This window comes from Lepidothrix coronata, unplaced genomic scaffold (assembly GCF_001604755.1).
Source record: "Lepidothrix coronata isolate B3197 unplaced genomic scaffold, Lepidothrix_coronata-1.0 Scaffold22, whole genome shotgun sequence".
Lineage (NCBI taxonomy): Eukaryota > Metazoa > Chordata > Aves > Passeriformes > Pipridae > Lepidothrix > Lepidothrix coronata.
The window spans coordinates 3,044,555-3,181,769 of record NW_016690202.1 but is presented as its reverse complement, the minus strand read 5'-3'; the positions used below and the strand labels follow the sequence as shown (position 1 = coordinate 3,181,769).

At 38.9% G+C, this 137,215-nt stretch overlaps 5 protein-coding genes and 1 long non-coding RNA gene across 27 annotated transcripts in view; 2 read left to right on the top strand and 4 right to left on the bottom strand.

Moving 5' to 3' along the window:
* The window catches only part of GCNT4 (glucosaminyl (N-acetyl) transferase 4, core 2), an 18,602-nt gene extending 6,563 nt beyond the window's left edge, over positions 1-12,039 (bottom strand). Inside the window, exons 1-3 of one of the 5 annotated variants that reach the window (XM_017808357.1) lie at positions 11,973-12,039; positions 7,818-8,024; positions 5,434-5,509 (exon numbers count right to left, since the gene is read on the bottom strand). In XM_017808357.1, the coding sequence (XP_017663846.1) occupies positions 5,434-5,441 (8 nt within the window). In that variant the 5' untranslated portion in view covers positions 5,442-5,509; positions 7,818-8,024; positions 11,973-12,039. Of the gene's footprint in view, positions 1-867; positions 1,002-5,433; positions 5,510-7,817; positions 8,025-10,059; positions 10,205-11,972 lie in introns of those variants that run through there. The other 4 variants (XM_017808358.1, XM_017808360.1, XM_017808355.1 and 1 more) reach the window with 4 other exon arrangements.
* A 4,036-nt stretch (positions 12,040-16,075) lies between these two features.
* On the bottom strand, positions 16,076-77,981 carry ANKRD31 (ankyrin repeat domain 31). Of its 13 annotated transcripts, none has more exons than XM_017808267.1 (22): positions 76,774-77,981; positions 76,000-76,055; positions 74,261-74,340; positions 70,604-70,650; positions 69,892-69,986; positions 68,845-68,885; positions 63,152-63,811; positions 59,932-60,056; positions 59,353-59,474; positions 56,291-56,461; positions 53,263-53,405; positions 50,244-50,388; positions 44,527-44,733; positions 43,595-43,737; positions 40,833-40,992; positions 40,312-40,394; positions 39,470-39,551; positions 37,294-37,390; positions 35,524-35,728; positions 32,380-32,520; positions 29,972-30,068; positions 16,076-16,436 (listed from the first exon to the last, which is right to left on the bottom strand). In XM_017808267.1, the coding sequence occupies exons 1-22, from the start codon at positions 77,028-77,030 to the stop codon at positions 16,285-16,287; spliced, it is 3,309 nt and encodes a 1,102-aa protein (XP_017663756.1). In that variant the 5' UTR covers positions 77,031-77,981; the 3' UTR covers positions 16,076-16,284. The 13 variants fall into 13 exon arrangements, with proteins under 13 accessions (XP_017663756.1, XP_017663744.1, XP_017663743.1 ...); XM_017808255.1 differs by having other exon boundaries at positions 34,699-35,728; positions 59,932-60,053; positions 76,774-77,977; XM_017808254.1 differs by having other exon boundaries at positions 34,699-35,728; positions 76,774-77,976.
* Positions 77,982-79,685: 1,704 nt separating this feature from the next.
* Positions 79,686-98,082, top strand: HMGCR (3-hydroxy-3-methylglutaryl-CoA reductase). 3 transcript variants are annotated; one of them, XM_017808142.1, is made up of 20 exons: positions 79,686-79,775; positions 82,763-82,958; positions 83,349-83,460; positions 84,011-84,098; positions 84,193-84,277; positions 85,780-85,885; positions 87,234-87,340; positions 87,732-87,848; positions 88,352-88,503; positions 89,392-89,636; positions 89,778-89,947; positions 90,407-90,601; positions 91,644-91,802; positions 91,936-92,093; positions 93,224-93,329; positions 94,271-94,441; positions 95,261-95,401; positions 95,509-95,667; positions 95,936-96,090; positions 96,239-98,082. In XM_017808142.1, the coding sequence occupies exons 2-20, from the start codon at positions 82,794-82,796 to the stop codon at positions 96,291-96,293; spliced, it is 2,646 nt and encodes an 881-aa protein (XP_017663631.1). In that variant the 5' UTR covers positions 79,686-79,775; positions 82,763-82,793; the 3' UTR covers positions 96,294-98,082. The 3 variants fall into 3 exon arrangements, with proteins under 3 accessions (XP_017663631.1, XP_017663632.1, XP_017663633.1); XM_017808143.1 differs by having other exon boundaries at positions 79,773-79,808; XM_017808144.1 differs by lacking the exon at positions 79,686-79,775 and adding an exon at positions 80,066-80,140.
* Positions 98,083-106,645: 8,563 nt separating this feature from the next.
* On the top strand, positions 106,646-107,660 carry MED18 (mediator complex subunit 18). The gene is made up of 2 exons (XM_017808141.1): positions 106,646-106,761; positions 106,889-107,660. The coding sequence occupies exons 1-2, from the start codon at positions 106,689-106,691 to the stop codon at positions 107,440-107,442; spliced, it is 627 nt and encodes a 208-aa protein (XP_017663630.1). The 5' UTR covers positions 106,646-106,688; the 3' UTR covers positions 107,443-107,660.
* Positions 107,661-110,602: 2,942 nt separating this feature from the next.
* Positions 110,603-115,651, bottom strand: LOC108494058. Its single transcript, XR_001873723.1, has 3 exons — positions 115,516-115,651; positions 114,175-114,311; positions 110,603-113,031 (listed from the first exon to the last, which is right to left on the bottom strand). It is a non-coding gene; the product is annotated as an uncharacterized LOC108494058 (long non-coding RNA).
* A 1,991-nt stretch (positions 115,652-117,642) lies between these two features.
* Positions 117,643-137,215, bottom strand: part of COL4A3BP (collagen type IV alpha 3 binding protein) — a 78,505-nt gene continuing 58,932 nt past the window's right edge. For 3 of the 4 annotated variants that reach the window (XM_017808274.1, XM_017808276.1, XM_017808277.1), the window contains 11 exons: positions 134,454-134,546; positions 131,716-131,802; positions 130,677-130,769; positions 130,017-130,094; positions 125,869-125,964; positions 125,056-125,188; positions 124,873-124,943; positions 123,423-123,551; positions 122,556-122,685; positions 121,215-121,351; positions 117,643-120,071 (listed from right to left, as the gene is read on the bottom strand). In XM_017808274.1, the coding sequence (XP_017663763.1) occupies positions 121,224-121,351; positions 122,556-122,685; positions 123,423-123,551; positions 124,873-124,943; positions 125,056-125,188; positions 125,869-125,964; positions 130,017-130,094; positions 130,677-130,769; positions 131,716-131,802; positions 134,454-134,546 (1,038 nt within the window). In that variant the 3' untranslated portion in view covers positions 117,643-120,071; positions 121,215-121,223. The remainder of the gene's footprint in view (positions 120,072-121,214; positions 121,352-122,555; positions 122,686-123,422; positions 123,552-124,872; positions 124,944-125,055; positions 125,189-125,868; positions 125,965-130,016; positions 130,095-130,676; positions 130,770-131,715; positions 131,803-134,453; positions 134,547-137,215) is intronic. The other variant, XM_017808275.1, reaches the window with a different exon arrangement.

Below are 137,215 nucleotides of genomic sequence, written 5' to 3'. Positions count from 1 at the left end.
GTAAAGGGATGGCATGGAATACTTCCGTGATCACCTTTCTAGTTCCTTCCTGGTCACAAGCCGGTTTCCAGGAAGGTTCAGAGTGAAACTACCACACCCCAAAAATCACGCCATGCCCCTCAGAGTGTTGTCCAAAAGCTTCTTGAACTCAAACAGGGTTGGTGCTGTGACCACTTCCCTGGGGAGCCTGTTCCAGGGCCCAACCACCCGCTGGGTGAAAAATCTTTTCCTTATATTTAACCTAACCCTTCCCCCGACACAGTTTCATGCCATTCCCTCCCTGGGTCCTGTCACTGGTCACCACAAAGAAGAGATCAGTGCCTGCCCCTCCTCTTCCCCTCCGAAGAAACCTGTAGGCCGCAATGAGGTCTCCCCTCAGTCTTCTCCAGGCTGAACACCCCAAGTGCCCTCAGCCGCTCCTCCTACAGCTTCCCCTCAAGGCCCTTCACTATCTTCGTTGCCCTCCTTTGGACACTCTCTAAGAGCTCAATATCTTTCTTATATTGTGGTGCCCAAAACTGCACACAATGTTCAAGGTGAGGCCACCCCAGCGCAGAGCAGAGTGGGACAATCCCCTCCCTTGACCAGCTGGTGATGCTTTCCCTGATGCCCCCCCGGACATGGGTTGGCCTTCCTGGCTGCCAGGGCACTGCTGACTCACATTTAACTTGTCCTTAAGTAGGACCCCCTTTTGTATCCCAGTCTGTCTGTACATCCAGGGTTGCCCCATCCCAGGTGCAGAATCCTGAACTTTCCCTTTTTCAATTTCATATGGTTGGTGATTGCCCAGTCCTCTAATTTGTTGAGGTCTCTCTGCAGGGCCTCCTGGCCTTCAACAGCCCCTCCCAATTTAGTGACCAAGTTTACTTGTATCCTTTCCAGTCCTGTATCCAAGTCATTTATGAAGATGTTGAAGAGTACTGGCCCTAAGATGGAGCTCTGTGGAACCCCACTAGTGACAGGTCACAAGCCTGATGTTACCCCATTTACTGTAACCCTTTGTGCCATCAGCCAGTTGCTCACGTGTTTATCCGGCTGTGTGCTGGACGTTTTGTCCAAAAGTATACTGTGAGAGACAGTATCAAAAGCTTTACTGAAATCCAGAAAGATTACATCAATTGGCTTCCCTTGATCAGGTGGGTTACCTCATCAAAAAAGGGAATTAAGTTTGTCAAGGAGGACCTTCCCCTCATGAAAGCGTGCTGGCTGTGACTGATGACTGCATTGTCTTTCAGGTATTTTTTAATAACTCACAGCATAATCTTCTCCATAATTCAATCAGGTACTGAAGTGAGACCAACAGGCCTGTAGTTACCAGGGTCATCCCTCTTGCCTTGTTGAAATTCTTCCTGATATCCAACCTGAATTTTCCCTGGCACAGCTTGAGGTCATTTCCTCTTACCCTGTCACTAGTTGTGTGGGAGAAGAGGCCAACTCCCACCATGGCACAGTCTCCTTTCAAATAGTTGGAGAGAAAGATAAAATCTCCCCTGAGCCTTCTCTTTTCCAGGCTAAATACCCCAGCTCCCTCAGCCACTCCTCAAGGGACTTTCTAGACCCTTCAGCAGCTTTGTTGCCCTTCTAAATCATTTGACTCTCACCAGGATAAAGTTAATTTCTGCAAAAGACTGGGATTTCTTGAGGAACAGTGTATGACCAGGGAATTAAATCCCGTGGGACAGAAGTGCCACTGCAAATCTCAGCAGGTTTTGACTCAAGTGCAAAATGTTTATTTTTTACCACATGCAGCTCTCAGAGCCCTACTGAAACATAGACGTTCTCTCCAGAGGAGCAGGAAATGGATGAATGTGGCAGATGAAAACAGGAACTTATACCTACCCAAAGCACCTCTCTTGGGTAGCACTGACCAGATGCTAAATCCAGTTATCCTGCCCATGCAAATTTTTTCCTCAGGTGATGCCATATAGAGCACCAAAGTTCCATCTTTTGCACAAAGATTTTATATTATAAGCTTGGCATTGTCTTGTCTTTTCTATATGCAAGAAGACTCCTGAGACATATTTGCATGGCTCAGGACTCGAGAAGGGCAGGAGCCCCAGGTCTTCATCTGGCATAAGACTTCTGACCAGATCCTTACCAGGTTATACAGCCCTTTCATGAACTCTGACTCCCAGGGAAATCCTCCTCTCCTGCCTCTGCACCACAGTATTGCTAAACTTCTCAGATTTTACCCTCTTCAAGCTGGCCAACAAACACATGCGTTTGTATCAGTCTGATTAACAGACCCATTATCAATTTGTTACATAAAAAAATCTGCATTTCCCTTGTCATGAGCACTGTAATGCAAGACATACAAAAAAAATTCAAAAATATGGGAAGTGTCTCTCCCTTCACAACTGCTGCTAACACTCAGAGAAGATGAATGAAAGCAAAGCATCCATCCCTCAAGCACTGACTACAGCTCTTAGCCTCTCAAAGATCATGCCCTCAATTGCAAAGATCACTGTGTCAAAGGTTACTGAATTCATAAAGCCATGCACACTGCTCAGGATTCAATCGCAAAATGAAAATGGGTGAAGTTTTTGGGAAGAGGAGGAAATCCTGCTCAGGCTTCAGGTAGGAGCACAGAATGGTGGCTGGGAAGTGGCCCAGCTAAAAGCTTCCAGTCATGAACAGCAGGTGTTAATTGCAACTCTTCTGATTGAGAGCAAGGCTCTAGTGTGCCTTCTGCAATATTGAAGTTTAAAAGGGTTAAGCAAAGGTCAGGTGTGCTGCTAACTCACATGCAATCTAGTTATAAAACCCTGAACATCCTGTTCTACAAGCCACATGAAAAACTGATTGCATTTCACTGGCACTCCCAAAAAACATGTGCATTGCCTCAAGTCAATGTATTTCTTTCAAACTCTATAGAAACATTTCCTATTTTGGGATTTTTTGTATAAACTGAACTGAAATAAGTCCTAAAAGAAATTCAGTTTTGAATGAGAACAAAGTATTAGAGATGGCAACAATCTACGCTTTGGCTTATTCTACAGGTTAGGGGTTTTTTGTCAAAATTAAGGTGGATTAGAGCAATGTTTTCTTCTTCATTTGCATTTTTCACAATTAAAAAGAATGTTCTTTTCTGTAAAAATCTGTAGAAGTGTCAATCCTGTCCTCCAAGGCAGACCCCAAGAGGGAATGATGATTTGCCTGCCCAAAAAACTGTTCTGCAGTTTCACCTGCATACTCGGTAATTTTTGTTGGATTGTGATCTAAACACACTGGCTAAGGCCACTGTGCACTATCACAGAGGTATTAAGGTTATTGCAATATTGAAATTTATGACTCCTATGTTGTTTAATTTGTATTACTAATAGTTCCATAACATCGAATATCTAAGATGCTGTGGAAACAATACCAATCACTGTAAACTAGATTTAAATTGGTTTTGAGTCTGCCCATCTGAAGTTTCACTGTACTTACCAAACTGCTGAAAAGTGAACCTTATAAACTGTTGCATCTTCTCAGTGCTATGCAGACAAAGAAATTGTTGCAGGTCAGCTGGTGAACTACCTATCTGGACAACATAGGATACCTCATACCAGTCCAGGATATGTTCCCTGGGGGGAAGTAGACCACAAATACACAAAAAGGAATGGAGAGAAGCTGTGTCCACCTCCCTGTAAACCCAAAGCCCCTTATAATTAAAATAGGAGTTGCTGATGCTGTTCATTGGATGAAGAACAGAACAGTCAGATATTAACTGCCTGAAATTGTACATTATGAGTTGTGGTGGTCCAAATTTCTGCTCTGAACAGCCTCTTGTGAGCACATAAATTAATTCATCTGGAATAGCATTTAAAAAAAAAATTCCTTCAGAGTAAAATCAAGTTTAAAGCAGCACTCCTACTGAGAAACCATATAACCACTTTTATTATGTATAAGTATATATGTATAACCATCATACATTATTTCGTAGAATCACAGAAATACAGAATTACTTGGGTTGGAAGGGACCTTTAGTGGTCATCTAGTCCAACTTTCCTACCATGGGCAGGGACATTTCCAGTAGACAGCTTGTAGTTGTCCCACCACATCTAGATCTATTTTATGTCAGGGAGCAGAACCCAATGTGGTTAAACTACTCAGACCACTTCTAGATTTTGCCTTGAAAGAAACCAGCGGAGAACGTGTTCTGTATCCTGGTCATTCTACCACACACAATAAGACACACCTCGCCCAGACTAACCATCTGAAGTCCCTTTGCAGCTGGTGGAAAGATATAAGGAACTGCAAAGGATCATCAGTTTGTCTGTGAGATGGACTGGATGAAGCATTCCTGGGAAAGTCTTGGCCCCAGCAACCAGGAGAGAGGAAAAGAGCCCAGCTTCTGCACCATGACTGCAAGCTCTGCCAGCTCTGCTTGTGATGGTACAGCTTTGTTGTACTTCCAACGTGAAGTATTCTGTGGATAGCAGCATTGCACCCAACCCTGATCCTCTGCCAGGAACACCCCAGCATCTCCTCCATCCCAGAGTGGCACTCAGAAGCAATGAAGAAAAGCCAGCCTGAAAGCTGATCTGGCCAGCAGAAGTCTGAGTCAGCCCAGAGAATCAAGTTCCTGCTTGATTCTAACCTTCAATGGCTCATATGCACCAGTGCTGCAGCAGCTTCAGCCCTCTTTGAGGCCACCCATCTGTATAGGTTTAAGGAGGCATTTGAGCAACTCAGAGGAATGGACAGGTTCTCTTCTTCAGCACAGCAAAACTGGCAGGCTTTGGGCTCACACTGCCTCTCTGGAGGCATGCTTCTACTTTACTAAGACCCTAATGATTTACATATGAAGAGCCCTGGTTCCTGAGAGAGACCAAGGCTTTACTGCAGCTCCTCACACTACTACTTCTGCTGTTTTCATCAACTCAGCTTACCCAGAGTAACAGCAAATCCCAGTCTGTGCAACTTAGTGATGCCAATGTCATTCTTGCACAAGAGGAGTCTACAGCTCCCTTCACCCTGAGCAGGAGCAAACTACCAACTCACATTGCTCTTGCTCTGCATGGCAAGTCTCACCTGTGGTCTGCACAGTACAGAGGTGTTCCTAGTTTGTCTATATTCAGAGCACACTGATTTATTAACAGCTTGTGAACTACTTTGTTTGAGACACGATCTCTCCTAATGTGTAGACCTACTGAATTTATACTACTTCTTTTCTACTTTATCATTACCCATCAAAGACATCTGTGACTCTCTAGAGATGCCACTATCAGTGGGAATAGGGATTCTTGAAAAGTTCAAGCTGTGAGTAGTCAGTGCTCTCTCCTCAGTGGTTCTGAAATACACAGTACTCTCTATGAATGTGTCGTGAGGCAAACTACTTCCGTGCTCACCATGGAGCAAGAGTTAAGTGAAAAGGTCAAGTATGAATGCAAGTCTGTGGAAGGAGAGGGAACCGGGAGAGTGGATGCAGGGGAGCAGGAGTGCTCTTACCCCACCATGTGATTCTCTCTTGCATGCAGAAGCCCTTCTGCCTAAGAACAGCATGAACCAAGCTCCTTGCTGTCACCTAGGTTAAAAAAATAAAAAGGGAATGGATAGTGAGAAGAGCAGGAGCATCAGAACAGAGGTTGGGAAATTATGAAGGAGGAGAATGGAGGAAGGGAGGGTAAGTGCTTTCATGGAGGTAGCATTAAAAACAATAAAAATCAAAGCAGCAGAACAGGTGCTTTCTCCAACTCACTCATCACTCAAAGGCACCTGAGGAATAACCAGTGTCTACACTTTTTCTTGGAAACCAGGTCACAGTGTATTTCAGCAACCAACACCATTACTACGTAACACCAGGTACTATGGGAACAATTCCCTCTCCTCCAGGCAAAAACACTTTGGGAAAGTTCTCCCTGATAAAATATCTCTGTTTGCTTAATACACACCTGCTCACACAGCAGTGCAAACTTGACATGTTTGCATGACCAGCACTATGGAAAGATGTAGTTAGTTCCTTCTGTTTTTCCCTCTGGCCTATACAAATCAAGTCTGGGTATTGATAGATCTCTGGAAAAGGTAGAGAGACACTGTTCCTGGGAAGCTGGTGAAGAGTAAAAGTAATCATGTGCTTTACTAAGCAATTTAATTTATTTTATTTTTAGTAAACTGTCTGACTGAATTAAACTTTTAACACTACTTGATTATTCAATGGTGCTAGCTGGAAAAGTTAATTTATTAATGGGCTGGTTTTTACTGCTGTTAGCTGGTTATTTCCATTGCAAAATTATCTATTGATAGGGATCATGGGATTTCTGTAGGAATACCTTTTATTGGCATTAAATCTAAATCAGTTGATTCTATCAAGTTTGTCTGGTTTTCTACCCTCTTCCTCTGCATTGGAGCCTCAGCCTATGTTCCCGTAACACGGACACTCACTACCAGCCTTGTTTTGGCTTGCCTGTTTGATGTACTACTTAGATATTCTCTAAATGATGCACAACTAAATAACTAAGTAACTACTATTGTTTACATACTTAATTGCAAGATGTGGAAAAATACGTCATTACTTTTAGACCCCACCCTAACTAAATGATAAGTCTGCCAATTTTAAGACCCTGAATACTTAAAACAACACAGTGTCACCAGGAAAATAAAATTTACAGTTTAACACAGCCTGGTTTTTGCTTCTGGAAGAGGAAAGACAGGTTCTACCACATACATGGGAAACACAGGTTCAGCAAAGATTTGGCAATTATGGGTATCACACCAGAGTTTGTCCTAGTGCTAAGCATGAGGACTCTTCATTGCACAGGATACACAGACCTGTGTTTCCTAAAAGAACCTGCTGAGCACATAGTAAGTTGCTTTGCTTGTCTGTCTGCTACTCAGTCCCAACTCTTTGTATGCTCTTTAGAAAAGGCCAAATGCTCTTTTCCAGTTGTCTTCAATGGCAATCCCCATAATTTCAGTAAAATATCTTACATTAATTCCTGCATGCCCATGTCTCAGATATATGCTGAGGTAAAGAAAGTCTGTGTCTCTACTCTTTGCTTAGGAGAAGAGGTAAGCAACTTCTGTAGGGTCATGCAAGAAGACAACAGCACAAGAGAGATGTGAACCTGGTTCCTCTACATCCCCAACTAATCTGACCTGTTTTACAATAACTTTTGATGGAAGCTGTTCTGGTGAAGGCCTGAAAAGAAAAAGTCTCTCAGCAAATCACTTGGTACATCACATAGTACTTTGTCCTGCCAGTCTGAGGATTTGCAGCCCTCTTAAAGTTAGAAAGTGTTAAGAATGCCCAGAGATAGTCAGTCCTGAAAATTTCCAAGCCTGATTGCTTATACACTGAGTATTTAAATGCTCTTGACTTTTTGAAATGGGAGTATTCATGTTTACCAAGGATCTAGTGTACTATAAAGCCAGGAGTCGAGGAAAAAAAAACAAACACATACCTCAGCAAATAGTGTTTACTCCCTTCTAATTCACGGCAATATAGAGTTTAACAGCTTTGTTCTGACTCATACAGGAGTTTAAAGCAATACTACTACAGTGGAGAGAGGGTTAACTTTTACTCCTAAGCTATAGTATAACAAAAAAATAAGACCCAAAGGGCCAGAACCTGTATTCGTTGGCAAGGAGAAGCACTGTAAAAGAGGGTGGAAGTTTCCTGTTAGACAGGAAGACAGGAGAAACTGCACCACACTGCAGAAAAGCTCCCATTAAGAGCTCAAAATATTTCTCCATTTCCTTCACCTCTCCACTAAGCTGCCTGCAGACTCTCTGCAAACCCCTTGCTGTAAATCACCCTCTTTGAGTCAATTCCCCCACCAAAGTCACAACTTGTCACATCAGCAAGATCGTTTCATGGAGGGCTGCAGACCTACCTCCTGGACTTTGCTGTGGTCTCTCCCCCTTGCAGAGCTCTTTAGGATGCTCTGCCCCAGGATATCAGCACAGGCACATCCAGCTTGGTGGGTGAGCGAAGTCCTGGTGTCTGCTTCATCCTGCCACTGCCCGCAGCCTTCACCATCATCAGTGTTTCAAGCGCGTATGAAGCCGGATGTACAGAAGTAGTAGGGATGACATTGTTTCTTGCACAAATTACAAAAGAAAATTGTAAAAGTTAGCTGAAAAATAGTGAGCATCGAGGCTTTCTATGAAAAGCTGTGGAAGACATTATCTGTATAAGAACCTGTAGTGGGTTGACCCTGGCTGGACACCAGGTACCCACCAAGGCTCCTCTATCGCTTCCCTCTGCAGCTGGACAGGGGAGAGAAAATATAACCAAGGGTTTATGGGTTGAGACAAGGACCAGGAGAAGCCCCTTGTATCCTTGGCATCAACTACCTCAGGAGAGAGTACTCCAAGAATCCAAAGGGCTATCAATAGGCTTTTGGTGTAGCTACTCTGAATACAGAGAAGATCAAACAATTAGGTACCCTGCCTGGCCTCTCAGAAGATCCCTTCATCATGAGATTGCTGCAAGCCGAAGACCAGCAAGTGCCAGTTGCTACCAGAGCAGTGCACCAGCAGAAATCACACCAAGACTCCATAATTCCCGTCTATAAGCTAATTTGTCAACTGGAGAGCCAAGGAGTGCTCAGCAGGACTTGCTCACCCTTTAACAGCCCCATATGGCCCGTGTAAAAGTCTAATGGAGAGTGGAGACAGTAGACTATTGTGGCCTGAATGAAGTCAAGCTGCCTCTGAGTGCTGGTGTGCCAGACACAGGTAAAGCATCTAGCAGCTTCTCACACAAGCCACCCCAGTATTCCCCCCACCACTACCAAAACCTGGCCACACAAACCCAATACAGAATCCTATATTTTTGTTTACCCACGTAGCATTTCTAAGCACCAAGAAGGTAGGGAGGAAAAAAGAAGGTAAGGAGAAAAAAAAACAAAACAAAAAACTAAAAAAACAGATCACATCAAAGCAACATAATTTCCTCTACAGCACACTGAAGAGGACTTGGGGATAGGCAGGAAAGCACTGAGATGTGAGGAGTTTTTGTCAAAAGCCTCACCAATAAGATGAGCATGGTACTTCAGGTACTGAGACCTCAGGTCTTGGAGGTCTTGCTCCTTTCACAAATTAAATAGCTCTGACACTAAGCCAAGACCAGAAATTTGGGCTACTGTTCTGAGACCCACAACTGATACTTCCTGAAATTCTGCTTGGATGCGTGATCCGCATTGCAAGTTCGCCTGTGCGTAAGTACTTTATATGGTATACAATGTCTCCTACACGGCAAGAAATACATTTTTAGGCTATTATACCTAACTTTTCTGTGTCTAATGGTTACAAAGAAATCTGAGGAACTAAACACTGTACTAATTGCATATACAACAAACAATTATCACAGTATTTTCCCTCAAGGAAAGCACAGCAGCAGTAACTCCTCTCCATCCATATTTTGACCAAAATACTGTGCACACCAGCCTCCTCTTCATCATCAGACTTATAACCTGCACTTCTGTGGCTAGAGTAGGCTGAATCTCATAAGCTCCAAATCTCATAAGCTCCAAAGAGAGCTCAGGATCATGGGATCCTGCAGTCCTGCCTTAGCTCAATGGCCCCAGCACAGCAAAATTGTACAGAGCACAGTTTCTGGATTCCCCACTTAATATTTGGCACTCTCTGTATGCATAAGATGCCATGTGGCATGACAGTAGCTGAGTCAACATTACCTCTTCTCAGTCTGATGGTAGGGTATAGTGGCTAATTGTATCAAATGTTATTAATTTATTTTAAAAAATTAAGAACATAGAACATTTTCTGTGAGACGAAAGCTTCCAGCACATGTAAAACTGGGAAATGCCTGCAGACAGCTATGCATCTTTTGAGTAATCTTTAGGCTGCTGACTTGTCCTTGCCTGAAGAATCAAGTATGCAGAAAGACCCCTCCCACCAAACAACAAGACACCATAAAAATGCACACAGGCCAACTGCACTCCACAGCCAATACAAAAGGAAAAGGTCTTTGACTGGCACCAGGGTATCCTGCATGGGCCAGGGACTAGCTTCCTAACACACCAAACAAGCCACACTGTAGTTAGATAATATGACAGAACACATTGTAGGAGGATGGGTGGGTCTCTGACGTGCTGGTATGTACCCTGTCACCTGCTTATTGATGCCTCTCTCTGGGCATGATGCAATTACAGAGCTCCTCTTTCTTCACAGCTGTCTCTCTTGTACTCAAAGCAGAGGGACCTGTGCATTGCACATTGCAAATCCTGGTGAACCCCTCTTCATTTTTGAGTGTTTCAGTGAGAGGTCTGATGAGGCTTGACTTGTTGACAGCTACGCAAAATGTAACTCCCTTGCTGGATTCAGCACCCTGCTGTTTATGTCATAGAAAAGAGCTTTTTATGACTCATCTGATGTATCTCTTAGTTTCTTTATCAATATTTCCTGGAAAACCTCAAAATGCCTTTCTGTAGCTGTAACAGCTATGCAAATGCTGTAAGGTTAATTCTTCTGAACTCATCTGGACTGCTTCTAAAGAATCTCAGAGATATAGTCTCTTGCCTTTTACCAAGCATTTTTAAGGTCATCACAGACAGCCTGTTGACTCACTAGAATAATTTGCACATATTAGGCCAGAAAATAACATGCATAGTACAGGCTATGATCTACAAAATCTATAGAACCTAATGCACAAGCAGTTTTCAGTGTCTGGACCACTTTCCTGCACTCCCACTGTAATACCAGCACAAAGGTGCAGCCAATACAAGTAACTGAAGCCTGAATGTATTCCTTATGACCATTACTGCTTTTCAAAAAGTTAGAGTCCTTAAGAATTGCTCATTTATATGATGCATGTTTCAAAAAGCATTAGCCAAGTTTCTTGGCAATCTTTAAATGCCTTTGCAGCTGGGCAGCATAAAGAAAAAGATAAGAAATGGACCAAACCCCAGCAGCATCAGATATATAAAACCAGAAACCACATCTGCACAAACATAGTAGCATTTCACTTCCCTTTCTATGACCTTCTCAGAAAAGCTACATGCATGAAAGAACAAACCCATCCAGCCCAAGATGTCGCCTAAGAGTACTCAAAAGCAGATACTTGGAAACAGAACTCTTGAACACCTTTTCCACACATTCTTTCCACTTCCATTTCCTTACAGGTCAGCAATTGCCAAAGACAGCGGTTACAACTGTCCATTTCTCATGAAATTTTGGGTTCTTCCATCCAGTCATTTTTTAACCTACCTAAATTTTCTGACATCCGGAGACTAGGGAGTATGGGGGTGGGGGAAAACACTGTACAGCTGACTTGACCATTATGTAAAAACCCACTTTCTCATACTTGCTTTCAATATTTTGCCCTCCAGTGTCATTTGACTGTTGTAGTTCCTAGTCGGAAAGAGAGGAAGCAGCTCTTTCCTGTTCACTGCCTCCACTATGTTACTATTAAGGACACGTGCCTCACTCAAAATGAAACAGGCTACTTTACAGACTAGGTCTTCGGAATGAGTTAGAGGATGTTCAATGGAGCAGATGCTCACATTGGAGCACATGGATCACAGTGGAGGTTCCCCTTAAGGTCTCCTTCTTCAAACCTTACTCTGATATTAATAAATCTGTCGGCCCCATAATGAGGGAGAAGCTGCTACCGTCTCTCTTCCAGGAAAAAAAATAAAAATTGTGACGGATTCTTGCTATTGTTACTCTTTGTTTCCTCACAAGGAAAAAGAGCCTTTTTCCATACTAAAGAAACGACTAAGTCCTCTTAGCACATTTAAACACAGATACAGACTAACATGTACGTTTTTAGCAACTTACTGAGAGATGAAAAAAGGCTAACATCACAACAAACCCGATTTCTGTTATCAAATCACCCTCAGTTGGTGTATAGCTCCTCGAGAGCAGCTTATGCGGCTGCAACATCTGGGCAGCCGCCTGCCTGCGGGGGTGCGGGCAGGTGCGTGCCCGGCTCCAGGCACCCCTTGGTAAACTCTGCCTTGTTTTGCTTCCGAGATGCAAAATCACCCCGTAACTAACTTTTAAGACACACGGCGCCTTCTTACCAGAACTTTCCCGCAGCACCGCCGACGCCGGCACCGATCCTGCTCCTCCTCCTGCTGCTCCGGCCGCCTCCAGCGCCACGCCCGGCCCGGCCCTCTCGCCCCCGCACAGCACCGCCCAGCTGCGCTCCCGCGGAGCCACAGAGCTGCTGCCGCCCTTTCCTCCTCCTCCTTCTCCTCCTCCTCCAAATTCTGCCGCCGCTGCCGAGCCTCCAAGTTTGCGCCTATGGCGAAGCCGCCGGGAGACGGACAGGAGCTGCTGCGGCCCCAGAGCGCCGCTCCGCGCAAAAAGTTGGGGCTGAGCTCCGCGGGCCGGGCCGGGCCGGGCCGGGCCCCCTCGCTGCCGCTGCCTCGGGACGTGCCCGCCAGCCGCGCTCTCCCCGGGGCGGATCGCGGCCGTCCCGGCTCCGAGAGGCGCGCTGTGTGCGGGGGTTGCGCGGACATGTGCGCGGCGCGGCATTTTGCTCCCTGACGTGGAGGAAAAATATGAAGGGCCGCCACCCGCCCCGCAAGCTGGCGAGTAGAAGGAGGAGGAGGAGGAGACGGCGAGGGCCTCGTCGGCACCTGGGTGCGGGAGGAGCCTCCCCACCGCCCCTCCGGCGAGCGCGGCGCCGGCTCCGCGGGGGCGGAGCGGGGGAAGCGCCGCGCTGCTCTGCGGGTTCGCAAACACTGCGGCCGGCGTGGGCCCGGCAACAAGACAGGACTGTGCTGGGGCGATGCCCCCGGCCCGGGCTCCTCACCCGCTCCGCGGCTGCCCCGGGAGCGCACAGTCGTGAGCAGGGCCCGGTTGCAGCGGTCCCGGGTCGCGTGGGCGCGGGGCGCCGGCGATGGCTGCAGTTCTGAACCAACAAGCTGTGGTCTAGCTTTAAACCTCTACTAAGAGTGAGATAACCTGCCGCTGCACCGGACTAGTGCAGTTCCACAGCGACTTCCAGGAAAAGGACAATGTTTTAAGGTCAGACAGAGCTTGCGGGCCTGCACCCCTAGTACCCCTGCTCGGTGGGAAATGTGGAAACCACCACCCAAACAGAGAGCATCTGTCTGCTGCCATAGCGCAGATCGTGCAGCTGGGCACAGCTGTGGCAGCTCGGCTTAAGGCTGATAATTATTTAAGCCGCTGTGACCGAGTTACATGTGTGCTTGAACTCCCGCCACAGAAACACGTGAGTGAAATCAAAGGGACACAGATGGCGAACAACTCACCTGTGGGTTTGCTCTGCTACAGAAATATTGGTCTAAGTGGTAAAACTTTCTCCCAGAGACAAAGCCAAAGCCTTAGTAACAACACACAAACATCCAAAAAAACCCCAAACAAAACTAAACCCACAACCACAACCCAGAAAGGCAGAGATACAAAACACTTAAAAGTTCTTTGAATTCAGTTCCCAAGTCCCATTCCTCTGAAATGTTTTACTCTCTTCCTGTATCATGATTGTTTTCTTGATATGGACAGAAACTTAAGACTTCAAATTCCAAATCAGTTATAATATTTTCCTACTTTACTGGTTAACTGACTACTAGTGGCCAGAAAAAAGGCCTGAATTTCATGTATGCAGTTGCTCATTCTCTTGACTACTTAAAGAAGGTATTTTCCTCCAGTTACTACTAAAGTTTAGAAACCAGAAAAAAAGTCTTCGTCTTTGTGTCATAATGACAAAACACTTGAAAACTGCAACTGCTTCAAGAATTTATCCAAATTCCTGTGGCAACATTATTCAACCCTTCCTCCTCTCCACTCCCCACCTTAGTTGCATTTCCACCATCAAAAACTCTTGCTGGTTACAGTTCATCTTTGCCTGCCAAGACAGTGCAAATGTTTTGTGCTGATCCTCTACCTAGCGTGAATTTAGCTCTCTCCTCACCTATGTCTTTCTTTCTTTTCTCTTTCCCATGTGTTTCCCTTGCTTAACAAAGCTTCATAACCTCTGGCCTGTGTTACTCAGGAGGTCTGCTTATCACATTGGTCCCCGCCGGACTCAAAATCCATGTATCTTGTGTTGTATTGTGTGTCTCCCAGCTGCTTATCTTCCTCCTCATCCCTATTCTTTCGAGTCTTGCATTCTTCTTCACTGGTATTAATCTCCCCCACTGATTTTAACTCCATTTTAGCAATAAATAAATAAATCTGCAGAAATATGAATCTGAATTTGTAGCTTTTGTTCACTGCATCATCTCTTTCTCTTTTTATTCCCCATCTGAATATTAAGAGCATCATAATGCTGGGGGTTTTGTATTATTATTATTTGCATTTCATATCCTTTTTACTTTAGCCTGCACCATGCAAAATAAATGCTAATTCACAGCCTAGGAGTGGAGAAAAGGGTTTTACCTAATAAAAGAACTGAATTACAGAAACAGCAGGAGGGGCTGGGAAGACTGACAATCTGCCATTTGTGAGCAAAAGCTTTATTACTCTGCTGCACTTCAGATCACTAATAGCTGCCTATCTGACCTGTGATAACCAGTTATATTTTTATGCAAAAGTACACTTTAAAAATATAAATTTAAACAGAGAGAACATTATGGGGTAAGTTTTTCCCATCTCTTAATGGATCTTCACACTAAGAACAATATTCCAGCAGGGAGAATGGGGAATATTCAGTTTTAAGATTTGGGGAGCAGAATCCTACATTTGCTAGTCCTATTAAACCATATGTTATCAAGCTATCCTTTCTCAGGATGTTTATATATAATATAAAAATTGAAAAAAAAAACCAACCAAAAAACCACTGGTAGCTTACTTTTACATATGGCATCAGTAAAAAACAGTGGTTTTCATGTAGCACTTTGCATTTTTACCTCTTTGCTCAGCTTGAATCAATTCAATTTTCTGTCACTGTCTAAGGACTGCCTTAGGTCATGTAATCATGTTAATATAAGGGAAATCACGTTAATGTAATGGACCAAAATACTACTGTCAGACACTCATGGGTTTTTTACATTAATTTTATTAGACATCTTGCAACAAAGAAAAAATGTCAAACAAACATGCAATTCAGAGGTCATTTTAACAGTCAAATATTTTCTGCTTTTCAGTGTAAGTGCCATATTTGAATGAACACTTCCTTTTAAAACAACATGCCTTCAGGTTTGTTTTGCTGCTGCAGTTGTGAGACCATTCCATTTTCCTTCTGTGTGGAAATTGACCTTTACAAAATACCTGTTACTCAACAGCATTTACCTGTTTTGACTTCCAGGCCATTTGCATTTCTTTATTCTTACAGCCCACCTATGACTGCTCATGCATCCTATGGCACAGTATTAGCTGTCTGCGTGTCAGACCCCTCTCTCTTCCCTAAACCAACTTCTCTTTAAGCCACTAATCAAATCTCTGCAGAACATCTCTTCGCACTCCAAATATCTTGCTGAGGTTGTTTTGTATTGACAGAGATACTTCTCATCCCATTCACTGGAGTTAGCAGTAGCAGGTACAATTATTTCATCCCTTCTTATAATCCAGAGAATGAAAGAGCAAGAATGCCATTTGAATGCAGACAACTCTCATGACAGTCAGACATGTTACAAATATGCTGCTAAGGCAGATTCACACACTGTAAAATTAAAATAAATAGAAACCCGCCAGAATTTGGAATGAACATCTAAGATGCTGTCAGATGAAAAAAATTTGTGTTCTACAAACAGGCTAACTGCAATTCCTGCCATATGCCAGCACATTTTCTGCCTGTCAGAAAGACTTGTCTGGAACATGAATGGAGTTTCCCTGAGCACTTCCAGTGGCCAAAATTCCTCTTTTAACCTCTCCCAGCACCTGCCCCTCTTCTGTTATATCCATGCCACACAAAGCAAAGCTGCTGGTGATTTTCAAAGCTGCCCATCTTGATTTTTTGCCTACGCTAACAGTTTATATTATTACACAAACATGTCCTGCCATTTCTGATAGCACGTGCTCAGCCAGGGCAGTTCCAGGTTTAGGTGTAGGAAGTAACTATTTGTGTTGATATCTGTCAGGTTCTGTGCTGCCCCATCAAGCATGAGCAGTTACTTAAATCTTAAATTAAAACTTGAATTCCATACGAAGTTATCAACCTGGAATATAATTCATAAGTACCACTGTATAAGTCCTCATCTATTTCCCCATTTTCCCCAATTTTGCAGCACAAAATTAAATATTGATAGTTATCCTTATCTGCTACTAAGTACTCCCCTGTTCCTCACTTAATCAATCTTTCCATTCATTCCAAGTGCTGGGCAAATGATTTATCAAAATGACGGTAACAAAGCACTTAGTTCTAAAAGTGCAAGTATTTACTTCTAAGTGATGAGAAGAAAAAAAATGTTAGCACTCAAGAAGTCTTTAGAATCCAAAATTTTCACACCCCCTGTAGAAACTCCAGTGTTTTTCCATTACAGAGCATGGCAGAAACTCCTCTTTACATACCATTACTCTCTCACGGAATTGAAGAAAATGTGTCAGACTTTCCACTGAGTTAAACTGGACAGAAGAGCCTGTTGAAAATGAATGCAAATGATAACAGAGTGTTTATTGGAGTAATGGAAAGCAATCATTGGCACTACTTTCTAAAAAGGTGCTTGCTATTTTTTAGACCATGTAATCATTAGTGTTCCCTACAAATCTGTAACAACATATCCTAGGATTCTTGTGGGGAAACACTCAGGACATCTTACCAGTATCTCTCACCCACATCCAGTAGACCTTCTGGTGCCCAGGCTGAAAAGTTAACCATCCCAGATATTTTCAGTTACATAACAGGAAAATGCAGTTTTTCTTTAGTACTGATGGAATTTCACATATTATGTCTACAAAGAGATACGCTTGGTGTACTTCCCTAAATTGAGGAGTCTCACAGGGAATACCCATCCTACAGTCCCGAAAGGACTATATAAAAAGGAAGGCATACACTTGTAGAGAAGAAATTGCAGGATTGAATAATGGGTGTTTGCAATATTTAAATATCTGCTGGACTGAACTAACTATTGCAATGAATATATTTAAGGCATTCGTGTCAGTACAAAAACTGAACTTTTTAAAACTTAAAAATCATTCACAAAGTAACATTGTAAAGATCCAGCAGTAGGAAACGTTACAAGGCCATTTCTCTGTAGCGGCACAGACTCCAAAAGGCACTTGCAACTGTAGATTTCAGCGTTACTTGCTTTTGTTTATCTTTCATCCTCACTTTCGCCCTTCAGCACCCCGCACAAGGTAACAGAGTGGCTGAGCTGCCGCAACCAGCCCAGCACAGAAACTGCCAGTGAGAGCAGAACTGTCCCACTTAGCAGGCAGTATCAAGAGGGGGAAGACTGTCATTAAAGTAGGGATGTCTTCTGATTAAAAAAAACAAAAACAAAACCAAACAACAAGCCACATCAAGAAGGTGTCCAAACAACATTCAAGTGTCTCGATAAGCAAAACAGGGTACATATTTCAGGACTATTAGATCAGTCAAGATAAATCCTTGTCAAAGTACAGAGAAAACATGTTTGAAGTGACATCAGTTGGCCATTTAGTTTGCACCTATTTCTGGGCTCCCATGTGCCACCCCAAGAGTCTCCTTCTCTGCTACTACAGTTTTCCATTTGTATCACCTACACGGCTTCCAAAAAGCAAAACATATTCGCTGAAAACATTGGTAGAAGAAGCCAGTGCTAAAACAAACAGTGTAGCTTGTAAGTGTTAATACCTTCTAACTCCATGTCCTGGCAATGATTACCCTGCCACACCCTGAATCCCAGGAGCTCACCATCCAAAGCAGCGAAGCAGAAAATTGCTATTAGAAGCAAAAGGTCTGTGTTCAGAAATGCAAACAGGGAGTTTTATGTGTGTGGATGTTCCACACCCATGACATCCACAGCAAAACTTCTGACTCTAGTGAGGACAGGATTGCATTCGGCGTCTTACACCATCTGTGCATCTTCAGTGCCCTCAGCCACAGCACAGTACATAATGGAACAAAGTATATGATCTCATGTCTGGGGTATATTTAAGTATGACTGACTGCAACAAAGATAGGTTGCACACAAGTCCCATGCAAGAAGTTACATCACAAACCCTCCTCACACAGTCTTTACCACTTGTGAAGCAGCTGTCAGTTGCACTAGAAGAAGACAACTTTTACACTCATCTAGAAGTGATGTTTTAAAGGGCACAAACAGGAATGTTTGGACAGAAAATCAAAAAATAGTTTTAAGAACAACTTCAGGTAAAAATAATCTTAAAAGTATGCCTGGGAATTTTTTTTTATAAAAGAAACTGGCAGAAACTGAGATGAAACATTGTCATTAATTCTGAGTCTGAACTGCGGTGACATGACAGGCATGGCTTCAACCTGCTTTGGTTTGTTCAAAATAAGCTTTTTCATTCTCAAATCTCTACATTTTGTATACAAGCAGAGGGAAAATTCTTAGCACAGCCTGAATTTAACATCATGTTTTGAGAGATCATAATTGGAGAAAAGACATTCCTTTCTTACTTCGGAAATGCTCCACATTGATTTAACTTACTTACTAAAAATTCTCAACTCAAATACAAAAGTGTAAGAGAGATCTGACCAATTAGATCTATTGAAGTAACTTTTTTCTTCAGCAGCTGATAGCTTGTTGATTCCTTTGGGTTAAATTTATGTTTTACTTATCCGACTAAGATTTTGTAAATTAAATATCAGTATTCTACTGTAAATACTTTACCCAAGTGAATAATTAAAATATCTAATATCTATAACCTCTATTTTTCAATAATTTGGGTAACAGTCAACAGCTAGCAAAACCACAGTAATTTATATTTCCTAAAGCCGCCTTCCTCAATTCTGGCATCAATGTTTGATATCAAAATTTCTACATCCATAGACAATATTTCTTCCCCAGTAAGGATGAATCAGTATTTTAGTCCCTGTGTTACTTCCTCTATATTCTGACACAGATTATTAATGTCCTTCCCATTTTTCTTTCTCAATTTTTTCTCCCCTTTCTCTTTCCCTTTCCTATTATTTTTCATCATCTAATACCCACTTTGATGTTTCCTTCCTCCATTTTGCTGACTGTTAACTCTCAGACCCTTACGAAAGACTGGCAGCTTCCAGGCTGTAAACAGCAGAGAAATGTTGCTGTACTGTTATCCAAAACTCAGCGCCCCTGGTACAGAGGAAAACTTAATAAATGAAGACACACACAGGCAGGGTCTTTCTCTGCTTTCCTACCCTTGCTGTCCTGTTAGGTGTTCTCAGTTTTCTGTCATCTTCTACAGGATAAAGTATCAATATTAGAATGAGCTTTTTTTCCCCAAAAATATGTGGAATACACATGTTGTCTCTTGGTAGCTTTTCCATCCTGCTTATCAACAGTTTTTCTGTCTCTGAAGGCATCTATTTTAGTTCTACAGTTTTGAAACAGTATCACAGAATCAAGTAGGTTGGAAAAGACCTCTGAGATCATCGAGTCCAATCTATGACCTAACACCACCTCATCTACTAGACCATAGCACTAAGTGCCACATCTAGTCTCTTCTTATCTACCTCCAGGAATGGTGGCTCCAACACCACCCTGGGCAGCCCGTTCCAATGTCTGATCACTCTCTCTTGAAGAAATTCCTCATAATGTCTAACCTAAACCTCCCCTGGTGCAGCTTAAGACTGTGCCCTCTTATCCTACTGCTGTTGCCTGGGAGAACAGACCAACCCCCACCCGGCTACAACCTCCTTTCAGGTAGTTGTAGAGAGTGATGGGATCTCCCCTGAGCCTCCTCTTTCCCAGGCTAAACAACCCCAGCTCCCTCAGCCTCTCCTCAGAGGACTTGTGCTCCAGTCCCTTCATCAGCCTCGTTGCCCTTCTTTGGACACACTTCAGCACCACACTGTTCTTCCTGAACTGAGGGGCCCAAAACTGGACACAGTACTCGAAGTGTGGCCTCACCAGCGCTGAGTACAGGGGAAGAATCACTGCCCTGGTCCTGCTGGCCACACTGTTCCTGATCCAGTCCAGGATGCCATTGGCCTTCTTGGCCACCTGGGCACACTGCTGGCTCATGTTCAGCTGCTGTCAGTCAGTACCCCCAGGTCCCTTTCTGCCTGGCTGCTCTCCAGCCACTCTGTGCTCAGCCTGTAGCGCTGCCTGGGGTTGTGCCAAAGTGCAAGACCAAGCACTCAGCCCTGTTGAACCCCATACTGCTGGATTCAGCCCATTTATCCAGTCTGTCCAGGTCCATCTGCAGAGCCCTCCCGCCTTCTAGCAGATCAACACTCCCCCCCAACTTGGTGTCATCTGCAAATTTCTAAGGGTAGATTCGATCCCCTCATCCAAGTTTTCAACTTTTGTTTCCATTTTGTTGCATCTCTACAAGACCTAGTTCTCTGGGGCTGCTAAGAATCCAAAAATTTTATTTAAGGAGAATTCCCATTAATGTGACACTACATGAATATCAGACCATAATCTCCAGTTGCACAGAGGTTAGTCAGCAAAGACTGTCACTTCAGTGCAGAGTCACCATTTTCTGATCATTAAAACAGCTCCTGAAAGATTACATCTTGAAAATCCCACTAGTATCTTCCTTACTTATCCCAAGTAAGAAAGTGCTGGTACTACCCAGAGGCACGGTTATGCATTTTATAACTATTTTACTTGGGGAAATTATTTGTAAAAGGAATTTAAATGCTTTTGTAGTTTAAGCAACATATTTGAGTAAATTTACAGGCATCAGTAAATCCAGTTTAAATACTTCTGTAAAACAGGTAACCGTTAGTATAATCTGAGAGATCATATGTGGGAAAGATGATCTCATTTGCAGTATTTGGCAAAGTCACAGGAGATTTTATTCTTCTAACTCAAAAGGATCTGGTTCAGCACAGCTAGTCTAGACATGGTCTACAGATGCATAAGCAAAGAGAAGATCTAAGAACAACACACTTAAAGGTGACAGCCTTTGATCTAGAGTGCCACAAGGGAGTATTTATAAAACAAAAATCTATTTTTAAGCACTTTCAAGTTTCTTGGGACCTATCCACACTCCTCTCAAGAACTTAGAGAAGACCAGTCACAATATAGGAGTCTCAATAGGCATTGTCTATTCAGACCAAACATAGCCTTAGAAATGACAGCCAGCAATTCACATAACATTTTTGGGCCCTCTGACTCTTAAGAAAAGGTTTCTACTAAATTGAGGCACAAGAATTCTGCCCATGCTAGTAGTAATTTTGAAAATAACTTTTCTTTCAGCTGATTGAGACCTGACATTTTGGAAAAAGAGATGTGTGTGAACAGATTGAATAGTAAGACTAGACCTTTCTCCAACAAAATACGTTTTCCTAGTAGTTTAATATTTTTCCCCTCTGAATGCTTTTGCTTTTCTCCAGGTCTCCCCACAGTTCTTGATTCACTTCACTTGATATCAATTCTTTTTTCCTCCTGTAAATGCTGGAGTCCAAGGTCTCTGTCCTTACAAACCAATTACTAAGGAGTGATCTTTTTTTAACATTCAGATCAACCATGTCAGTCAGACACCTGAAGTTAGTCCATCCACTATAAGATACAGGTCAGCAGGGATTTTGTCAATTGTGATCCTCCTTGGCTATCCCCATCCCAATTCTGAAAGTACCTTTTCCCCAAGAATTAATTTATCAACCAACTGTAAATTACACACACTGCATTTTTTTGAATTAGTAATTATAACCCTTCGAAAAAAAGTCAAAGGATATTTATAGCATCATTATAATAAATAAATCATTTTAGTTTGGAAGCTACCTAATGGACTTTAATGACCAGATAATTCATGGAACAGCTATAACACTGCCAGAAGGACCTAGAGCACCTTCTGATAGTACCTTAGCCTACATTTTTTTCCCTTCACATATCAGACATGAGTCACCATGGATGATCTATAAGTTCAGTTCATCATTTTCCTATAACTGGAATTTGTATAGTAATAATGTGGAATTTAATTCATACTTCCACAATTCACTATTCTATTCTGTTGCTTCTAGATAAAATGCTAGATTTGAGAAACATTTCCTTTTTCACTCAGTAAAGGATAGTATTCCTCAGAAGTTCATTTTTCCTTTTTGTCCTCCAGTGAGATTGGCAAAAACAATGTCACAAAGCAGAAAAAAATATTAGGTGTTTAGAACCATTCTTCTTTCAAAGTATTTAATAACTGGGCCTTTCTTGTTGCACTCTGTATCTGCATGGGAAAAGGACTTGCAGGTATGATTAAAGATTAAGTATTCATGCCTTTTATTCTAAAGCATCACTTTCAAGGTTTACGCTGAAATCTCTAATTATTTTATGTTTCATTTGGCAGAAAATATTATTCCTACAAAAGGACTCAGAGATGGTATACTTTTTCAAAAGATATACTTTTTCTGTTTCTAAACATCTGAAGAATGTAAAATAATAATATTTAAAAAAAAGCTTTCTTTAAAGCATTGCCCAGATAAGTGATATGAAGTGACACGAATACATTATTTTCCATTAAACTTCTGCCTACATCACAATCTCATACAGTAACTGGTTTTTATCTTCTTCTAGGTATCCTTGGGCCTGTTAGCCAGTAACAAATACTTGTACATGACACATTCTGAATCATTATTCTTTAGGAACCTTGGATTGGTGTATTAAGATATTGTTAAGTTTTTCACTTAACAATGTGAGGAAGTCAAGTCCTCCAGTGTACTGCAGAAATCCACCGATGTTTCAATAACATCTAAGAGAAACAAGATAACAATTTAAATCTCAGTGACTCTTGCCTTTGATACAGATATGATTTTTTCCTCAAAAGGTGAGAGAGGTATAATTGACATACATGCAAATACCAATTGAGAAATGTAAACAGCCTCCCACAGAAGAATCTATATTCAATACTGAATTTATAAAGAAATAAAATATAATAAGTATTTTTAAAATAAAACATTTTTCTCACACAAATATTTTTACACAGTTGTCTAGATGACTTTTCGGTTTCTCAATTAAATCAATCACTCTACTTCAATATCAAACTGCAAGTTCAATAGCAACAACCTAGTACCTTTTATTAAAAGGGACAAAGATTGCTTTAATATGATTCCTAGGAGTCTACTTCTTGGTATGACTAGCAGGGTGCAGATCTCCAGCATATGATTCTTTCTTTTCAAACATATTGATTTATTGTTGTAGACTTGATTATACAATTGTATAATCATTTGGAAGGAAAATGCTTCTCTAAAATTATTTCTAACCACTTTAAGAAACTTGAATTTAATGTGCAGAAGCAGTTACAGGGCTAAACCTGGGTAATTAAAAACACAATACTTTAAAATTCTTGCAGTTTATAGCAAACTGAGATGCAGACTGGAAGAAATGGAAGAAAAAGTATAAATCAAACTTCAGCCCAGGTTAGAACAGCCACCTGTAGAAAAACCAACAGCTCATGTTTTTCAAGCACTGGCAAAATCTACAGAGGCTGTAACTCATTTGCTGAGTTTTATGTACAGCCTCAGAACAACTCATAGAGCCTTCTCCTAGGCTATTATCATGTGGTGATTAAAAGACTGAATTGTTTTGTTTAGAAGCTTTGTTGTAACTTTGTTAAAAGTTACTGAAAAAAAGACAGAAGTATGATATAATCTGAACACTCACCAAGGTAAAATCATCAGGTAGTCTCCTAAATGCTTTCATTTCACATTACCAGTACAGTGTCAAAAAAGTCTTTCCTCTCTGTTTCAAGCAAAGCAGCAGCTGAAGCCAGTGCCTCTTGAAGCTTGCTGGGTATCACACTGCCTTTTGCTTATTGCTTCCAAAAGTAAGATAAGAAAAGATAAATGTGTTCTAGGAAGATTATCTACAACAGTTCTGTTTGCCTTAGTCTTCTCTCAGTCTCCACGGGACCACCAAAGCAGATGAAAACATCATAGTGCAGCTGATGAATTAAGAAGATGGGTCAGTTATCAAAGGATTATTTTTTACAATTGTTTCACAAAGTAAAAAGGCCAGAAAGCCAGTGTTCAAAGCACTTGACTAGGAGTCAGTTTATGTACTCTTAGGTAGTTTTCTTAGGAAACATGGTTTCTGTATCAACAAAGAGGGGCGATGGTTGCAAGTTTTAACAAGCAAGATTCCAACTACATTCACTGGGAAAAAATCACCATAAGCACATCAATATGCTGTACAGTCATATTATGGAATGCCCATCCTTGAAAATATTCAGAATTTGACTGGCCAAGGCACTGAGCAACCTTATCTAACTTGGAAACTGGACCTACTTTGAACAGAGCGTTGGACTAAAGATCTCCACAAGTCCACTGAACCTACATTAGCCTGTGATTCTGTACAATCACATTGTCACCCAGTTATTTCTGCAGTGATTTGCCAGTTTCAGAAAAATCTAACTTACAGGTAAGAAAGATAGATATTAAATTCTTAGAATTGGGTTCCATGACATGTAGTCCTTGATAGCTGTTTCTTTTTCTCCCCTTTCTCCCCCTCCACAAGTTTTTGGCCATCTAAAAAGTGATTTTTGTTTGGTTCTTGCTGGCCACATACTTCAGTTCTGAGTCAGTCATGTGACATAGTACCTTCTAACCTGCTGGAAGTCAAACAACAGCAGATAGAGGATTTTGGAAAGGAAGAGTGTGCAGATGAAGAAAGCCTATACCTCAGTCACGGTATGCAAAGGTACTGGAAAACACAGCTTGATAAATTCTGCAGGCAGAACTGTGTGCTTCTGGGTAAAGTAAGTAAGTACCTAAAGCAACTGCCTCGAACTTTACAGTACTGGAAAATACTTTTAAATATTTTGTCTATGAGCCGTAAGGAAGAGAAAACAGTGTAATAGTTGTGCCTTGAAATACCTCTGAGCTTGAAAAATATTATGGATGCAAAAAATCTGGATTCCAGAAGGCAGAGAAATCGAAACTGAGATGGTGGTTAAATTTTTTAAGCCTTATGCTGCATTTTAGGCAGCTTTTTTCCCTTCAATTAACAGGGTAATTATAGTAAGTATAAACAAAAATTTATATATGGAATGACATTTCTGTAAATTTCCAATTTACTATTTTTTACTATATTATGAAACTTTAATTTTGCATGATCTCCACTGGCTGCTATGGTTACTTTTGCTACAAAATTATTCTACACTCTTGCTGTAACAGTTTCCACACAGGACTGAGCACCCAAGGACCATACATGCTACAAGACCATTATTTTGTTAAGCAGAACTAGTAGCTATATTTCTAAAAACATGAATGTGGCTGTTAATTTGTTCAGCAGAGAAACATAACTCCTATGAGACATTACTTTTCAATTCATATCATAGGGCAGTTCAATTTGGGCTTTTTATACATAAATCTGAAAACGATCCACTACACAATCTGGTTTTTGTAACTTTAAAGACTACCTTCCTCCAAATATTCTGCTCTGGCTTTTACTAAGTCTGAAAAGAAAAAAAAAAAACCACAACCCACCACCACCAACAAAAACAACAACCAAAAAAACCCCACCACAAAAGAAACAAAATAAACGTGGGATAACAAAGCATTTTCTGCAGACGTTTGTCAACCCTGGGGTAAACTTCATCCTTTGCAAGGTAGCTGCAGGGCCTATGTACAGAAGCACATAAAGAATTGCTTTAAAGTGTGGATACACTTTCAGTTTCCAATGACTGACAAAGTTTAGGCCCTTCACTTCTGGTTTCTGTCCTACTGCCCCCCAGAGCAGATCTCACACACGGCACTGTTTCCCACTTTAGTGCAGTGTTACCTGACACCAGGGTTTGAGCGAGGTTTGACTTTGCGCTTTGGTCAATCAGGATCGTTCCTCTTAGTGTAACCACAAGCAGTACAGAAAAAAGTACCAGGTCCAAGTGCAGTAAGCACTGTTCAAATCGTACAAATATTACACATAGGGTTTAATGTGCAATCAACATAAAAATGTAAAACTGAAAACACAATGTTACAAGCTCAGTCAACTACACAAAGATCAGAGAATGTTTAGGAACATTTCCACATCTTCCTTTAAATTAGATTACATAAGATTATTTAGCAATGCTTATGTATCATATTTCTCCACCTAAATCCAGAAGACATTTGGCTATGCTATTATTTTGGAAAGACATTTAACTCAGTACTCAAAATGATATGGAGTTATTTTGTTAACTACATCAAAATAGCAAAATGTTTCTAATTTGGACACAGGAGAGTCAACCACACTGAGTTCTGAAAAAATCATTGTTGGGTCATTTAGATGAATCCAACCCATCAGCAGCATCATCCTTTTTCTCCAGCACTCTTTCCCTCCCACACACTGATCAATTCCATGTTACCTACTTTCTTTTTCCTTTCATACCTCTTGCACAGTCCTTGAATCCACCATTAGCTTTTTAGACAGTTAAAAGAACACTTACTCATAAATTCCCTGTCAACAGCTGCTTCTCTTTCAGCACACAGCAAAGTTTTCACAACTTCTCTTTGGGGCAAGGATAGGGTGTCTGGATGCATGTTGCTCAGGTCAAAGCTCCCAAGAGGCTGAACAATGGAGACAGTACTAAAATGGTGCTGGCTGTGGTTGCTGCAGCCCCTTGTGATAAAATTCTTTTCTGAGAGCATAAAACAATAGTTTTGTTCTAAGAACAAAAAGTAACACTTAACACTGGTGCTTTAATGCACAGAGCAGATATGCTTTTTATTTTTCTTAACTTTTTTCTCTAAATTTCCACTTAGCCTTACACCACCTAACACATGTAAGGACAGACTTTCCTTTGCTCCTTTGCAGCCCAGTTGTTGCTGCTGTAAGATGATTTTTTTAAAAAAATATATGCCTTCCTTGGCAAAATTACTAGACGCCACACGAATTTAACTTGAAAAGTAGCCTACTAAATATATGAGTTCGTTGCTTGCCTCAAGGAACACAGAAACATATACCATATCACATGATATCCATATCATGATCACAGCAAAACTATTCTTACTTGCTTTCAAGAAAACTTACTGAGTTCAGCTGCTCATTTTATGCTCCATACCTGAAATAACACTAACATAAACCTTCCGAAACAGCTCCTATGGTTTAGACATTAAGAAATCACCCAGATACCCTTGAAAACACTCTCTATTCTATACAACTTTGGGGTCTTTCATGAACTAAAGTTGAACAAGAGTTGTTCTAATCTTTCTAGGTGGAAAGATTGGTTATTAAATGCATTAATGGTTATTAAAGGCATAATAGGATTGTCAGAGCACAAGAACTGGACTAGCTGTTTTCCAAAGACTGCCTTCCAGAAATAGCAATTCAAAATGAATATGCGTATCACACTTACTGTAACAACTGGATAAGCTTTTATTTTAAGCCACTTTTCTGGAATTTCAATATGAAATTAATGGCCAGTCTTCGTGAGCGAAGATTTGGGAAAGGTCATTAGCCCTTCGAGCCTGCGCAGTGGATTTTTTAGGTGAGACCCAGCGTGCGCTGAACTGAGCCCACCCTTTAATCCTGAGGTTCATCTGCCGGGGCCAAGCACGCTTGGACAGTGGCAGTGAGGGTCTCAGAACGTAGGTTTGTTTAGAGTGACCTTCTCTTAGACGGATTGCCACACAGGGCTGACGAGCTCCATCTGCCCGGGGGGCTGGGAATCGAACCCGGGTCGCAGCGGTGAGAGTCCTGCACCCTAACCACTAGACCACCAGAGGCCCTTAATATGAAATTAATTACCTAACATCAACATCTACTCTGCAACTAACATCTGCTTCTGAATCCTTGTTATTCTTGGTCATTTTTAGCAAACGTTATCTCGTCATTACATGTATCAGAAAGCATAGAAGAATAAATTCCAAGCCATATAATAACTGTTTCCTCTGCTTTCCTATATACAGATAGTCTAAAAGTACTGTTTATTTGCTTAATGTTTAGTTCTCACTCAGACTTGAATACAGTAATTCCCTCTTTCTGCTAGTGTGACCCTGGAACAGACCAAATACTCAGTCTCAGAGAAGGGACATAAACTGAAATTTAGTTGGGATTCAGATGACCAATTCCAAAACTGCAATATTTAATGCTGTTCAATTGTTTTGCACTAACACTTCTAAAGTACCTAAAAGTCTGCTGCTGTACAAACCTTCAAGCACCTTATTAATCTCAACCAAGCTGGAAAGATTGGTTGAGATGATGATTGATTTCTTATGCTGGCAGCAACAGAACAGCAACTCCATCTGCCTTGCCTAGGGGCCTTGATTTGGTAGATGTTCTTAGGACACACTTCGTAAACTGGGCTGCATACAAAGTTCATTGGTAGCTGCTTCTTTCTGTTACAAAATGGCTAGATGCAGCCCCTGCGCATATCATTGTCTTCCCACTTCTCCACACCCTTCATACAGTATCCCAATGAACACTGAGCTAAAATATAGGAAGCTGGAAGGACAGTGAAGGAGGGGTATTTAAAAGAGTAGCATTCTCCTCCAAAATCACTCCAATTACAGACCCCAGTCTTCTTTCTTAACAATGCTCTGGGATGCACAGAAAAAACATTAAATTCATTAATACAGTGAGAAAAACAGAAGTTTGATTCTTTACAAAAGCAGCATTAACTTCTACTATATAATACACAAAGGCTTCAAGTATATTAGAAAGATAAAAGAGTGCCTGGGAATGTATCCAGGCAAGCAGTACGGAATAGTTCACATCCACACCAGCAACGTTTCCTCTGCTTTTGAGCAGGCTGGCTGCAGGCAAAGTGCCTGTTGTGAACAGTGTTTGGAACAAACTAACTCCTGAACTGGGCCTCAAAACCATTTGGGAGTTGCCAAATGACCGCAACTGTTCTCACAATAGAACAGTCCAGGTTAATCCTTTCCTGAAACTATTTAAGGCGCTGTTTAATTTCCTACTATATATCTGGCCATCTGAAACGGAACTGAAACTGCGAACACTCTGGCTTTCCCTTCCTCAGTTTCTCACCCAGGGCTAATTACACATCACAAAAAACAACTTCTTTTCCAGATTGCCCTGGACTATTTGGGAAAAAACACTCTCTGCCCTTTAGGCTGATTTTCGTTTGTCAATAGTATTTTTTGAATAAATAGATTTCTCAGTTCTAGAAGTTACAACGTTTATCATAAATATTCTGCAAGTGGAATAATTTAGAAGAACTAGTGAAATTTTCAAAAGCCTATTAAAAAGTTATAAAACTAAACCCATTTTAAAGTCATTTACACCTGGTATAAACTGAAGTTACTGAAGCAAGGCAAACTGAACTCATCATCTGGATGGTCTTAGCTTGAAGAAGATACCAGCAGAACATGGTAGATTGAATATCAAATTAGTTACTTTGAATTATTATATTTTAATTTACTTTTTAAGAACAGACTAAACCTGGTATCCCAGTTCACATGAAATGCAAAATCTCATCCAATTAATGGCACCAATCCCAAAAGCCCAAAACCTTTTTGGATTCCAAGCACAACTGGCTGTCAAAGGGACTTGGGTTTCCCTGAGAACACATTACTTATCAAAATTGGACTGAAGTTCTTAAGTCTGCTGGGCAATTCCGAAAAAATTGTTCGGTGTCATTTTGTTTCTTATGCACTCTGTTTCTTATGACTACTTATCTCTAAAAAGAGAGTAAAATACCCCCCTGGTTATTACCTGTTGCTTGGGCATACTGGGATTTCCAGCAACACAGATAATTCAATGATTTGAAGATGTACATGAAATTAAAACTTATGCTAGTGTGTCTGAGTTTGCAACAGAATAAGTATTAAAATAGCTTATTAACTTCACTATATATCAAATATTTTAATGTAAAACTTTACATAAAAAATTTTAACACAGCAACCAAGTCATTATTAACTATTCTCTTTACACAACAAACTTATGGAAGAAAAGAAGTGTACTTCTTTAGGGTTCATGTATAGGTTCTAGCACTACTTTTATTTCAAGCCCAAGATCTGTGACAATTATGTACCCCAGAAAAAGCAATCAGAAAGCAATAGAGGAATTCTGGGATTTTAGTTCTTCAGAAATCACTTTCTGATGCTTTCAGTCATGGCAAAGATTAGATTTTAAGTGGTACATACCCAAAGGCTCTCCTTCCTGTGTTGGTAACTCCAGGTCACTGGAAACTGACACTTCATCAACAATAAATTTTGACAATTCTGTCCCAAGATATGTAACCTGCACAAAGAAATCTAAATGGATAACTCATTGATTGATTTTGTGGGGGGTTTTTTGATAGGTGTAAAAATTTCACTTTTCTTATAAAATGGAGTTTATGCACTTATCAGTCTAATTTGTGTCTGTCAAGATTAAGGAGGAATTCTGCTAATTTGAGTTCTAAATGAAAGAAAAAAAATCCACAAGCACAATACAGTCCATGTGCAAAGCCCTCTAAACTCTGCCAGTATGTTTGCAACGTTTGTCTGTGACACCCCGACATTTCAACAAGCTTGCTCCTTTTTATTCAAACTACCTTTCAGCTTTTTCTATCCCTCTGAATCATTATTAAAAGGAATGTTTTCAAATACATTAATGGCAACAGGCAGTTTAAAAATAACAGGATGAGGATGGTCAGCTCACAAACAGGGATAGAGACAAGCCAGGGGTGTTTAACACTTTCTTTGCCTTTGTCTTCAACATGGAATACACATCAAAGAGGTCTCAGCGCCCTCAGCTGGAGGACCATGACTGTGAGAATGATCAACTCCCAGTCAACCCTGAAATTTTGAGGGATCTGCTTCTCCAGCTGAATCCCTACAAATCTACAGGGCCTGATGGGATTCATCCCAGAATCCTCAAAGAGCTGGCTGATACCATTGCAAAACCTCTCTCAGTGATTTTTGAGTGGTCTTGGGGTTCTGCAGAGGTCCCAGCTGAATGAAAGCTGGTGAACACTGTCCCAGTTTCCAAGAAGGGCAAGAAGGAGGACCCTGGAAACTACAGGCCTGTCAGTCTAACTTCAGTGCCTGGTTAAATTATGGAGATTATTCTGGGAAGTACTGAAAAAAACCTGAAAGACAACAAAGTCATTGGTCACAGCCAGCACAGCTTCATGAGAGGAAAGTCCTGCTTATCAAACCCGATTTCCTTTTATGACAAGGTAACCCCCCAAATTTATCAAGGGAAGCCAGCTGATGTAACTTTTCTGGATTTCAGCAAAGCTTTCAATACTGTCTCTCACAGGATCCTTCTGGTTAAAATGTCCAGCACACAGCTGGATAAACACATCATGTGGTGGGTGAGCAATTACAGGGTAATAGTGAATGAGGTAACATCAGACTGGTGACCCGTCACTAGTGGGGTTCCACAGGGCTCCATCTTGGGCCCTGTGCTCTTCAATATCTTCATAAATGACTTGGACGGAGGACTGGAAGGGATAGTAAGAAAGTCTGCAGATGATGCAAAACTGGGAGAAGCTTCTGACTCCCTTGAATGCAGGGAGGCCGGAGGACTGGGCAATCACCAACCATATGAAATCCAACAAGGGAAAGTGCCAGATTCTGCACCTGGGATGGGGCAACCCCGGATGTACAGACAGACTGGGGAATGAGATGCTGGAAAGCAGTGTCAGGGAAAGGGACCTGGGGGTCCTGGTTGATGGCAAGTTGAATATGAGTCAGCAGTGCCCTGGCAGCCAGGAGGGCCAACCCATGTCCTGGGGGGCATCAGGGAAAGCATCACCAGCTGGTCAAGGGAGGGGATTGTCCCGCTCTGCTCTGCACTGGGGCGGCCTCACCTTGAACACTCTGTGCAGTTTTGGGCACCACAATACAAGAAAGATATTGAGTGTCACTTCTTAGAGAGTGTCCAAAGGAGGGCAACAAAGATGGTGAGGGGCTTTGAGGGGAAGCTGTATCAGGAGCAGCTGAGGTCACTTGGGGTGTTCAGCCTGGAGGAGACTGAGGGGAGACCTCATTGCAGTCTACAACTTCCTCATGGGTGGAAGAGGAGGGGCAGGCACTGATCTCTTCTCTGTGGTCACCCGAGGGAACATCCTGAAGTTGTTTCAAGGGAGGTTTGTATAGGATATGAGAAAAAGGTTCTTCATCCAGCAGGAGTTGGGTGCTGAAACAGGCTCCTCAGGGAAGTGGTCACAGCACCAAACCTGACAGAGTTCAAGAATGGATGATACTGTCAGGCACAGGACAGTCCTGTGCAGTGAGGCCAGAAGCAGGACTCAATGATCCTTGTGGGTCCTTTCCAACTTGGTATATTCTGTGATTCTGTGATCTTTAACACTATTCTTTCAAATCCCTGATAGCTCACAGTGCAAGCATTCCACATTCTTTTAACACTTATGAGTAGTTCATCTCTGTACAGCTATAGTAATGTAGCTCTATCGTTGCTGCTCCCTCAGTAAAAGTAAGAAGACCTTTTAAAATTTAGGCTTGTATTCTTTTCTGCTTTAAGAAGCGTACAGAGATCTAGATTAGTGAAATTTGTTATATCCATTTATTATTGCTATTTTTGGCAGTAAAATCAGGCCTACCTTATTCCACACATACTTCCATGTCACAGAAATATCACTTCCTAGTAGGTCTTTAACCCATTGAACTGGATTCTGCAGTATTCGTCCTTTACTGGTTCTGATCTTGCCATTCTTTAAGATTGTAGCTTTATGACTAAATTCCTAAAAAAAAAAAATTTCAACTCATATATTAAAAAATATGAAATAACATTCTTGAAACATGAAAAATGCTGAAGAACAATATAGCTGAAAAGTTGCAGCTAACTCTCTTTTTCTCTAAAAGTGAAAGAATTTATTGCCACTATCATAAACTGTGTGATGTAAAATAAGAGGATTTATTCCACCAGAAAAAGATGTTGTAGCCAATAAGAGGACAAATCTCCCTATGTGTTTATCAGAATTGTATTTACATTTTATTTCCTTCTAGACATAACAAGGCTTTGAATAAATTAATTTGCAACAGTTAACTCAGGCACTCACAGGAGGTAAGTCAGTGCAACAAGGAACTGCTACTCAAACGCAATCTGCCTTACACATATGGAACATGCATGTCACAGTGAAATTCAGCAAAATACAAAGATGAAACGTATTTGCATAAAAATTTCCCTTATATCAAGGGATATAATTTATATATTTTAGGAGGAACCTGACAGTCTTATCTTATGCAAAATTAAGTCTAAAACAACTTATTGTTAATGCTCCTTTGATAACGTAAATACAGCTCAGTTCTGCAAACACAACCTCCAGAAGCACAACTCATTGTGCTTAATAATTGTTTATAATTGAGCAAAATAAATAACTGTTAAACAATTGTTTATAACAGAGTAAGTTGTGGTTTTGTCATATTGGTCTTGGTTAGACTAACAGAGCTAAACAGTGGAAAAATCAGCTGTTGATAAACTCCATTAGAAGTTAGTAAAGTCACTTATCATGCATGAGGTTAAATAAATAAATCAGAATAAGAGGATGATCCAGCAAATATTGAACCACCTCCTACCATATCCGCTGGCTTGGGGTGTCCGTAAGAATTTAAATTAATATGATTAACCCAAATGTTTTGATGAGCACTCAATCCAGTTCACAGTTTCACAGCCTAGGCCTACAGAATTCAACAACTGCATTCAGCCTGTCCAAAGCTAACCATAGGTATGGACTATGCACCAGCTATATGTTGTTAAGTATATCTCTATAACGAAAAAGGAAAATTTATTGATCACCTCCTCTTTGCAACGCAACAGACACTGGTTTCTAAATTTCAATCTCTATAGCACATTCTTCCAAGACATAAATGAATGTCATTTTCATCCTAGTAAAGATCACTGACTTTTCTACACTCTGAACACCAGTACTTCCACAAGGGGTTATAATTACTTAAGATCCACATGCATCAAGCTGGTATCAAAGATAACTGTCTTGAGAAATTACAGTAACCATACTGAATTCTTCATCCTTTGAATTAGTCATCTTGCAGTTCAAAGGAATATTATATGTTCTTTAAAGAAAAGAAGCATGTCTACATACCTATCATACGGACCACCGTAGAGCCTTGTGATTTACACTATCTTGTTACTAACACAAGACCACATGAAATGGCAACTCTCAGCAGAAAAGCATTCCCGAGCAGATCATAGGTGTAGAAAAAAGTGTCCTTTCTACATTAACTGCACATGGTGAGCTGGCTGAAGAGAACCTTTCATGTTTTTATCAATATGCTGCCCTGCAAATAACTAGCTCTCATGTGGGAATTCAGTCAATAATTCCCTCATTTGCTCAATACTAAACCAGGCCCCTGCCAGCTGCCTTGCAAATCTGCTCTGTATTTGGAGGGACATGGACACGCTTTTCTATTAAAAAAGAGGTTTCTTTTTATTTTTTTTTATTCAAATATGATTTGTATCAGACTGTAAAATTAAAGAACCAGTTAGCCTACAAGAAAAAAATTTTGCACGTATTTATGCCTATGAAATCCTTGATGTCACAATTCTTTATTTGAGGGACTTGCTTCCAAAAATCACATTAAATCACAAAACCTTTACGCTCTCGCTCCTTTCCTTCTGGTTCTAGCAGTAGGAAATATTAACAAACTGATAATGCAAAGTCAAACACAAATTTTACACATGCAATAGTCTGTGTGTTATAGTTACAGGTCGATAAAAGATTTCATCCATAGCATTTTCCTTTAAAACTCATAAACAATTATCTCTAACCAATGAACAAACACATTCAATAATGAGTGCTGAAGATACAGACTGAACTATGAGAACTGCTGATTCCCCATTTTAGTGTGTGGTTTTTTTTCATGATATGCTAATATTAATATTATTAGATCTCAACAATTACCTGCAGTTTGAATTCTAAAACATTTTCTCCTGGCTTAATCCTTCCCAATTCAAGCAGATCTATCAATTGAAGCTTTTTCTTACTTTTCCGTTCATACCTCACTTGTTTTTGTTCCCATTCCTGGTTACTGTAGCTCTGTGAAGATTTCTCACTAACATTTACTTGAGAATCTCTATTTGAGGTAAGATTTGTAAGCACCAAGTTGGTATTAAATGAATTCTCACTACTCCAAAAGACCATTTGCTGCGAAGTATTAGGGAAGTTCTTCATAGGTGCTAAAAAATTTACTTGCTGCTGCTGGAAAGCTTCTTTCTTGTTTACGTATCTGTGTAGATTCCCACGTGTAATAACCTGCAGGCAGTCACTGGCTGGCTGACAGACATTCTTATTCACAATATTTAATGTGTTGGTCACTGAAGTGGGATTTAAAGACTTGTTTCCTTGTTCTGCAAATGCTACACAATCAATGTCTTTTTGCTGTGAGCATCTTGTTTTAGCTGTGGAAACAGTAGGTTCTGAAGGCAATGTCACCAATTCCGCAGTGTTTGTCAGCTTTGACATGTTGTCAAAGGGATATTCTCTTACACTGTTTTCAGATGCCAAAGCATGATCAGAAGCCTCTTTGCTTCTAATTGCTTCTTTATTTGCTCCTGTCTCATCCAAGCAGATGTGTGGATGCTGGCTGCAGTCCTGAGCTGAAAATCTATTTTCTAAAGAGACATGTACTCCTACTCTGTTTCTATTAGGCATGCTGGCACAAAGCCCCATACTAAATGTAACTACATCAGGACATACGATTTCATCAGCAGTTAAACTTTGTCTTACATCATTTCCATAGAAAATAACGCAGTTTGAGCTTTGCTTCTCTGAAGATGATGAACTGAACATTTGCTTTGTTTTTCTGTAACTTTGTATTTTCTGCACTAATTTTTCCTGGTTTTGGGCAAGAGTCAACAGACTCTTTTGCCTAGAAGCAAGGTTAACTAATTGTTTCCTCAGTGCTCCTTTTTTGAAAGATTCCACTGAAGCCCTATAGAAAATAAAAAAAAAGGACACCAGAGTTACTGTAAACACAAAATAAAGACAGTTTAATAGATGTAACCTACTAAGAACAGGAATATGTTTCAAAGGACTCTGCCAACACCTAAAACTTCAACAATATTTTTATCCTGTATGAAGTTTAAAGTTCAAACCACAGGCTTATGGATAAACTGCAGAATCTCACAGCAGGATGTACAAGTAAGATGTAAGTAAGAATCCCATAGAATTTGGATGGAAAGCATCAAAACAACCTTGTACTCCTATACCACCCTTAATTCACAGAATCCAAACTGGGTCTATATTATAACTGTCTGCTCTTTTATTACCACAGATAATAATACTTCATTGAATTCAATGCCTTTCAGGTTCTAATTTGGAGCCTTCTAAAATGAGCTCAGGATGAACTACTGAAGGGTGATACTATCAGAATTTTTTTATGGTGCACATAACAAAGTATTTTGTGAAGCTACACTAAAAGTACCACATGACCATTAAAAAAAGAGAACAGAGCAGTTTAGGATTACCTGCAGGGTATCTGCAATACCCAGAAATATTTATCACTTCCCTCTGGAGCAGTTTCACTCTCAGTATTAAAATGCAAATAAATTGGTGTAGGTATTAATTTTACTGTCCTTGTTTCTTAATTCATTCACTAGTTTGTTCACAAGGCTAATTTGGAACCCGAATTCCTCATAATTTTTTTTATTATCTGGTAATTTACACATTACATTTTATAGCTGGCAAAACGGCTCGTGGCAGAAATATTTCAGTCTCTGCTCAACAGCCTGTATGTTTTGCTATGGGTCTACCTGGGAGCTGTACATACTGCTTTTACACAATCAACCAATTCTGCTCACGCGAACATTATGGAGACATCCTCAGAAGCTGGCCTAGAAAGCATCCATTAAACAGGATGCTATATTCTTCTCTCACCACATGACCAGCACTGAGGTAGTCCCTCTCAGAAGGAAGAAAAAAGAAGCCTTGTGAGAGCTAGAGTCATGAAGCTGACAATTCACACAGTCCATGCTCACACTAAGGTGAGCACTCCTATCCTACATTTGAGTTGTCCTCACAAAACATGAATGTCTGCAAGCATGCTTCAAGCTATTTCTTTAAATGGCTCTTGTGGGCTTTTGGCTGAACACTCCTAATCTAGGGGTGCTAAATAAACAAACCAGAGGCAGAGACACTCCAAATAGTGTCTTGAGTTGCTACTACTTTCCCCCATGATACAGCTCAAAATTAATGTCTTTGTTCAATACCTCCATTTCCCAATTTCTTCTTAGGTATTTTTCCACACTTTTTGCATGTTCACTACTGAATTTCAATGCTCACTGTGTGCACAGCAACTGATTTGTATGCACTAGCTCAGCTGAAGTTCTTCCTTGATGTAAACGCTTATTGGAGGTAACTGAAGCCAGTGTGGATCATGCTCCCACAAAATCTGAATGAAAACCACATAGATTTACTTTCATGCCACTCCTAAAAACTTCTAACACTACTTCTATGAAGAACAGCTTCCTATCAATATAATCCCTCTATTCTACTTACCTGTATTTTTTAGCAAGGGCATCCCTCTCTGTTTTCTGGCTTGCAAGCATTTCATTCAAAGTATCTTGTATTTGAGACAGCCTTTGTATATACACATCTGTTCAATATTTTGAAATAATCAAAATTATGATGGCAATAAGCAGTAGAAAATAATTACAGTAATATCCTTTTTAATGTAGCAAATACATAGCCAGAGTATGAAGATATAGTTAGAGCAGTACCTTATACTGTCATGCATACTGATAGCTCTTTACAACTGGATTACTTTGAATGAAATTCTTCAGAATTAAATGCAAGTTTAACTCAAAGAAAATAGTTTGTACTGGAAAATTTTGAAGTGCACGTACTTTGTCTAGATTAAAGAACTGCCCTATGGATGATAAGCACTGAAAATTTTGAAGTTCTTTGTGTTGCAAAGAGCTACCTACCATGACAATTATACTGAGGATACCTGCAGAAGTTACACAGAAGGTGCATAAAACTTTTATGTTTGAAGTATTATAAAATAGTTTAATGAACCAAGACTGTTCCAAGTTACATACAATGATAAAAGCATATCTATCAAGTTTTCACAGTTTCAAACCCATATTATAAACTAGAATGATAAATTGTCCCTTTTTGTTAGTTTTGTTCTTCTAAATTAAGAAGAACAAATATCAACTCCTCTTTATATACCCTATCTCTTAAGACATATAATATAAGGGAGGGCTAGAAGTCACGACCAGTGGATACCACCGGGATAATTTGCTAAACATGCTTAAAGTCTACAACAATCAGAGTAAGCTTTTCTTAATCATGAAAAACAAAATTATAGGATTAAAATTAGCATTTGTAAAATCCAAACTGGTTTTACAGCATCTACCAGATATCTACTTACTCAGTAATACATACATACTGCTCTTGTTAAGGCAGCTTAATAGCGAATTTGAATCTGCTATTTACAGGAGGTTTCATGCATGCAAATACCTTGAGATTTTATTCTATGTTTTAAGTTTGTCAATCTACTTCCATGTTCTTGTTCAGTCTTGTGCCTCTTCAGTAGTAATGATTATGACTTAGTTTAAGATGTGCTGTATTATTAATGCTTTTGCCAGTAGTGGTAACAGAGCACCATGTTCATTTCTCTCATACTCCTAAACAGGAGAAGTCTGATAATTCTTTTCGATCGTTTTATGAAATTGCACTTATCTCTGTCCATAGGCTCCTGCTTATTGTATCATCTACCTGCTTGTCAAACATTTTTCAAGAAAACATACCTATTTTAATTAAGAATTCATACATCACAAATTTGCTAAACTATAAATCTGCATACTTCGATATTTCACATTTCTTTTTAAAGGGAAAAATTTACTTGTAAATATAATTTGAAAGCTCCACCCTATATTCAGGAAAACAGATTTAAAAACAAACCCTTTCTTTCTGCCATGAATCCAAACTGTTTCATGGGCATGAGCTGCTCCAAAGTGAACAGCCCTGCCTAGATGGCAAAGGCAGCTGGGGAGAGAAGCCTTCGTCAAAGGCATTCCTACAGCAAGCTATGCCAACTTGAAGAGTCACGGCACAGACACAACAGATTCCAACTGCTTCACAGCTGCAGCATCATGATCTCCTAGGAAGTCACTGTCACTTAGTAAATTCTTGAGATTAAGCTGAACTGAGATGTGATAGCCTAAGACAAATTACACCTCTGGGCATCAGCATTTCTGAAACCGTCCATCATCCACAGTGTTTGCTTAAAGAATTCTCTTTTTTCTCTCATAAATTATTTCAGGCTCCCGGAAGTCCTGCCACAGTAGACTGAAAATGCTGCATCTGCTACTTTACATACAGACATAGATGTTCTTCATCATGGAGAGGCTCATGTACTTGTAACTGAATAATGCTGCCAACAGTGGGCATTCTTATCTAATGATCCATTTTCATATAATCAGTTCACCTGAGATCTGTGCCTCCAAGTGGCATGCAATTTTTTGTCAAAATATTCATTCCTATTTAAACTGGAAATACTTCAGGAAGTGCACTTACCTGAGAGTTGCTATTAAAATCTTATTCTCTAAAGATATATTTTCCAGAGGAGATAATCAAAATATATTACATGCAATAACATTAAAAACAATTATATAACCAAAGATATCTACCCTCTAAAAATAGGTGAAACACTTGAATTTATGTCTACCTGCATCTTTGGAAGTTGTCAGTTCATATAGCAACAGTTCTTTCTGCTTCTTTTCTGTATCTTGTATGGCAGCAACAGACTTCTGTTAACGAACACAAAATTACATTAAGAAGCAGAGTCAAGTGCACCATAAAAACAGGCCATGATACATGGCCTGTGGTTTAAATATTGGTGGACTCAAGTCATTCCAAGCAGGGAATTACTATGTGAAGGGAATGGGGCGCTGGTAAGACAGACATACATACTGTCAAGGGCTTGCTCTGCAAGGGGTTGTCACAGTCTGGTTTTACCTAGGCATTCAAACTAGTCCATACTCAGAGACCCACCTCTGAGCACACTGCAAGGATTAGACAGTGAAATTCAGCATGACAGCATCACCTAGGCAATGCAGATACAGCCTACAGATACCAGCAAGAGCTCTCCTGACAATCTGTGCAAAAATCTTCCTGGTTGTTTTACATTAAGATAAACGATATCTAAATACCTTCATCATGAAGCCAATTAATTACCATTTCAAAAAGAACCCTTTTGGAAACATGATGAAAAGCCTCAGAACTCATGACATTTTTTCTATTCATATAACCAGTAAGAAATATAAGTATTGAACACCTTTTGTACAATAAATGTAAGTGTACAGGAATCATTAAAAGAGCGAATAATAAACACACTTGTATATGTAAAACACAACTTACCTATTATAAACCTCTGCATGATGCTGTTTTTACATACATTTTAATGGATTAATTATTTACATTATATTTTTATATTATTCAGTCAGCAAATGTCACTATGCACTACTACACTAGGAAGCAGTTTAACAAAACTCTGTTATCTATACTTACCTTACTGTATTTCTCATGTTGTGGCTCCCAAGCTGCATCATCATTTTTACAGTAGTCAAAGCAACAATGTTCTGATTTCCTCTCTCCACAATTCAGAAAAAATAAATAAAATGTAATATGAATTTGCAGAAGCATAATAGGTTACAAAGATACAATGGCAGATCAAATAATAAAAAATATCTTGTATGAAAATGAAATCAAATTTAGGTAGCATAAGGAAATAAGTCCTTAAAGTTAACACTTTGAAAACCACTTATTTCCCTTCCTGTGATGGGAAATATGGGTAATAAGAAAATTTGAAGACCTGAATATTTTCTTATACCTCACTCTCTCAAAAAAACCAAAACCCATTCATGTATCCTATTTTCTGTAAATAAATTAATATAATTCAATAGTTAACAGAGTTAAAAATATCAGTGCCAGGCAATACGCAGCTCCACAAATCAGCACTATTTGAATGTACATTTTTTTTCTTAAGACTATGGGGTAATACTATAATTTACATTACAAAACCAACATACCAGTACCTTCAGTTGTTGGAACGGGAAGTAGAGAGTCCATAGCACTGTAAGACTTCAGAAGTTCTTTCATTTCTTCATCACAAGCTTGATCCACAGCACTTTGCCCTGCTCCATTCCTCTCATAGGGATTTGCTCCATGCTGCAGTAGAATCCTGACTGCCTATTATGTATTTTTATTATTTGTATTGTGGTAATTCTTACTGTGAACAACTATGTGTGTTGTATCTAACATAAATCATAAATAATACACATACAAATAAGATACTCTAAAACCTGTTACACTTGCAATCCAAATTAAACAAACCAGAATAACTGGCTATTACCAATACAGACTTCCATCTACATTTCTAATTTTTCCATTAAAATACACAAATAGTTCACAAATTGTCATTAAACCTATCACTTTTATGGTACTGTTATACAAAGCAATTACAAAACATCATATATCTAAATTAAAAGGAGCTGGTCAATTGAATTAAGACCAAAATGCGAAAAAGAAGTGGATTTTTTTCTTTAATAGCAGTTTCGGTTTTCTGGTTACATGAACGGATAATTTTTTTCCTAATTCCAAATAACTTGCAGATCTGCTTAATTGTAAAATGTGGAAATGAGATTAACGGCACCAGTGGAATCATCTATTCCCTAAAATTCAGATTATATGAAAGTGCTGATGAGGTCAGAGCTCGGATGTTAAAGAATTTTCGTATGTTTGATTTCCCCATTTTAGCATTTCTTCTTATTTCTTACACTCAGAGTGCAGTTAAGTATGAGAAAGTATCAGAAAGACAATATTGTCTTGAAGTTCAGAATGTTCTCCATTGGTTTTCCCTTGCAATACTGAATAATAAGCTTATATGTTTGTAAGAACCCTAATAAAAGTTTGGCACCAGGTCTGTGAATCATCCCCTTTGTTTGACTGTTTTTCACAGAAAAAGATAAATGTGATCAAACATGTTCCTCTGACAGATATAGAAGCAGTATGTTTGAGCCAATCTGGCATTATCTTCTTTACACTCAGTTCACCAGAAGTCACTCTGCCAAAAGAACACTTTATTTATTTGTGTGCAGTGCTGGGCCCCACAATTTAAGAATGATGTGAAGGTCCTCGAATGTGCCTGGAGGATGGCAACAAGACTGATGAGAGGGCTGGAAGCCATGTCCTGCAAGGAGCCAGTAAGGACTTTGGGCTTGTCTAGCTTGGAGAAAAGGAGGCTGAGGGACAACCTGAAGCTACAGCTTCCTGAGCAGGGGAAGTGGAAAGGGAAGTGTCCATCTCTTCTCCCTGGGATCCAATGATGGATGTGTGGGAATGGTTCACAGCTGTGCTAGGACAGGTTTAGACTGGACATTAGGAAACATTTCTTTACTTTGAGAGATGGTCAAACACTGGAATGGGCTTCCTGGAGAGGTGATCAATGTCCCAAGACTGGGGCATTTGGACAATGCCCTTAACAACATGCTTTGATTTCTGGTCAGCCCCAAAGAGATCAGGCACTTGGACGAGATGATCACCATAGGTCCCTTCCAACTGAAATAGTCTATTCTGTAGAACCATTTTTAAACAGCAGGCCTAGAGTCTTTACAAAAAAGAATTTTTTTACAATGGAGATGGTGAGACACTGAAACAGGTTGCCCAAAGAAGCTGTGGACACCCCATCCCTAGAAATGCTCAAAGTCGGGTAGGACAGGGCTTTGGGCAAGCTGAGGTAGTAAAAAAATGTCCCTGCCCATGGCAGGGGGCTTTGTGGCCATATACTCCTCTGCTTAAGCCATAACCACCAGGGGCACCTGTGGTGGTTGGATCCAGCTTACCTGGACTTTGGGGGATGAATGGCAATAAAGTAGCCAAAGACTGTCTGGAACAGTGACCCAGGTGTCTTGCTGGTATGCAAATATGACTGTAAGTAAATCATCTTACTCCATAAATAGTGGACAGCCCTGGGCTCTTCAAGCTCTCCTGCATAGCAGTGGTCTGCACACCAGGATCTCCCCTTGAGTAGGGACATCTCTCAAAGGTTGCTCCTCAAGACTGAGAGATTCCTTGCCGCAACAGATTGTCAGTGATTAACTGTAGGCTGAACTTTGATATGTTACCTAACTGATAGAAAGGATTGATTGTGCACACATCATCCTTTAGATACAAACTGCTGACTAAGTCTGAGACCAAGTCTGGATCTAGTCATCTGAGATGGAGTTTAGAAAGCAAGGGGGTCCTTTCTGGACATCATGACTCAACAGGAGGGTCCCCCTTCCGGTTCTGTTCCAGTCCTCTATGCAGTAAATAATCAATGTATCTTGCCTCAAATCTTGTTAAACAACTGTCACATTTACCAGTGAACTTTGCTAACTCACTCCTTTCTATCAATAAAGTATATTGTTTCTTCTCTCTTACGTGTGAAATGCATCACTCCACTCTGCAGCATCTCTCCTCCCTGCAGCAGGGTTGGACTAGACAATCAAACCAAGAATGCTCAATTTTAGTATCAAAAAGCCCAAACCTGGGAGAAAACCAAAAGAGGTTTCTGAATTTGTATGATCTGTCTGCTGTACTAAAAAAGGCAACTAACTGTACAGTTTCAACTGTCACTATTGAAACATATTTCTTTCTCTAATTTGGATCACTTTAAAGAATCCTACTTTATTTCCTAAATGCAAATCTACACTAAAATTGTATTAATAACTTGAATGAAAAGAGGATTTTGCTCTGCTGACCCTCTGCTGGAAATCAGCTTCAGGAAATCTTATGAAAAAGAAAAATGTACCTCCAAATAATTGCCAGAAACAGCATCGTGTATTGGTAAAACACCATCCAGACTTCTGCTGTTGACATCAGCACCTGCTTTCAGTAATTCTAAGATCACATCAGTAAATCCCCCATTGGAAGCTTCGTGAACTGCTGTCCAACCTAATAAAGGCAAGACGACACACAGCATGCATCTGATTTGGAAAGATCCATACAGATCGCTTAGTAGTGGTTATACATTTTGCTGCATTTAAGATAAATCTTATACAAATAACCATCTTGAAAACCCAAGGTCAACTATTTTCTGTGTAATTCAGTTTACCTCAGAGAAAAATGTAACCAATATTAAGCAGAAAATATACTGCTTTCTTTTCTACTACAGTACTAAAAATAATAAAAGAAACAAAACACTGGAGCAGAAAAACTCTAGAAATTCAGAAGCACAACATTAATAGTCTCATTTCTAATCTCACTACCGTTGTATAATATTAAGTCTGCCAGCATCTAGAATAGAATACAAGGCACTTTGAGAGTATGAAAACAGAAATATGTTACACATTTAGGCAAAGAAAAAAGAAAAGATAATCTTGTCATCTGGTTTTTGTCCTTATTTCTTAAGGAAATAATACCTGTCTGAATGTGCTTCACACACATACATATACATATGTATGAGCATTATTTCTCTCACCAAACTTTCAAGTTCACTTTCTGTACACATCTCTGAAAATGTGTTCTTCAGCAGAGAAGCAAGACCCTATTAATACCCCTGATGAGAAAAGGTCTGCATTACTTCCATGCTGAGACACAAAATCCAGGTATTCACTGATTGTGCTTGCACTTGTTTAATGAATTCCTTTTCTCCTCACAATTTTAAGTCAAGAATCCATATTTATACTACAAATTATGTAAAATTGTATCATAAACAAGCCCATAAGAGAGTAATTTTCAAACCTGCATAATCCTGTTCATTGACACAAATTCCAGATGATATCAGCGCCTTCACCAAGGACAAATCTCCTCTCTTAGCAGCAATATGCAGCTGAGTTTCCCCTTTTTCGTTTCTCTTAATTTTCTTCTTTCGTCCAGGTCTCGAATTACAGGTAGCGTGTACAATTACAGGTTCTTTTCTGGTAGATTCTAACAGCATATTGGGTGTTCCTTAAGAAATTTTTGCACAAAGAATGTTTAATTATAAACAGAAAATTAAGCTTCATAACTCATTTGAATTACTGTAAATGTGTGCAATACTGTTGCTTTAATTAGTCAATAACATTAACTGACTACATCAGAAGGTTAAAAGGTAGTGTGTAAGATCTCAGACAACAAAAAGACCCTAAACAAAAGAAGTTAAAGTTCAAATCTAGATGATTTAACAAGGGTACAACAAATGTGGAATGAAACAAAAGGTAACAAGGTTAAAGTTCTATACTGTATAGAGGTAGGGAGTATGTTATGTTTCTTCATGGACCGCTTTCAAGATACCAGGCGTGGCTGCTAAACACATAAACTACACACATAAATGTATTTAAGAAACCATATAAAACTATATCAGTTCTTAATTCTGTATCGGAAAAGATAGATACGTGTGTATACATATATATATATGTACACACACATATACGTGTATATAGTAGCATAGATAAATTGTCTTTTTAATTAAACCTATGCAGGATTGGACCCATAATTGTAAATAAACTTGATTTAATCCTTACTGGTTAACAGAGCAAACAACACCTACTTAAATTTTTATCATGTGATCATCAGACAGGTTCTAATTCTGAAACTAATTCAAATTATAAATTCAAATTGAAATACAAAGAAAAAACCAGATTACCAAAGTACGGATTATGCATGTAGAGTAAGGACAACCCCCTTCTCAAACTGCAACCAAAAATACAAGATATATAAATCTTCAAAAGCTCTATCATGCATGTCAGCTTTTTAAAAACTCCTGTACTTTTCATTTTAATATCATGCTATCAATATTTTCTTAAAAATTCACAGTGGTCTTTCTCTGTTCTCTTGAAAATCTGTAATTCATTCAAAAAACCTGAAAGTGTAATGTTTAAAACGAGCATTTTGCATGCTCTTATTCTTGGAGATTTTGTCAATTATTCCTATGAACAATTAGTTTCTGCATCTTCCTCTTCTCATCAGACAAGCTGTTTTCTCAAATATGTGCAGTCAGCAGTATCCACTGGTATCAAACATCTTCCATGATTTGACAGCTGCCTTTCTTCAGGCTCCTCCTGCACTCTGGAAAATTTGCTTTTCCAATCTTTCCTTGAAGGTAAACTACTGAGCTTGTCATCCAAGACTATTTGCAAGAACACGAAATGATATTAGAGACAGATATTCAGTGAGAATAGATCCATACTAACTTTAAACTATCCTGTTCAGGCACTGCTCCAGCCAGACTATGGTGGCATGGAGCTCACTGTAGGCTTTTCAAACCTGTCTGAAAGCATTCAGGTAGTCCTCTTTGCACTGTGGGTGCTTGGCCCACACTGTATTGGCAAACAGAAAAGCTCAAGAGTTCATTTTTAAAATGAAAACTGAGATTCTAGAGCACACAGAGCCATCACATTATTAAAATACTTCTCCAATTTGAGACCTACTTTTCCATAAGATAATGTATTGCGTTTTGTCTAAAAGCTTCTGGGTCTGAACTCCCAAAGCAATCATCTGCTTTCTGGTTCTTCCTTTTCTTTCCCTTTGATTCATGGGAGAATGTCCAAGGGACTGTTTACAGACATTTAAGAAAAAAAAGGCACACAACAGCTCATTACGCTAATGACCCTTAGCAATACTGGCAGCCAGTGAACAGAAATAATTGCAGAGTTTTCCAGTTAAATTGCCATGCACAACAGTTTGCTTCACGGTTGTTAGGAACCATTTGCAAAAGCATAATGGGACAGTGGTATGTGAATCAAAATACTGGTTCTCTGTTGGATGCACTGCCAGGTGGGTCATGAGCAGGAAAGATCCAGATCTTGGCAAAAACAAAGTCCACTCAGCACAGTATAAAGATAAAATGAAGAGATTACAGTAACCAGCAATCAGGCTAGATCAGGCTGACATACCTCAACAACTTCAACTTTGTGCTTAAAAAAGACATTTGAATACCTCAACATTGGTCTAAGAGCAAGGCTGAACTGTAAGAAAAGAAGCAAACTGTTTGTACCTTCCTTCCGTATAAGCACATTAGGAATGTTGGGAGCCTAGTAAGTGACCACTGTAGGTGACAGCAGCTCTGCATCATTTCAGAAGAAAAATTTTTATTCAAGAATAGAATAATATAAGGAAGAGCAGTGGGAGGTAGGAACAATCAGATGACATACTGTGGCCAGTTAATGAAGAAAAGGCATAAGAGAGCAAAAATCTGAAAACTCCAAAAGTAAGAAAACATTATCCCATCTTCCCTTTTTTTCTACTGCAATCTGAATGTCATTGTCCTGGACCCCAAACTTATTAAGGTCTTCAACTGTACAAAGGGCTATACCTTCTTGCACCGCCTCTCAAATGGCAACACTCTCCTGGTACAAAGGGAATAATTAAATTTTATCTGAACAAAATATTACCTGAAGAATCTCTTTTGAGGAAAAAAGCAGCCTGGGAAATGCTATTTCAATGGAGACCAAAATATAAGACACACATTCAGAATAAAGTTTTTTAAATCATAATTTTATATATAGGAGGCAAAAAATAGAAATTAAAAAAATCCAAAACCGTATTAATGCACACAGACCTTATTATAAAGGTTCAGCAGGAACATAAGAGCTACAAAAAAGAACATCTATAGAAAAAGGAAACATTTCTACGTTCAGTGTTTGTTCTTCCAGTAATTAGCATGGGTGATGACATGTATTAGATATGCCATGGATTTTTTTTCCAGCATGATTTAAAAAGACATTCCTACAGCAGGAAGAACAAAATTTAGAAATAGGAAAGATAAGCACTGACACTGCCAAGAACTGGAAAGCAGTAAGTAACAAGAAGCACCTACTCCTTTCCTTCTCCCTTCAGCTTCCAAAGGAGAACACACACTTGCAGTCCAGAAACTCAAGAGAGTAGAGACTTAAGAAGGGTTGAAAATAAGCAACCACCTGAGAAAGGAAGAGGAAAGAGTGTTCTGTACCACTGAAGGCAGAAGACAAGAAGACTCCGACTATCATAGAGAAAAGGATCAGCAGGAACTTCAAACAGTTTCTTGAGTGTTTTTTGTCATGTGCAACAGGACACTGCAGAGATTGGCTGATGGCCCCTTAACTTTTAAGACTAGTGAGCATCCAGACCAAACTGAAGTCCCCAAACAGAGTGCTCATCAAACAGAAGTAAAAAATGTGCATGTTGATGGTATGTGAGCAGATTTAATTGTCCATATTGTGTGTGCATTTATGGGGGCTGGGTGTATATTTGTTATATTATTACATAACCATGCTCTTATATACACCAGTTTTAAAGAATTTAATGCACATAGGAGCATGAATCCCATTGACTTTCAAAATATACTTGATGCTAGCATTCATTTACTCATTCAAAGGCAACCAAGGTTTGATCAATAAACCCCAGCAACACATAACTGCAGTTCAGAGAAAAAACTTAAATTTTTTGCTGCACACACTTGGAAAAAAGAAATCAAATATTATATCCACACACATGCATTCATTCACACATGCTTCTATAAACCTATATACATATATCTATAAATCCACCTTTTCCTATGTATGTATATACATACATTTATACTGACACAGTAGTTATTTGAAAGAGAAGTTTTCAAAGAGCTGAAAACAGTTATAAATTAAAAAAATTGAAGAAAAAATGTCAGGAGAAAAATATTAATAACAGCTAGGAAGTATTTCACAACATATCTCACACTCAAGATGAAAAGCTGCAGTGATTCAAAAACTAACCTAGCTTAGGAAGGGAAATGCAAAGCAATAAAAAATGAGAAATGAAAAAAATGGAAACGAATAGTAGCAAGTATAAATAAGGAGTTGTAGAAAACTGATGTGGAAAACAAAAGAACACAAGGAAATAGTCACAGACAGCTGAAGTCCTAAGAATGTGCTATTTTAAAAACCTATCAAAACCAGAAAAAATAATTCCCTAAGCTTTATTTGAAAGACAGAAAGAAACAAAAATTGAAAAGAGATCATAGTTTACTTTACATATAGAACATGCCGTTACATATGTATAACTTGTCTACAATATTGTGTGTAATAGTACTTACCATATTTAGCTTTCTAGAAAAATTTTCAAGCCATAAGGGTTTTATTTGAAACTAAAACATAACAATATATAAAATACTTATAAAAATACTGGAGTCTCATCTTTGTTGCAAACAGCACCTTGCACAAACCAGAAATGGCGAGAGTAAAGAGTGACATTGTACCTCCAAATTTTTTTGAAGATTAGTGACCTAAGTGATTCTTTTTGAAACTTAAGAGGAACCCCTGGCTCTTCTCTGTAAGACTCCAAGTGTGATTCAGGGTACTCGAGTCTCAGAGCAGCAGGCTGAGGGCGCTCACTAGCACCCCATCCACCTAACTTGCATATATCACCCAATGGCTTGTCATGGGCAATTCTGATATTGCCCCAGTCCCTGTTCAAGTACAGTTTTGAGCTCTGTCAATGAGCCCCACTAGCTTAAGAGCAAAGACCCTCTTCTTTCTCTGAGAAAGGTGAATGCCATCTGACACCAGCAGGCCTGGTGACATGTAAACCATCCCATTACTGAAAAACCCAGGCAGTGACATCAGCTATGGAGCCATGTTTTAATAGACTGGCTTTGTCTGTTTCTTCCAGTGTCGCGGCTCACAACTGGGAGAGTGGTAAAAATTTATCTGTGCACCAGATTCCCCTACCAACTATCCCAAGGTCCTGAAGTCTCTTTTGATTCTCCCTGGACTATGCATTGTGGCTTTACTGCCACCCACATGGAAAAGCAATAATGGGTAATAGTCCAAGGGATGGGGACTCCTTCAAGACTTAAACATGCCACAGCTCACACTGGCCAATGGGTGTCCAACAGTCTTAATTCTAGCTCTAATCAAGGCTTATCTTGTGACCCATCTTTGTACTTGCTTCTGATCAAACAGCCTTTTCTGAACCTTCTTCTCAACTTAGTTCCCAAGACTGTACAAGACCCAAGTTAGCCATAATCACTAACTCTAACTCAACTATTTCCTTACAAACTCACTAGCTGTTACCTACACCCAGCCCAAACAGTAGCAGTTAAGGCTTGGCAACTCATAAGATCTAGATCTAATCCTAGATTCACCACTTTTTATCCTATGGATCCTTTAAAATCCAGACTATATGCCAGTTTAAAACCAAATTTTATCCCTAGCTCTAAACCATACCTCATCCATCAGCAAATCAAGACATGTCCCATCTTCCATTCAGACAGACAATGACTACTGTGCTTCACATCTTCATTTCAAATTTAAAGGTAACTCCAGCCCAAGAAACAGCTGGACATCATTATCATTTATACTTCACCAATGTACAGTAACTGTGGAAGGTAAGGAGTGCTCACTGCTACTCAGGCATCAGACACTGAAGTCCATAGAATTACTAGCAGTAATTAAGGAAACAGTTTAACAGGTGGTCTGAATTTCTCCATTTAGTGGTGATGCTACGACAGAATAATTCTTTCCTACCTGATACTGAATATCCCCTGGATTTTTCCACATAACTGGTAAGAAGTTTCCTCATAGATGGGTCAGAAGCTTCTTCTAATGCACACCTTCCCATTTTATTTTTTAATAAGGGATCAGCTCCATACCAAAGTAGTAAGTTCGCCATCTAAAAAAATAAGTTTTTTAGATCATATCTCTTCTGGCAGTATTTTCCATACTCCTTACATAGGCTTCTCTCTCTTGCACTTGACGACACGAGCAACTAAAAATCAAATTTCTCTATATTCTAGTTCAAATACCCTAAGCATTCCCCTAGATAAGACATTATCCTATCATCTTATTATTTTCATTTTTATAAATTGTTCCAGTTGCCATTACGACAAGGTCTCCCAAAATACAGGGTAGGATTCATGGCCCCATAGCTCTTAACTGGTAGAAAATAACAGGGTATGAGCCAGCTTATCCATTTAGGACATCACAGAACACGTGGAGTTGGAAGGATCCACAAGGATCGAGTCCAATGCTCAGCCCTGCACAGGACCATTCCCAAGATCAACACCATGTGCCTGAGAGTATTATCCAAGTGCTTCTTGAACTCTGTCAGGCTTGCTGCTGTGACCACTTCCCCGGACAGCCTGTTCCAGGGCCCAACCACCTGCTGGGTGAAGAACCTTCTTCTAATATCCAACCTAAACCTCCCTTGACACAACTTCCAGCCATTCCCTCTGGTCCTGTCACTGGTCACCACAGAGAAGAGATCAGTGGCTGCCCCTTCTCTTCGTCTCACAAGGAAGTTGTAAACTGAAATGAGGTCTCCCCTCAGTCTCCTCTTCTCCAGGCTGAACACACCAAGTGACCTCAGCTGCTCCTCATACAGCTTCCCCTCGAGGCCCTTCACCATCCTCGCTGCCCTCCTTTGGACACTCTCTAAGAGCTCAGTATCTTTCTTATATTGCGGTGCCCAAAACTGCACACAATATTTATTCAAGGTGAGGCCACCCCAGTGCAGAGCAGAGCGGGACAATCCCCTCCCTTGACCAGCTGGCAATGCTTTGCCTGATGGCCCCCAGGACACAGTTGGCCCTCCTGGCTGCCAGGGCATTGCTGATATCTACTTCAGGAGAAAAGAAATTTTGATCTAGATGTGTCGATTGTGACTCCTGTGACTGCAAAGGGGAGCTTTGACAGCTACTTCAGACATGCAAGATATATCTGATCAAATGAAACCCATTCTGATGGTCTTATTACCAATATTATGATTTTTGTACAAATATAAAGCCTGATTTTGTTCTTATTCAAGAAATGACCTTTTTAGCAAAATGTTCAGCCAAGCTTTGCAGGCATGGGACATGGGAAATTTACAATCTGATTGTTTCATTTCTGTGGGTAACCCTGCAACCTTATTCCACCACTAGTGTGATTTTACTTGTACCTCTGCTTTTGTCCCTTCAGCACGTTATAATTTCAGACTGACCTTGACTCACATCCTCCACCCATGTGTTCGAGTCCCTCATTATTTCTAACCAGACTGCTAATGAGAAAATTGTTAGTGACATTTTCTCAATTTATACATGCTCCTAACAACAGAGTAAAATAAAATGGGGTCAATCAAGAGCAAATCTCTGGATTTTTTCAACCAGTAATGTTGAGAACTCTTCTTCCACAACTGTGATCATACACACTTGCATGCTCTCCCCCTTAACTGTACCAAAAAATCTTTCCTATACTTACCATTTTTCCTGAAATAAATTAATTTGGCATATTGCAGGCACAGAAAGGAATAAACTAGTAGATAAAAGGCATGTTTCCAATCTACAGTAATAACTTCATGCAGCTTTGAAAAAAACAGCTTCAAATACTATGTTACCAGAAGTCTGAATCACCATCACTATCACTGTTTTGTTGCTAGTCAGAAACAACCAAAACTAAGTCTGACAGATCACTGGAGCAAGACAATTTTACTGATAGTGAGCAGAGACTGAGTAAATACAGCATCACCAGGTAGCACCATTCCCTCTGGACATACCAGCTTGCATAACTCTAACTCAGCTCTGTGCTGAATGATCTTGGTGTGCCACAAGTGACCTAGTTGAAATGACTGTTCTTCCAATATCACTCTAGTTGATGGCCCCTAAATATTACTGCAGAGATGCAGAGTTCTTCATGCATAACCTTGGACATGGTGTGTTAGGTACAGTCACAGAACACAGAAATATTTCATGAACCCACAACAGTCTGTGATGCACAAGTTGAAAACCACTCCTGGGGCTCTCAAGTCTCAGAAAAAATTATTAGCTGGAAGTCCACCCTTCCTCTTTGCTCCAGGGAGATTTGTGAGGAAACAGAATAAATCTCATCTCAGCTGTGAAAAGAGCAAATATTTAGGGGCAAAACACCCCACAAAAAAATACTTAAAAGAAAATCAATAACTATTAGGCAGCAAACGTGCACTTCTAGAGAAAGAAACTGCAAGCAGACAAAAGGGACACGTAGAAGTCCTACATAAATTTGGGTCACCCTAGAAATATGCACAGACATGCCAGCTGGAGGCAAGCACTGCCAGACTGAAAGAGGATCCACAATTCAGACACAGGTTTATGAAACCACAACACTTGGCAACAAATCTTACAATTATTTCACATTCGCTATTCAGTTAACTTTCAGTTTTAAGACCATACAAAATATAAAGCTATGCCTTCATAACCCTCCATGCTACGTGTTAAAACAGGGTGTGCATGGCTGTGGCAGCGTGCCATATATGTGTGATTATAAAATCATGTATTAAACAGTGGCAATCTATTCCTCAGTAGTACACTGTCCTCAACAGTAAGAAAAACAATTAATTTCTCCTTTGGGAAAAATCCTGTAAAGCATGGAACGGTTTGAACAGAAATCAAGCAGGAAGGACCTGCAAGCTCCTGAATTTGCCTATAATCTGAAAAGACCAGCCACATGCAAAAACATTATGTGACCTTCTGGACTCAACAACAACAATAATTTGTATTACTAAATCATAATTTGTGTTCAATTTGGAATATACCTCATAATGGCCTTCTTTAACTGCATCTTGCAACGGTGTTATTTGTTCCTTTTCTGCAGCATTAACATCAGCACCTGCTTTCAAAAGCAGATTTGCTATCCCATAAAAGCCTTCCACACTTGCTATATGTAGTGCAGTCAAGCCTATGAAAAAGAAAAGCATGTATTTCACATTTGGGTAAAAAAATTCCAAAAAATTTATGTCAGTTTAGGTTGCCTATTTGATAAAGATTTCAGAGAGTATACTGAAAAGGTACAAACTGATGCATTACAGTAAGTTGTATGAAGAAATATTTATGAAAAAGTCACAAGGGTTGGGAGATCTCTTGCTTTTCACAAAATTTGTGCCTACTGAAGAAGCAGACGCTGCTGTAACAACATTAGTTTTAGATTTGGTAGTTCTGTTACGAAATGAGAGAATTATTTGACCCATATCTTGGTAACTTCTCCTGGAACAAAACATATATGCTGTTTTAAGAACAACATAGTTTTTCATGGCACTCTTATTTATATAGCTATGCTGAAGCAGGTTAGGAAGAAAGAAGTTACAAAAATAAAGACGTGAACTATTACCAAACAGAAATGTTTTTTAAGACTACCCAAGAATAATTTGAGTGTCCAAATAAATTAAAAGTTTTCTACTGAAATTCCATCTTCATTCCTAGCTATATGGAATAAGGTTCATATTCTACTCTATGAAAGATGAATAGAATTCTACTCTATGAAAGATGTGTTGAGGAAAAACGTGGAATATAAACCTTTGAACTGAGTTTAGCATGGCCATGCATCAGCTCCTTAAACATGTAGGGTGAGAGAAATAAGGGAAAAACAGAGAGGATTTTCGACTTCCTATCTTCCAACTCTCAAATCAGCATGCCCTCCAGAAGACCATTTTGATCAACAGTCTTACTCTTCCATTATCAGAAGGTTGTTGTCGGGGCCTAATTCACATACTAAATATGTGAATTAATAAGGCTTAATGAAACTCTTTTGCTGCCATAGAGCAAAATTATCTTAATTTCACTGGAGAGAGAAATTCTCAAGGCTCTCTTATACACAGCTGAACCTGGAATATTGTATATTCCTACAAATTGTGTTTATTATGAAATCTGTTAAGGGGAGAATTAAAAGGTTCAGTTAAGGGAATGTATTAATTTTTCCCTCAGTAAAATGTATCCTCTATCTGATACAATAATAAGGCCCCAAAAAACTGCACCTACAACACATTCAATTAATAATTCTTAGGGATTAGCGACATGAGGCAAGGATGCTGTGCATGCTCCAGATCAAGAAGAAACACAAGTTTCACTGCAACTGTTTTTCAGATCCCTTGAGACACCGTGAATCAAGACTCAAACTAAGAGCACAAGACAGCATTTCTAACATGCTGTTCATATCCTACATGCTGATGTCCAGGAAATAAAAAGGAGAAAAAAACTCCCAAACCAAACAACAGAAGATCACAAGAACTCAGCAAAGTACTGAAGCAGAATATTGTAGCACAGGAATAAGGAAAAATACTAGACTAAAATATAGATAATCACTGGTGAGATGCTTTAAAGGAAGAGAACAGGTACAGAGGCAGAATATAATTCGGAACAATGACTCCCAAAGAGATCAAGATGAAAGTGCATGTCAAAATGGCACAGGTCTGGCAACTACTTCTTTCTGACTATACCTGCCTCATTAAAAAAAAAAAAAAAAAAAAAAAGAAGCATGGCCAGGTTAACCTCTCATCTCTTCAAGGAGTACAACTAAAAGATACTTTGTGCAGCTGTGCTGTTTTTGCACTAAAAAAACCAGCAACCAGAGCCTGGGGAATGAAGAAATCATGGTCTGGCAAAACAGTAAAAAGGCAGAAAAAGGAAGCAACTGTGACAGCAAAAACTAGAAGCAGTGCACTTTGGTATACTTGTCTACTGTGGCTGCACTATCAGCACTTCTCTGTCGTCAGCATGGGGCTTTGAACCCCACCAACAAAATATTTTCTCACCTGCCTCTAGCACAAGTTAATACATATTATGAGTCACTGTTAGCTCAAACATCTGTACTCCGAAAGTCTGAAATCTGCTGTTGACCCAATCTATCTCCCAGTATATTCCAGAAGACAGATAATTTTTAACTTAATTTTGGACTGTTATGTGCCTGCATTATGCAATAGCCTATAACTGCAGAATGTGAGTTTTTTCCTTTCCCACAGAACAGTTGTGAAATCCTAGCCACTAGCATGGTATGAAAACACTCTAAGAATTGAAGTTTTCTACCAAATGAGCCAGTCGTCTGAAACAATCTTCTCTTTTGTTGTGGAAGTTTATCAGATATTAAGGGAGGAGATGGGGAAGTGCAAATAAGAAACAGTCTTATATTTGAAAAAACTAAGTGATACTTAAGGTGCAAAGCCTTTAACACAGAGTATCACACATGAAACTGGATAAGGTGAATTGCTTCAAACAAAACATTAACAGCTGGCCACTATTTGTCATTCCTTTTTTTTTCACACCCAAGATGAAAGAAAAATGGAAAATACCAAGTAGTCACGACTTTCTTAAAAAGTCAGGACAGTGCCGAATTATAAAACTACAAGTTCCCTTAAGATCTAATGGGCAAAATCAAAGTCCCTGAAAAATTAAACTGAAAAATCTACATCTTGGTGTCTCAAGTTGGTCACTGAAGTGGACAAAAATAACCCCAACTTTCAAACCCATGAAGTTGATTATTTAATTAGGGACTGCTTTGTGATAAGCAGGCACAGAACTGTTGAATTAAGGCTAAGTAAACCTAATTGCATCACTATGTAATTTTTAAAGTGCTTACTTTTCCCTCCAAATTTTCTTTTCTCATGTAGTTTTATAAGTAGATCTACGTATTTTACCATGAACAAGTACCAAGTGAAACCAATAAAAATATAATAATCTAATGACCAGTAACAAACCTAGTCTTGTCCACTGCACAAACTCATAATATATGCTTTTATTAGTTACAAGTGAATACTTCACTGAAAATAGTATTTTAATACAACTGCAACTTACCAGAATAATCCTGAGCATTTACATTTCCACCAGCTTTTATGATCTTACGTAAAAGGTCTACATCTTGATGAGTAACAGCTCTATGCAGTAAATTCTCACCATACACATTCCTCCTGTGGATTGTTGAAAGTGTAAGAGGGCGAGCCAGACCCTTACCAAAGGCTTCTCGTTCTGAAAAATAATGTTAAAAGCTCTGCTGCACAGAAAAATACCTTTTCTCTCTTATTTTGGCACTTTGTATTACAGTTGGTAAATGATCTTTCTGAAGAAACAAATGCTCATTCAATCTAGTAGAAATGAATATCTCAAAAAACACATCACCAGTTAAATAATAATACCATTCAATAAAAGAAGCCATAGGGAATTCCATAACAAAAATGCCATTGAAATGCAAGACACAGAAATATGACTTTGTAAAGGTATGTTAACTTTAGACTTCTTCCTTTCTAATGACATTTTTGCAAAGTGCATTGCTTCCCAAAGGATGATAAAACTGCTATTCTGCAATACAAATAATTGTAAGGAGACCATCTCAATAACTAAGTCAGTTATTCAATAATTTAACTTTTAAGAAAACTCAAATTTATCAACCATTATTTTGTAATAATTTTTCTTTTAAAACCTCTGCTTTGTGAGGAAGTTTTTACATTCGGATAGTGATTGAGATTAGCTCCCTCAGACTACCTTTTCCCATTACTTCACAACCAGCTCAGCCTTTTCTGCAAGGAGTGGAAGGTGAATATGAGGCCTAAATGTAAAAAAATAAAATGTAAAAGATACTATTTTTAATTTTTAGTTTATTATTTTACAAAACAAATGCTATCTCCCATTATGCACTCATCACAGTTTTCATCTTGGCTGAAATTATTTCCAATACATAGATGAGCTCTTCTGTACTTCACTAGAAGTGCCATTCCAGCATCCCTTGAAACTGGTGAAGAGCATCCTGGCTATTGCATCTGATGAAAAACAGAGAGGGAAGAAAGAAGGGAAGAAGAACAGCAGAACTGCCTGCAGGAAAACACAGTACACGGCCTAGGCCATTATTTCATCTACTAATGAAAACGCTTGGGACAGCAGGCTACATACACTGCTCCTCTCCACAGGCTGTAGCAGGTGTGTCTCACTGGTCCTAAAACTCTGCCCAGGTGTAAGAAATAGACCTTAAAAATCATAGTTCTTCTAGAGCTGTAACTCACACAGCCTGATGTCTCTGTTTTGTGCATGGTGATATACTGTGAACTCAGACTAATTCTCAAACTTCTTAAGTTCTTAAGTCTATGTAGATTTTTGGAATCTAACAGATATGGGTTTATTCAGGACCTTCCCTCAGTTGAGCACATGGACAGTCCCTCTCATCTACCTGCCCAGCCTTGCAAGACCTTAAGCATTTCAGATATGCAGTCACTAGCCATAATATAATAATGGCCAGTCTTCGCGAGCGAAGATTTGGGAAAGGTCATTAACCCTTCGAGCCTGCGCAGTGGATTTTTTAGGTGAGACCCAGCGTGCGCTGAACTGAGCCCACCCTTTAATCCTGAGGTTCATCTGCCGGGGCCGAGCGAGCTTGGACAGTGGCAGTGAGGGTCTCAGGACGTAGGTTTGTTTAGAGTGACCTTCTCTTAGATGGATTGCCTTACAAGGCTGATGAGTTCCATCTGCCCGGGGGGCTGGGAATCGAACCCGGGTCGCAGCGGTGAGAGTCCTGCACCCTAGTCAAAGCTGGTCTAAACTAGCCAAGCAGTTCAGGAGGGATTAAACTGCATAGATATACACAGAACAAGGTGCAGTTTTATGCTGCAATTTACCTGATTCAACTTCCTCCTTTAAGAGGACCTATTTCCCATCACTTCCACCTTGCCTTCCCTAGTGCCTTCCATGTGCCTGACCTTGTGCCAGCCCAAATGAAACTTATCATCGGGCTGTTTTCTCAGAGAATTACCAAACTAAGATGACTCATGGGCTCTTGATTGCTAGGTCTGACACAAAAAGGAGATAAACTTCTACACTGGTTTAACGCAAAGCTACCTCTACAGGCATTGCAACTCTTTCTGCAGAAATCATGCTAAAGAACCAACAGCCTATTTATTGAGTGGAAACTAGTAAGTCAGTATGAAATAGAGGAGCAGCTACTCATTCAACTTTAAGTCTCATCAACATAGTACTTCTATCAGGAATACTTAAAATCCTGCAAAAGAGAAGGTTTGTTAATTGGAGGCAGAATTCTTCATGTTTTGTAAGATCTATAATGTAGCTGTTACAGTTCAAATACTTCCAAACTTTGTAAGATGTTTAAAGGACTGTAGATTCATGGATAAATCCCAACTAAGTGGTCTTTAAAATAAAAACAAAAAAACCCACAAAAAACAACTTTTAAGATCCCAATCTTAAAGGTGCTGGAGTGAGGACATAAGTAAGGAGATTCTTTATCCTCCTACAAAATTCCTCAGTGAGGTAAAGAACTTGTCTGTATGTATCTTCAAAGGATGAAAAATAGTAATCTTTCTGTCTGACAAAGCACATCACAAAGAAAAATACTTTACAAGATGCTCCATAACTGTGGTAGTGAAGGCCCTATAATCCTGCAGACAGGATAACAACACCAGGCATTCAAAATAGAATAAACCCTTCTGTAGAGGCCAATTCTTGCGGATGGCAGAGCCCTGAGAATGAAGTTGCACACAGAACGCTAAATGACAAAAGGATATATAAATGCGTGTCGTTTATATACTTTTTCACTCTGCATGAAAACATTTCTCTTCTTGTCAGAATACACTGTAATTTTTTTTCATATAAAACACTGTGATAAAAATTGCAACCTGAAAAACTCATGATTCTTAAGGAGTTTATGCAAACAAGTTAACTGTTAGGTTGCTAATATGAAGGTTTTCAGAAGTGAGGGAAATTATCAATAATTTTAATTATTAAAATGAATGTTTCTACCACCTTTAAGATAGAAATTCATGCCACAATATATTGGAAAGGTTATTAATTGTATTTGATTCAGTATAGTTTTTCAAATAACAAAATAATCTGTATGATAACAGCATAGAATATCTTACTCCGTTTGTTGTCAATTCTCTTGCTCCTCCGATTAGCTTCTGTATACTCATTCAGAATTATTTCTTGCCATATTCTGGTTTCTAGATTCTCCTTGTCTTTAGAAGTAGATTTCTGAATTTTACTGACAAAGAGATTTGCTTAGAATCAACAAAATTATTCTCTATATAAAACAATGTTGACAGTAGAGGTAATAATATGAATGTATCTGATTTTAAGAGGAAGTAACAGCACGCAAGTACACAGGCTAACTTAGGTAGTACTTAATAAAGAGTAATCAGAGGAGAAACGAACTTCCAGATCTTTTAATAAAAGGTAAAACCTTTACTTTTTGATCATTTTAAACTCATTCACATGACAAATGAGTATTCTATATGCATTGTATTTATTACATTAATATTTTTTAAAAATTAAGAATATTATGCATTAATTTCTCATACTCAGAATCCTTGAGTTTGTTTCATGTTATACTGCCACTGTGAGACATTCTCTGCTGAGTCTCTTCAAGTATTTTATGAGAGGAAACACAATCACAATCTCTGTACCTTCCTGAGGAGGTCTCTCTCAACTTCTTCACTTACCTTGATATTGTTTGGGCTGTTTCTGCACATGCTGTAAGCTCCACTGAATGTGAATGTCCCTCACCAGTTTGCTTTTTATTAGAGGTGGCATCCCAGTAATCAGGAATTACTTCTTTCTCTCTCTGCTGATCACCCACAGGTTGTGATAAAAAGAAAGAAATATTACAAGCAACCAGTAAGCATGCAGTAAAACAAGAGCTGTATATAAAAGAGCTCCAAGAACACTTACAAATTGTACGTGTCTTCACAGACAACAGAGGTGTTGCTTAAGTGAATAACTGGATTTCTACAGATAAGAGAGACAAAGGCTGCCATAGGAGAGGCACCCCTGAAGTAGTGTGCCATACCATGTGCTCCTGACAGAAATAGCCAAGAGAATTAGGATACTCAGAATCACAACTTAAAACATAAATCTCGGCTGGCTGACAGCAAACAAAAGTTGTTCTATCTGAAAGTTATCTGGACATATGAATTGACTTAACAGACTCATTTCAGTTTCCTATAGACATGAGCTCCTGTCCTAAAAAGTCAGATAATATTTTAGATGTCTTAAGCTGGCCCATCTTATCTCACCCTTGCAGAAGCCTAGAAACAGACACAGGGTAAGAACCATGTTTCACTCGAAGTTCAGTGACTCCTAACTGAGAAGTTATTTCTAAAGACACACCATCCCTGAGCTACAGACACTATTGGTGAGATTCACTTTACTAACCTTCAGCCTTCTAAAAGCCAGGTAACTAGATGTCCCTAGGCATCCTCATTACCCCCACTACTAAGAGGAAGAGTTACTTTCAAAGATGATAGTGATTTACTCATCCTAGAGGGTGCAATTGATTCATGTATACCAGAGACTTATCCTAACAGTAATGGAGAGAAATCCCAGCCTAAAGACAGGTCATCCCATGCAAGTTAATTTGAGTTACTTGAGTTTATTCCCCGTTTTAGGCAAGTGAGTGTAACATGCTGTCGTGTACCGCTCAAGTTGCTGAAACCTGGGTACTCATTAGTTCATTACTCACTTGAGTAATGCTGAAAGCTTTTAGGACACACCCTCAACACACATGCATATAAATTCTTTCTCAATGACATGGGAGGACTTGTTAGTCCTTTCCTGGGATACTGACAGAAATGGAGAATTCATTGATTAATTTTTTTAATTGACATATTTAGCAGAGAAGCTACTCTGCTATGCAGGAAGTGAACTGCTTTCCCAGAAGTGGTCCTCCTGGATCAAGGGATGATGCATACCAACCTGGGATATGGGGTTGTTTAGCCTGGAGAAGGGAAGGCTGAGGGTGGCCCCTATCACTCTCTGCAACTACCTAAAAGGAGATTGTAGTAAGGTGGGGACTGGCCTCTTCTCCCAGGTAACAAGTGACAGGATGAGAAGAAATGGCCGGAAGTTGTGCCAGGGCAGGTTTAGATTGGATATTAGGAAAGATTTCTTCACTGAAAGAATGGTCAGGCATTTGAACAGGCTGACTAGGGAAGTGGTGGAACCATCATCCCTGGAAGTGTCCAAAAAACATGTGGATGTAGCACTTGGGGATATGGTTTAGTGGTGAACAGAGTGGTTCAGAGTTGGATGGTTTGACTTGATGTTCTTAAGTCTTTTCCAACCTTAATGATTCTATGGCACTTGGGGAAAATCAAATATGTTACTTTACAAAACTATCACAGCAGTACTTTTTGATGGTTAGAGAAGAAGAAGAAAACATTTCAATGAAAAGAAACCTCATGCTTGCTTTATAAGACATCATATACTAAAAGAAATGGGCTATCTAGCACGCTGACTGCATCTACAGGACAGGACAGGCTCTCCTCTTTAGGGTACTTGTTTCACCACAAGAATACTCGGAAGAAACAAGAATGAGAAAAGACCAAGGTGAAGAATATACTGTTAGAATTCAACAGTTACTAACATATTAACTGGGATTTTTTTCTCATTAAATTGCCTCCTTACTTCCTGCCTTCAAGAACACCAGGTGAAAACACAAAAAAAAAAAGCTAAAATTGAGTATTAATCGACAAGAGGTTATAGATACCCATTTCCACAAGACTCTGCTTCATAATCTTAACTGTGATTTTGAGTAAATCTATACATAAAGCTTCACACAGCTGTGCTACAAATTTCAGAAATCAATATGTCACTTAAAAAGCTTTGTAAAGTGCTATAGTTCTGAGACAATTATATGACAGACCTTTCAGCACCTTGAAATTGCCACGTCTGTGGCACATTTTATTACACGCTATGATATTCAGTTAATACCGCTATGAAAAGACAGAATTAACTCATAGTTTTTGGATGCTTTATACCATTGTGGAGAAGTAAAGTGGTTGCAAACCGACTTTAAATAGCTGGCTATACATAACTGATCATTGAATTGCAGCTCCAGATTATTCAAAGACAACACAGAGCAGACAACCAGATTACAGGTTTACAAGAGATGCCTATTACACTCTGTAGCATAAAGATACATCTCCTATATGTCGTCCTCTTTCCCTTATTATAATCTAAACAGGAAGAGATTATGGCATTGCTTTCCTTTCATGCTCCTCTCCAGACTTTTGCATTTGAATACAAATGACCTATTCCAGAACACCTTTGCAGCACAAGGCATAACAAGAAGGATCACACGCTGTATCCATACATTCACTGACTTCTTCAGGGGAGGACATGGACATAAAACCATGCCTTAATTTTTTCATCAAGTCTCACATAAGCACAACTAAATCAAATAAATACACTTCTAAACATATGTGTAAAAAATCCCCATTGAGTAACCTTTCCAGTCTACAGAAAAGACACAGCTGAATTTATTTTATAGTACTTGCAAAGCGTTTGTAAGTTACAGCAGTGAGAACTGTGACAGAAGAAAACAGCACACTATAGCCAGGAGAAAAAATAGAACTGTATGGGGTAGGAATCTAGAGTTTTTGAAATTCCCATGCTGATTCTAGACTTCCGCATCAGTCACTGAATTAACTTTAACAGTATTTCCTGTCCCAGCAGGCTGAACTTTTTCATCACATGGATATATCAAAGCAGAAAATACACTACTGGACTTTTAAAACAAAAACAACTTAAGTGATTTAAACACGCAAATTACTGATGCCAGTTTATTCTTTACTAAGATTCACATCTGTAAGCAATTTGGCTACTATAAAACATTTTATGATAAACAGGGATTTCCAAATATGAATTAAATAGTGTATATACTTGCTCATTTGTTGTCCTCTGAGAGTTGGATCCTCTGAAGGCATTTATTTCTTTCACCTGACTTGTAGCAAGTTGAGGGTCCATCATGTTTGTTATTTGTGTACAGTCATCATCCAATTGGGGAATGCTGGGTTCTGAATTTAGCTGCTCTCCCTCGGTGTTAAGCTGTCTCTCAATTGGCACCATAGGAGTGATAGGTTGTACCACAGATCCTGAAAAAGCATCCAGAGGCCTCACAAGCTCTACCGGCAGGGCATCACTGCTCTCAGCTGCTGATGGATCAGTGGAAAAGGCATGACCCTGACACTCTAACTTGTCAGGCAATGGGTTTATCACTTTAAGACTCTCAGAATCACCAGGGGATGTTAACACAGCGCTGCCATCAAATCCACCAGTCTCTATACTCTGTTCAGTGAATACATCCATGAAAATCTTCCTTGGGGATGTCAGAGAAAGATTTGTATCATTATTAAGGGAATGCTCCTCTACTATGTTATCAATGTCAATAGCGGTCACACAGGTTCTGTGGCAATCATCCAAAACATGCTGAAATGTATCTTCTGGTGTCTGTTCATTTAGAACTGTTACGTCTTCCACAGGGCCATCTAGACAGAGGCTTATTTCTGGAGAGAGATCTTCACTACTTAATTTTTGTGAAATCTAAAAATTGAAACAAAAAAAAGTTCACAAAAAGTAATGGAACAACTTCTTCTAGAAAGCATTTAATTAATATTCACTTTAGAAGTCATCTACATATATACATATATATTTTATTATCAATTTTTACGTAAACTACAAGACTCAAAGCCCTCCTTCACACAATTGCAAGAAGGCTTAGACTGCGGTCTCAGTTTCAAAAGTAGACCACTTCAGCTCTTGGCTTTCATAGCAGTGAAAATCCAGAGCAAGAGAGACTAGATCTGTTAAAGATACTATGTCACTGCCAGTGACCTGAGGGTATTAAAAGGTTTTAAAAGAAAGTAATTAAAAATTTCTGTCAAGTAAAAATAATGAAAATGAGTATATTCATAATAATAAAAACCACGTAGTTAGTAAAACATAACAGATGAGTTTTGATTATGTGTATCCCACACAAATGTGGAACATCTGTGCCTCACGAACTTCAGTTCAAAAGCTTAGGAGTTCAAGAAGTTTGCATATTTGAGTTTCCACACTGAGTACAGAACACAAAGGCACAACTGTTCTTGGAAAAGTAATACTGCTTCTGTTTTTCTAACCACTTTGAGTTGCTTTCAACAGATGCACCTGTTTTTATACCAAGACATAGGTTTTTTATTTTTTTCCCTATCCTTGTTTCAAATGTTCTGCAGAAGAAAGTATGGTGCCTCCACCAACCTAAACCATATTTTTTTCCATATAACATTTGTATATAATAGTGCTCTTACTTAGTAATACTAGTCTTAAGAAAATATCTTTCAATGCATTTTTAGAGTCTTGCTGCCAGCAAGTGGTAATACGGGGCAGTGCAAGAAACCTTTAACCACTGGTAACATGATTTCAATAAAGCTCACACACAGTAAAACAGGGCAGAAATCTGACAGCATTGAGTCACATTCAGTTTGTAAGTAAACATAAATCCCTGCTTCTTTGTTGAAAACTTATTCCTCAGGCAGCTGTTCCCTATCTTATATCTTTGTATGTAATTCTTCCTTTTTAAGTACTGACTATTTCTTACTTTGCTGTACTGAACTACACTTTCTTTTTAGACCACTTCTCTAATGTATGCAGACTATAAACCAACTGCATAAAACCCCTCTACTGGCACAACTTTCTGTACTTGAAGAACTGTGGTATAAACAGCATGTATGTACATTACAAACTTCCTAAGAAAAATGCTCAGTGTAAAGGGCAGGTGAAACTTACATTTATATTAATGGAGAAGGCAGGCAACGAAGGATTAATTTTGCAAGATCCTAAAAACCCAAATGCCAACTGAAATCCAAACCCTACATGTGATATGTTCAAAAAACTTCTGTCCAATACAGATGCTTTAACTTCCTTAGCACTCATTTCTGTTGGTAAAATCCTGTGGGACTTTCTCTACAAATAATTCAAATCTGCAGAACATAAAAGAAGTTTAAACTTTCCCTCCCTAAAACCCATCCTCAGCTGCCACTTATGCGCAAAGACACTTAAAAGCCCCAGTGCCTAAGATCCCTGTACCTTCAATCGTCTGTTGAAAAGCAACAGAGGAGCTGCCGAAGCAGCAAAGCTGAGCCAGCTGTGACTGGAATCAAAAGTGGGAGCTCTCTCTTCTGTCGATCCCAGCCTGGTAAATATGGTTTGAAAATACCTAAGTTTCATTCAAATGAGGAACAGGATTCCCCCTCAGTCAGCAGTTCAGCAGTAAAGTATCAACACTGTGGTAAATACAGGTTCAGGACCATCTTCCACCAGAAGAGGTATGCTTCAAGCAAATTATTTTAAAAAGGGGTTTCTACATAAAAAATGTACCACTTCAGCATAATGCTGTTGATTATTTTATGCCAACCATGTCCTGGCATCTGTGAATCTCTTCCACTGGTCACACTGCTTCAAAAAACTTGATTTAAATCCCACTATTCCCATGTCTCAATTATTTGCAGTACAAACCCAAATCACAGCACTCCTTAACCCAGGCACAAATTCTGGTGACCTAGCATCAGCCCAGAATGTCTTGTCTCCCTCTCCACCTTACCCAGAAAGCATGCACTGAGTAACAGCTGAGCATAGACACAGTCAATTCCAGCCTCAGCTGATTCACAACCTAGCACCAAAGGAAACAGGTAGACAAGGAAGTCAAGAAGAGGTTTCATAAAAAAACCAACTTGACCATGGATAAAGAAACTGTATGTTAATACATGTACTGCATCAAAGGCCAGTGAGCGAGCCAGGCTTTGCCAAGCCTTAGATGTTTACTTCTCCTTGCGCACTACATGAGCAAGGTTAAATCTGGCCTGGCAGCTCCAGCAGCCAGCAGGACATTCACATCACCTTGGTGTTGGTGAATCGTGACACACAAGGACTTTTTTCCTATATGTTTGAGAACAATGTGAAAATTATCAAGAAATTGTAGGCTTTTGGGTGTCACAGCCTGTGTCTTACAAATGTTACAACACAAAAAGGGAATTACCAATATTGCAGTATAAATAATAAGGGTGGAGTAGAAATATTAAATGGACTACTGTGTCTGATAGCTCTGAGTAAAAGAAGTTCAGCTGTTCAATACACACATGCAAGAGAATCACTATAGAAGAATTAAGCCTTCAGAGAGATCAACATTATCAGCTTCTATAAGAGTGCTTTGCTGAAGACTACTGCAATATACTGGGACAGGAAAAAGGCCCAGGGAATCACACAACATTTGAGGGCAGAAGGGGCCTCTTGACACCAACTAGTCTGACCTTGCTGCTCAAGCAATGTCAGCTGCAGCAGGTTGCCCAGGACCATGTCCAGTCAGGACACAGGTGGAGAATGCACAACTGCTCTAGGAAACATGTTTCAGTGTCTGACACCCCTTCTCAGTTAAAAAGTATGTTTTTGTGTTCAGATGGGATTTCAGATTTCACAATTTCTTTTGAATTTGTGTCCATTTCCTCTTGTCTTATCAATAGGAACGACTGAGAAGTTGGTGTCCCTTATCTTCATTCCTAGCTGTCAGATGTTCATACACAGTGGTAAGATCCCCCTCAGCATTCTCTTCAGGTTGAACAGTTCTGGCTCTATCAGCCTGTTCTCATATGGAAGATCACAGAATCACAGAACGGGCTGTAGTCCAACACTCCTGCCATGGGCCAGAACACTTTCAAGTACATCAGGTTCCTTAGAACACTACTCAATCAGATCTTGAATGTTTCCAGGGATGGGGCACCTACCAGCTCTCTCTGGGCAACATATTCCAGTATTTCAACACCCTCATCATAAAAAATTCCTTCCCTATATCTAATCTCAATGGACTCTCTTTTACTTTAAAACTATTAGCCCTTGTCCTGTCACTACAGGTTCCAAGGAAAGGGTCTGTCCCCATCTTTCTTATTAGCCCCTTTTAAGCAGTGAAAGGCTGCAATGAAGTCTCCCTAGAGCCTCCTCTTTTCCAGGCTGAACAATCCCAACTGTCTCAGCCTGTCCTCATCATAGGAGAGGTGCTCCACCCCTCTGATCATCTTTGTGGCCCTCCTCCGGACCCACTCCAACAGGTCCATCTTTCCTGCATCCAGAGCTGGACTCCAGTACTCCAGGTGAGGTCTCACAAGAGCAAAGTAAAGGGTCCACCAGGATACCCAGGTCCTTCTCTGCAGAGCTATTTTCCAATCAGCTCGTCCCCAGTTGTACTGGTGCCTGAAGTTATTTCTCCCCAGATGTAGTACTTCACACCTCCCTTTGTTGAATGAGATTTCTCTCTGCCCCATTCTCAAATCTGTCTAGGTCCCTCTGAATGCCAACACAACTATCTGGTATATCACTCACTCCTCCCAGTACCATCTCTGAACTTGCTGAGGGTGCATTCTGTTCCATTTTCCGGGCCACTAAATGAAGATGTTGAACAGTATTGACCCCACTATTGACAGACTGACCACAATAGAAATCAGCGTTGCTACGTCATCAAGGTTAAGAAAACCCAGCAAGACTAATTTTGTGGTGTCAGAATTCTATGCAGATTATCTTAATTTATAGATTTATCTTGTGTTTCCAGGGACACATAGAATTAAGATGCTCACTGACTCTCTGCTGGTTGTCAAGGTGTCCATTCTGCCCTTGCTGCAAATCAGTCTGGGGTGGCCCTTGGTTCCTCTCACTAAAGATCTTTCTGCAGGACTCAGATTGTGCCAGTGCCAACATCAGCCAATATGCAAAAAGTATAATTCACTGCAGTGACTATTTCCAATCTTCTTTCTCCAGGCTCCTAAAATATCCTCTCTGGAGATATTCTCAACGCACTCAATCTGCCTATTCTCCAGAGGCTATTAATCAAAGACAACCTCTTTTTCAAGGCATTTAGATTTTGTTCTGTTGGACTAATTCTGTGCAATGAGAATGTTTCATTTAATAAACTTGGTATTATAGGCTTATATTTATAGCTGCCTATTTTTCAGAAAAGAAAATCCTAGGAGATTTCAAATTTTTTCCCCTTGTTTCCAAGACAAAGAATACTTGGCCCTGGTCATCAATGGTATTTACTGCAAGACATGAACAATTTGCCATACTGATCTCAAATCTACCTTTGGTGAATTTTATCAAAAATAGTTGTTTTTTCCCCAACTATTACCTCAGTCAGAAGGACAATTACAGATAATCTATTCCTCCTCAGAAACCTTCCAAATGTAATGCCTTTCCCATAACTTTCATTGGTGGGAAACATTTTAAGCTACTCAAATGTCTTCATTACTTTATCTTATCTTAAGTAACAGCCCTTACAAATTCTGTGTCATGATGACGTCTTCCCCACTTCCCTTTTACTGCTGTGCTCCTACCCTTGTGTTCTGCAAGCTTAGGAACTACAGTTCTTACCTAAAAAGCAGAAAATAAAGTTTAGCTTTAAAGGTGTTTTCACCTAATGAGCTTAGTGACAGTTTCAACAGCTATGTGCTTGTTTTTTAAAATGAAAGAAACAGGCATTTTTCAGTAAAATACTCTATAATGCTAAATAAATTATATGATATTTTATATACATTCTCTTGTAAAAATACACTTACCTTTTCTTCTGAATCCTTTTGAAATTCACTCAATTTCATATCTAAATTAAGGAGAGTAGACAAATATTTCAGTTTTACTTTTCACTTCTGAAAGTTCTCATTGCCTCTAAAAAATTGCACTATTTCCTAAGTATAAAGTTTCAAACCTTAAAAATTACTATAGTCATGTTCCCTAAATGGAACTGAAAATAAAATTTCTAGTCAGGCTCTGTTAGCCACTAAATTATATCCCAGAGCTATTTTGTCACATATCTTCACTGTGGTTTAGAGGCCTGTCTTTCCAAAGACTGTCAGCAGATGGTATTAACACCCATTCCACAGGATAAGACTTATCCCCTGCCCTCTACAATTACAATGCAATTAGACAATAGTGCTGAAATAACCTAATAACTTACTGCCTCTGGAAAGGGATGATCCCAACCCCCCTGCTCCTATTACTCTCTTCTGACATTCATGTGACTCCCTGGCAATTTCCTCATCAGAAATAAAGTGAGTGTTTTTCTGTAGGGTTAGCAAAAATAAGGTAAAGGCAGAAGACAACTAAATAGATGGGGCAGTCCTGCACTGCTGGGAGCACAGAGGAACGGAGGCACAACTAAAGTAGCATGAAGTGACATACAGACACGGGGAATAGTAGCATTTCTGTTTCTCCTTTCTTAGAAATGTCTCTGATTCTTTGATATGTTAGTAAGAAACATTTGGGAACTCTCAGTGACCTATTTAGCTTACACAACCATATGGCACTTGAGTACTAAGTATATTTGTGTGGCCTGTAACTTTTGTCAGAAAATTCCACGGTAATGAAATAATTTTATACTGGATATATAGCACTGGATTGAGAAAACAGCTACCTCTTCAAACAATCCTAGCAGAACACTTACAAAACCAGAACTTCTAGTCTATGACTATAAAAACCAAACAATTGTTGGAAAGCACACATATCATATTTCAAATAAATCTACATGGATACTCATCTTCAGCTTCTCAAATGATTTTCTCAAATTATTCTGGCACAGCTAGAACAACTTCCAGTTTTGTACGACATACCTACAGAATTAAGTTGCTGTTCTTCTACTGCAGCATTTAGTGAAAAATCAGACTTAGAAATATTTTCAGTAGGTGATGAATGCTTTATCCAACCCCTAGAATTAAGTAATACAATAAAAAGTTCTTAAAGAATTGTAATCTGCTCACCTTACAAAAATTTTTACAGTACTTTGAGTTTATTTATGTAATTCTGTGCTAACCATTATCCATGAAAACAGCTGCAGTTATTTCAGAGGCATACTTTTATTTTACAAGGACATGCAACAAATAAGACTTCTGGATTTCCTACATGGAACTAGCTATGTTTGCACATTCATTCTCTAAGTGAAAAAATGGCCCTTCTTGTTTTTCATTAGTTCTTTCTGTGTTTCTGTTATAAATCCATCTTCTCCTGAAATCCTTCCATAGGTTCCAGGAACAAAAGGTCCAATATTATTTATTATAAATTTTTGTTTGTCTAATGGTTTTCTCCAAGTTCTGTTACTCTTGTTGGTTTAAACCAATAAAGGTAATATCATCAATATAAATAAATCCAGGTACATACTGAACATAGAACTACCTGTGACATAAATATAGATCCTTCACTAAGCAAACAAGAAAACTGTTTCTAAATAGTACACTGGGAATAAAATAACATACAAATAGATGTATAATGGAATTGTTTAATTACAGTATGCCTGACTGAAATTCCTGTGTGATGTATTATACTCACTGCAGTAGAGACTGAGACTGCTCAGCTGTGTATGCCTCTTGAAGTATCTAAAGAAAAAAAAATTAACAAGTTCGCAAACAAAGTATTTAATTTTGTTTATTTGTTTGTTTTATTACCAATTGCCTACCTTCTTCCTTCTGTAATTGAGTTGGGAGATGGAATTTTTAGATTCTATCATTACATACGTTACTAATAAATCACAAAAGTATTCTTTTTTTATTTATACTATTTGAGAAAAATGTTGAAAAATAAGACTGTGGAAGACAACACTCACCCAGAAGGAAAACATACCCATGCAATTAAGACATGAATGCTTCAAACTTAAGATGTTTTATACATCAAAGGACCAAAACACAAGGTATTTTAGCTTCAACTCACAGTTTTAATCTTTCTTTGATAACAACTCCCTTTTTTCATTAAATAAAACAGGGTGCTGCTCCGGAGACTGTGAAGCTCAGTATACCACTCTCAATACCCCTGTAAACAGTATAGTTTAATTACTTCAAGACCTGCACATCAGCAAGCTCTAAGCGGTAGGGCTGCCACGTGCCAACACATGAAAGAGCATGAGGGTAATGCAACAGCAGGTGCCAAATTCCAACACTTCAGTACAAAGAGCTTGGATCTGCTTTTCGTGCCTTTGTACATAAAGGAGAGATCTCCTCTAGTATGGAAAATGGAGCCTTTATCTGCTTTATAAAGTATATAAGCCTTTATACACTTTTTACAGAAAATATATACACCTTTTACAGAAAAAGGAGCCTTTATATAAAGCCTAAGGCAAACTAGGAATGATTAAGAAAGACACTGCAGAAAGTGAACTGCAGAACAGTTCTCTCACTGGTGAGCTGAAGACTGGGTATTATTAGTGAACTATCTGCACACTGGCTATAACTTTTAACAAACCATTGACATACAGTGGACATTAACAGCACTAGGAAGATTCTGGGAAAGAACACCTTGGTGCAGGTGCCAAGTGAGGACTTTTTTGTCTTACACAAGACATTAGGAAGGCAGGAAGATCAACCATCTTAACAACGACCTGAAGAGTAACAAGTGTAGACTGGCCAGCAGGAGGACTGCTAAAAGGCTTCCTGGAACAGAACAGATTCTTTAATTTGTCCAACAATTATCGACTCATGTAATTCCAAAATATGGCAATGAGATAGTTCACAGAAAGTTATTGACTTTGCTTAAATACACCCTCAGGTGAGTCAGCCTGAATATTTACAGAGAACATCATTCAGAGACCACGCAAGGTCAAGAGAATAACAGAATAGCTATCAAACCCCTCTGACTGCTTTACATTGCTCTTAAAAGCTCAGTGAACTACACTTATAACTCAGAAGACAAAGGAGCTATTTTTTCTGCTAAAAAATTAAGTTCTAAGCAAAATCCATATATTGCTTAATGGTTGAAGGGTCTTCTCAAATCATATAAGTTACACAAATAGTATTTGTGGCCACTGACTGGAAGTACCAGAACGGCTTTTTGTCCTGCCTCTTGTTTTTGGTAAGGAAATTCCTGCAAAATCCTAACAATTTTTCTAATTTCAACACTCACTTATACAGCCAACTGTATGAGGGGACTCTGGATGTGGTCCAAAGAAAGACTAATGCTAAAATGCTGTTAGGCGCACTTCACCAAACCGGGCAAAAAAAATGAAGTATGGAAAAGCTGAAAGCACAAACTTACAATCATGACACCTGTCTGAACAAGCCATGGAATAGGGTGTTAATAGATAAGGAAAATGACTTGTCAGTTGAAAATGTATGTCTACTGCATTTCTGGTGGAAGAAAATTCTTAATTACAATTTCTTACATGATGGAATCAAAGACAGGACTGCATATCCCAAGCCTTCCCCCAACCCATCCAAAGTACAAAGATAGCTACGACTCTCTGGAACAACTGGAATGGATGTTACATTTCCTGAAAAAAATCACAGCCAGTCCAGGCTGCATGACCCTCATATCACATCACATCTAAATGCTGTACTCACCTAAGATCATTTCTTAAGACATAGTAGAATGAAAGCTTCTATGTAACCATATTCCATGCTGGCTCTTGGAGTGGCTGGAAAAGCCACACTGGTGCAATCTACATATGTGGGTATCAAAGATGACAGGCCAATACCACTCCTTATAGCATTCAATAAAGATTTAAGTTTTACGCTGTCCCCAAGCTTTGCATGACCAAACTGCCAGTGGCATGCTATAGAGGTCTCCTCTCAAAAAAACTAGTAAGGATTACCCAAACTATTTGGTGAGAAGTACTAGGTTTCTCTGCTTTTCTGACCTTTTCCTTAGTGTACAGGGTATTTGTCCTTAGACTTGGAAGAATCCCTTAATGGCATTGCAGACTGGCTAATCTGCTGGTACCTATGAAGCCAAAGACTTAGGTTAGGAAGAGGCTAGTCAGATCAGCTCCCAGAGTGGAAAGGAAGAGAGCAAATGTGCACTTCCCTCATTCCTTCCATCCTTAGAAAACCATGACAAACTTCAGTCAAGACAACCCCGGGACATGCAAGGAGCAAAATAAAGTTATAGAGAAAAGTTTTTGAAATAACAGCATCTTCTGGATTTTTGTTCACTGTTTCCCACGCTGTCAGCTAAGACAAATTTATTTGCAATTTTATAATGAGCTGTAAAAATATTCACTCCAGTAGAAATGTCTTTTTTCAATGTAGCTTTTGTCATCTAGGAAACAGTTTAGCTCTTACACCTCTCCTTCACTGGAATAAGGTTATACAGACTATGGGCTTTGGAATGGTGAATACACAGTGCTAAAGATGGTGTAACACTCACAGTTAAAAGCAGAGAACTTGTTTGTCTCTAATTATTTCATGACCGTATCATATGCAGGTGCAACCTGATTGCTCAACTGCACAGAGGTTTATGGCCCAGTTAGCAACCATGGTAAATATATTAAAAGGTAGGCTAATTATTAGATTAGGGAATGCAGAATTATCCATAGAGTAAAACTATTACCCCATCATTATGCAAGTAGATATTGTACTCTGCATTTCAGATTATTATCTCTTTGTTTTTGAAAGAAACAATTGTTCAATCATTGGATCACAGCTAATCTCACAGTGAGTAACTAAGGGTGTATTCTGGCACAGTCAATCCACATGGTTATCTTTCAGCTCCTAAAGGGAACCTACTAAAAAGACTCTGCTCCACGACTTCTTTATTTTTGTCCTAGGCTTGTTCCTCAAATTAGAAAGGAAATTTCACATATTAAATACTTCATGAAATACCAGGGAAGAGACTTGGATACAGTCCTGGAGACAACATGCTGAAATTCACTTCAGCTTAAGCTACTAGACTCTTTCGCATGTAATCAAAGGGAGGCCCAGTGGGTTTATTAATAATTAATCCTTAGATATGTTTGCAGGAGACACTATCATTGGTGTACTTGGACAGTGGCAGTGAGGGTCTCAGGATGTAGGTTTGTTTAGAGTGACCTTCTCTTAGATGGATTGCCTTACAGGGCTGACGAGCTTAGAGTGACCTTCTCTTAGATGGATTGCCTTACAGGGCTGACGAGCTCCATCTGCCCGGGGGCTGGGAATCGAACCCGGGTCACAGCGGTGAGAGTCCTGCACCCTAACCACTAGACCACCAGGGGTGGGCCCCTATCATTGGTGTACTTACTGGATTTATCTCGTCTTCCTTTCGACAGTATGTCCGGCCACCAAATTTCTGTATAAAACATATTTCTGGAGAAGGAGTTCCTACGAAAAAAACAAATAAAAAATCTCCAGTAATTAAAATTTTTATTGCCTTAATTTCTACATAACTTTCTGTAATTGCACATATTATCACATAACTCAGTAACTGAACTACATGCATCAAAGCTTCTGATATGCAAGGGATTTAAGTGACCAAATAATCTATCTCACTAGATTTTGAAATTACAATGAATGGAACAGAAATTAATAAAAGCAGCCAGGGGGAAAGATTTATTTCACTTAGTGTTCTGGGACCCTCCTTGAGTTTGTATTGGAGATTAACTCTTTCCTCTTATTTTTTAAACTAACAACTGCAATTTTGATAAGCTGCCTGATCCATTTGACTAAAAATATACTTGTACTCTTATATGGAGTAATTTCTTTAATGAATATACAAAGGAAGACCTTCTCTCTCTGGAAAAAAAAGGATAGAAGCCCTTAAGGTTGAACCCTTAAGTTTGAAAACTAAGATGTTGATACCGACATTAGTAAAATACTAATCAAATTAATATTTGCATTATGTATCTCATCTCCAAATTGCCAATACACAAGTATGTACAAACCCATGAATGATTAAATTCTAATTCCAATTTACTGAATACAACATGTGGCAGGCAGAAATCTATTACAGTTGCAAGGACAAAACCCCCTCGCTCAACCCTCAGACAAATGCCTACTCCACAAACTGAAGAATGAGTCAAACAAACATTGCCAGGTCTTAATTCCAGTGGATAATCACAGGTAAGTTCAAAATGGGATGATGTTTCTTTCCTCAGTCAAAACTATTAAAAAACTATAAAAGGTTCAGCATCAGGAAAACATAGCCATTGGAAAAGTTTCTTCAGATTCCAATGAGCTTTAGGTAAGATTTATATTAACTCAGAGTACGCTGATAAAAAACGACAGTCCACTCAGATCTTCAAACTGGCAAAAAGACAAACAATAAAAAAATCTAGAAGAACACCATGTGTCACTTAAAGAATAGTCAGTCCAAAATATTGCTGAAATGAAACCTACAGTATGCAAGTCAAGTATATTATATAAAAATGCAAAGGAGGTACCAGTGAAACTATTATGTAACTAAGACATGCTTGCTCATGCAGCATGCGTTATGGGTATTATTATGGAAGATTTTAAGACTTTAAATGAGCGTGCAATCATTTATGCTGAAAGTAATTTAATGATACACTTAAAATAATGCACTTAAATATACCTACCCAAACTTCATATGCTACAGAGAATGGATATATTAACAATATTAAAGGGTTTTTAAAAATACTATAAGCAACTATAGTTACATATAACTACTACGTGTATAGATTCCATTTATTTTATTCTGTTCAAACACATACACACAAACACATACATGTAAATAAAAAGGATATCCCTATATATAGTTCATACACTTCCCAAGACAGGGATCCTCAGTTATAGTACACAGAAAGGACAGAGAAGTCAAGAGCAAACCTAATTTTCAAATATTAAAAAAGTGCTGAAGAATCTTCTAAAATATGAGCTAAAATTATAGATGTAATAAAAGAGCACATACATTCCTAAGAATGAACTTCATGCAGCACTGAAGCATAAATAACATAGACTCAGGCAATATCTAAAGTAACAGTTTAAAGAAATAAAAAAACTGAAAAAAAGAATCTGTCCTACCTTTAGTAATACTCATCTCAGTGGTTAAAGTTATGTCCACATTAAGAAAAGCCAACCTTTGAAAAATAAATAAAATAAAAGGTCATTAAGCATTACAGTCCTATGAACTCAAAGGGCAGGTCAGAGTTTAAGTTCTCTTAAACCCTCAGTTTAAGAGAGGTGCCCATCCCAGCCTCTGACACTGGGACACAACTGGGCAAGTGCTAACACCAACAGCAAAGGAGCCCCAAACTGTAGGGATATACCTGATTTTCTGCATAGAAAATCATAGGTATTGAAGCACATCACTGCTTTATGTATTTCCAAGAAATGCCAGGCCACAAAGCCAGCACAGAGAGGTGCAGCCGCAGGTGTTTTCAATCCTTTGCCATGTCTTAAACGAGAGAAAATGGAATGAAAATGGTATCAAGTCAAGGTTGCAGGGAAACAGTATCAGCACCAACTGCATTTAATAGTGTTTATTTCCTCCGAGTTGGTTTCCGGGGCATTTCACTTCTGCGGACTGAAATGTTACTCAGGAGGGTCCAGAGGTACAAGCTCTGAGGCCATCAGCGGAGCTAAGAACCACTGACTCTAAGGGCATACAAAACGGCTCTGAATACAGAAAGGAGGGGGGGAGGGGAGAAAAAAGAAAAAAAAAGAAACAAAGAGGGCAAACCCCTCATCCCCGGAGCGGCCCGTCAGCCGCGGGCCCCTTGCTGTTCCCGCGGGCGCGCCACACCTGCCGCCGCCCTCGCACAGGCAGGTGCCGCTCAGAGCCATCTGCGTTACTACCTCCTCCTACAGAACTCCTCTTCCTCCACATCACTCTCCGTCACAGAGCCCTCCACGACGGTCTCGTCGCTGTCCGTGTCGGTGTCCCCGCCGCACACCCGCCGCTCCACCGTGGGCTGGCCCCGGCGCTGCCCCGGCACCTCCTCAGGCGGCCACCGGTTGCACTCCGAGACGGCCGCCATCTTGTGGAGGCGCCTCGCTGCCCCTCGGGTGGCCCCGGGCGCACGTCGTTCCCTAGAGCCGCAGAGTACTAACATTCACCGTGCTCTGTGCGGTTAAAAAGGCTCACTTCTAGGCGTTTGTGCACTCCTGATGCTGATATCTCAAGAGTCAGAAACGCTTATTTGCCCAGAGAGTTATAGAGAACGAGGAGGGGGTTGTGAAACAGGGTCTGGCCTTATCAGTGAGAGGCCCCATAGCCTCAAAGGAGGGACCCAGAATGAAGGACCACCTGGGCTTTTATTCTATAGTCTGGGGTCTTAGAATCATAGAATGATAAGGGGTTGGAATAGACCTTAAAGATCATCCAGTCCCAATCCCCAGTGGCAAGGACGATTAGCCCAGGTTGCTCAAGGCCTTATCTAGCCTTGCCTTGAACATTGCCAGTGCTGGGGCATCCACAACCTTCCTGGGCAACCTGTTCCACTGTCTAATTCTTCCTAATATCTAACCTAAATTTCTCCTCTTTCAATTTATGCCCATTACTCCTTGTCCTATTGCTACAGTTCCTGACTAAACGTTCCTCTTGACTTGTCGACTCCTGCTGTGTCTCTTGTCACCTCTTGTGTTTCTGGTCACCTTGTTGGCACCACAGGTCTCTGTGCCCTTTGTAAGGGAAGGGATCTGCGCCAGTTCATGGCCTCTTGAGTCTGAGTCCACTGTCACAGATTGCAACCACTCACTCATGGACCAATAACTCAAGAAACCCACCAACTTGAAAGAAGAGAAAGTCTGAGCATGAGAAGCAAGAGAATCATTTAACTAAAATATGATAGACTACTAATTAATAAGCAAACGAGGTAACTTGTAGCCAATGAACTGTGACTTCTATGGTTTCTAAAATGTATATATAGTGTAAAATTTTGAGAAAACTCCACCTTGCACCCTGCACAGAATAAACAATGTCTCCTTTCTAAACTAGGCCCTGTATCTGTGTTTGGAGTCCCTACACTGGCAACACTTCCCTGGCCATGGTTAAGTAGCTAACTTCACCTGCTGTCCTGAGCACAATGTTCATGTGCTCGTGAGTGGGAACATGTTTGAGATAACCAAATTATTAGTTGACAATACTTTGACAGTATTTGCAGTAGCACTCTTCAGTGATCGTCTGTGAATCACGACATTTTCCTGAGGCAGAGCTGTTCTGGCTCTGCTTTACCTGCCCTCTGCTTGGCAGTGGGGCAGTCTGCTCCCATAGCCTCTGTCAGCACAAGGCTGGGCTCCAGGCAGGCCACCACAAAGAGCTACAGATGTGAGAACTTAATGTCAGCACGTGCGGTGTCACACAGACTGCAAACCCCAAATCACTGCAGTGACTCCTGCTGCCAGTGAACTTGATGATAAAATTAGCATTTTTAGTACTCTCCAAATAGTGTTCATGGAAAATGTGGAAAACAGAGCTAAGATACCAAAGGTCATCTTAAATTATATATAATTTGCACATAATTTTTGAATCTTTATACAAATTGTTATTATGCTTTGGCTTAGTCATATCCGTATGTAATTACAGCAATTGCTGTGCATGTTATCAAGTGAGTCTAGAAATCTCACTGATAATACAATTTTCAGCTAACAAAGGTGAGATACTGAAGAAAACATGTTAAGAAAGAAGCTGTCAGGAAAGATGGATACACAGTAGTATTATTAAGATATTTAAGAATTCCACTGAAGATGAGAACAAAAAGGCCATCTACATGTTAAAAGACTGAGCTGGCATGAATGATTTCGTCACTGATAACTACTCTGGGTGGAGTTCTTAGGAAACCTTTTCAAAAAGCTTTGTTTTTTTAGGATCAAGTTGATGCTTCACAGCACAGCACCATGTGGAGCTAGTAGATATATTTCCAAATGAGATGCCACGTGTAAGAAGCAGCTTCGGGAAAGCCAGAGTGTGGATCATCTGCTTCAAAACCTCTTGGTTTGTATTTGAACGTGTTAGCCGGCAAGCTCAGGCCCAGAAACACATAACGGCAGCGCCAGCCTGGAGTGCTGTCTTGCAGCGATCATAGTGTCACACCCGACTCGGTGCCCAAAAAGAATCACAGAATTGTTAGGGCTGTAAGGGACCTCTGGAGACGATCTAGTCCAACCCCCCTGCCAAGGCAGGGTCACGTAGAGCAGGTTACATAAGCATGCATCCAGGTGGGTCTTTGAGAGCCTCCCAATACTTCATGAACCAAAAAAATGCACTTCCTCTCTGGCCAAAGGACACAAATACAAATATATTGCCTTTTTTTTTTTCTTTCTCCCCGAACGTCAGGGGCACCGCGGCTTCCCACAGGCAGGAGCTGGGCATTTCTGCGCGGACTCTTAGTGCCTCGGGCCAGCGCGGTGCCCCGGGCGGTACCAGCGGCGCGGGGGTGTTCGGGCAGCACCGCTGTCCCAGAGCACGGCGAGGCACGGCACGGGCCCGAGAGCGCCGGCACCGCTCCACTGGCCATGCAAATGAGCCGCTACGGCCGTCCAATTAGAGGACGCGGAGTGGGGAGCGCGGCGGCCCATTGGTGGGCGGCCCATGGCGCGATGGCGTGTTCGCCGCTCCTGATGGCGCGTGGGGCCGCGCGCCGCTGGCCGGGCCGTTGCCGCGGCGACGCGGCGGGTGACGCGAGGCGGGCGGGGCGGGACGCGCGCTCGCGATTGGCCGCGCGATCGGGCGATGGCGGAGCCGGCGTGTCCTTGCGCGGCGGGGCGGGGCGGCAGGGCCGGGAGGGGACAGCGGGTGGGACGCAGTGAGCTGCCACTGCGGCTGGGGCGCGGCGGTGAGCGGGGACCGCGGCGCAGCGGTGAGCGGGGACCGGCGGGGCCGCGAGCGCGGGGTAGGCACACGGGCGCGCCGTGCCGGCAGGCGGGCGGGCTGGCTGTGGTTGCAGGCCGAGAGCGGCCGGGTGGCGGCGGCTCGGGGCAGGGAGGGCAGCGTCGCCATCTCCGCCCGTCGGGAGCGGCGGCCGCCCCGCCTCGGCGCCGCCCTGGGCGCTGTGCAGGGGTCCCGGGGCTGCCTTGGCGCCCGCGGGCTGCAGAGCTGAGCCCCCCCAATTCTCACCCGGTAGCTGCAGCTCTGGGCTTCTGAGGGGCTGCTTTCCCCCACTGTGAACGCCGAAAGCGGTCCCGGGCAGCGCTGCAGGGTCTGTGCCCGGTCTCTGCGGTTCAGGTGAGCTCCGCACAAATTCTCGTTCGGCTGCTTTTGCCGCTGGATTCCTGTAGCTGTTGCTGAGTCAGCCCGCAACAGATGGGAAATTTGTGCTGATCTCATTGATGGTGTTGCAGAGGACTACTCTGAGCTTAGGGCTGGGTGGCAAACCTTGGGTATTTAACAGACTAGTCGTACAGTTACGTGATAGGTAATTGCTCTGAAGCATTACATACGACTGATCTAGTTTGCTTTTTACACTGGTTTGGAGGAGTTGCAGCTGGGTTTTGTTTGTATTTTGTGTTCTGTTTTGATTTCCCAGGTCGAAAACAAAGGCAAGCGGGATTTATAAAGCACCCTTTTTGTACCACCGTTTTGAAACTTAGCAGAATTACTTCAGTGTTAACTTTTGGGTTTATATTTAACGTTATGTCTTCCTAATTTCAAGCTATGAGTCAGTTGAACTGTATAAATATTTCAAACAGAAATATGAGCTCATGTTGTGCATTGACTTTTTTTTTTTTACACCGCTGTAATGCAGAATCAGTGTGTATAATGATGAATATTTTCAAGAAAAGTCAACTGCATAGCAAAAACCACCGTGTGCTTCAGGCAGGTTAAACTAACATGAAAGCTTTAAAGAATCCTTTTAGGTTAGGAGTTAGTATCATTCAGTTAACCCCAAGATCAGCCAAGAGGCATCCTCTATTTCATAGCAGCAGTTAATAAAAAAACTAAGATATTATGGATAATTATTTTCATAAATTAATTTATGCACTTTTTTCCTCTAATTGATTTATGTGAAGCCATTTTACTGTTTTTGTGTAGAAATGTGACAAATAATTTCTGAAAAAAGATTTTGAAATCTTTTTAGCCCTACTAGTTTATTTATTTTTTTCATGGCCAGATAATCATTCCAACTCTCAGAATTAGTTGTATTAGCTGTACTACTAGTACAACTCTGTAAAAGTCATGTAGTAACTACTAGTTCTGATTTTCCTGAAACAGAGTGATATTCAAAAGTATTTGTATTTTCAAAAATGTTGTTTTGCCTTTCCTATTTTTTGTGTTGTTTTGAAATATTCAACACTGAGGTATTTCTCTGGTAATGTTTTTCTAATTAAAAAATACCTTCCATTCTGCTGAGGAAAAATGATACCACTTTGGTACAGCTTGGTGACAACGTAAATTTACAAACCAGAATGTAGATTATACTATAGAGGGAAAAAGAAGGGTTAACTACGTTATAAAGGAGATGTTTGCTTTTGGTTTTTAATTTTATTCTTAAAAAGCTTTCTGTCAGGAAATGAAATAATTTGTTCATAAAGAAGGCAGTCCTCTCAATCGTTTTCCGCACTTGGTTCCATGAAGCACAAATGTCTGTCCACACCTTCCCTGTGGAAGGATAAAGAGAAATAGATCAGTGCTGTTGGTGCTCATGTGATTGAGATCAGCACTGGTAGGAAACTGATTCTGGTATCTTCAGGAACACTTAATCAGATAGTTTTGGCTTGTTATTTTCTTCATTGAATGGCAGCTTCATTTTTGATGTCTGAGCAAAATAAATAATACCAGAAGCCCAATGGATGGATTGTTACTTTTAAAGCAATGCAAAGGGATTTTTTTTAATCCACTTTGAAGTGGCAGTGTGTACAGCTCTCAGTCTTCTATGGAAATCTTTACAGTGCTAAGTTGGTACATGTAAATACTGAATTATAGATTGTCTCTGTTAACCAGACTACTATTAAGCATTTTTTTAACTTTATAATGCAGTTTTGTAAGGTGTTGTTTTTGTGTAATGAGAAAAGGAAACTCCAGTTATTAATGCATTTAAGAGAGAACGTTACCACATTTTGTTTCCTCGATAAACTTATGTAAAGGTACAACACACAGCAAATAGACTAGGATGGGGTCTGAAGGATGTGAAGAATGTCCATGTTTTTAGTTCTGTGAAACACAGCAGTGAGAATTTTTGGCAAATGTTTGTTATGGAAGCAAAGGGATGATGAAATGTACCAATAACCTGGGAATTAGTTATGGGTAGAAGATAACTGTCACAGAATACTGTATGTGAGGACTTGCATGCTTGAGATGAAGAAGGAACACTTTTTTGGATGTAATTAATTTGTGTCACAGAATAATATTGAACAGAAAGTAGAGAAAATGCAACCAGAGAGATAACATTGCAATTCTTGCTGTTGAGCATTACCAGTAATGGTTAATTGGTAATTTTTATGGTTCAGCAATACTTTTGATAGGAAGAATGAGTACAAAGAAGCAACAGAATTTGGTGAGTGCTTATATAGATGGTAAAAACAAGAAGTGAAAGGTGTATCGGAATTGTGCGATACTGAGAGATGTGAGAGTAGTAAGGACTTGCCAGCAAGACCTTGAAGAAACAGGGCAGATTTGTATTAAAAACAGGTTGAGAAGGCAGGAGCAGATTGTATTATATTTTGGAATCTTAGAAATAGATGTGTTTTACATGGAAGGTTGCAAGGTGAAGATTACTTTCCTCACTCGTCTGTTACTTAAGTAGTTTTGCTTTTTTTTTCCTGGAAGATGACTTGCAGGAATGTGTAGATTTCTGTCTTTTCACTGAACGTCAGACTTGCTAACATACAAAATATTCCTTTGTTACAGGATTGCTAAGTATAGAAGAACAGTCTTGAAAATGTTGTCCAGACTATTTCGAATGCATGGCCTTTTTGTAGCCTCTCATCCATGGGAAGTCATTGTGGGAACAGTGACTCTTACCATCTGTATGATGTCTATGAAGATGTTCACTGGGAATGATAAGATCTGTGGCTGGAATTATGAGTGCCCCAAACTTGAAGAAGTAAGTATTTGAATTAATTTTATTGTACTTGGTGTTAATCAGTAGATCCAGGGTTTTCTGTAGAATAAGATGAGGGTGTGATATATTAGGAGTAAAGTATCTATGCAGAATCTTCTTTATTGCCTTATTTTTTAATTGTGGATATTAAAGTGGTATGCAAACAGTGATGCAGTACAGATGGGTTTCGTTAAACCTAACATTCATCTGCACAGTGTCTAGTGAACAAGGATTTTCATATTTTAGTTTTTTAAGACAAGACTATCAGTGATACTTATGTTATTCTGAAACTTCATTTTTAGTGCAGCTTCACAATGGAATCTTTTACTACTGAAACTCAAGAAGTTACTTCTTACTGTAAAAGCTAACTAAATTTCTTTGTGTTTCAAACAGGATGTTCTGAGCAGTGACATCATCATCCTGACAATCACACGCTGTATAGCAATCCTTTATATCTATTTCCAGTTTCAGAACCTAAGGCAGCTTGGATCAAAATACATTTTAGGTACTGTGTCTGACTTCTATATTCGCTGTATGCATTTTAATTGTTGGTGGGGTTTTTTTACATAAATTGGTAACAAATATTAACACTTTAATCCTTATGTTCAAGAAAGCATTATTTTAAATGTTTGTTACATAGCAGAAGACATGTTTTACATTTATCAAAGTGCTTTTTTTAATGAAAGGTTGTAAGATTATATAAACACTGGAAATTTAATTCCTAAAATAACTGTTGTGTGAATCACTTAAAGTTATAGAGCTGTTTAAGCCAGTTTTAATTTTGCTTGAAATAAATTGAGAAGATTTATGGCTTTTATCTCTGAGTCTTTGAATGCAGTACAAATTTGAGTTTTAAATATCTATGAAAACAACATGTGCTTCAGTTTGTATTTTGACTGCTGTTAATACACTGAGAGACAAGAATTCTCATGCATTTGTTATTATTGATCTAAAGGTGTGGTTTTTCTTTTTTTCCCTTTTTTTTCCCTCCTCCTTATCTCTCTCTCTCTCTCTCTATGTACACCAAAAATTTCCTGTTCTCTTGTTTTTTAAAGGTATCGCTGGCCTCTTTACAATCTTCTCAAGTTTTGTTTTCAGTACAGTGGTAATTCACTTCTTGGATAAAGAATTGACAGGTTTAAAGTAAGTAATGAATTGTTATTCTTGGTTTCTTGCTTGCTTTTTTTTCCTGTACAATAAACCTTGAAGTTTAACATATGCCTCTTTTTTTTTTCAGTGAAGCTTTACCATTCTTCCTGCTCCTGATTGATTTGTCAAGAGCAAGTGCATTAGCCAAATTTGCTCTCAGTTCCAACTCACAGGTCAGGGGGGTTCTTCTTGAGGGCTTTGTTTGTTGGTTGGTGTTTTACTTTGTTGGGGCTTTTTTTGTTTTGCGATGGAGATTTTAAGTTTAATTTTCTAAACTGAACATTATCCCATGGCTGGGGGTTAGAACTAGATGATCTTGAGGGTCCCTTCCAAGCCAAACCATTTTATAATTATATATGAATAATCCACGTGGAGAGACATACAGGGGAATACTGTCTTGGTGATACATAAATGTCAAAAGGCTCAGATTTTATCCAGATTCTGTGTTCTCTTGTCTTCCAGCCAGATCAGTGTTCGAGTGAGTAGTAACGCTGTTTAAATTAGTGTGCACAGTCATGTGCACTAAGTATGAGTGTGACTTTATAAAATCAGAACTTAAAACCAGCAGTGCTTACAGCTCTTCTAAGGAGGCTAATGTTCCTAGGCCAAAGTTTTCCCTAAAACAGTTACTGATATAAAAAAGTTAATTTTTAGGGCTCAGGAACAGTAGATAAAGAGACATGTAATTTTACAGTGCTTCTACTGGGAAAAAGCATATTTCTAGACCAAATATTTAGCAGATGGAGCATATGTGCAGACAGGAATAGTCATGCTCTAGTGCATTTAACACAGCACAATAGGAGGGATTGACAGGACACTTTACTTGTCATACCTAGTAATGTTTTTTTGCTAATACTCTTAAGTTCTGAAGTAAAAGTATATTTCTTGCAATTAATTTATACTTACAAAATACTGTATGTGGTCTTTGAGCATACTAATTGTGACAAAATATTGTCTATTATATTTTAATGTAGTGTATAGTATGCTGCACATTTTCTATATGTGCAATATTGTTATAGCATGTTCTATATTATTTGATGATAATTGCAAGTACAGAATTTTTTACTGATTTTCAAGAAAATATTTCACAAATATGTTTTTCCTACAGTTTTTTCCCCTTCTCACCCCAAAAACAACACCACCAGAAAAACAGCAGCAAACTCTAGAGTTTGCCATGCCTGCCTGCTGGAGGAAATCCCTTTCCCCCCAGGCAAAGTTTTAGTGGTTTTTGTGTGCTCTTTTCTATCAGCTGAGTCTAGAGAGTTAAATAATAAAATAATAAAGTAATAGTAGTTAGGGTACAGATATGCGGTTGCAAGAAATTTTGAAATGCCTTGACACAAGTGGCTTCTTTATGTCTTAAAATGTAGAAGTCTTGTTCTGAATTTAGTGTAGAGTCTCTGCCTCATCAGTATTCTAAGCTTCTATAACACTGGTGGACAAAGGTAGACAAATTAATCAAAATTAAATAACCTTCTGTGACTAAAAACTGTCAAAGTATGTTAACTTAGAAGTAGAATACATTTTCTATATGCTTTCTCATAGAAGTTCATTTTCAGTATATGTTTTGCAAGGCTTTATCACCATAATACTACTCAGTTTACTAATCACTTTATGTCATAAACTTAATTTGCTTTTTGTTTTCATGTTAATGGACAGAACTTTTTCTTTCTAGGATGAAGTAAGAGAAAATATTTCACGGGGCATGGCAATTTTAGGCCCTACATTTACACTGGATGCACTTGTGGAGTGTCTTGTAATTGGTGTTGGTACCATGTCGGGTGAGCCATATAGTCTAATAGTTCAAATATTTTCAGTTAAAAAAGACTATTTGAGAGATGTTGAGATATTGAGAGTTTTACATCATAGATGTTACCCATGAGATTGGAGTGACCTAATCTCTTTATTTACCTTCCTAGTTAGCCTATTTTACTAGTTTCTTGCTAGTATGAATAATATGTACATGTTAAACCAAAGTTTGAAATACAGATAATGGCTTTCCTTGACCATGGTGCAGTAGGAATGGACTTCAGTGCAGCTGCTTTCATAAAATTAACATCTTCCTATTGTTCCCATCACTCCTGTTAACATCTTAGTGTCTCTTCTCTGGGCTGTCCCAGCAGGTCCATGTCCTTGTCATGGTGGGGCAGCAGAGCTGGATGCAGCACTCCAGGTGGGGTCTTAGGAGACTGGAGTAGAGGGACAGAATCCCTTCCCTCAGCCTCCTGGCTGTGCTGCTTTTGATGCAGCCCAGGATATGGTTGGCATACTGGGCAGCACATGCACACTATGATCTTCATCAGTTCTGTGTGCAGTAGCAGTTGGTTTTCTGTTAAAAAGAGAATAGTTAAGTGTAGTAAGCAAAGGATTTTCACATGAAAATAACTAAATTCTTTGTAAAATAAATTGAGGTTCCATAGTTAAGACTAAAGTGGGGTTTTGCTTGCATGTTTATTTTTATATGTTGTTTTTAATGTGGCTTGGTTTGGTTTTTTTCCCACCTGTTTCACATACTTTAAAGATATCTTCCAAAGCACTTGCTCTGCAACTTTTGGATCTTTCACAGTATTGTGTGTTAATAAGTTTTTCTCTTGTTTACATCTTAGGGAAAAAACCCATTTTGATGTTGCGTATAGTTCATTTTATACTGTTAGCTCTTTCATCTTTACTAAGGCAGTTCAGTAATGCATGTGCAGCATGGCTGTCTTTTTCTGGATACCAGACTTACTGAAGAGTAGGCAGTGTATATATTGTTTCTTATTGCCTGAACACTTAATTGGCCATCTTTCAAAAAAGATTTAAATACGTAATGTTGGCTACTTGTTCTTTGCTTAGGTCAGTAAGGAGTTTCAAGCTTTTAGTGTGAAGCTTTAAAATCTTGGTGAAATTTATTGTATACATTTAGAATGACATATTAAAATAAAGTTTTCTGTCAATACATAAACATATATTGTGCTTAGAATAAGCCAGTGCACAATAACTAGGGCTTAATGTGCTTGTTTTTCATTAATCTAGACAATGCCTTCTGTAATCTGCAATGTCAGTTTAGTGATTTCTTGCTTAGTTCTGCAGCACTTCTTCAATATAGCCCATTGAATATTCAAATGTAAAAAATGTGTTTTTGTTTAGGTGTGCGGCAGCTTGAAATTATGTGCTGCTTTGGCTGTATGTCTGTTCTTGCCAACTACTTTGTCTTCATGACCTTCTTTCCAGCTTGTGTGTCCTTGGTATTGGAGGTAAGACCAACTTCAAGACAACATCAAGCTTAGTATTCAGCCCCTGTGCTACTTATAGGCTATATATTTCATCACAGTTACATGACATGTTTGTCTTCCTTCACTGGTGAACTAGTGACAGTAACTTGGAAATCTCACTGTAAATGAGTCACAATCAATAGTAGGAGTTCTGATCTAAAGCAGAGTAAACAAATTACATTGTAAATTATTGTCTGTTCAGCATTTTTCACTATTGAAAGTCATAACATTGTTTGGACAGTAGACTGTAGTCTGACTCTTTTGTTGGTAATTTCTCAACGATCAAATAAAAACGCAGTGCTGAAGCTTATTTGTTGGTTCTTCTAATATGTACTATATATGACCCATTTTTAAATTATGTTATATTTTGCAGCTTTCAAGAGAGAGTCGTGAAGGGCGCCCTATATGGCAGCTCAGCCATTTTGCTCGTGTTCTGGAAGAAGAAGAGAATAAACCAAATCCTGTAACACAGAGGGTCAAAATGATTATGGTTTGTGGCTCTTTTGCACCTGTAGTTATGCAATCAGTGAGGTGTTCTGATGGAATGAATCAAGCTTTTGTTTCCCATAGACTAGTATTCTGCATCTCATTAGTTCAATTTACAGTGGTAGATTTTAATAACTTCTCCTGTATGTAACCCTATCATTTTCCTGCCTATGCCATTTCTGTGCCAAACACTTGGGGCTTTTTATGTGTACAGTTCCCTCCCTCTTATCCTTCCAGTATCCTCACCTTCCTCTGCTTATTTCTTGAGCAAGGGGAAGAATGTGGGTGGGACACATCCAAAGCTACTGTACAACAGTGTTACCGTAGGCCAAAAAGGGTGTTAATGAGAGGTGCAGAAAATCAGCTGTTAGCTTTAAACTTTTGAGGCATGGGGGGAAAAAAAAGCACAAAAAACCCCAAACAAAGAAAGGACAATGTTTATTCTTAGTAGGCTAGATACCAAGTTACAGTTGAAAAATTAATATTTGGTTTTTGTTTTTGATACAGTCGCTGGGTTTGGTTCTTGTTCATGCCCACAGTCGTTGGATAGCGGAACCAGCTGCTCAAAACAGTACTGTAGAAAATTCAGTGGGACTGGATGAGAATGCACCAAAGAGAATTGAACCTAATGTTTCCCTGTGGCAGTTCTACCTTTCTCGGTGGGTGACTTCACAGAGTGTGTTTCCTTGGTTGGGGTGTATCCTCTAATACTGCCAAGCTCATTGTCCTAGAGCACAAAACTTAAAAGAGTCACAGATCTGACCACTGTAGGACTTCCTGGAACTAGAGATGACATTTCAGAGGAAATGCTTCAATAACATGCCATTTGTCCAATCTCTTTGAAGTAGTCAAGAATATGATTGAGCCAGCTGTCCTGTATGCATCAAAGTGTTCTCTTTTCCACTAGCCCTGATACTTTTCAGAGTACACTAGAAAATAAATTTTTTAACTGCACTAGGGTAATTATTTATGCAGAGCTTCTGACCATTCACACTTAAGTGCAAAAAGTGCAAAAGCCATGCCACTGTGGCTTTTCCTTCAGCTCAGCTCAAGTTAGTGGCACGTGTGATTTCATGTTACTTCTGAAAACTCAGAACTCTCTGTTTTAGGTGGGATTTTTTTCCCCTCTTAGCAGTTCATCTTGCATCATAGTAGTCATTATCGGTAGAATATGAAATGAAAATGAAACTATCGGTAGAATATGAAATGAAAATGAAACTATCCTGTCATTAGGGGATAGGTGTTACATCAATTTGATGTAGCTGTTACTGCATCTTTTACAGTCATTTTCTTATTGGGACTGCTTTTTAGCCAGATTTAGGTTACTCTTTAATGACATCTGAAAATTTTTATGTTGTTAATAACATGAAGAATTATTTCTCTAGCCTAACCTAGTGTACTTAGATGTCCTGGTAGAAAATATCTTTTGACTGGGATTTCTCTAGCTGTAAATTATGGTGAAATAATTACTCTTTGTATGTCAGAATGCTGTTATAAAAAATGAATTGTATATACTGCGTGTTTACTTTCTGATCTGTCTCTTTTAGAATGGCCAGTATGGATATTGAGCAAGTAATCACTCTTGGATTAGCCCTTCTTCTTGCCGTCAAATACATTTTCTTTGAGCAAGCAGAGACTGAATCTACCCTCTCACTGAAGAATCCCATAACATCTCCTGTGATGGTCCAGAAAAAGGTCCCTGAGAATTGTTGCAGGAAGCAATCTGTACTTCTGAAAAACAATCAGAAATCTAACTCAGTGGAAGAAGCTTTCATTCCCAAAGATGGAAATGGTAGGTAATTCTTATCATTTTGAAGTCTGAACCTATTCATAAATATTAGGAATAAAGAGTGAAATCTGTTGTAACGTTGTATTTAGTACCAAAACTTAAGTATTTTGTAAACCAGAGTTCCTTTTAATTGTCTTTGTGCAGCTGAAGTCATAAAACCTGTATTAGAGTCATCAACCAAGGCTACATTTGTAGTTGGCAGTTGCAGCCCTGTGGAAACTTCTTCACTTGTTAATGAAAAAGAGGAAGAAATTGAGTTACCTAAAGAGCCACGTTCTATTGAGGAATGTGTTCGTATACTTGGAAATGCACAGGTATGGCAAAATAAATTTTTTCTCTTTTATTTAACCTCTACTGCAACGGCTGATTTAAGAATTCTTAAGAGTTCATTTTGCAGCTTTTACGTGTTCCCACTGGTTGTAGTGTCATCCTCCAGAAAATTACATTACATTAATAACTTGGGAGTGCATGGGAGCCACAACTAAAACAAAACCCTTTAGTGCGTTATTTCACCTTAAGTCAGTTGAGATAGGAGGGAGGAGGGATTGTCATTCATTGAAGCTTCCTCATGTACATGTGTAGGTGGGTGTCTGATCATAAAAGTTTTTGATCACATCCTGGCCTACTGTAAAACCTAATGTTGGCAGTTGACTCCTGTAGTTGTATTCAGATAATATCAAAGGAAAGTTGTTACCCTTTTTTGTTTGGAAACATTAAAAAGGATTTTCACCAAGAGAATCTGTATTTTCTCTCTCCTTTTTTTATATGTCCAGGAAGGAGCAAAATTTCTAACCGATGCTGAGGTTATCAGCTTAGTTAATGCTAAGCATATTCCTGCATACAAACTGGAAACCCTGATGGAAACTCAGGAGCGAGGTGTGTCCATTCGCAGACAGATGTTATCCAAGAAACTCCCTGAACCTTCATCTTTGCAATATCTTCCTTATAGGAATTATAATTATTCTTTGGTAAGTAAAAGGTAGACAAGCAAAACTCATTGTAAAACGATTTTCCAAACACATAAACAAGTCCAGAGGAAAACCACTAAGTTGATCAGCGAGCTGGAACACCTCTTCTGAGAGGACAGGCTGAGAGAGTTGGGGTTGTTGATCCTGGAAAAGAGAAGGCTTTAGGATGACCTTATAACGCCTTCCAGTATGAAGGGGGCCTACCTACGAGAGAGCTGGAGAGGGACTTTTCACAAGGGCATGTAGTGACAGGACAAGGGACCTTAAGCTGAAGGAGGGTATAGGGTGTTAGAAAGAAATTCTTTATTGTGAGGGTGCTGGACACTGGACTAGGTTGCCCAGAGAGGTTGTGGACTCCCCATCCCTGGAGGTGTTCAAGACCAGGTTGGGTGGGGCTCTGAGTAACCTGGTCTAGTGGAAGGTGTCCCAGGAGGGGTTAGAGCTGGATGGTCTTTGTGGTCCCTTCCAATTCAAACTGTAGTCTATGATCCTGTGAAATAAACACACAGTGATGCACGTGAATTAACAATGAGCTTGGTCAAAACTGATGTAGGAGGAAAAATAAAAGGCAAACATAAACTTCCTTTTATTGCTCTTGATGTTTCTAAACACCACCTAGGGAGGTGGGCGAGTTTTGCAGGTTATCCAAAAAATATTTCCTATCAAAGTATGCAGCTGCTTTATTTCAGAAATGCAGAATTCTACTAATACTGAGCTACAGTTCAGCTGAATAATACTACTTTGAGCTCAAGTTAAAACTGAAGATTATTTAAAATTAATTTAACAATACAAGGGTTTTTTTAATAACATTTAAGACTCTATAAAATTCAGTACATCTGCCTACACTTGAATAGTATTAGCTGTTGACAGCTGTAGCTGTTAACTTCTTGAGGTGGGAATTAGTTGCTTTATGGGTAGGTTTGTGGTTTTTTTACTAAGATATGTTGTTGTAGTCAGGTACATATGTCAGGTATAGTATGTGGCATGCTGTACTGTACCACTGCAGTGTAACATTAATGATTGTTTTGTATGGTTTTTTAAGGTTATGGGAGCTTGCTGTGAAAACGTGATTGGATATATGCCTATTCCTGTAGGTGTAGCAGGACCACTGTTTCTGGATAACAAAGAGTTTCAGGTGCCAATGGCAACAACAGAAGGATGTCTTGTAGCAAGCACAAACAGAGGATGTAGAGCAATATGTGTAAGTATTGTTTGACTAGAAAAACTTACTATGTTATAAAATGTACTTGGGGTTATATAACGCATGTTTTTGACTTCCTAAACCCCAAAATTTCAGTAATCTTACTGTGTTTCCCTTCTGCTTTGGTTTTTAGCTTGGTGGAGGAGCAAGTAGCCGCATTCTTGCAGATGGGATGACTCGAGGACCTGTTGTAAGGCTGCCCACTGCCTGTGAGGCTGCAGAGGTGAAGGTTTGGCTTGAGAGCCCTGAAGGCTTTAAAATAATGAAGGAAGCTTTTGACAGCACAAGTAGGTTAGTACAATGGCTATTCCAGCTTCATTGCCCAACATAAGACTTCTGTGAATGGTAGAAAACTCCTAATTGTTTTTTTTTTGAGTTCTGCAATACAGGAAATTACATCTTCATTTTTACTATCCTGTGTAGTATGTATCTAAGAGAACAAAAGTCACTCTGCCTACATACCGAAGTTGCAATCAATAAACATCATTCAGTGATAATGGTGAACACCTATATTTCAGAAAAAAATGCATTCACACTGTGTAACACTTAGTAGAATATTAATTTGTCTAATCATTAAAAAAAACTTTGCATAAGCTTGTTTTGATATTTACTAGTTACTATGCAAAAAAACCCTCAAAGTTTGGTATTTAGCCTTTCAGATGATACTACTAATATTGATAACTAATCTGTGAGGTTCCAGAGAATACAAGATAAACTAATGCTAGAAATGAAATGCTAAAAAATGTAAACCAATACTAAGTCTATTTTAAGCCCTGGAGTTTTTTCTAAGGCTTATGATTACCTGCTTGCTTTAGGAAGATTCAGAGAGAGATTTCCTCACCTGTTTTGTTTCTTGAAAGTGTCAGGCAAGTATATGACAGGCCTGACACTGTATTTCGGCCAGAACGAACTCATGCTGCTTTTTAAATGCAGTATTTCCTGGGTTTTGTGTGACTTTTAGGGCTTACTCTGTTGAAGATAAGTATGCCTTTTGCCTTGCAGTAAAACTGACAGCAGAATTTCTGAAGGCCTCGTTGTTAGTTTATAACTGGTAGACAGATGTTTTAAGGAGTACAAATGAATTGGATTGGTTAACACCTCAGATTACTTCATTTCATGAAGTCCAGTGGTAGAAAACATAAAAAGGCAGTGAACACTTTTACAGTGAATGTTTTTATAGTATTTACCTGAGAAAACACCATCACTGGAGGTGTTAAAGAAACAACTGGATGTGGCACTTGGTTCTGTGGGTTGAGTTAACAAGGTAGTGCTCTGTCAGAGGCTGGACTTGTTGACCTTAAAGGTCTTTTCCAACATCAGTAATTGAGTGATTCTGTATTGCGATGATTTACTGTCATTTTTCCACTTAAAACTTATCTTTTTCCTTGAGGATTATAGGTAATAGTTAAATTTTCTTACAGGTTTGCCCGCCTGCAAAAACTTCTCATCAGTTTGGCTGGTCGTAACCTTTATATCCGTTTTCAGTCTGGAACAGGGGATGCAATGGGAATGAATATGATTTCAAAAGTAAGGACCAATTCTCTTAAGTATTTTTGATAAATGTGTATTTCTTTTAAAAGTAAAGATAACCTATTAATCTGTGACTGACTTCTGAAAGACAGACAAGATGTAATGCTGTTTGCAGTGCTATGAAATAATGCCAGTGTTTGTCAAGTGTAAACAAGAATAGGATGAAAATGATGAAAGAAAAAAGTAACTTTGTGTTCTAATTTTTTTTTTCAATTATGTAAAGGAAGTATTTTTGATATAGGGAAGTTAAGCTGGTTGCTCTGTTGCTTTGAGCCAAAAATTTTATCTAGCAGTAATTAATCTGTTACTGTGTTTATCACTTCCTTCTAAGTACAGGATTAGGAGTGTGGTGAATAGTGGCAGAGGGATGTTCTCTAGTTTTGTTTGGTTGGGGTTTTTTTTTATGCAAACGTGGAAAAACGTGGTCCATGGATTGTTTGGATGCCTTGAGCTATTTGAAATTAATAGTCTTAGACTTACATTTTATATGGAATAGGCAATCATAGTCATTACATAAGTGGATCTGGTCGAAAACAAGTCCTAATGTAACAGATTTCCTACTGATTACCCGTAGGGAAGCTCTTTCCACTATCCACAGTTAATTAATTTAATGCCTGTAGTGTTTCACTGGGTTCATGTTGTATCTTCAGTATGGTACCATATGCCAATGCACCTAGAATATATCCAGGGAGTCCATATGTATTGGGAAGAACCAGTTATTCCCCATATAATTCCCAAAGTGGTTAGAAAAAAGTCAAAATAATTTGGATTTTTTTCTCTCCCATTTCATGTTTCTTTGTGAAATTATATTCTTTTTTTCAACTGTAACTGATTATCTGATTAGACTTAATCTAATCTTACTGTTCCACTGTTCCTGGGTAGCTTATTTTGCAACCATAATGATAAACCTAGCTTACTACCTGTTTTGCTCCTAACAGGGTACTGAAAAAGCACTGGCAAGGCTGAATGAAGAATTTCCTGACCTTCAGGTTATAGCTATTAGTGGTAACTATTGTACAGACAAAAAACCGGCTGCTATAAACTGGATAGAAGGAAGAGGGAAGTCTGTTGTCTGTGAAGCAGTCATTCCAGCCAAGGTTGTTAGAGAAGTAAGTGTCTGCTCTCTCATTTATAAAAATACATACATTTTGCAAAACTGCAAAACTTTTGTAATGGGCCTGGATAGTTTCAGGTAAATTCGGGAGGTTTTTCCTCAACCCCCAGACCTGTACATCATTACATTTACTGACATTGAACTCCAGTATGTAAGTGTTATTTTTTTTTTTCCTCAGTGTTGCAGACTTAGTGCAGATCTGTGTGACCACTTCCTATTCCTGTTATGCAGGAACATCTTAAATTTTGCTCACAACACTCTCTCTTTTGACCGTCTTTGGTCATTTTTATATTAAATTCAGTGTAAATCTCTTACTTGAAGGTTTCAGAATACAATCAGTATAGTGTAAATTTGCCACTTAATTTTATATTACTGTGGATAATGTTTATTTGCCCATGTATCACAATGTTTTCTGTTGAAACTCTTGAGTTTGGCTCCATAGTCTTACACAAAGCAAAATTGGGAAGAGTTGAGAGTCTGGAGCAATTTGACAGGAATGTTGCTATTGTGTCATGGTGAATTAATGGGATATTTCTGCCAAGTTCATTTTGTTCATTTTATTCTGAATATAAATGAGAATCTGAAATAGAGTAGATAGCTATGAGCTTTTCTCAAAGGCCTATGCAAGTCCAAACCCTTAGCACTGACTTTTCCATTGTTACTGGAACATCCTGCATTTAAAAGTTAGGATAATGATTGAGTCAGATTCCATATAGAAGCAAACAAGGGGTGAGGGCTTATTAACCATAAATAGAGTATTTCTACTCCTGCTTAAGGAATGGGGTAGTCAAAATGTATCTATCTCTTTGTCTAGGTATTGAAAACAACTACAGAAGCTCTAGTTGAAGTCAATATAAACAAAAATCTGGTGGGGTCTGCGATGGCTGGAAGCATAGGTGGCTACAATGCACATGCAGCAAACATTGTGACAGCCATCTACATTGCCTGTGGTCAGGTAGGTTTGTTTTACGCCAACTCAGATTTTCCTTCGTTCAGTAATTCTCAATCAAACACTTACTTGAGCATCTCGAATTTGTTTTGTTTCTCCTTCCTGATCCAAAGGATGCTGCACAGAATGTGGGCAGCTCTAACTGCATCACTCTGATGGAGCGCACTGGTTCCACCAACGAAGACCTGTACATCAGCTGCACGATGCCTTCCATAGAAATAGGGACTGTTGGCGGAGGCACCAACTTGCTCCCACAGCAGGCCTGTTTGCAGGTAAAATTCAGAAAGCTCAAATCAACATAGCTTCTTCAATTAAAGCTCACTTTCATGTGATGTCCAAGTAATGTTGTGGGAATGGGGCCCCTTGAAACTTGCTGTATTTTCCATGAAAATTTCAGAGTTGTCCAATGAATTGTTTTCATATAGCCAGTTCTAAGGTTAGACATTTATAACATCAGAGGGACTTAAAGCTAGTAATTTGGAAGTTCATACTAAATTTAGTATAAATTGACAGCATAATATTGCCTGCATTTCTCTGCAGATGTTAGGGGTTCAAGGTGCCAGCCAAGATAACCCTGGTGAAAATGCCCGTCAGCTTGCTAAAATTGTCTGTGCTACAGTGATGGCAGGGGAATTATCACTAATGGCAGCTCTGGCAGCTGGGCATCTAGTCAAAAGCCACATGATCCACAACAGGTAAAAAATGGAAAAATTCTTGAATTTTGTGCTGTTTTTCCCTTCTCATAAGTACATGAGATTCAGTGATGATTACATGAATAACTGCAACACATAAGAGCAGTGTAACATTTTAACTATCTAATTAGTTATCTTACTGTTTTATTAGGTCAAAAATAAATCTACAGGATCTTAAAGGAACCTGCACTAAGAAGGCAGCTTGAATACTTTAAAATGGCTTTGAAATGAAGAATTTTTCTAGTAACTGACAAGGAGCACAGGGGAAAAAAAAACCAAAATCTGTGAAGTTTAGAATGAAGATTGCCTTCAACTCAATAATGTCTGTGTAAGATAAACTAAGAGATCAACAGACTTACGTGAGACTGTTTACACCTTTGACCTTCTTCAGTGGCTAGTGGTGACTTCATGACTGAAATTCTGTCAGATGTCTTGAACATGGCTTTGGAATTCTTAATCTTACACATCATTTTTTAAAGGGTCACTCTTAGGTTTTTACAGGTTGAGATTATTTTGCTTACCAAGGTCCTGGTACTTACTAAGCTGAAAAGTGATGTTATGTACTTTGGGTGTTTAAAACAACAAAACAAAAAAAGTTGGTGTAAACTTGGCTTTAATGCACAGGCCCTTGCCATTTTATTTTCTGGTTAGACAAGCATGTTTTTTTAAGTGATGGCAAGCCTCATCACTTTCTATGAACTCCTAGTTTTAGTTTTGTTCACATGTAAAACAGGTCTTAGGCTGTCAGTTTAATTGAATGATACTAGTTTTATAGAAATCTGTCTATATATATAGTACTTAATTTGCTGCTGCTTCAGCTAAGCAGTGTTCAATATTTTAACTCCACAATTTAGATTATTCCTTTATGTAAAACTTGTGATCTGTAAGTTCTGAACCATTAGATATAATTTGTACTGAAGTAGGAAGAAACAGTGTCTTCAACTGTTTTGTTGCTTTGTTCAGGTAGAAAAATGAAACTGGTAACTCAAAACCAGTTACCTGTCAGACAAGACAGGCACTTAAGTAAATGCTGTTTCTCAAACTTTGATAGGAGTGCATTCAAACGCGTCAAAACCAGATGTTTACACTTAGTTTAGAAGAAGTCTCTTTAGGAATATACAAACACATTGTGTACCTTATGTTGGGGATTTTTTTTATACAGTGTCACTTATTCTGCAGGAATAGGTGTGTATCCACTGTTTAAGCTAAAGTAAAATGAAGCCAGAAAATCACACTGTTCTTAAAAAAAAAAAAGTAGGTTTTTTTCTTATTATTATGTTTCAATTCCCTTTTAAACTTTCTTTTGAAGGGGGGAGTATTTATTTTAAGAAGAAACCTTACCCTTTTTTCAATGAAAATTACTAATTAAGGAAATTCAGTGAAATGACATGTTAATGTAACAAGCAGTTTTTTTAATAAAATACTGTACTTGGACCAGTGAAGCAGTCTCAGGTGTTCTTACTGTAATAAAGAAAACCCGGGTTTATTCTGGTTTGATTCATCTTTGGGAATATTCCTAAATGCATTGCTCTACCTAGTTAATCACAGAAGAAAAATTATTGATATGCTTGATTTTTTTTTTTTTTAATTTTTTGTTTGTTTATTTGCGCTTTTTTTTTTAAGTTTTTGTGGAGTGAATCAGTGGACTGGACTGGGTTTCCTGCAGCATCATTCCTAAAGGGGTGACTAGCAGAGGTGCTCTTCTAATGTGCAAATTTGATGTAAATCATGGGTTGCTTTGTCAAATCAACACATTAATATCCATTGTAATGAGCTCATAATAGCTGATGTGCAGGCATGAAGCCATACTACATGCTAGATATGTTATGATGGCATGTAAATATTAAATACCATGAATGTTTATCTTCTTGCATTTTGTTGCTAATAGCTACTATTTTTATTTAAGAAAAGCTGGAAATATTTTGGTTTTTTGTTCATTCAGTGATCTTATTTAAAGTAACACTGTTCTGGCAATAAATGATGGTTCAGTGTTCATTTTGGTGGATTTAACTGACATTCTGTCTTGCAGAATTAACTTTTTGTATTATTACTAAATTGTGTACATTTTGGTACAGAACTACTTTTTCAGTGTCAGTAAAACCATGGAAAAGACATCTGCTTACTTGTGATATTTTAAGCTTACTTCACAACTTAGTGACATACAAGCTAAATTAAGAAGGTTAAGGAAGATATGATTGGTGTACAGTGCTAAACACAGCAGGGCTGTGACATGTTCTCATGTATTCTCCTCAAAGCTGAATGAGGCAGTTTGTCCAAGGGGAGAGCTAACTCACTGCAGCATTAGAGATGCCTCCTACTGGAGCCTACTTCCTCCCTCTTTTCCTCACATGCAGTGCAGCTCCCATCCTTGATCTCAGTCATATCCAGCAGTCTCTAATCAGATGTGCTTTTTCAGTCTCTGCAGCCATATGGGTTTTGTACCAGAGGCATCTGGTACAAAATGACCATTTCAAACATGTCATTAAGTTTAGGGAACTGAATGAGTCTCATTCCCCTGCATACACCATAGTAGAGTGTTTCAACATCACTGCAAATCTGTGTGCAATTTCAGTACAAGAAACCATCTTACACTGTTTGTTTTGTGTCCTTGGGAAAACCAAACCACCTGTCTGGAATCAAATTTCTGGAGTTGCTGTGACTTAAATACCGTACTATTACAACTGATAGTTTCCCAAATATTTTAAAACCCTAGGAAAAAAACCAGTAAAAATAGTGTGTTTGGTAACGCTTTGCTTCTCTGTTTACCTAGATTACCTCCTCTCTCCTTCATGTCCTGAATCTACTGGTATTTACATTCCCTTGTAACACACCAGTCCTTTCCTGTTGCCTGGTGTGGAAGTTTTGGAGCTGTGAGGCTGCAAGCACTGCAGCCCCAGCTGTTTCTAACCACATACTTGTTACCCACTTTGATTTCCCTCAGCTGGTGTAACACCTCACCAGTGTACAGCGTGTTACTGAATCTTCGTGACAGAAGAAGCGGCTCCTGTGCCTGTGGCACAGGGATGCACACCAACATTGCTGCATTCCGAGCACAGCTGTGATTCCAGGAGATGGGATGGGGCCCTGCAGCACAGGCCCTAGCACAGGTGTTCCTGGCAGGCACTCCAGTTCCCAGAAAAGAGCATGGCTGGGAGACCACTTGCTTTCTCATAGGAGCATGCAAGTACATCTGGGCTCTGGGTGTGTCCGTGCACAGACACTGTTTGGAAAATTTTCATCCTTGGTGTGACCCTTGCTCATAAGGTGAATACAGCTGTGGTGAGTGGGCTGTCTTCCTACTCCTCCCAACTGCCTTCTGGGGTCCTGTGAGAGCTCTTACTGCTACTCATAGTGCTTTTCAGGTACCTTATCATCTCTCTCTTTTGGGACACCACTTACTATTTTTGGGGTGTTGTCCTCTTTTCTTTGGCTTTAGTGAGGGAAGGTTTACACTGCACAGTGATACCTGCTGAAACAAGATGATGGTTTGGGATCCTCTCTGTTGCCTCAGGGGAAGCTTGTGTTCCTCTCAGGTCCACCTTGCCTGACACACAATGCAATGACAGTGCTATGCATCCAGTGCCACTCTTAGTACTGACAATTCTGTACCTTCTCTTCCTGCCCAGAGATGACTGCTGGCCCTAGGCTCACCTTGCATACTGGCCTGTGGGAAGGAGAAGCCCTGCCTCCAAAGCTAACCTGATCTCTACAGAGCTCCAGGTCTTTTGCAAATTACCCAGTGATGCATCTTCACTACTGGTTGATCTTCAGTCTGCTTTCAGGGATCTGGGGGTTTTAGCTGTTGCTCACCCCCATCCCAGCAAGACAGAGGAGAGCATCAGAAGGGCAAAAGTGAGAAAACTCATAGATTGAGATAAAGACTGTTTAATAGGAAAATGAAGCTGCACATGGAAAGCAAAATATAAAGTTTATTCCCATCAGCAGGCAGACCCTCCACACACCATCAGTTACTTGGTAGGACAAATGCCATAAACACCAATGTTCCCCCCTTCTCATATTTTTTCCAGAGCTTTTAGTGCTCGGCACAATGCCATAGGGTATGGAATATCTCAGTGGTCAGTCAGGATCAGATGTGACCCCCTGTGTTCCCTCACAGCCTCTAGCCCACCTGCAGCCTACTCACTGGCCAACAGGTGCAGGGCTGAAATAAGCACAAAAAAGAAAACATTGGTGCTGGGCAAACTGCTCAGCAACAACCAAAATGCTGCTATGTAACCAGTGCTGTTAGTCTCATCCAGAACACAGCCCTGTACAGGCTGCTATGGAGACAACTAATTCCATTCCATCCACAGCCTGTACAAAAATAGAAAATATAGATCTTGGCGCTAGTATCCACAACAGCTGAGATCCACAACAGCCGAGTAAAGACCAGCTCTTAGAATCACAGAGCGGTTTGGGTTGGAAGGGACCTTAAAGATCATCTAGTTCCAACCCCCCTGCCATGGACAGGAACATCTTCCGTAGACCAGAGAATCACAGAGTTGTTTAGATTGGAATAGACCTTTAGGATCATCAAGTCCAACTGTAACCTAACACTGCCGATTACACAGGCTGAAAAAGCATCAGCCTAATGGACCTGATGGTTCTTTCTTCCCATCACGTGGCCCATATGTGGCACACAGTGAAGACATAATTATGCAGCTTTCCTCCTCTCCCTGCATCCTCCTGGAGGCCTCTCCCATGGACACAGTGCACTAGACACAGCCTGTGTGTCAGCAGGAGCCAGCCCTTTTATCCTTTCTCCTTGCAGCTCATACTAGGCAGCAGTAGCAGAATGGAAAGCATTTCTTTGTTTATCAACCACCCAAAACAGAAGTTCAGGTTGCTCAAAGCCCCATCAAACCTGGCCTTGAACACTTTCAACTACAACTTCTCTCTTCCAGTATGAGCAACCTGATAGTAAATAATTCCTTCCTTAGCCATTTTATTCTTCTGGAGAAGAATTTTACAAGGTCAGTCCATTTTCACAAACTGTAACACCAGGATGAAATTAACCATGCCATAAAAATTAAGCCAATTACCAGTCTCTCCTAGAACGACTGAGTGAAGGACCAGACTTAGGCAAGTCTATCATGCTCAGTGCAAGTCTAAGCACATGAGTTTGTAGCTTCTAGCTCTCCACCTGGTTTGCCAAATTGCTTCCTACTTCCCCTTAATGAACCACTTAAGCAAGTGGAAGTCAATCCTGTAGTGTGTGTATGCCATAGGCTGCCATCATCGATCCAGAATCTCAGAAAAGTGGTCTTCCAAGGAGTCAGTCACCATGTAAAGCCGCCCAGAAAATCTTCACCCTCAAAACCACTTGGCAATACTGCAACCTTCCTCTGCCCAGCACTGATTGCTCCAACAGTGTTTTGCCCACAAGCCACAACCAGCCAGAGCCTCCTATATACACTGTCCAAGGGTGCATGTGCTACCAAGGGTGAAAACCCTTTGAAAAAGGTACTTGAAACAAGCCAAGTACCAGTGCAATGGTACACAGAGTAGTACATCTCACTCTCCGTCTTTTCTATGTGAGAGCTGATGTAGCTCTGAGTGAGCTAGTCCAGTTTAACAACTCTAAAAGTTAAAATTAGTTCTACTTTTGTGAACATTGGGAAAATGAGCAGGTCTATCAGGAGCACATTGCTGTTTGGCAGAGTTTCTGGCTATCAGAATTGTACTTTTTGAGAAATAATCTTGGTTTCCCCATATGGAAATTGTTTTGGGGTTAGTAAGTCTAAAGGGTTGAACATTCACTAAATAAATGTTCTCACAGCAGTCTCTCTTAGTATTTAACAATGACCATTTAAAATCCAGGGAACAGAGTTACATAATATAGAAAACTACATGCAACTTCAGTTTTTGCTTTGGTGATACAAATTTAGGAACGGAGCCAAGTCTGGAAGCCACCAGGCTGGCCAGCTCATTGAAATATCTATCTTGGAAAATGTTCCTGCTTTGTGAGGTGGGGAGAAATAAATTATAACATCTATTACACTGAGTCTGGTAATTAGTCATCAATTACCTGACTTTTTTGTTTCCTCTCTCTGTGCTGTAAGCTTATATAGTCCCTTTATTTACAATAGTGCCTCTGCTATTGACACATCACTGCTTGTTAGTCTCATCCAGAACACAGCCCAGCCCCTGAGTTATCTAAGACAGAAAATCACTTAGTGAGTAATCCTAGTCTTGCAATTCTGTTGACGGCTTTTAAAAAATGCAAATTGTGTAATGAACTTGTGATATAAATTGCCTATTACGTAACTGAGTGGAGTAATTGCTCCTCACTACAAGAAAAACATTGAGGTGCTGGAGTGAGTCCAGAGAAGGGCAATGGAGCTGATGAAAGGTCTGGTGCACAAGGAGCACCTGAGAGAGCTGGGGTTGTTTACCCTGGAGAAAAGGAGGCTTAGGGGAGACCTCATTGCTCTCTGCAGCTACCTGAAAGCCAGGTGGGGGTTGGCTGCTTTTCCTAGGCAACAAATTTGAGGAGAAATGGCCTCAAGAGAGGAAATGGCCTCAAGCTGCACCAGGGGAGGTTCAGGTTGGTGTAACAGTTCGTTTGGATACATGTCCGGAATAAAAATAAGTGCCAGAAACATTCAAACACACAAAATATCTTTTATTACAGTGAGAATAATAATAATAATAATAAACTTAGCAAAAAGAATCAAAAGCTAAAAAAGATGCAAAATAACTACCTTATTGTGTGGCCTTAAAAACAAATGCTACGAACAGCATTTATAATACGATATTAACTAGTAAAAAGGGAGTTTAAAGGGATACCAAAAAGGGTTCTTAACACAATGTTATTGATAACTATTAACACGATATCAGTTAGTAAAAGGGGAAATGAAAGGAAAAATACTATGAACAACTTATTTATGTAAAAATATTCAATAGTAAAAGGGGAATTAAAGGGACACTAAAGGGATATTAAAAAAGTTTGTTCTCTCGGTTGCTTCCTATCAATAAACTGTGCTTACCCACACAGACAGGCCAGGGCTGTCAGGATCTGCAGCAGCTGGTCGGTGCCCGTGCTTAGCGGGCGTCCCCGCGGAGCAACACAGTCTCGGTGGCAGGATGAGGATCGCTCAGCTCAGCAGCTCTGACACCCCATTTTATCAGTTCCACATTACACTACGTAGGGCCAGTACACAGTATAAGGTGATGCCTGAGTGGCAGCCAAACACAGCCTAATCATTACCTAATGGCAACAGTCTGCACATGCCCTACTTGCAGGGCAAGGGGCGAGTGACCCCTGCCCACATAATCTTCCTCCCATCATCATCTTTCTCACCCCTATGTATGACCTCTACCATTGTGTTTCAAGGGTAGATGTATCTATCCTGCAATGTGTAGCAAAACCAAGGAAGAACTCAGCTCTGATAATAGGGGATATCAAGATGACTTGCTAAAAAGCACAATGGACCTTACAATTAGCTTGTGCCATGAAGTTACGTTGTACCATACTCTAGCTGGTTTCACATCCTAATATGATTTCCTTCTCACGCCTCTATGCTCCATTGATCATCTAATTCTAAAGTACCCCCCTTACAGTTGGACATCAGGAGGAATTTCTTCACTGAAAGGGTTGTTAAGCATTGGAAGGGGCTGCCTGGGGAAGTGATGGAATCATCATCCTGAGAGATGTTAAAAACTATGACTGAATGTGGCACTTAGTGCATGGTCTAATTGACATGGTGATGTTTGGTCACAGGTTGGACTCAATGACCTTGGGGGTCTTTTCCAATTTCAGTGATTCTGTGGTTCTGTGAACTAATTTCAACAAGCTCGCACACAGAATTGTACAGTGAAAGACTTGTTTTTAATTCACCATTAATGAATGGAACATGTTGTATGCTTAGTCTAAAAGCATTTTTGATTAATAGATGTGACACAGTGGGGATTTGGACCCAAAGCCTGTGAGATGAGTGAGAAAAGAAAGTCCCAGTTTTAGTAACAAGGAAGAAAAAAACTTCCCATCCAGTTTACATCTAACTGACCCTCCCTACTGCTGGTGTTATTTCAGTGTGAACATGGGTCTGCTCTGCTCTGAGCACTTGACAAGTTGTGACACAGAACTGAGATAAAGGCCTGGCCCACAAGGGCATCCTATTTCCCTGACTCAGACAGGTGAGTCAGAAGGGTTTTAAAGGGAGTGGAACAGAACTTAGGTAGGTGGCTGGGAATAACATGTTTACCCTCCATTTCTGTCTCTGTTTCTCTCCACCTCCTCCATCTGCCTGATCAACTGTTGTTGCTGTCTGCTGCATCTTATCTTCAAGAACTGCAGAAAAAGGGTTTTTTTAGGATACCTTTAAAGTATGGAAGTGCACCACAGAGCCTCGAAGCCCACAGTGAAAGAGCTCAGCAGCTCTTTCTCTGTTGTTTTTTACACTACTGGTGAGGAGAGAACTACAGGGGGGTTGACCAGTTTGGGGAAACATTTATTTTCTGAATGGCACCACTGCATAGTTTCTTAGACTGTGGGGCAAAACTACTTAAGGTTGCTGCAGCTTTGCAGCAATTTGCACTTCAAAATAGAAGACTGACATCCTCTTAGATTTTTTAGGTATCTGAACTAACCCTACTGTGCACCTCAGCTAGGCAGAAGAAACAATTTGTATCACCACAGAAAGAAGCAAGCCTCAGAAACTATTATTTGTGAAATGCTAAAATGCATTTTTACTTTTTCTAGCTATCTCTCTCAATATCAGTTTTTCATGCTAACTGCATTATGACCAGATTAGCTATAGCTGATCTGTATATAAGAGAAAACTTATTTTTTGCTCCTTGAAGTGTAAGGAAGCTTTTAGACCATTGCCCAAACCTTTTATTGACTATTTTATTACTTTATTTCAACACAGGCCTCTTCTCTGCAATCTGGGAAGTATGTACGATGTGTGTTGACTGTGGTGGCTCCCTGGGGTGTGGTTCCCTCATATTTAAATATGCATATTTCCCTTATGGATTGCACTGTGCCCCTCAGGTCACCCCTGCATGGCACTACTCCAAGAGACCTCTAATACCTCAGTGCTGAAATAAAACATCACTGCCCTGGGAGTGCACACTTCTGCCATTTCTCATTTCCAGGTCTTCAACTTGTGTGAAAATTTATATAATTTAATGGGGGGAGGCAGGGGACACCACTGCTGTGTCAGTGCTGACAAAGGAAAGACAGACTCACTGTTCACCTTCTGTGTGGCAGGAAGGTTTGTTTGTTTGCTGAGGAAAAGGTCAAATATATAACTCTAGTTTGGGGATGAACAGGAGCAAATGTAACTGGTACATACTGAGCATTTTTGCTAGTTTTTGAACACACAGGCTTTCCACCTAGAAACAGTTCAAACCTGGCTGTGTCCAGGTGAGATTTCTGCCTTTCTGAACCAATGGATCGCACCTGTTGCACCCCTGATAACAATTTTTAACCCAAACTGCTGCAGGTGCTGAAGCCCAGCCCACAACATCTCAGAGCCTTGGCCCCTTTGCTGCTGCACCCTAGCGCACTGAATGGCAGGTAGCGAGAGACGGATTGGGGTATTTTCAATGGAGATGTTACACGGAATCATTGTACACACCACCTCCCCCTGCGGAGGGGAGTGGGAGGAGCTGTGCTCTGTGCCTCAAGATCTGAACCCCTCAAAGTCTGAACCGAACTTTGCAGATTTTTTTATTGGTTGTTATCAGTAGCTGTAGCTGAACAATTATGACTAAGCACTTGCATTGTGAATGTCATACGCTTGGATAATCTTTTGTTTTGAGGAAAACAGAAGACAACCCCAAGATGAACAGGCTGTCTGGACGAGAGCCGCCAGGAGTGAAGTCAGCAGGATTGGGCAGTACCTAGGGGAAACATAATGCCGACAGGGAGTGACTGTGACTATGGACTCACTGACTACCTACTCAAAACGGCCCCCCGGCTCAAAGGGAGGGAAGAACTGCACATGGGAACTAATGAGCAGGAGAAGTGAGAGATACAACTGACCAATAGAGGTTTGATTGCTAATTAATAGAGAAGTTATGCAACTTGTAACCAAAGAATGACGGTGCATTCATGTTTGTTAAAATGTATCAATAGCGTAAAGTTTTGATGATCGGCAAGCCAGCCTTTCACGGGTAACCACCCAGATCCCTACTTTGTGCAAACTAAAATAAAAAGTAGAAATACAGAATCACAGAATTGTTAGGGCTGGAAGGGACCTCTGGAGATCCTTTAGTCCAACCCCCCTGCCAAGGTAGGGTCACCTGGCGCAGCTGACACAGAAACATGTCCAGGTGGATTTAAAATGTCTCTAGAGAGGGAAACTCCATGACCTTCCCGGGCAGCCCGTCCCAGTGCTCTGCCACCCTCAGTGTAAAGAAGCTCTTACTCACGTTGACGTTAAACTCCTTGTGATTTAGCTCACGCCCACAGCCGCCCGTCCTGTCTCTGGGCGCGCCGAAGGCCCCGCCCCGGCTGTGCGAACCGGGTAGGGCCGGCTCCGTCCCCGCCCCTCAGCGCCCGGCGGCACCTCCGGGCCGCCAGGCGGCGCTGCCGCCCGCGCCGCCGCCGCTCCGGCCGCCCCCGCCCGCCGCCGCTGGTCCGGGCGGCCACGATGGAGGCGCCGCCGGTCACGATGATGCCCGTCACGGGCGGAACCATCAACATGATGGAGTACCTGCTCCAAGGTGGGCGGCGGGCGGGCCGGGCAACGCGGGTGGCCGCCGGGGAGCGGGGGGTGCGGGGCAGGAGCCGCGCACGGGCGGGCCGGGGGCAGCGGCGGGAGCCCGGGTGACGGCGGCGCTGTGTCCGCAGGGAGCGTGCTGGACCAGAGCCTGGAGAGCCTCCTGCACCGCCTGCGCGGGCTGTGCGACAACATGGAGCCCGAGACGTTCCTGGACCACGAGATGGTGTTCCTGCTGAAGGGGCAGCAGGCCAGCCCGTTCGTGCTGCGCGCCCGGCGCTCCATGGACAAGACCGGGATGCCTTGGCACCTGCGCTACCTGGGGCAGCCCGAGATCGGCGACAAGAACCGCCACGCCCTGGTGCGCAACTGCGTGGACATTGCCACCTCCGACAACCTGACGGACTTCCTGGTGGAGATGGGCTTCCGCATGGACCACGAGTTCGTGGCCAAGGGGCACGTGTTCCGCAAGGGCATCATGAAGATCGTGGTGTACAAGATCTTCCGCATCCTGATGCCGGGAAACACGGAGAGCATCGAGCCGCTCTCCCTGTCCTACTTGGTGGAGCTCAACGTGGTTGCGCCAGCGGGGCAAGACGTGGTCTCTGATGACATGAGGAACTTTGCTGAGCAGCTGAAGCCTCTGGTGCACCTGGAGAAGATTGACCCCAAAAGACTGATGTGACTGCAATGTGGGTGGTTAAGGCACTGGTTTTGTAAGGGTTCCAGAAAAGGGTGTTTTTCTAAAAAGCTTTTTGAGGGCAAATCAAAACAGGGAGATGGGAATAAAGGACTACATACCAGTTCTGTTACTTGCAATTACTGAGTGTCTTTTCCCTTCACTAGTGGATATGAACAAAAGTGGAGACTTCAACACCATTAAAAAAAAAAATTAAATGTTAATATTGGTAGTTTTCCTGCTGGGAAGATACCTATTAGAAAGCCTATTGCCTAACACTCTAAAAATGTCATTTTTACTGGAATTCATCCCTCTCGTACCCACAGCCTAGTGCTGTCTTTGTTTGGTTTTTTTGAGCACCATTTGCGTTTCCTACCCAGTCATCCAAAATTTTTACGTAATACATGAAGTTAATATCTTTTAATACAGGAGGTTCTGTTTAATACAAGCATAAACCCAGGAACTGCAGTATAAAAGAGCAGGTGTACACCTCTTCATAATAGCACATGTGACAGGAACAGCCAGGAAAAAGATGCTTGTAGGGAAACTGTTTCTGATATAACCAAAGTTGGAAGTGGAAGACAATTTAGTAATATTGACATATGCAAGGGGTTTTTACATCTTTTAATGGTGTTCCATCTTTTTCATTGGAGTTGAGTATAGCAGTCTTAGTTAATAAAAAGTAAATTACAAACTGTTTTTTGTTATTGGGCTTGTTGCAGCTGACAGCAATACTGAATATTGAAATGTTAAGTGCACTTTTGCTGCATTTTTATAAAAAAATTTATTCGCAATTTTTATTTAAAAAATTATTAAAATAGTACCAGCTGCTAATTGAACTACTGATGATTTTGTTTCGTACCTCTCTCGATAGCACAATGGTTAGTAACCTAATACTTCAGTGATAATTCAGTGCTATTTGAATTAGGTTTTGAGGGTTTTCAAATACAGTTCAATCAAAAAAAGTTTGGGAAAACCAGGATATATAAAGGGACTTATTTACATTTCTCAAGTTTTTTACAGAGGACAACCATTTTACCCAATACTGTACCAACCTCTGCCTGAAACGTTACCACACTTCAGCACAAGTTGCTTTATGTAACAACTAAAGGCAGGGACCACTCCCAGAAAAACCTTCAAAAAAAGCCTTTTAAGTTAACAGCTACATTTTCAACGCTGGAGTTTGGGCAAGATAAGCCTTGACAACTGATCAGCACTTAACCTAAGTGCAGTGTCTTAAGCATTCCAATGCCACAGGCTCTAGTGTGGATGTGGGGAAAAGCCGAGTACTTGGATGGTACGTGAGCACAACTACGCTGCAGACAGAGCAGTGATTTCCAGCAGGGCAGAAGCAGAGAGGTTTAAGCTGTGTGACTGCTCATTACCCAGACTGAAAGTGTTTTCTAGAGGGTACAAGCACACCTGCAATTCTGTTCACACTAACTGAAGCATTTACACTTTAGATGACAATAGGTCTGACTATAGATTGACCCAAAAATAATAATTAAAAAATTTGTTCTTTTTAGGGAGAATTAGTTTAAACCTTCCAAACTGCAGCTACCAACAGTACCAGGCTTCCTTATTTTAGCTGTAATCCTTGCATAGAAGAGGCAGGTGTGCAGAGAAGAGCTTACTGCATCAATGGCTACAGGTGAGAATGCTTTTCGGGCAGTTGAAATACTCAAAAAGCATCTCCCTTTCTCCTATCCAATGAAATATATTTTTCTCCTATAAAAGTTAGCTTATAAAAGCTGGAGACTAAAGACTACTAGTATCAGTAATACACACTAGTAAATTGCACGGCATATCCTTAATTATCATTCATTATCCAGGGTCAAATTGTAGTTACACAGAAATGCTCAATCTCTCTTTACTGGAAAATAGGTAGTTTTTAAACTAAGCACATAAGTTATGGGACCGGGAATGTCAAGTGTGACCATATTTTTTTCATTCTATTTTTGGGGATTTCTTTTTGCAAGATGAAATAGCCGCATTCTTCAAGGACAGGGCTTGCCTCAGGACTCTGTTGCAATATATTAGCTGAGGCCTGATGCAGCTGAGCTTGAGATAATTTTCTTTTCTGTGCAAGTAATGCCTTCTGTTATTTCAAACTGTTTCTCCAGTCTTGCATACCTATAAGGTTTCTAAAAATTTACTGATTACTACATAAAAAAGAAATCCCTGTGTAACAAATAAACGTAGGATTGCTATTGATCCATTAGGCATCAGCTATCTCTAGTATTAAGAAAGCTTGCTCTGTGGAAGCTCATCTCGGTTCCTAAAATTATGCTTACTTTGGAAAAAGCCACAAGTTTATCCTTTGGCACATCTCAGTACTGGATCTCTGTTCTTCCCATGGAAACTTTCAGAATGTTGTTAATTATGTACAAATGAAGATGAGCTGAAATACTTTGGAAGTGCTCTATATGATGCTTACCCTGTACGGGGGCACCTTTTAACATCCCTCTGATATGCCAGCACAAAATGAACTTCTCAATGTATAAACTAATGTGGCATTCAGGTTTTCATCTCAGTAATGTCAGTAACACAAGCAAACTGCTTTCCTGTTAAATGTTTTCTTTACATTAGAATATTGTATATAACTTTATTCAAGATTTAAAAGTTAGTTAAAAGGTAAAATGTTTTAAGTAAGTTTCTCCAAAGCACTGGAAAGTTAAAAATAACAAGAAGCCAGGATTTTTCTTCATAATTTTTAATACCTTTCACTTTTAAATACTGGTTTTAAATTTGTGATTGTAACATGTAAGAGCCAACTTCTTTTAACTTTTAAAACTTATGATTAGAATCATAAAGCTATTATAGAACAGTTACAACTCTACACACTCAAGGTACTCAAAAATATGATTCATGTTTTAAGTCTGTAAATAAACAGTGGTAATTCAAATACAGCATTATCTGTACAACTTGACAAAAATACAGGTGGACAATCTGATTAAAGAGAATCTGCACAACTTCAGATAAGCCAGCTCAGCCCAACTAAGTAAAAGGTAAGGTTTTTTTCAAAGTGCATCACATTTTTTCACAGATAAATTCGTCAAAAATGTTCAGGTTCTCAGACAGAATAACAATGACCGTCTCCTCTTCATTCCCAGTACAAGTACTATCAAGTTATGCCCTTCAGATCTAGTTTGGCAACATTAAAATTCTCCAAACAGATGCAGATAGTCAGAGAATGATATCTGATGGAGAAGACTGCTGCATTTTCAGCCTTTCAAAGTGTTTCATTCTAGAGTCAGGAGCTGCTTCTGCAAAGACCACCACAGCTGCATAAATTCTACTGATCCATTAACAGGAAGAAATGAACTCACAATGCACAGATATGTGACAGTGACTGAAAAGAGGGATGGGTTCAAGAGACAGGGCAAATTGTCTAAAAGCAAAATCCCTTCCAGAAGACAGGATCTAACAGCAACTCACAAGGACAATCTGAGAGGCCTTCTTCCTTCTTTTTTAAAAAGGTGAATTTATACTGATTTCTCAGTCATGCAACTCCTTCTAAATTCTTTAAAAAGCCTCTTACAGCTCTGGGCAGGGCTAGCTACAGTGAAGTACCAGTGCCTTTATCTAAAAGTAAAACATTTCTTTACAAATAGTATCTGTAGTGTAATTTTATTTACAGAATAAATCGCAAAAGTACATCACATTTAGTGCAAATGCAACTAATGATATAAGTTTATACACTGCTTTGTAAACTTTCCATACCTTTGTAAAATAAAGCTATCCAATTAAATTAATAAACTTGCCCGTGTTCCAACAATTACCAGAAATGGCAAATAAGGAGTTAAACTCTTTATATTTTGGATATTTTTTTTTAAAGTTCCCATCAGTGTCTATGGTGGAATATACCACTGCTTGGTTGATTGTAAAAAGATGAAGTACATTTGAGGTATAAGATTTGTTTTTTTAACGTTGGTATATAAAATGCTCACTGGTGATATAGTAAACATGTACAAATTTTCATCTTATTTGCCTTACTAACATTACCATATAGGCACTTTTCTACATAGTCAAATTAACAGAATAACTCTGTAATAAGGCATATTCCATGCACACCATTAGAGAAAGGCAAATAAAAAGGGAAGAGTTATGGAGCATGAAATCTGCATGCGTGTGTTAGGTACAGTTTCATCTTTACACAGAAGATGAAGAAAGGAAGTTTTTCAACACTGTGCAGATCACATTTAATCATTTACCAAATCTTCATTGTTACCATATTTATTTCTTTTCAGGCACCTAGCACACTATATCAAATAAGCCTTTCAGCTTTCTTTTGAAAATAATAATGTCTGAAACTATTTTCCTCAAGATATACAGGTTAGTGAAACACTGAGCAGTCTCTGAAGAGTTTCCAACTACAGGACATGGAGAAAAGACCTCAAAGTCAATACTAGCCTGATACAGTCCTCTCCTGATCAGCCTCTCCAGAATCAAAGCTAGGCAAACATCTGACATTTAAATTGTCACAGCAGCCAAAGGGAACTTTCCAGTTAGAACTATGCATTCTTATAGCTCTGATGGGTCTTTGATCAAGAGGCAAATAATTTTCTACGTGAAAATAGCTTTTATTAAGATGAGGAAAACACATGCAGGATCTGAAAATAATGTACTCATCCTCACTGTAGACTGGGAATGTTGTCTTATGTAATCCAAATGATTTCAATAAATATTATAGTGTACCTTCTCACAGTTTGGGAAAACCCTGGATATCATGCAAGAAAGCAATCCACATATAGCATGGACAGATGTCTTCTAGGTTTCAGGCAGTCTCTTGCCCTCTTATACAGAATCTTTCTAGATAATTCTGGATCGTGTTCAATAACAAAAATTCTGCGGCACATATTACATAACTAAAAAATACAATAGAAATATAAAGATATCTGGAAAAAATAAAGCTTTTCACACTCTTACTCCTTCAGAACTAAAGATCGTCATAAGAGTAAGACAATAGAAAAGGCAAAGTCATAAAGATATTGACAGCCCTCAGTTATTAACTGACATTTTATGTAACAAGATGATTCATTATAGAAATCAGCAGCAATGAACTGTGATTATACAAAGCAGAACAAAACCTACCAACAAGTCACCTACGTTTTACTGAAGCTCCTCCTCCAAACTCCCCCAAAATACCATACAAAGTTTTGTGCATATAAAGCACATACAATATGCTATATGTGCATTTGTCTTTTGTGCTTTTTAGACATGCACAAAAACAGCACAAGTATCTTAGGAAGGCCAACAGTGAAATTCAGCAACTTGTTTAAAATTAAAGTGGTAACCCATGTTGGTGATTCAAAGTTGTATATGCTCTTCTAAAGCAAGCAAATAAAAGTAGAGCCATATACATGTTATCAATACATGTATTTATAATTACACACTGATTCAGCAAGAAAAGTTAACAGGAGAGAGCTACTTTTAAATATTCAGCCTCATGGTGTTGCAACACTTCTTCACTTCAGTATACAAAGCCTAGAACTCAGGCCATAAAAAGACTGTAGATCCTTCGTTCCAGCATGGAGTGCTCTATGCATGGTCACTTCTCCAACGCGGAATGCTCACTCAGTCTTGTTCTGATTGCTGCAGGTAAGCAAAGACAAAACTACAGCACCGAAAAGTTTGAATGCTAATAGAAAAATGAACTTGTTAAATACTTTAAATATCACCAGAACTGCTATGATCACGTGTGAACTGTTGGCTCGTGACAGCTGTGCTGTTAATGCTTCACCTACACTACTTCTCTAACAACATAAAATTAAAATTGTGAATCATTACAGGGCTACCTGTTATAGAATGATGAAATGACTACAACTTTTAGAGTCTGACATAATAAAGAGAACCCAAAAATAAAGGGGGGGGGCTATGTCATGCATAGAAAAGCAATAAAGGCTCATTTTCAGATGTAACCAAATGATGCTGCAGCAACAGAACACCTAAATGAAATTCCATGGTTTGACATGGAAGTTATACATTAACAAAAATTAAGCTAAGCCTTACTTAACACTAGGGGGCTCAGAAAACCCCTTAGTGATCAAGAAATCCTCTTCTAATGTCATATCATCATCTAAATATTAAAACAATTTTAGATTAGCTCAATAACCTATACCATTAAAATATATCTATTGACTTCAGGAAGCATCTGGAAATCCCTTTTCTTTCTCAGGTTCATCAAAAAGGCTAAAAATTTAAGTCACAGCCTTATAAATACTCTAGTAATTCATGTTGGTCTGTCAGAAAAGTTCCATTAATAAAAATTCTAGATCAAAACTATTCTGTCAGTATAAAAGAATACTTTGAAATGTAGTAATAATCTACCAAATATGCAATTATAAGTAGAATTTAAGATATAAAAACCACATGAAGCTCTAGAGAAACTTCAGTGTGTATTTTTTCAGAACAAGTGTAAAATGGCTGTGATAATTGAGAAAAAACAATGCTTCATCCTTTCATACTTCTACATAAATTGGACATGTATGCAAAAACTTGCAAGATAAACTATTAAAAGTCTACAAAAAACACTGCTTGCCAACTTACGCAGCCCTTATTTTTCACGCTAATAATACACACAAATTACACAAATGTTTTACAAAAGTATATATTGCATATGAATACTAAAACTAAGCACTGAATTCATGCTAATCAGGTAAGACATTTCTAGATTGCATACTTCTGTTTGGCCTTAAATTTAAAATGGCGAAAAAAGAATAAAAAAAATATATATACCTGCTAATACTAGAATAAAATAGGCTTTCCTGCTGTTTTCTCTTGCACGTATGATGTAAAACGCTTCAAGAACTTTGGATACTCTCGTTTAGCCACTGCTCGTAGCACTGATGCTGGTGCCCATCCTCCTGGGTTCACTACAAGTAAACAGGAAGAAGGACATTGAAATAAAGCAACTCCATTAAAGGCTAGAAAAGAAAATTTAAATTCATTATTCCTTCAACTCTCTCTAAAGTAACAGGAAAGAATAAAGATGAGCAGATTTTTTTTTTTATGCCTCTAAGCTTGTGCTGTAGCACTTTCTACTCATGATACTCAAGCTCAGTCCAGGTCTATGATGCCACTATTTAGAAAACAGTAAACATGATGTATTGTGAGTCTTGGGAAAACACCCAAATGGAAGAGGACATTCTTTATGGGCTTCCAAGAAACAAAAGAAAGAGACATGAGTAACTTTTTACTTCAAAGAAAACATAAGTCAATCTTAACTTTTCAATAATTGCTGCATTTTTCTGCAGAACTCCTACATAGCCAATACCTTACAAATTATTTTAAAGCATTTAAACAAAATTTGAACTGATTCTGAATCATGCTTCAATTCATGCAGCAAGTATGTTGCTGAAAAGTTACCATATAATCATAGTTCAGAATTTAGCAATGAAAATGTATGTTTTAAGTAACTGTGAAACTTTTTAAAAAAGTAATAAGGTGAGCTACTCTTGAAGTGTTTTGTAGCTCTAGGAGAATAGCTATTAAGTATCCACCTCCAATACTACAATACACTGGTAAATACTGGGTACAGCAACAATACAGTTTGGCTTTGACAACTTTTCAGTCAATATCAAAGATTCTATCAGCTAAAAAAGTAATTAAAGAATGTAGACTAGATTATACAGTTGCAAGCATCTTCATACAAAATGTATTTGCTCATTCTTGGCACCAAGGGTGAGAACTGTATCTTTACTATCAGCAGCTTTTCAGCCTAATGAGATGAACTGAGAGAAGAAAAAATTTCAGCAGTACATGAAAAAAAACAACACGTCACTACTGACACTAAAAGCTACGCCAGCTCATCCCAGTTGCAAACATTTCTGCTCACCTTCCTCCAGCCCAAGGTTGTGTACTTAGGACTGAGCTCCCAGAACACCACAAAATGAATGATCCCATTCATTATGTAGCACATTAATTTGATACTTTTTGAATGTGAAGACCACAAGTGTGATGCTATATATAGATTTAACAGAAAATTGCATCAATGGTCTTTTTTTTTTTTTTGCCAGTATTCAACTCCCCAGAACTGGTATCTATCATGAATGTCATACTGAAAAATTTTAAACTTACCATTAGCTACATATGTAATCTTGCACAGGATGTTGTCCCTGCTTATTTCCTTGTTCCCCTCTGGTGGGCTTACTAATGTCTGACAAATCATAGCAATATTGATTTTGGCACGGACACAGCGATTGTTCAGCTGTCAAAAAACATGAAACATTGTAAGCCTCACAGTAAAATTGTTTCAGCATACTTAACCACGAACATTTTAATTGACTAAGAAGTCTAAGACATTGGAAACTGTGTTTCTGAAAGTCTGCATTCTAGCACTACATGGACGTAGCAAGAAAGTGAGTAAAATGAAAGGTAAAAGGTGAATAGGGAAAGAATTAAACTAAAATGCCTGAATTTCAAGTTTCTGCTTGCTTAACACAAGTGGATTACTTCAATTATTGTGACAAATCAGTAAAGGAACATTTCAAGGACAACACATCAGTTTACAAATATCAGTTAACTTTTCCCTTGACAGCAAGCTATGGCATAGCAACCCAAAGAAAACAATCATTGCTACTATCTGATAGAGCCAAGGCAAAATATACACTCATACAAGCCTACTCCTGTATCTGACAATACTGAAGAGTTATTAATTTGAATCCATATAAAATAACCTCTGTTCTTTAAAATTATTNGCTTTTCGGGCAGTTGAAATACTCAAAAAGCATCTCCCTTTCTCCTATCCAATGAAATATATTTTTCTCCTATAAAAGTTAGCTTATAAAAGCTGGAGACTAAAGACTACTAGTATCAGTAATACACACTAGTAAATTGCACGGCATATCCTTAATTATCATTCATTATCCAGGGTCAAATTGTAGTTACACAGAAATGCTCAATCTCTCTTTACTGGAAAATAGGTAGTTTTTAAACTAAGCACATAAGTTATGGGACCAGGAATGTCAAGTGTGACCATATTTTTTTCATTCTATTTTTGGGGATTTCTTTTTGCAAGATGAAATAGCCGCATTCTTCAAGGACAGGGCTTGCCTCAGGACTCTGTTGCAATATATTAGCTGAGGCCTGATGCAGCTGAGCTTGAGATAATTTTCTTTTCTGTGCAAGTAATGCCTTCTGTTATTTCAAACTGTTTCTCCAGTCTTGCATACCTATAAGGTTTCTAAAAATTTACTGATTACTACATAAAAAAGAAATCCCTGTGTAACAAATAAACGTAGGATTGCTATTGATCCATTAGGCATCAGCTATCTCTAGTATTAAGAAAGCTTGCTCTGTGGAAGCTCATCTCGGTTCCTAAAATTATGCTTACTTTGGAAAAAGCCACAAGTTTATCCTTTGGCACATCTCAGTACTGGATCTCTGTTCTTCCCATGGAAACTTTCAGAATGTTGTTAATTATGTACAAATGAAGATGAGCTGAAATACTTTGGAAGTGCTCTATATGATGCTTACCCTGTACGGGGGCACCTTTTAACATCCCTCTGATATGCCAGCACAAAATGAACTTCTCAATGTATAAACTAATGTGGCATTCAGGTTTTCATCTCAGTAATGTCAGTAACACAAGCAAACTGCTTTCCTGTTAAATGTTTTCTTTACATTAGAATATTGTATATAACTTTATTCAAGATTTAAAAGTTAGTTAAAAGGTAAAATGTTTTAAGTAAGTTTCTCCAAAGCACTGGAAAGTTAAAAATAACAAGAAGCCAGGATTTTTCTTCATAATTTTTAATACCTTTCACTTTTAAATACTGGTTTTAAATTTGTGATTGTAACATGTAAGAGCCAACTTCTTTTAACTTTTAAAACTTATGATTAGAATCATAAAGCTATTATAGAACAGTTACAACTCTACACACTCAAGGTACTCAAAAATATGATTCATGTTTTAAGTCTGTAAATAAACAGTGGTAATTCAAATACAGCATTATCTGTACAACTTGACAAAAATACAGGTGGACAATCTGATTAAAGAGAATCTGCACAACTTCAGATAAGCCAGCTCAGCCCAACTAAGTAAAAGGTAAGGTTTTTTTCAAAGTGCATCACATTTTTTCACAGATAAATTCGTCAAAAATGTTCAGGTTCTCAGACAGAATAACAATGACCGTCTCCTCTTCATTCCCAGTACAAGTACTATCAAGTTATGCCCTTCAGATCTAGTTTGGCAACATTAAAATTCTCCAAACAGATGCAGATAGTCAGAGAATGATATCTGATGGAGAAGACTGCTGCATTTTCAGCCTTTCAAAGTGTTTCATTCTAGAGTCAGGAGCTGCTTCTGCAAAGACCACCACAGCTGCATAAATTCTACTGATCCATTAACAGGAAGAAATGAACTCACAATGCACAGATATGTGACAGTGACTGAAAAGAGGGATGGGTTCAAGAGACAGGGCAAATTGTCTAAAAGCAAAATCCCTTCCAGAAGACAGGATCTAACAGCAACTCACAAGGACAATCTGAGAGGCCTTCTTCCTTCTTTTTTAAAAAGGTGAATTTATACTGATTTCTCAGTCATGCAACTCCTTCTAAATTCTTTAAAAAGCCTCTTACAGCTCTGGGCAGGGCTAGCTACAGTGAAGTACCAGTGCCTTTATCTAAAAGTAAAACATTTCTTTACAAATAGTATCTGTAGTGTAATTTTATTTACAGAATAAATCGCAAAAGTACATCACATTTAGTGCAAATGCAACTAATGATATAAGTTTATACACTGCTTTGTAAACTTTCCATACCTTTGTAAAATAAAGCTATCCAATTAAATTAATAAACTTGCCCGTGTTCCAACAATTACCAGAAATGGCAAATAAGGAGTTAAACTCTTTATATTTTGGATATTTTTTTTTAAAGTTCCCATCAGTGTCTATGGTGGAATATACCACTGCTTGGTTGATTGTAAAAAGATGAAGTACATTTGAGGTATAAGATTTGTTTTTTTAACGTTGGTATATAAAATGCTCACTGGTGATATAGTAAACATGTACAAATTTTCATCTTATTTGCCTTACTAACATTACCATATAGGCACTTTTCTACATAGTCAAATTAACAGAATAACTCTGTAATAAGGCATATTCCATGCACACCATTAGAGAAAGGCAAATAAAAAGGGAAGAGTTATGGAGCATGAAATCTGCATGCGTGTGTTAGGTACAGTTTCATCTTTACACAGAAGATGAAGAAAGGAAGTTTTTCAACACTGTGCAGATCACATTTAATCATTTACCAAATCTTCATTGTTACCATATTTATTTCTTTTCAGGCACCTAGCACACTATATCAAATAAGCCTTTCAGCTTTCTTTTGAAAATAATAATGTCTGAAACTATTTTCCTCAAGATATACAGGTTAGTGAAACACTGAGCAGTCTCTGAAGAGTTTCCAACTACAGGACATGGAGAAAAGACCTCAAAGTCAATACTAGCCTGATACAGTCCTCTCCTGATCAGCCTCTCCAGAATCAAAGCTAGGCAAACATCTGACATTTAAATTGTCACAGCAGCCAAAGGGAACTTTCCAGTTAGAACTATGCATTCTTATAGCTCTGATGGGTCTTTGATCAAGAGGCAAATAATTTTCTACGTGAAAATAGCTTTTATTAAGATGAGGAAAACACATGCAGGATCTGAAAATAATGTACTCATCCTCACTGTAGACTGGGAATGTTGTCTTATGTAATCCAAATGATTTCAATAAATATTATAGTGTACCTTCTCACAGTTTGGGAAAACCCTGGATATCATGCAAGAAAGCAATCCACATATAGCATGGACAGATGTCTTCTAGGTTTCAGGCAGTCTCTTGCCCTCTTATACAGAATCTTTCTAGATAATTCTGGATCGTGTTCAATAACAAAAATTCTGCGGCACATATTACATAACTAAAAAATACAATAGAAATATAAAGATATCTGGAAAAAATAAAGCTTTTCACACTCTTACTCCTTCAGAACTAAAGATCGTCATAAGAGTAAGACAATAGAAAAGGCAAAGTCATAAAGATATTGACAGCCCTCAGTTATTAACTGACATTTTATGTAACAAGATGATTCATTATAGAAATCAGCAGCAATGAACTGTGATTATACAAAGCAGAACAAAACCTACCAACAAGTCACCTACGTTTTACTGAAGCTCCTCCTCCAAACTCCCCCAAAATACCATACAAAGTTTTGTGCATATAAAGCACATACAATATGCTATATGTGCATTTGTCTTTTGTGCTTTTTAGACATGCACAAAAACAGCACAAGTATCTTAGGAAGGCCAACAGTGAAATTCAGCAACTTGTTTAAAATTAAAGTGGTAACCCATGTTGGTGATTCAAAGTTGTATATGCTCTTCTAAAGCAAGCAAATAAAAGTAGAGCCATATACATGTTATCAATACATGTATTTATAATTACACACTGATTCAGCAAGAAAAGTTAACAGGAGAGAGCTACTTTTAAATATTCAGCCTCATGGTGTTGCAACACTTCTTCACTTCAGTATACAAAGCCTAGAACTCAGGCCATAAAAAGACTGTAGATCCTTCGTTCCAGCATGGAGTGCTCTATGCATGGTCACTTCTCCAACGCGGAATGCTCACTCAGTCTTGTTCTGATTGCTGCAGGTAAGCAAAGACAAAACTACAGCACCGAAAAGTTTGAATGCTAATAGAAAAATGAACTTGTTAAATACTTTAAATATCACCAGAACTGCTATGATCACGTGTGAACTGTTGGCTCGTGACAGCTGTGCTGTTAATGCTTCACCTACACTACTTCTCTAACAACATAAAATTAAAATTGTGAATCATTACAGGGCTACCTGTTATAGAATGATGAAATGACTACAACTTTTAGAGTCTGACATAATAAAGAGAACCCAAAAATAAAGGGGGGGGGCTATGTCATGCATAGAAAAGCAATAAAGGCTCATTTTCAGATGTAACCAAATGATGCTGCAGCAACAGAACACCTAAATGAAATTCCATGGTTTGACATGGAAGTTATACATTAACAAAAATTAAGCTAAGCCTTACTTAACACTAGGGGGCTCAGAAAACCCCTTAGTGATCAAGAAATCCTCTTCTAATGTCATATCATCATCTAAATATTAAAACAATTTTAGATTAGCTCAATAACCTATACCATTAAAATATATCTATTGACTTCAGGAAGCATCTGGAAATCCCTTTTCTTTCTCAGGTTCATCAAAAAGGCTAAAAATTTAAGTCACAGCCTTATAAATACTCTAGTAATTCATGTTGGTCTGTCAGAAAAGTTCCATTAATAAAAATTCTAGATCAAAACTATTCTGTCAGTATAAAAGAATACTTTGAAATGTAGTAATAATCTACCAAATATGCAATTATAAGTAGAATTTAAGATATAAAAACCACATGAAGCTCTAGAGAAACTTCAGTGTGTATTTTTTCAGAACAAGTGTAAAATGGCTGTGATAATTGAGAAAAAACAATGCTTCATCCTTTCATACTTCTACATAAATTGGACATGTATGCAAAAACTTGCAAGATAAACTATTAAAAGTCTACAAAAAACACTGCTTGCCAACTTACGCAGCCCTTATTTTTCACGCTAATAATACACACAAATTACACAAATGTTTTACAAAAGTATATATTGCATATGAATACTAAAACTAAGCACTGAATTCATGCTAATCAGGTAAGACATTTCTAGATTGCATACTTCTGTTTGGCCTTAAATTTAAAATGGCGAAAAAAGAATAAAAAAAATATATATACCTGCTAATACTAGAATAAAATAGGCTTTCCTGCTGTTTTCTCTTGCACGTATGATGTAAAACGCTTCAAGAACTTTGGATACTCTCGTTTAGCCACTGCTCGTAGCACTGATGCTGGTGCCCATCCTCCTGGGTTCACTACAAGTAAACAGGAAGAAGGACATTGAAATAAAGCAACTCCATTAAAGGCTAGAAAAGAAAATTTAAATTCATTATTCCTTCAACTCTCTCTAAAGTAACAGGAAAGAATAAAGATGAGCAGATTTTTTTTTTTATGCCTCTAAGCTTGTGCTGTAGCACTTTCTACTCATGATACTCAAGCTCAGTCCAGGTCTATGATGCCACTATTTAGAAAACAGTAAACATGATGTATTGTGAGTCTTGGGAAAACACCCAAATGGAAGAGGACATTCTTTATGGGCTTCCAAGAAACAAAAGAAAGAGACATGAGTAACTTTTTACTTCAAAGAAAACATAAGTCAATCTTAACTTTTCAATAATTGCTGCATTTTTCTGCAGAACTCCTACATAGCCAATACCTTACAAATTATTTTAAAGCATTTAAACAAAATTTGAACTGATTCTGAATCATGCTTCAATTCATGCAGCAAGTATGTTGCTGAAAAGTTACCATATAATCATAGTTCAGAATTTAGCAATGAAAATGTATGTTTTAAGTAACTGTGAAACTTTTTAAAAAAGTAATAAGGTGAGCTACTCTTGAAGTGTTTTGTAGCTCTAGGAGAATAGCTATTAAGTATCCACCTCCAATACTACAATACACTGGTAAATACTGGGTACAGCAACAATACAGTTTGGCTTTGACAACTTTTCAGTCAATATCAAGGATTCTATCAGCTAAAAAAGTAATTAAAGAATGTAGACTAGATTATACAGTTGCAAGCATCTTCATACAAAATGTATTTGCTCATTCTTGGCACCAAGGGTGAGAACTGTATCTTTACTATCAGCAGCTTTTCAGCCTAATGAGATGAACTGAGAGAAGAAAAAATTTCAGCAGTACATGAAAAAAAACAACACGTCACTACTGACACTAAAAGCTACGCCAGCTCATCCCAGTTGCAAACATTTCTGCTCACCTTCCTCCAGCCCAAGGTTGTGTACTTAGGACTGAGCTCCCAGAACACCACAAAATGAATGATCCCATTCATTATGTAGCACATTAATTTGATACTTTTTGAATGTGAAGACCACAAGTGTGATGCTATATATAGATTTAACAGAAAATTGCATCAATGGTCTTTTTTTTTTTTTTGCCAGTATTCAACTCCCCAGAACTGGTATCTATCATGAATGTCATACTGAAAAATTTTAAACTTACCATTAGCTACATATGTAATCTTGCACAGGATGTTGTCCCTGCTTATTTCCTTGTTCCCCTCTGGTGGGCTTACTAATGTCTGACAAATCATAGCAATATTGATTTTGGCACGGACACAGCGATTGTTCAGCTGTCAAAAAACATGAAACATTGTAAGCCTCACAGTAAAATTGTTTCAGCATACTTAACCACGAACATTTTAATTGACTAAGAAGTCTAAGACATTGGAAACTGTGTTTCTGAAAGTCTGCATTCTAGCACTACATGGACGTAGCAAGAAAGTGAGTAAAATGAAAGGTAAAAGGTGAATAGGGAAAGAATTAAACTAAAATGCCTGAATTTCAAGTTTCTGCTTGCTTAACACAAGTGGATTACTTCAATTATTGTGACAAATCAGTAAAGGAACATTTCAAGGACAACACATCAGTTTACAAATATCAGTTAACTTTTCCCTTGACAGCAAGCTATGGCATAGCAACCCAAAGAAAACAATCATTGCTACTATAAGATAGAGACTTAACCATATATACACTCATACAAGCCTACTCCTGTATCTGACAATACTGAAGAGTTATTAATTTGAATCCATATAAAATAACCTCTGTTCTTTAAAATTATTTCACATCTCCAGAAATTTTGTTTCCATTCTGATGAAACACCTTAGATTTGCCCACTGAGAGATAAGGCAAGAAAGCTTTTGGCTCAGAATGCCTTCATCAGGTCATTGTATCACCTGGTTTAAATTAGTTGTATTTTTGTATAAGCCCTCCATCTCCCCTCACATTAATATCGCAAATGCATTATTACCACATAATAGAAAAACTTCACCTTAAAAGCAGAACTTCATAGAATCAAAATAATACTTACAGGAGCACTGTCATGTTCTACAGAGAAATTGCACACAATCCATGTTTCTGGATCATTTTCACTAAATGCTGGTATTTTTCTGATGGCAGACAAATACAGCACATCCCTTTGAGAAGCTGGCCACACCCTCTGCAGAGAAACACCTGAATATAAGCTTTTCCAGGTTTGCAAATTAAGTAATTATTAACCTTAGCTAAAGGAAAAAACCAAGCAAGACAAACCAGGTCAGTTATGTCATTGAGTGTTTCTTCAAGTCAGTAATTTCATTTTCAAAACTGAAACAGACATACTGTTATAAGTAGGTAACAGAAACTTCAGGTTGTGTGGCTACGCTTCATGCCAAAAAAATTAAGGTATAACTTTAAGGCCTTTGAAATGCAGGGAGCCAAGCTGCAATGAATTTTTCAGTAGAAAAACAGGAAGGGGCAGCTCCCTTCCTGTTTCCTCAACCTCAGGTTTACATTTTAGTTAATACTTGTAAGCTACAAACTAAACTAACGCTTAGGTATATAGCAATGTATCTACATTTACTTATGTCTCTGGAGAGAAAAAAAGAGGAGAGACATATTTAAAACAATTATTTCCAAAAGCTACTTCTTCAGTAAGACAGATATGGCGAACTGATATTATCCAAGAGAAAGTCTGAGATACAAAATGCCTGATAAAATAAGAAAGTATACAAAAGCTTTCCCGACTTTCATGACACTCAATAGGATAAAAGTCTGGCTTTTTACCAGAATACAATACAGATTACACAATGTCTTACTCAATCATGAGTCCTCTGTTAAAGTAGTCTAAATCTAATCACGCCACTGTTAAAATGGTCAAAGAAAAATACCCGTTTGAACATTTGAGTATACTAATACCTAGAAACATGCAAGAAAAAAGATGAATCTGTATATTTCATTCCCATCCATTTTTAAAATTTTTAAGTTACAGTTGTTGGATTGTAATTCAAATTACCATTTTTTTAATTGACAGCAGAACCATTTTGGAAGGAAAAACAATGAAGATACAAGAACAAATGTTGTATCAACAATTATAAACCCTTGCATTATGAGGTGGTATGTCAGCTAACTGTGGTTAACAGTAGCTCGTACTTTTGCAAAAAACATCTGATACAGTGGTATAGGATTCTTTCCCGTAGTACGTGTTTATTTACTGCTTCTGTTTGCCTCAGATGACTCTTGCTGGCAGTAATACAATTATGAGATTAAAACCAGTCCTCATTTGTTATTACAAACTCTATCAGACACGTACACAACCGATTATGCTCTCAAGACAAGTTTGAAAAATTGATGAACTTGCAGTTTAAAAGAGAACTTCTTCTGAAATGTTGTTCTGAAGAGTATTTTAAATTGTTAAGCCAGCAAAATACTCAGAGTAATATTGGAATACACATTCCTCGGACTGTCTCAGTAAGGTATGCATATGGATGAAATGTTATTACCTTATGTGTCTGGTAAATGATGATTGCATTATCTGCTAGATTTTCCACAACATGAAAATTTTCAATTGTTGCTAAAAGAAGAGGGGGAAAAAAAAATAAATCCATCAGTAAACAATCAGAGACACATTAGGTCAACAATATCTTTGCTGATAAACATGCCAAGTCGAAGAACCAATTCCTTACTTTCCCAGTCATTACGAACATCGACATTCCAGAAGTAGTGGCAAACTTCATGCCCTGTTACCCCTTTAACAGCATGCGTTGCTTTCAAAGGATCTAGAACTATTCCATTCTCTTCCACCTCTCTTCTGTATACCTACAGCCAAACAGAAAGAAAGAAATGTAGAAAAGAAATTGTCAAAACTGTTCATGTGTTTAATTGTTTAAATTTAATCAGTAAAAAAACCAAACAAAAACAAACCCACTTACCCAGATGACTAGCGCATGAATTTGCCATGAGAGTGTTCTCTGGTAACCACTGTTGCAGACATTCTAACACGGCAATTCACACTGAAATACCAGCACTTGAAGGATCTCTACTCCAAAAATTATTAAGCTACCTTATTTATCACTATGCACGAGGATTCATAAGCACAGCAGAGCAGCCAACACAGTAGCTTGCTACTCTTAATATTTTTGTACGTTGAATTTACACATTACTTTGATACCAAGCTTTAAGCAGGAGGGAATGAGAAAGTAATCTGCAAAGACAAAGCTATTGCAAGAGTTACACTGGATTTTGTATGAATAAATATATTGGAAGCCACAACTCTGGTGGACTCCAGTCCCAATCTAAACAATGCTATTCTCAGAGAGAAGTTTCAACAGCCTAACTTGCTGAGTGATAGTGTTGCAGAAAATCACAGAATCATTTAGGTTGGAAAAGACTCTTAAGATCATTAAGTCTAACTATAAACATAACACTGCCAAGTCCACCAGACTGAAAGTATCTGTCTTCACAGCATATCATCTTACACAAATTAAACAAATGTTTACCTTCATTTCTCCTTCTTCTACCACTAGCTGCCAATTGGCATCTCCTCCTACATCTTGCAAGGAATATGTCATATGATTTTGTACCATCTCTTCCACCTTTAAAGGGAAAAAAAAAAAAGGCTTTTTAACTCATTCCTTCCATCTTTTTGCGCAGATACTGTACAGCATTGGAAGTCACAAGTCAATACCTCAGTTCCTGTGCAGGAGATCAATTTGAGAGCTTTCTATTACAGGTTAAGAACAACCAGATAGTGCTAGCCTTCAGAAACAAAGCCAAAATCTTGATTTAACTTCCAACTTCATTCTTTGTGGGCACTTCCTATCCTTCCCTTGTGCCTCTAAACTGTGAAATCTCACTACTTCTACCTAAAACAGTTTTATTTCAGCATATAGGAATTTCAGTTATCTCTAAATAGAATTAAAATGCACTGTAAGATATTCACTGAAGAGCATTTAAAAAGCTGAACAAAGGCAGGGGGTTGGGGAAGAAGACTGACAAGCTCTAAAAAAGTGAATACATATCAAAAGTAATATTGGAAGAGCAGTGAAGAAAACAGTCATGAGCAAAGCATGCCTGCTCTGTTTCAATGGCATCTTTGCACAGTTGCCAGCTACGACAAAAAAAAAAAGAACAGAAATGCCTACATTCAAAAGATTATGATGGCATAGAGACTCTATTATTCTACAGAGACTACATTATTCTGTTTCTTTGGTTCCCCACCCCCTTTCAAACTCCCCAATTAAAAAAGGAAACAAAATTATAAAGTATCCATTGCTGTGTAATGCTTCAAATATTGAAAACATTTGAATATCTTTTAGGTGGAAAAAAGTTAATGACTACTAAAACTTGTCACAGCAAGCAAGTCCACGTGATTCACACGATTTTCCTGAATTTCTAGAAATACCTTTTTTTTTTCAAAAGGAAAAGCATTACAAGCAAAGGTTAGTTAATTCACCAACACAAAGATTAGCCTAAGAAGTTCCAAATCACAGGAGTATTAGCCTGAACCTTAAAGTGCTTTTGCACAACTTACAAAAATATGAAGTCTAGTATGCAATAAAACAACATATAAAACGTATATTTGAGCAAATAGTAAAACAAGTAGAAAGCAAAATTAATAAACAGTGATATGATATAGAATGGAAGTTCTATGGAAGATGTTATTTACTTTTAATTTAAGGCAGTAATTTTGTTTGTATTATGTACTCCATGGGCAATACACTTAAGACCAGGAAGAAAATAGGTAACTGAATGAAGCCAAAATCTTTAAAGTGCAACATCAAAATAAAACCCATTTGATGGAAATTCTAGTTTGTCTCAGTTTAATGATAGACTTCGTTAGAGAATGAAAAGTTATCACTTCAGTTTTTGGAGGGTTTTCTAGGTGTTTTGTTTTTGAGTTACAGTGAAAAAACACTCCCAAGATTTTTGTTTCTGCTTTTGGACAAATCAACTTTTTCTGCCAGTTACTAGAAGGTTTCCTTCAAAAAGTTCTTCTGTTTTTCTTATCCAGTGAAACAGTGACAGTACAATACAAATTAGGTAAGAATGTGGGCTATTTAAAAATTCAATTTATTAGATTAGATTACACTTCTAGATTACAGTTCTTTCAGAAAGCAATCCTTGCCATGCTCCCAACATTTGCTTGCCACACCTTCAGGTCCCCGTGTCTCTTCTCCCCCACCTCTTTATTTATTAAGGACAAAGCTATCTCTTATACATTTATTTTTCTCTTTTGCTACTTTTTGCTTTATATTAAATGCAGAGGGATGAAGGAAATAGCAAGGAAAGAAGAGAAGGAGGCATCCACAGGAGTGCGATCTAAACAGATTCTTACTTCTGCTTCACCAGGAAATGCAGTACCTACAGAATTGCCTTGTGCATGCTATCTGTCCAAACCGTATTTAATCTGAAGACTGGTCACTGTCTGCCAACTCACACCTATTTCAGAGGCACAGAGTCAAGATTCACAGACCCTCTCCCACTGGAGAGGTTCACTATTACCTCTGGGTTCCTAGCAGGCTACAGAATAGTCTGCAAAAATACCTGTAACATGTATGCCATGCAGCCTTGGCCTGAACATTAAGTGGCAAGTTCTTCACTTCAAAGGGCCTCAGAACACCTCAACCTATTAGAAAAGCTGCTATTTCTTTAAGAAAGTGATCTGACCTCGCACTCAACTGGCAGAGGCAAATCAATGCCTTTCTAGAGGCACACTGAAGAACCAGTTCCCATTAGAATACATTTATACTTCTCAGTCTTAAAAACAAGGTTGCAAGTTTCTACTTGACCTTTTCCTGATATCAAAATTCCCTTCATTGATATGAATTCTAGAAAAAAAATAATTTTTTTAAGAATTGAGATATTAGCCTGCCTTCCCAAAAGCCAAATTGTCAGCCTGGGGCCAGAGGCCAATTTTTTATTAATGAAGTCCAGAGCAGTTGTAATGAAAAGATTTGCTGCTTTTCTCATCTTGCTCTCTGTTGTCTTTCACCTGCTTGTTCACTAGAAATGAAGCTCCAGAGCAGGTGTACTGACTTGTTGGTTTGACAAAAATTTGTTCTAGAGAAAACACGTAGGGGATAGGGGTGTGTGCAGGGATAGTAGCTTTCCGTAAATGAAGATCATTCTTTCTGCAGTGAGTCTATTAACTTGAAACTGTATTTAAAGGCACTCTGTAGTAATTTCCATGTAGTAAAATCCATGCAGCAGCTGAAAAGAGCAATTTGACTCCAGCCCATTTGATGCTGATACATAATCACAATTTGCATTATTGTGATAGAGTTAGTCCATATGAGATTTGTTTTTAAATTATTAGTTCTGCAGTCACAGTACTGCTCTGATATTTAGATTTATCATATGAACACAGAAATGTTATCACAGGCATAAGAAGTGAAAATGAGGATGTCTGTGTATCTTAGCAACTATGAGTTTTCCTTCCTGTATACCCATAACCTGACAGAGTACCCGTTCCTATCTTGGCAATCAAACTTGCTTTCTATTACTTACTACTCCCTGACTTTATTATCCCCTCCTCCCAAAAAAAACCTGAAAGACTAACTTGACTACTGGAGTACCAGCAGATAAGCCTATCAGTGATATGCAAGAGGACTTGTGTACTTTTTTCCTTGTGCTAAGTTCAAATTTCAGAAATAAACTGACTGCAAAAATGTTGAGATTTTAGTCCAATAGACAAATCTTTAAGGTCCTGCTCATGAAGGTGGTAATAAGGTCTGCAAGTAGTAAAATTCCAGGCTCCGCTAATGAAGCAAACAAAAAAAATCCATTCCTATTTGAAAAAAGATTGTTTGGAGTGTTTGTTAGCAATTTAAAAAAACCTCCAAAATAACAGATCCCAGAATAAAGCTCCATATTCATAATCTCATACGGACCACAGCAGAAGAAAAATAATAGCATAAATGCCATACCCGAACAACATTTTTGGAGACCAAAAAACCTCATGTGAATGCACCTACCTAATTCTAGTCTAAACTATGATCTTCAGACCAAGCACCTACAGAAATTTTGGACATCACTGGAATACGTCACTGTGGCTACACTGACGTACTCAGGATGTCAGACGTATTTTCTGAAGGATAAGCGAATACATAGATACATAAACTCTTCAGTAAAATTTATCATACCCACGATCTTGTTTGTCAACATACTTTATGGCCTTTCAGTAATCAAACCAGTTGAAGAGGTAAAAAGCAGTGATAGTAAACCATAATATTTAGCATATTAATGTCATTACAAACAAATGTTTCAGATTAAAATCAAACCTTTGACTTTAAAAGCGCAAAAAACCATTCAATATGAAGAAAGACCATTTCCAGCCTACATAAAGCAGGTGTTATTTTACCTTATTATAACTAGAAATAAAAAAATTTCAAATTGTAGGTATTTTTTTAAAGTTATTGAAAGAAATCAGTTTTACAAGATTTGGGCCTCTGCACAAGTGGTATGCATGCAAGCTGGATGTAAAGAAAGACAACCATTTAGTATAGGAATAGAGAACTCCTTTGTTTGTCTCAACATACTAGTTTAAAGCAAGCAGTGATTGATGTAACAAAAAAAACAGGTTTTAGAGAAGAAGATGAAATACAGTAAAGATATGCAACCCCCACCTGACACATCAGTACAGTACCTGGGAGCTGAATCTGTGAACATCATCAGAGGCACTGACTAGATCAATGGAAGACATGGAGGAAGAGCGACTATAGGGCTACCAGAGACAGACAAAGAAAAAACCAAGTAATCAGAACAAAGGCACAACAGAGCGATCAGTACCAACTTGCAAGCACAAGATAATGAAGAAAAGGAAAACAAAAGCACCATAAGCAGCAAGCACAGTGGCGAATGCTGATTTCATGCACCTATTATATATTATGCTCCCAGTGTAGCCCTGACAGGAACGTAGTGTTTCCAGTAACACTAAAAAACAGCCAACTGATTTTGATGCAAAAGACTAGATTTTTATTTTTACTGTTTTTAAATAAAATCAATTCAATTAATTTGGGTGAAGGTATCTTGAAAACACTGGGTTTAGCCAGTTGGGATTTTTCCTTTATTGTCTGACTGACAGGCTTAATACAAATCAAGAGTATTCTAAACAGATACTCAAATTAGTATTTTTTAAGCCAAGACAAAAAGAAAAGTCCTTCAATTCCAGCTACTTTATTTGAAAATGATTAGACCATTGGAAGTTACTAGAAACACCTAAAAATCTCATCTACCGTACAGAATATTATACAGAAACATCACAGACCAGCCCATTATTCTGAGGAGATCAGGAAAAATATCTCACCGTTTGCACAAATCGATGAGTCCCCACAGCAGTATATGCATCTCCAGAAGGTAAGGATGTTGGCCAGTGTAATCTAACCTTTTCACTTTGGGACTGCAACAACACAGGTTTAATTATTATTAGTCAGCTGCTATTGGGTGGACTGTGAAACAAAGTGAGTCATGCTTAATGTACATAGTGACTACAAGAACTAATGCCATCCATGACAGGAATGAAGCTGTCATTCTGCTGGAATTCTCATTGAGTGAGTGGGCCTGAAGACTGAATTCATTCAAACTTCAAGGTGTATTTCTAAGTTAAGGAAAACATATCAAGGATGCATGTAGTACTGTCACAGTCACTAAAAACTTACACTCTCTGCTAAGAGACCGCAACATAGGTAAGCTTTGTTAGTTACTACATGTCCACTAGAAAGTTTTTTAAATCTCAAGTATTTGTTATTCACTATATTCCTAAGCATATAAGCGTTTAACACAAAGAAAGCACCACTTTGTTATTCCCCCTCATTTTATATACTGCTATACTTTCTAATATTCTACATATTTTCCTCACGTGTATCTTATCCCTTTTTGATCCTTGTCACTGAAGCGTATTCAAGAAATGAGTTAGAGAAGTAGCCAAAGCCCACAGAACTTTTGAATAAAGCCAAACACGAACAGAACTATGTCTTTCCTATTTCATATACCACTAGAGTAAAAAGAAATTTTAGGTTTTGGAGGCAACTGTAGTGTTTGAGATTCTTATTTCGACAGGGCATCAATTACGTATAAAGGTAAGTTTCATACAGAACACTTATTTAGGAATTATAAACTAGAGACATTAAATTAATTTAACACATACTATCCTTCTCTATACAATCTGTGAAGTCACTTTCTCAAAATTGGCATTAAACAAAAACATTTAATTGTAAAACTGATCCCCTGATCAGTGTCAGAATAAAATATCTACAGTTTCGGAAGATGCACCTCAGGACTGAGTTTAAGTTACAGAAGTCTCTTGTGAAGTGCTCATCATTAAGATATTTTTCAAGTATCAATACCTGTTCTTCCATTTTATCCTGTCTATCAAGAGCAGCTTCAACAGCATCAAAGAATTCTTCTTCATTAATCAGACTATTAGGACCCTCCTAGAGGATAAGAAACAAAAGTAGTTAAAAATTCTGGAGACATGAAATTTCCACTTCAATTTATTATTAGAAATATATATATATATATACAGATATATAAAAATAACTGATGGAAGCAAATTTCTTCTATAGATCTCAAACATTTTCACCAATATTTTTACATTACAAATCCTCAGAAAACCTGTACTAGTTAAAGGAAGTTACTTCCTTTAACTACAGTTTAAGGATAGTTGCATAAAGAAGAAAAAAAAACAGGAAACTGAGTAATAGCATCAGTATGCTTTGACGTCAAATTTAGGTTTTCATTAACAAATATGTTCTCTTGAAATGCTTACAGTGTGTCAGTGAAGTACACCTATTAACATACTTGTGTAGTTAGACTCCTTCCAAGTATTTCAGTGCCTTAAGGCACTGAATTTCAGGTATTTCCTCAAAATATAACAAGAGAAGAGAAAATTCTGCGGACCTCTATTGAAAATTCTTGGAAAGCCCAGTTAAGCACTAAACAGCAGGTAGAACTGAGTCAACAATTAAAAACTCCACTTTACTAATTAAAATGGTAATTTCATAAAAATAGGTTTGTTTCTTTTATTGTATTGTAAAACAACCTGGTCCAGCAAATTAAAAGACCCCTACTTTACAACACAGATACCTGGAAGAAGCAGCTGGGTTCATAACCAAGTAGACAAAGTCCAACTTCCTATCCATTTTTTAATATTACAGTGCATGTCTCAGTGATAAAAGATAATCTAAGCTCAAGTATCTTAAATATCTGTATAGTACTATTTCTCAGGCTATGGCTTGTAAGTAGAAACATGTTTGATTAATGTACATGAAAGAGTCAAGTTTGTAAAAATTATGCAAACTGCATTATAGGTGCATCATCTTACATTATTATTGTGGATGCCTCATCCATGTAAGTGTTCAAGGCCAGGCTGGATGGGTCTCTGAGCAACCTGGTCTAGTGGAAAATGTGTCCCTGGCCATGGTGGGGGGGTTGGAACTAAACGATCTTTAAGGTCCCTGCCAACTCAAGCCATTCTATGATTAATCTTCAAAAGGTAGGTTAAGCATCTCAGAATCAGACTAAATATCTCACTGAGGAGGATGCTAATGAAATACGCAATTTAACAGAAGGAACCTAAAATCACTGAATTCGACAACACCATATTTCAAGTGTCAGTGACAAACTAAAAATCAAATCAAGTTAGACTTCAGATTTTAGGACTGCCTCTGCAGTCAGGGTTTTCATATTTGCTTTACATATCTCTACATCTGAACAAATAAAGAGGGAAACTACAATACGAGTACATATAAGCAGTATCAAATGTAGAAGAAAATAAAATCAAGAGATATATCTATAAGAAACACACTTTAGACAATATCAGAACATGGAAGGTAAAGACATATTTCCACTTGCAAGAAATTAAGGACTCAGATTCTCCATACAGTTTCAGTTTGCAAGGTGAAAAAGTAAATGTGGCATGAACACATTTGTAAATCACACTTGCACAGGCTTGTGCAACACCACTTTCCCCTTTGACAAACAACCCAATCTTTACAAGTGTATTGGGTTTGTGTGGCCAGGTTTTGGCAGCTAGGGGGGGCTACAGGGGTGGCTTCTGTTAGAAGATTCCAGAGCTTCCTCCGTATCCAGCAGAGCCAATGTCAGCCAGCTCCAGGACAGACCTGCTGCTGGCCAAGGCTGAGCCCATCAGTGACAGTGGTAGCTGCTCTGGGATAAGAAGAGGGGAAAAAGCCTGTGCAACTGCATCTGGAGAACAGCAGTGAGAATATGTGAGAGAAACAACTCTGTAGATATCAGTGAAGGAGGATGAAGAGATGCTCCTGATGCTGGAGCAAAGATTGCCCTGCAGCCTATGGTGCAGCCCTTGGTGAGGCAGCTGTGCCCCTGCAGCCCATGGAGGTCCATCTGCAGTGGATCAGAGATCCACCTGCAGCCTGTGGAAAGCCTCATGCTGTAGCAGGTGGATATACCCAAAGGAGGTTGTGACCCTGAGGGAAGCCCAGACAACTGGCAAGACCTTTGGCCCTGTGGAGAGAGGAACCCACACTAGAGCAAGTTTACTGACAAGACTTGTGACCCTATGGGGAACCCACACTGGAGCATTCTGTTCCCTAAGGACTGCACTGAGTGGGAGGGACCCCCACTGGAGCAATTAATGAAGAACTGCAGCACACAGAAGGAGTCATGTTGGAGAAGTTCATAGAGGACTGTGGGAGGTATCCCACACGGGGGCAGGGGAAGAGTGTGAGGAGTCCTCCCCCTGAGGAGGAAAGAGTGGCAGAGACAATGTGGGATGAACTAACCACAACCCCCATTCCTTTTCCCTCTGTACAGATGAAGGATAAGAAACAGAAACTGGAGGTAAAGTTAAACCCAGGAAGAAAGGAGGAGCAGGAAAAGGGTGTTCTTGAGATTTGATTGGTAGTAAACTAAGCTGAGTCTGTTTTGCCTGTGTCAGCAATTGCTGAGTGAGACCTCTGCATCCTTATCTCCACCCAGAAGCCTTTCATCATATTCTCTCTCCCCTGTCAGCTGATAGAGCGACTTGGTGGGCACTTGTTGTCCACCCAGGGTCAGCCCACCATAAAAAGTCATTAAAAAATTTCAAAAGCAGAATTCATACCTCATAGTCTGGCCCTCCGAAGTGGGACTTTTTCTTCAGTTCTGTCACAGCATTTTTGTAGGCTTCTTCAATTCTTCTCCTTTTCTCTACCTCCTGTAAAATTACATGACCATTTGATGCAGTGAGAATGAATTATCAACATGACGACAAGTAGAATGACCAGGATAGTTTTTTCTCCAAGTAGCAATTGAAAACCTGATGATTTTCTGAATATATTTGCATGCATGCATTATATGTGCCTATATACATGTATATATAATAGTAAGCTTGGGGAACTAGCTATCTTGAGGATACTTTTTAATTCATGTGAAAGAAACTAGATCGGCACGCAAAAACTAGTTTCTAGTTTAAACATGGTTCATTGAGTGTCATATTTTGTATCTGACAGTTTATATAAACCTCCTTGATACAGATGCTTGGGCAGGGATAACAAAGGGTAAAAAGTAAAACTAGTAATAGGCTAATGTACTCAACATGGTGATATACTAATGAGTTACATCTTGTGAATTTGTATCCTAATTATAGGATCAATGTGAATAATTTTGTGGACTCCATGCAAAGACTAGCAACTTGACATCATTCTCACATAATAGGTTGTGACTGTAATAGAGCCACTGATGGTGTCTGTATCACTGTATATTTTGAATAAGATAGTAGTAACATCAGAATCAGATTAGGTCTAATATTTCCTCTGCAAATTCTGCATACTGCTAGATACTTTCAGCGAAAAAGCTACAAAGATTTCTGAAATTCTTGCAGAATTCAGCTTTTATATGTGAGATGTTTCTCTCTCCCCTCTCAGAATCTGTTCAAGTGAAAGAAAGTTAAGTCTTACAGGTGACAACTGGACAACACACACTACTTCTTGTAGATAAGAGTTTATTCAGACTACTTCTTGCAGATATGGGCATAATTATTCAGCAATCCAAACTGAAATGTAAAGATTCAGTGGAAAACCACGAAGCAATATGGAAAGGCTGAGTTTACCAACTAAGAATTTGAAGGTAACATTCACTCTGGAACATTCCACTTTCTAGTAAAGCAATAGCTTTGATGTAAAACAAAGTAGTAGTTTTCCCCAGAAAAATAAAAAACCAGCACTTAGACTAAGACAGTATTGTCTGTGACTGTAGGTTTTTATCTTCTGAAACTGTCACAGAGAGGCAGAAACTGCTAACAAATTTCACAAAATTTTGCGTGTTTTTTTTTTTTTTTAAAGATAAACTGGAGAGTTGTGAAGATGCATAAAGCATGACTTAAGTATATGTCACTGAGAGAAAGCATAGAAATTTTACCAGACTTGGAATGAAAAACAAAAAATCCAAAAAACCCTCAAAAAATACCCCCCCGCTCAAAACACAACTCCTCCTCCCACTCACCCCAAATCTCCACACTTTCTGTACTTCAATCTGCAAACTAGTGATAATTCACATATGTCAAAATACAGCTCTCCAAATTTGCCAGCTTCTCTTGGCAATAACACTAAATAAGGCAGAAATTGGGAAACTGATTGCACAGCAAAAAAAAAAAATTACTTGCTGTATTAAAACCTCTGTAAAATTTAAAGAGACATTTAAGTTTCAAACATCAAAGCTGAACAAAGTAAGTGACCTAAATATATTATTATTAAGGTATCATTTAATGTTCAGAAGATAAATTTGCTTATTAGTAACAATTAGTGAGACCAAATGAAACAAGAACAAAAAAATGCTGCCATAGTCAAGAAAATATGAAAAGCATTATCACAAGGACTTTGTTGAAAATGAAACAATGGTCCAAATACTAAAGACAAAATCCTTTTCTTGTGTATCCATTTTAAGAAAAGTCTATTTTAAAATACACTTAACATTTTATATACTGCACTGGAAAAATAAAAAGTCAAGCTCAAGATCCTAAGAGTTAAGCGTAAAAGGTGGAAAGAAGAGCTGTAACTACAATTACCTTTAGAAAACACTATTTGCTTTTGTATTAATTTTATTCAGGCCATCTATTTTGGTATTGAAAGAAAACTAGCCACAGAATCTGTACTTTAATCATCTCACAATATTTATTTCCTTCTCAGAGCATTTTACACACCTAGCCAAGAAAACCAAAAGTACAAAGATCTATACCATTCTCATCCCATGTCTATTCAGAGGGCAAAGCAATGGTTTTGCTCAGGCCCAGAGTTATAGAAGGTATTATTTATAAAGCCATGTTTAAGTACTAGATTATATTAAACCAAAAGCAGCTCTTTTATGGAATGCAGAGCTGTGGAATAGTGGTAGCAGAGGTCTGAATACAGTCAGCTGTTGTCCTTAGGGGTGTGGGTGTCAAGGTGCTGCTCACAGGAGATTGCAAGGGTGGCATTTGTAGGAGTAGATCAGGGTTTCACTCTCAGCCAAAGCTATTTCACCATAATTCTATGTTGTTTAATTCATCAAAAAACCTCCTCTTCCAAAAGGCTACCCAATAGAGAAATACAAAGTAATTATTTTATATTAGAATTAAGGTAATTTACCCTGTGTGTCCTCTAAACCCCATTAAATTTCATTGACAAATGTAACTTTAAAAAAGTTGCAAGTCTACTAGAGCAGAGCAACTTAAAAGCTCCAAGGTTTCAGAAGCTTTTGCCGCTTTAATTTCTAGGAAAACAAGTCAAAATAAGTTTGTGACCCCCTTTAAAATGTACTTAGTCATGCTGTATGAGATATTACTCACATGAGACCCAAAGTGAAATTTAGGTTGGAATTTGCTAACCACTTGCAGCTTAAACAAGTGCT

Bases quoted from the DNA above. Each gene is read 5' to 3' on its own strand.
- MED18 (XM_017808141.1), top strand. From the start codon at position 106,689: ATGGAGGCGCCGCCGGTCACGATGATGCCCGTCACGGGCGGAACCATC. The intron at 106,762-106,888 runs GTGGGCGGCGGG...CTGTGTCCGCAG, and splicing joins GATGGAGTACCTGCTCCAAG to GGAGCGTGCTGGACCAGAGC.
- HMGCR (XM_017808142.1), top strand. From the start codon at position 82,794: ATGTTGTCCAGACTATTTCGAATGCATGGCCTTTTTGTAGCCTCTCAT. The intron at 90,602-91,643 runs GTAAGTAAAAGG...TGGTTTTTTAAG, and splicing joins GGAATTATAATTATTCTTTG to GTTATGGGAGCTTGCTGTGA. The intron at 92,094-93,223 runs GTTAGTACAATG...ATTTTCTTACAG, and splicing joins GCTTTTGACAGCACAAGTAG to GTTTGCCCGCCTGCAAAAAC.
- ANKRD31 (XM_017808254.1), bottom strand. From the start codon at position 77,030: ATGTTAGTACTCTGCGGCTCTAGGGAACGACGTGCGCCCGGGGCCACC. The intron at 63,812-68,844 runs GTAAGTGTATTT...TTCAATTTTTAG, and splicing joins AAAAGGATTCAGAAGAAAAG to ATTTCACAAAAATTAAGTAG. The intron at 37,391-39,469 runs GTAGACATAAAT...AATATTGAACAG, and splicing joins GACAACTTCCAAAGATGCAG to ATGTGTATATACAAAGGCTG.